This window comes from Erythrolamprus reginae, chromosome 5 (assembly GCF_031021105.1).
Source record: "Erythrolamprus reginae isolate rEryReg1 chromosome 5, rEryReg1.hap1, whole genome shotgun sequence".
NCBI classification, from domain to species: domain Eukaryota; kingdom Metazoa; phylum Chordata; class Lepidosauria; order Squamata; family Dipsadidae; genus Erythrolamprus; species Erythrolamprus reginae.
The window spans coordinates 4,862,654-5,006,832 of NC_091954.1; positions in this window are offsets into that span (position 1 = coordinate 4,862,654).

Here is a 144,179-nt window from a genome sequence, read left to right on the forward strand (position 1 = left end):
CTGGTCCTCAAGGATTTTTCAAAGATTATGCTTAGTGGTTCAGCTATGGCAGTGGAGAGCATTTTTAGGAAGTATGCTCATAGTCCATCAGGTCCAAATGATAGATAAGGTTTTAGGCACTGCATGGCTTTTTCAACGTTGTCTTCAATGAAGTCTATTTTTGTTAAATCATTGTGAGTACTGGTGGTACATCTAGGGCAGTGATGGCAAACCTATGGCAACCTTTTTTTAATATATAAAATATATATTCGTAAACTTCTTAAAACCCACCTCTGCCGTCAGGCATGGGGGAATTGAGACATATCCCCCAGGCCTATATAATTTATGTATGGTATGTTTGTGTGTATGTTTTTTTTGCTTTTTAATAAGGGTTTTTTAGTGATTTAAAATTATTAGATTTGTTATACATTGTTTTATGGTTATTGTAAGCCGCCCCGAGTATAATGATAATGATAATGATAATGATAATGATAATGATAATGATAATGATAATGATAATGATAATGATAATGATAATGATAATGATAATGATAATGATAATGATAATAGTTGTAGATTGTTTAGTCATACATCACGCACCTAGCACTGCGTGATGTATAATAATAATAATAATAATAATAATAATAATAATAATAATAATAGTTGTAGATTGTCTAGGCATAATATTTGAAGTCTGGAGGAGTAAGGTAGTTTGTTTCGAGAGGAGGAGAGTGAAGGACTTTTCTTGTGAAATATTTCTGGACTCTCTCAATTGTCCCAATGTCAGTTATGCAATGTGGGTTCCATACAGGTGAGCTGTATTCGAGTTTTGGCTTGACGAATGTTTTGTAGTTAGTAGTTCAGTGTTTCTGGAGAAGAAGCTACGTAAGATTTGCTTTTTTAGCAATGTTGTTACAGTGAGCTCTGGCACCTAGGTCATTGGATATGAGTACTCCAAGGTCTTTGACAGAGTGAAGGTCAGCTATGAGTTCATTACTTCCAAGTATGCATTTAGTATTCTGATTATTTTTATCAATGTGTAAAACAGAGCATTTGTTGGTCGATATTTGAAGTACAGTGTTCTCTCGATTTTCGCGGGGGATGCATTCTGAGACCGCCCGCGAAATTTGAATTTCCGTGAAGTAGAGATGCGGAAGTAAATACACTATTTTTAAATATGTACAGTATCACAAGCCTTCCCTTAACACTTTAAACCCCTAAATTGCAATTTCCCTTTCCCTTAGCAACCTTTTAGATTATTACTTTATTAAAGTTTATTTTAAAAAATATTTATTAAAGGTGGACGAAAGTTTGGTGATGATATATGACGTCATCGGGCCGGAAAAAACGTGGTATTGGGGGGGGGGCCCGCAAAGTATTTTTTTTTTTTAAAAAATACTTTATTAAATATGTACATTAAAAAAGAAAGAAAACGAAGAGAAAACAGAACAACAATACAACATTTGATATGTACATATAACATACAACAAAAAATAAAGCATCATGCTTTATACATGGATTATTTGATATCATAGCTTAGTTTTAACACCTGCTAAATGGCAGCATAATTGGTTTGCAGCTCATTCATTTATAATAATATTTTTCCTTTTAGTGGTTATTACACATACAGTAGTACCTCTAGATACGAGCTGCTCCACATGCGAGTATTCCAAGTTACGAGCCGAGACACGAGCAAAATTTCTGTTTGACACCCGAGCTCAAATTTGGGATACGAGCTGAGCTTCCACTAGGTGGCGCAAGAATTCCATGCTTCCAGTTATCTCAGTGCGAAAAACAAAGTCTAAAGGCATTCGTTCGAGATGCGAGTTGATCGACATACGAGCTCGGGTCTGGAACGAATTAGACTCGTATGTCGAGGTACCACTGTATATACATCTTGTTAATTTTCCTATTAATATGTCCATTTTTTTGGGTTTCATTTTCTCAATGGTATAATAGTGCCTTATATTAATAATATTTCCTCTTAATATCCATTTGATTTTTCTCTCTAAATTTAATATTTTAAATAATTTTATCGTTATTCCCCTTTTTCTTTTCTTTGATTTCGTTTTTCGCAATCCAGACCTACCACCTGCCCCAAGTTTTATGGAAATCCTCCATATCCTTGTCCTGTAATTAATATATTTGAAAAACCGTGGTATGGACTTTTTGCGAAGTTCGAAGCCGCAAAAATCGAGGGAACACTGTATTAATGTAGGGAAAAGCTGGAAAATTGAAGTTGACAAGGATGGATAACTTAACCAAAGAGTTCATGGCCAAGATGAGAATTTATCTGAAGATTTGCTCTTTGACGTTCATCCTCTCTCTTGTTGGTCAAAATTAAATAAAGCCCTTTTGGCTAACATGGCTGTCCATACTGATGGTATTTCCAATGTGGCGTTTGTGCTGATCAACCTCGGTTTAGCTTTGACCGCCTCGATTTAGCTTTTTGCAAAAATATGTGCTTCAATAAGCGTTACGGCCGTAGCAGAAATAAATGGACTGGAGGTGTCTAATTGAGGGAATTTATCCCATGGGTCAGTATTTCTACAGGCCAAGATGTAATCAGCTGCAGGGCAGAGCAAATCCATGACACAAGTTTCTTTAACACGCTACTGCAGCAAAGGAACATAACCTGCTAGGTCCCACTGGCCATTAAAAACTGTTCTTATTTCAGCTGGGTCATGTTAGGTCAATGTTGCCGCATACATTACGGATTTCAGCATTAAAGTAAGCATTTGCTTAATATCAGGACTGTTGTAGCCTTCAGGAAAGCAGAGTTTCGGGAAGAAAAACAGCACTGTTTGCAAGGGGAGAAAAATAAACCCGTGGTGGATGAAGGAGAGGAAAGGAGGAAAGAAACCCGCCATTTATTGTTGTGGTTAGCTCTGGCCCAGCTCCTGCCCCAAGGACTGTGGATGTGGGGGGGACATCCACATGCTGCAGGCCAGTTTTGCCCCCGGTGGAATCTGCTGATGAAGGCTCCTCTGACCAAGAAGACATGAGTGACAGGGAGGAGGAGAGTGGGGCAGACAGCTCAGAAGGAGATCAATTCTCTAGCTCCTCCTTGGATTCAGAACAAGAGTTAATGATACAGCCACGCATGAGGAGAGCGATGTATAGGCAGCAACGACTGAGAGATTATTATCCAAGAAAATGAGGCCACCTGTGGTTGGGTGGGGCTGTGGTTATTAGTGAGGCTGCTATAAAGAGCAGCCTGTGGGTTTGGCCATTGTGGAGGATTATCTGATCGTTGTGTTTCGTGAATGCTTTGCTGACTTTGACCTTGGTGTGCTGATTTTTCCCCACTTTGAAACTAAACCAGAGCAAAGTGTGTTTCACTTTGTGAAAGAAGAAGGACTGTGAATTACCTCACAGCTGCAAGCTAAGTATCACAGAACTGATAAGGGACTTGTACAAATAACCAGTTTGTTTGGAGACGAGTGCTCTTTGCTATACAAAAAGAGCGCTTAGTTTATTTGAATTTTCGGTATAAAGAACATTGTTTTGAATTTTCCAACGTGTGTGTGTCTGAAATTGTATCTGTGCATTTTTGGGAGGATTCTACCAGAGAGCTCGACAGAACATTTATAGTGCTGAAATTACTCTCACTCAGTCGAAGACCTTGGAATACTCATTTCCAATGACCTAGGTGCTAGAGCCCACTGTAACAGCATTGCCAAAAAGGCTTTAAGAATTGCAAACCTAATCTTACGTAGCTTCTTCTCTAGAAACACTGATTTATTAACCAGAGCATACAAAACATTGGTCAGACCTATTCTAGAATATAGTTCACCTGTGTGGAATCCACACTGCATATCAAATATTAATACAATCGAAGGAGTCCAGAAATACTTCACAAGAAGAGTCCTTCACTCTTCCTCACGTAACAAATTACCCTACTCCTCCAGACGTCAAATACTAAATCTAGAAAATTTACAACTACGTCGTCTCCGAACTGATTTAACTGTTGTTCATAAAATCATACATCATAATGTACTCCCTGTCAGTGACTACTTCACCTTTAACAACAACAACAACACAAGAGCACGTAATAGATACAAACTGAATGTAAATCGCTCCAAACTTGACTGCAGAAAATACGATTTCAGCAATAGAGTGGTCACCACCTGGAACTCATTACCTGACTCCGTTGTTGCTTCCCCCAACCCCAAAATCTTCAACCTTACATTATCTACAATTGACCTCTCCCCTTTTCTAAGAGGTCCGTAAGGGGCATGCCTAAACATAGAAACATACAAGACTGATGGCAGAAAAAGACCTCATGATCCATCTAGTCTGCCCTTATACTATTTCCTGTATTTTATCTTACAATGGATCTATGTTTATCCCAGGCATGTTTAAATTCAGTTACTGTGGATTTACCAACCACGTCTGCTGGAAGTTTGTTCCAAGGATCTACTACTCTTTCAGTAAAATAATATTTTCTCACGTTGCTTTTGATCTTTCCCCCAACTATCTTCAGATTGTGCCCCCTTGTTCTTGTGTTCACTTTCCTATTAAAAACACTTCCCTCCTGAACCTTATTTAACCCTTTAACATATTTAAATGTTTCGATCATGTCCCCCCTTTTCCTTCTGTCCTCCAGACTATACAGATTGAGTTCATGAAGTCTTTCCTGATACGTTTTATGCTTAAGACCTTCCACCATTCTTGTAGCCCGTCTTTGGATCCGTTCAATTTTGTCAATATCTTTTTGTAGGTGAGGTCTCCAGAACTGAACACAGTATTATTCCAAATGTGGTCTCACCAGTGCTGTATATAAGGGGATCACAATCTCCCTCTTCCTGCTTGTTATACCTCTAGCTATGCAGCCAAGCATCCTACTTGCTTTTCCTACCGCCCGACCACACTGCTCACCCATTTTGAGACTGTCAGAAATCACGACCCCTAAATCCATGTGCACTTATGTGCCTAATGTCCCTGTCCTACTGTCTTATTATCCTTTCTATTTCTACGTTCTACTTATTTTATGTTATGTTGTGTTAATATGTACTATAATACTATACTTGTTTGACAAATAAATAAATAAATAAAATAAATAACTTTGGGATAAGTAACGCTCCCAAAATGAATTGAACATGGAGAAAAAACTCTACCATTTTTTGCATCTTTTCCAGTTCCATTATATCAATTTTTTTTGCTTCAGGAGTCTAAACATTTTGGCTAGCTGACAAACTGTATCTTCCATTGCAAGATATACACAGGATTGGGAAATTTCTCAGGCAGATTAGATGGTTTTAAAAAAGGAAGGATATTTGCTGATCCTCCCATCTCTAATGGACGGGAAGAGTTTAAAAAGCCTCTAAAGTTGTTAATCTGATCCTACGCAGCTTCTGCTCAGGCAATCTCACTCACACTACTCACAAGAGCCTACAAAACTTTTGCCAGACCCATCCTAGAGTACTGCTCATCTGTCTGGAACCCATGCCACATCTCAGACATCAACACCCTTGAAAATGTCCAAAGATATTTCACCAGAAGAGCCCTTCACTCCTCCACTCGAAACAGAAGACCCTACGAAAATAGACTAACAATCCTGGGCCTAGAAAGCTTAGAACTACGGCGCCTAAAACACGATTTGAGTATTGCCCACAAGATCATATGCTGCAACGTTCTACCGGTCAATGACTACTTCAGCTTCAACCGCAACAACACAGGAGCACGCAACAGATTCAAACTTAATATTAACCGCTCTAAACTTGACTGTAAAAAATATGATTTCACCAATTGAGTTATTGAAGCGTCGAACTCATTGCTGGACTCAATAGTGTCAACCCCTAACCCCCAACACTTCTCCCTTAGACTCTCCACGATTGACCTCTCCAGGTTCCTAAGAGGCCAGTAAGGGGCGTACATAAGTGCACTGGTGTGCCTTTCGTCCCCTGTCCAATTGTCTTTCCTCTCTTTCACCTATCATATATATTCTCTTCCTTTCATATATCCTCTCCTCTAAGTACACCTTCACCCTCTTTTATATTATCACATGTCTATTTTCTTCCTATGTATTTATGTATTGGACAAATGAATAAATAAACAAAAAAATAAAAAAATAAATCAAACTGAAGAACTGAACTCAGGAGAATTTCAAACTGTAATAACTTCCAGCTAGGAACAATAATAATAATAACAACAGGCACAACCAGGATCAGCTGCAGCTTCTAATGTAACAAAATTAGCATCTTTAATAATAGTTTTCTACTTCTTCTTCATTAAAAAAAAAAGAACCTCTAAGTACTTTAAAAACAAGAAGTGTGTGCCCTTAATTTGCTGTTTCGATTAATTAAAAGTGACCCTGGTCAATTAAGGTTCACTTCTCCAATTAATCTTTAGTTGAAACTTTAGTTGATTAATCTTGTGAAACACGCTTTAGCATCCTAAAGTAAGTGTGTAGGAAAATCCAAAACTGCACAAACAGTAGCTGCTAGTTACAATTTGTAGAATTGCCTATTCTTGACATATAAATAGCTATGTGCCTGGAAATCTTTCCTTTTGTATGTGAGAATACTTTCCCGTGCTTACCGTTCTGATAAGCGTGGTAATTGTTCAGTAGTGTTGGGCGAACCGAACCCACACAATTCGGGTCCGTACCGAATTTTGTGGTGTTCAGCACACTGGACCCGAATTTCCTTCCTTCCTTCCTTTCTTCTTTCTTTACTTTCTTCCTTCCTTCCTTCCTTCTTTCCTTCCTTCTTTCCTTCTTTCGTTTCTTCCTTCCTTCCTTCTTCTTTCTTTCCTTCCTTCTTTCCTTCCTTCCTTCTTCTTTCCTTCCTTCCTTCCTTCTTTCTTTCTTTCCTTCCTTCCTTCCTTCCTTCTTTCCTTCTTTCCTTCTTTCCTTCTTTCCTTCTTTCCTTCTTTCCTTCTTTCCTTCTTTCCTTCTTTCCTTCTTTCCTTCTTTCCTTCTTTCCTTCTTTCCTTCCTTCCCTCCCTCCCTCCACCTTTATTTCCTTCCTTCCTTCCTCACTCCCTCCCTCCTCCCTCCCTCCCTCTTTATTTCCTTTCTTCCTCTTTCTCTCTCTTCCTCCCATCCACCCTCCTTCCCTGCCTTTATTTCCTCCCTCCCCCCTTCCTTTCAGAATCTACCGTTGTTGAAACCACATATTTAAAATTGGATCCTGAATGCTATGCCTCAACTTTCATCCCGGTCTTTCAACTTGCAGTGTTGATCCTGCCTTCTACAAATATGGTTTTTTTTCCCCAGCCTCCCTCCTACTAAAACACCGCAGACGGGTGCCATTCAAACATGTGTCTGAATTTCAGTTGTAGCTTAGATTATTAATAGGCACTTTAAAAGTTTAATTGAATCAGTAATGCTTCAGTACTATGAGAAAAACATTGCTTTATAGTGGAGACTTTCTTGTCTCTTTAAAAGAGGTTGGGGAGATCACGCCTGCAAAACGCATTTGAAATGTAAACTTGTGTGGGCTGGTTTTCATTACTTTGATCTTAAAGGCAGAGGACAGCACTGTTGATGTTAGGACCAGCCGGGACTTTGCTTGGAGATATATTCCCTTGGAGTGGGGGGGAAAAACCCCAAACTAAGTAGCAATGGTAGAAAACATCAGGGAATATGGGTTTCTTGAAGCTCTCTGAGCTTGGTTGTTTTATGGAATTCCCTTCTATCATATCTCAAGACCTAAAATGGTCACCTAACATCAAAAACACCATCAAAAAAGCACAACAAAAAATGTTCTTTCTGTGCCAGCTCAGGAAGCTCGAACTGCCCAAGGAGCTGCTGATACAGTTCTACAGAGGAATCACTGAGTCTGTCATCTGCACCTCTACAACTGTCTGGTTTGGTGCTGCAACCCAACAGGACCGACACAGACTTCAGAGGAGAATCAGAACTGCAGAAAAAGCAATGGCTGCCAACCTGCCTTCCATTGAGGACCTGTATACTGCACGAGTCAAAAAGAGGGCGGGGAAAATATTTACTGACCCCTCACATCCTGGACACAAATTGTTTCAACTCCTACCCTCAAAACGTCGCTACAGAGTACTGCACACCAAGACAACTAGACACAAGAACAGTTTTTTTCCGAACGCCATCACTCTACTAAACAAATAATTCCCTCAACACTGTCAGACTTTCTACTAAATCTGCACTTCTATTCTACTAGTTTTTCTCATCATTCCTTTCACCCATTTCCTCCCATGTTGACTGTATGACTGTAACTTGTTGCTTATATCCTAAGATTTTTATTAATATTGCTTCTTCATTGCTTATTTGACCCCTATGACAATCATTAAGTGTTGTACCACATGATTCTTGACAAATGTATATTTTATTTTATGTATGCTGAGAGCATATGCACCAAGACAAATTCCTTGTGTGTCCAATCACACTTGGCCAATAAAATTCTATTCTATTCTATTCCTTGCAGAAGAGATCGTGACAGCTGTCAGCCTGGATAGCTTCAAGGCAGGATTAGACAGATTCATGGAGGCCAAGTGTATCATAGGTGGTTATTGAAATGGATGTCCATGTGCCGCCTCTATGTTGGTAGGGTTCCCTTGAGTACCATTTGTTGGGGGTCAAGGGAAAGGGAGGGTCTTGCCTTCTCTTTCTGCTTAAGATCCCCAAGGACAATTGGTGGACCACTGTGTGACACAGAATGCTGGACTCGATGGGCTTTGGCCCGATTCAGCATGGCTCTTCTTATGTTCTTATGGAGTAGTAGGGGCATACCTTGGTACACCTGTTATGGCATGCACCACTGCATTTTGCGCCAGCTGAAGTATCCGAACGCGCTTCAAGGGTAGCTCTATGTAGAGCGCATTGCAATGGTCAAGATGAGAGATTATGAGGGTGTGAGTGAGTGTGCAGAGCACCTCCTGGTCAAGGTAGGGCTGCAACTGGTAGACAAGATGAACTTGTGCAAAAGCCTCCCTAGCCACAGCTGAGAGATGTTGTTGTTGTTGTTGTTGTTGTTGTTGTTATTATTATTATTATTATTATTATTATTATTATTATTATTATTTATTGGATTTGTATGCTGCCCCTCTCCGCGGACTCAGGGCGGCTAACAACAATGATAAAAAACAACATGTAACAATCCAATATAATAAAACAACTAAAAACCCTTATTATAAAAACCAAACATACACACAAACATACCACGCATAACTTGTAATGGCCTAGGGGAAGGAATATCCTAACTCCCCTATGCCTGGCGACAAAGGTGGGTCTTGAGTAATTTGCGAAAGACAAGGAGGATAGGGGCCTTTCTAATCTCTGGGGGGAGTTGATTCCAGAGGGCCGGGGCCGCCACAGAGAAGGCTCTTCCCCTGGGGCCCGCCAAACGACATTGGTCAATGGGACCCAGAGAAAGCCAACTCTGTGGGACCTTATTGGGCGCTGGGATTCGTGCGGTAGAAGGCGGTTCCGGAGGTATTCTGGCCCAATGCCATGTAGGTCTTTAAAGGTCATTACCAACACTTTGAATTGTGACCGGAAACCGATCGGCAGCCAGTGCAGGCCGCGGAGTGTTGCTCTAGCCTCAGCTGTGGATCTAGGAGGACACCCAAGTTGCAAGCCCCATCCAAGGGGGAAATTGCTTCTCCCCCCCCAGGACCAAAGATGGACAGATGGAATCGTCTTTAGGGGGAAGGACCCACAGCCACTCAGTCTTGTCAGGGTTGAGTTAGACAAATGACTTTAAACAAATAGTTCTCTCTTATTAAAAACTTCCAGTGTTGGAGCACTCACAACTTCGGGAGGCAAGTTGTTCCACTGGTTATTTTTTCTCACTATCAGGAAACTTCTCCTTAGTTCTTGGCTAGTTCTCTCCTTGATGAGTTTCCACCCATTGTTTTTGATCTTGCATTCTGACGCTTTGGAGAATAGCTTGACTCCCTCTTCTGTGTGGCAGCCCCTGAGATATTGGAACACTGTTATCATGTCACCTGTAGTCTTTCTTTTTATTAAACGAGACATACCCAATACCAGCAACCATTCTCTATATGTTATAGCCTCCAGTCCCCTAATCCAGGTGTAAGCAAAGTTGGCTCTTCTATGACTTGTGGACTTCAACTCCCAGAGTTCCTGAGCCAATCATGCCAGCTGAGGAATTCTGGGAGTTGAAGTCCACATGTCATAGAGGAGCCAACTTTGCCTACCCCTGTCCTAATCATCTTGGTTGCTCTAAAGTTGACTCTGAATTCTAATGAGAGGATTTGGGAAGTGGGAAATGGACAAGTCTTGTTCCTTTGTTCATTTTTAGCCACATAATTGAAGTTTTCTTTTAACTACCTTGTCCATCTTGCTCAACCAGGTACCTGCTAGCTATGATGGGATTATAATACCATATAATGCCCTAGTCAGACCACACCTGGAGTACTGTAATCAATTTTGGACCCCACACTACAAAAAAGACATTGATACTCTGGAAAAAGTACAGAAGAGAGCAACCAGAATGATAAAGGCACATGTGAGGAAAGGTTGAAGGAACTGGGCATGGATTGTTGCGATGGATTTTTTTAAATTAGGTACTCGGCAGGCAGGAATCAAAGTAAAACAAACTTTATTTAGTAAACAGAAAGAAAAATAGAGTGTGCCAGGAGCGGCACTTTATATCAAGCAGTAACATGGCTGAACACACAGAAGAATAGAGATTGGAATGCTTGCCTACGTAAGCAGGCGGATGTGACATGTAGGAAAGATATGAATTGTGGGAGTGATGTATGAGGGGGTGTGCTCAGAGGGGGAAACACACATTAACTCTTTAACTACTGAATGTCTCTGTTGGCTGGCAATTCTCAGCGTGACATGGATAGTCTAATGAAGATGAGCTCACAGCTCACTAGAGAAACATGTTTCAGCTGTGGCGAGGGGGGCGTTTGCCCAGGTTCGCCTGGTGCACCAATTGCAGCCCTACTTGGACTGGGAGTCACTGCTCACACTCACTCATGCCCTCATCACCTTGAGGCTCGACTACTGTAATGCTCTCTACATGGGGCTACCTTTGAAAAGTGTTCGGAAACTTCAGATAGTGCAGAATGAAGCTGCGAGAGCAATCATGGGCTTCCCTAGGTAATGCCCATGTTACACCAACACTCCGCAGTCTGCATTGGTTGCCGATCAGTTTCCGGTCACAATTCAAAGTGTTGGTTATGACCTATAAAGCCCTTCATGGCATCAGACCAGAATATCTCCGGGACCGCCTTCTGCCGCACGAATCCCAGCGACCAGTTAGGTCCCACAGAGTTGGCCTTCTCCAGGTCCTGTCAACAAAACAATGTTGTTTGGCGGGACCCAGGGGAAGAGCCTTCTTTGTGGCAGCCCTGACCCTCTGGAACCAGCTCCCCCCAGAGATCAGAATTGCCCCCACCCTCCTCGCCTTTCGTAAGCTCATTAAAACCCACCTCTGTCGTCAGGCATGGGGGAATTGAGATATTCCTTTCCCCCTAGGCCTATACAATTTATGCATGGCATGTTTATGTGTATGTTTGGTTTTTAATAATTTAAAATTATTTTAAATATTAAATATTAAATTATTTTAAATATTATTAAATGCTCTCAAATTTTCTGGGAAATTTTTCCAGGCTCGGGTTCTTAAGTAGAAAATGGTTCTTAAGAAGAGGCCAAAATACCTTGAACACCTGGTTCTTATCTGGAAAACTTCTTAACTGGAGGGTTTCTTAGGTAGAGGTACCACTGTAGTTGAATAATAATTTATATGGACGAAATTATAGCTCAAAACTTTCAGCTATGGGTGCTCTTGGTTTGCATAACTAGAGAACACATTCAATGCTTGTGTGGAGAATTGTGCCCCCGTTATCTCAGTATTTGGTTGTAAGGCTAACAAATCACCGTAAGTTGCAACAGCAAAACCCAAATTCCATTGTTGGAATAAATTATGCATGATGAACTAATGTGTGCAGAAGCACTTAGTTATTGCAAAATGTTGTTTTTCCTCACGGTTGCATCTATTCCTGGTTGAAGTTGAGAGTAGAAAGGGAGGCTGTTGACTAAGCCTTATAAATTGTCCTCAATCCTGAAGTTTTCAAGCCACGGCTTCTGTTTTTATTGCAAATAGCTTTGAATCTATTTGGTAACCGGGTTCAATTTTAATGAGAACTACTAAAAGACACGCACAGAACAGAAATGGGTTTTTAATTGCAGAAGTTAGTTCAAACCAAGGGTTGCTAGTTCTGGGCTGCAAAACTTTAGATTGTTTTATATTTGATATTTATATTTTTGATATCATCTGTTTGGAACCCAAACCACATTTCGGACATAAGGACTCTAGAAAATGTCCAGAGATACTTTACCAAACGAGCCCTCCATTCCTCCACTCGCAACCAAATACCCTACGAAACTAGACTTACAATCCTAGATTTAAAAAATCTTAGAACTACACGACTTAAGCATAGTCCACAAAATCATCTGCTACAACGTCCTTCCTGTCAACGACTACTTCAGCTTCAACCACCACAACAAACAAGCACACAATAGATAGAAACTTAAAGTAACCTGTTCCTACATTACTGTAGGCTGAGAAAAAAAATGTGGTGCATTACATTCTGGGCGACCCTCGTATATTAATGTTTACTACTAGTGATGGGCGAACCAAACCCACACAATTTGGGTCCGTACCGAATTTTGCGGTGTTCATTATGCCGAACACGAACCTGAAATTTTTTGAAACTTCGGGAAAAGTTCAGGGTCGCGTTCGGCGTTCGGAGCTTTGAGGTTTATGTTTATTTTTACGTGAAAGCACCGCCCTTTGCTTGCAGCGCCGCTGCGGCGTCCTTTTTTGTAAAAATAACAATGTTTATTTTTACGTGAAGACCTCCCTTTGAAGGAGCTGGGAATCCCTCCCACGAAGAGATTCCGGGGCGGAGCCTTGACGTCACCAGGAGGTTGCTAAGGACGCCAAGGTGATCACTCCCTGGATTCCATGGAATCCAGGAAGTAATCACCTTGGCGGCCTTAGCAACCTGCCGGTATACGTGATGTCAAAGCTCCGCCCCGGAATCTCTTGGTGGGGTTCCCCGTTCGGGTTCAGGTTCGGGTTCGGTTTGGGTTCGGCTGAATTTTGCGTAAAGTTCGTCCGAACTTGCCGAAACTGAACACCGTTGGGTTCGCCCATCACTATTTACTACATATCTGTTTGGTGCGTACCTACATTTTATATCTGATGTCAAAATAAATATGTTAAAAAAAAAGAAAAATAATTCCCATTTCTAAATTAAGCCAAGAATATCCCTGGGACCATCACATTTGTCAATCTGAATTAGATGAGATGAAAATCTCCCATGTTTAGAGAGACATATTTAACAGAGCTCTAAATAAACCCTCTTTAGAATTGGATTTCCATGACAAAACATATTACATGCCTGAGGTATAATCATATTAACTGTATTAATCAGTTAACCTGGTTTGAAATGGCTTTAAAGTTGCATTAAAATCAAATCAAATCACATTCAACTATGGTCCAACACTGTCTACTTCTTCATTTTGGCCCTGCTAGTTGCCTTCTATAAATGCTAGGATCCAGGATCACACCCATTTTGTGGGGAAACAGAGTGTTTAACTGGTAAAAAATAAAGTTATGGATTCCACCACTTTCCTGTTTACAACACTTTCAGTAGTTCCACCTCCAATTGGTTCCCACAAGGTTCAGTATGATAACAGGCTAGGCAAGTAGCTCAATTTTCTTTCATTGCTATAAAAGTTCAATTCTAGATAATGATTAAAATGATTAAATGATTAAAATGATTAAAGATGCAGGTGACCTTGAAAGCACAGAGAAATATCTTTTTTTTTTTTAAAAAAATGGTTTTTATTGAAATTTAGAAAGCCATACAGAAACATACAAAGAAAAAACAAAAACAAAAATAAAAATTTTAAAAATGCAAAACAAACACAAAAGAAAAGAAAACGTAACATATAAGCAGAAGCATTAAAAAAACAGTCAATGAAGTGGCTTGATGGTCATGTGACCAGGTGGGAGTGGCTTGACAATCATGTGATCAGGGGGATGGCTTAGAGGTCATGTGACTGGGTGGGAGTGGCTTACTGATCAAGATAAGTTTTCAGATAGGTGCTTGGACAATTTTTCCTTTGATTAAGTCACATTCTTTGAAGAGCCACAAAAAGGACAAATGATAGACCGCATCATTTGTCGAAGAGCACAGTAATATTTTAAGGATTTGTACTGAACCCACAAGGTTCGGTAGGATAACAGGCTAGGCAAGTAGCTCAATTTTCTTTCATTGCTATAAAAGTTCAATCCTAGATAATGATTAAAATGATTAAAGCATTTATGGGTAAAAACATACCGTTTACTTATTTCATATTTTAAAAGTAATTAAGGATCATGCCGAATTTTATGAGCTATCGAACAAAGTGTATATATGGATAAATAAGAAGAAAAACTAAAAGTAAAAAGAATAAGAGAATTGTATAAGTAGGGATATGATTTAAAAGTTATGTTAGAATTAGTTTACTTATAAAGACTTATTCTATAAGGTAAAACAAATTTCTTCTTTTCATTTAAAGTAATACGTTGATTTAAAGTATTTTTAATGTATTCTTTTTTCTGTATTGAAATTTTACTTCTAGAATAAGCGGGGAAAATACAACCCCATTTCTATGTTAAATGTATGTTTGTCGGTCTTGTCTATTTTATGAAAATTAATAAAATATATTGGGGGGAAAAAGGATCATGCTAAGGTACAAGCGAAGGAAGGACAATTAAAAAAACTATTAAGTATTCAATAAATAGTGCATAAACTTACTATCCCACCCCCACCGTGGGTACAGAAACAGTACAGAAACTGTACCCTACAAACATATGGAAAGTGGTTGTGTAACACACCCTTATGTTCTTATTTTTCATTTCTGGTAGTTTCGGAAAAAAAGAAAATATAAATATCTGTGCTTCTCTATCTAACAACTACATTTTCAATGTTTTCATTACATTTGTAATTGACAATTTACCATTTGTTTCACTATCTGTTTGTTTGTTTATATGATTTCTAGCGACTTGTAGAAGTTTTCCCATATGGCGAAAAAGTCTCTCTCTTGTTTATTTTGTAATTCATACGTAAGCCTGGTCATTTCGGCAGAGTTCATTACTTTGTTAATTATCTTGTTAGCTGATGGGAGATTTTTATCCTTCCAGGTTTGTGTGTCTTGTGCTATTGGGTATGCCCACCATAGGGAATCTAGGTTGGAGTTTGTTTATTATTTGTTTGTTTGTTTGTTTGTTTATTTATTTATTTATTTATTTATTTATTTATTTATTCCAATACATAATGAGGGTTTTAGTGGGTATACAGTATATCTGTATACACATAGTAAAATACATGATGAAGGTTATAGAGGAGATACTCATAGTAAAATATATCTAAGAAATAATAGAAAAGAAGGTATAGTAATAGAACATATCAATGAAAGAATAGAAGAAGAGATATAGGAATAGAAGAAAGGAATAGGAGATATAGGAGAGCAATAGGACAGGGGACGGAAGGCACTCTAGTGCACTTGTACTCACCCCTTACTGACCTCTTAGGAATCTGGATAGGTCAACCGTAGATAATGCAAAGGTAAAGTGTTGGGGGTTTGGGGATGACACTACGGAGTCTGGTAATGAGTTCCATGCTTCGACAACTCGGTAAGTCATATTTTTTACAGTCAACTTTGGAGCAGTTAATATTAAGTTTAAATCTGTTGTGTGCTCTTGTGTTGTTGTGGTTGAAGGTGAAGTAGTCGCCGACAGGCAGGACGTTACAGCATATGATCTTGTGGGCAATACTTAGATCTTGTTTAAGGCGTCTTAGTTCTAAACACTGTTTTCTCCTCTCTTGTTCCATCCAATCTTCTTTTATCAATTTTCTTTCCGGTTTGCACATCTTGGTCTCAATAAGAAGAATAAATAGATAGATAGATAGATAGATAGATAGATAGATAGATAGATAGATGGATGGATGGATGGATGGATGGATGGATGGATGGATGGATAGATAGATAGATAGATAGATAGATAGATAGATAGATAGATAGATAGATAGATAGATAGATACTCCTTCCAGTTGTTGTTCTTCTTTGGAAGTAGGAGAAGTTTAAGTGCTTAAACAACAAGTCTAGTTAATTTACGTAGATCGAAGTCTTGGTAGTAGCAAAAGTAGGAAGTTGCTGTTATTCCTACATATAGAGCATCAAAACTTTTCAGGGGTTTATTATCTCTATAAAGTATGCTTTTTTGTTCCTCTGAAAAATAAAAAAGGCTTGAATTTGTTTTGCAAACCAAGATGATAGCTGGGGGGCCTTTGTTATGTAAATTACATTCCGTGAAAATCATTAACATATCAATTAAAATGCAGGTGATTAGCCAATTTAAGAAACTCATGAATCTCCTCAGATGAATTATTTTCACACACTCACTCTCTCTCTCCCTGTGTGTATGTGTATGTGTGTTTGTGTGTGTTTATCAGGGGTGGGTTCTAATTTTCCTTGCTGCTGGTTTGCTTCCTCCCGTGCCGTATGGCCGAAAAAAAATTCTTTAAAAAATCCCCCCCTCAAAAAAACCTGGAAACTCAGGTTCTGCACATGCTCAGAAGGGGGGGAAAAACAGGAAAAAAATATTTTAAAGAAAAAAGATGACAGCGCCCACAAACAGCCACTGACCGATATCTTTGCAGTTTGCTACCAGTTCAGGTGAATTGGTCCAAACTGAAAAGAACTCACCTCTGATGTATATCCTTCCTTCCTTCTGTTGTGGTTAGATCTGGGCCAGCTCCTGCCCCAGGGAATGTGGAGGTGAATGTAGTTTAGTTTAGTTTAGTTTAATTGGATTTATATGCCGCCCCTCTCCAAAAACTCGGGGCGGCTAACAACAATCATAAACAATGTACAAAAAATCCAATACTAAAAGCAAATTTAAAACCCCTTAATATATAAAAACCAAACATACATACAAGCATACATACAAGAATGTAGGGGAAACATCCACATGCCGCAGGCCTGTTTTGCTCCCGATGGAATCTGCCGACAAAGCCTCCTCTGACCAAGGAAGCGTGAGTGACAGGGAAGAGGGGAGTTTGGCAGACAGCCCAGGAGGAGATCAATCATCTGTATCATCCCTGGATTCTGAACAAGAATTAATGACACATCCATGCATGCGTAGTGTGATGCATAGGAGACAACAACTGAAGGATTATTACAAGAAAAAATTAGGCCACCTGTGGTTGGGTGGGGCTGCTGTAATTAGTGCTACAGATAAAAGTGCAACCTGGTGTTTTAGTCTCATGGCAGTTTATCTGACTCATTGTTTCGTCAAGATTGTGGTTTTTGTGCTGTTCAAGATTGTGTGTGGACTCTCTGGACTTTAGAATTGGACTCAATTTCCCAGTTATTGGGTGAGCAATTGGATTGCATTTAACCTGTGCCTTGCGTGTACCAAAAAATCCCTTTGACATTTAAAAAGGGAGCTGTTTCTGTTTTTCTGTTTATAAAAACTTTTGGGTTTTCCTTTTATCGTGTGGTGTGTGTCTTCCTGGACTAATTAACCTGTAATTACAGGCGGTTGAAACACGCCAGCAGAACACCTTCCTTCCTTCCTTCCTTCCTTCCTTCCTTCCTTCCTTCCTTCCTTCCTTCCTTCCTTCTGGGAGGAGCTGATTCCATAGGGCTGGGCCCCCCATAGAGAAGGCTCTTCTCCTAGGCCCCACCAAGCAACATACTCTAGTTCAGTGTTTCCCAACCTTGGCAACTTAAAGATACTTGGACTTCAACTCCCAGAATTCCAGATATCTTCAAGTTGACAAGGTTGGGAGACACTGGTCTAGTTGACAGGACCTGGAGAAGGCCGACTCTGTGGGACCTGACCAGTCGCTGGGATTCATGCGGCAGGAGGCGGTCCTGTAAGTAATCTGCTCCAATGCCATGTAAAATGCTTGTAAGGTGTGCAATTTAGAATCCTATTCTAGGTTAAAATCCTTTTATCCTGGACGAAGCATTAAAATCTGAAGATCACTGCGCCACCATGAATGAAGATGTGGTTCAAGACATCTTGACCTCCCCCTTCCCTAAAAAGCCATCCACTTCTTCCCCTTCAAGGGCTCAAGAGAGCCGCTTCAGTAAAGCCCCAGTTCATGTCACCAAATCTCTGCTCTTCAGGTCCGCAACTAAATATTTTCCAAGACAGGACAGTTTTGCTCTTGTTATCTTAATCTTCCTTAATCAATTGGAGTGGAGAAGACACTCCACTCCTCCACTCGCAACAGAATACACAACCAGACTTACAATCCCAGGTTTAGAAAGCTTAGAACTATGTCGCCTTAAACACGACCTAAGCATAGCCCATAAAATCATCTGCTACAACGTCCTTCCTGTCAAAGACTACTTCAGCTTCAACCACAACAACACACGAGCGCACAACAGATAGAAACTCAAAGTAAACCACTCCAAACTCGACTGCAGGAAATACGACTTTAGTAACTGAGTAGTTGATGCATGGAACTCACTACCTGACTCTGTAGTATCATCACCTAATCCCCAAAACTTTTCCCTTAGACTCTCCACTGTTGACCTCTCCCGGTTCCTAAGAGGTCAGTAAGGGGTGTGCATAAGTGCACCAGGGTGGCTTCCGTCCCCTGTCCTAATATTTCACTTTTACTAGTATCATGTGTATTAAATGTTATATATTTTGTATACCACCAATACATACTTGACAAAACAAATACATAAATAAAATATAAATAAATAAAAGTCAAGGGGCAAGCCAGATTCACTCATCTTTGTGTACCACCAATTAGTAACTGACATTTTTATAAACAAATAAATAAACAAATAAATAAATAAACAAACAAACAAACAAACAAATAAATAAATAAGTAAGTAAATAAGAAAATAAGAAAATAAATAAAAAAGTAAGTAAGTAAATAAGTAAATAAGTAAATAAATAAGTAAATAAGTAAATAAATAAGTAAATAAGTAAATAAATAAATAAGTAAGTAAGTAAGTAAGTAAATAAATAAATAAACAAATAAGCAAATAAATAAGTAAGTAAGTAAGTAAATGAATAAACAAACAAACAAACAAAAAAATGAATGAATAAACAAACAAACAATCAATTGTGGTGGGATAAAATTCTTTCAGAATTTACACATCTCTGTCACTCAGGCCCTTTGTTCTTTTGCTGTATACATCAAATTCAATATCTAGCCATTTTTGCTGGGAGTGAAATAGCTGCTAATCCATCATGATCCATTATGATTTCTTTTGCCTCGTAGTTGATTACTCATAGCAGAAGGGCAGCTGCCAGAGGGCAAATAGTCTTTCCTAGATTTAAAAAGCATAGTGGACGTTGGAGAAGGCCATTTTTTTACCCGGTCTCCTTCATGCATTTGACTTCTGCCAACTCTTCTCACAAGGACTGCAGAAAAAAACAATTGCTGCCAACCTGCCTTCCACTGAGGATCTGTACACCGCATGAGTCAAAAAGAGGTCCGTGAAAATATTTACTGACCCCTCGCATCCATTGACATGAATTGTTTCAAGTCCTACCCTCAAAACAATGCTGTAGAGCACTGGACACCAAGATAACTATTGTGGTTGGCTCTGGCCCAGCTCCTGCCCCAGGGAATGGAGAGGTGGATGGAACATGTCGCAGGCCTGTGTTATTGCCGACAGAATCAGTTCGGAGTTTAGTTTCCTCGGACGAAGAAGAAGGTGGGAGTGACTCGGCAGAGGAGGGCTTGGCACACAGCCAAGGCAGTCAATCTTCCTTATCTTCTATAGCTTCAGATGATGACATTTTGGACCCACGCAAGCGCAGAATTATGCGTAGAAGAGACCAAGTAAGAACATATTACAGGAGATAAGAGTGACCACCTGTGTTTGGGTGGGGCTCCAGTAATTAGGGCTGCTGCTATAAATAGCAGCATGTGGGTTTGGCTGTTGTGGAAGAATATCTGATCGGAGTTCATTGTCTGGAGTTTGTTGCTTTTTCACGCCTTTGAAAACAAAGCAGAGCAACGTGTGTGTGTGTGTGTCTCCCTTCGTTGGAAGAAGAAGGGGTGTGAAGTTTCTTCACAGCTGCTAGCTAAGTACTTAATGACTGCTTAAGGTTAATTGTACAGACTACCCAGTTGTTTTGGGAAGAGTGCTCTTTGCAATACAAAAAGAGTGCTTAGTTTATTTTGAATTTTGGGATAAAGAACATTGTTTTGAATTTTCAAACATGTGTGTGTCTGAAGTTTGTACCCTTGAATTTTTGGGAGGCTCCTATCAGAGAGCCCGGCAGAACAATAACTAGACACAAGAGTAGTTTTTCCCCGAACGCCATCACTCTGCTAAACAAATAATTCCCTCAACACTGTCAAACTGTTCACTAAGGCTGCATTATTATTATTATTACTATTAGTCTTCTCATCGATCCTATCGCCCATCTCCTCCCACTTATGACTATATGACTGTAACTTGGTTGCTTGTACCATACGGTTTATATTAATATTGATTGTTTCCTAATTGCTTATTTGTGCCCAAATCAATAATTAAGTGTGGTACCTCATAATTGTTGACAAATGTATCTCATCCAAACCAAAGACCATGTGGGGTGCATAGCATTTATTTATTTATTCATTCATTCATTCATTCATTCATTCATTCATTCATTCATTCATTCATTCACCATTCTCAAAGACTCTTCTCATCCTACTTACAATCTCTTTGAACTGTTGCCTTCTGGCAGAAGATACAGAACAACTAGAACTCGGACCACATGTTTCCTGAATAGTTTTTATCCCAGAGCTATACTCGCACTTAACAACGAACTAAAGGGTTACCATCAGTGAACGGTTGGACAATATTATTTGGTTTGTCATGTAGATGGTTGAGTGGTTCAGGGTGGGGAATTTGTAGTGGGTGGGACATTTTATTCTATTTTTTATTCTATTTTTAAATTTACCATTCTGATTTTATATATGGTGGGACTGGTCTCTGGGTGTCACACGACTTTTGTTGCCAATGACAATTCGTTGTTTTGACAATGACAATAAATGTATTATTATTATTATTATTATTATTATTATTATTATTATTATTATTATTATTATTATTATGTCAGTACAACACAGCAAATGAGATCACTATGCTGGATTTCGTATTTCATCACCAGTCGGGCGCTTCCCAAGCACCTAGGACTGCGTGATGTAGCGGCAAATTATCTTTGCCGATCCCAGTAAAGCGGCCTTTTGCAATTGACAGATGGAGATTTTGTCAATTCCGATGGTTTTCAAATGTCCGCTGAGATCCTTTGGCACTGCGCCCAGCGTGCCAAGTACCACTGGGACCACTTTCGCTGGCTTATGCCAGAGTCGTTGCAGCTCGATTTTTAGATCTTCGTATTTCACTAATTTCTCTAGCTGCTTCTGCTCAATTCTGCTGTCTCCTGGGATTGCGATGTCGATGATCCATACTTTCTTTTTCTCCACGATCACAATGTCTGGTGTTTATTATTATTATTATTATTATTATTATTATTATTATTATTATTATTATTATTATTTGATTTTTATGCCGCCCTTCAGGGTGGCTTACAACATGTTAGCAATAGCACTTTTTAACCCACCAGCACATTGCCCCCACAATCCCTTAATGTCCTGTGACTAAGAATAAGTCTGTTTTGTGAGCATGTGAAAAATGTTAAAACAGTGACTTAGCAATGGGGAAAACCTACATTTATAGTTTGTTGACATGGCTGCTTTAGCTCAACTCAGCTCTGGACCTTCCCTCTAAAAATAGGACTTACCCCACAAAGCCCATTAAATTCTACCCCTCTGACTTCTTTTTTTATTATTATTATTTTAAAGGAGGCACCAACCAAACCCAACCTCCTTTATCCACTACACAATGGTGTTGCTCATTCGTGTATAGCCATCAATGCCCCAAAGGTTGTTTCCATGACAACCTCGGGGTCCTTAACGACCCTGATGGACCAATGGTTTTGTTTTTCTTTGAGCATGATGGAATAATAAGCCTCCTTCCTTTCTCCGTGGCTGGCAACCTCTTCCATTATGCACCCAAGATGTTCCTCATTATGTGACGGAGGATCAGTCCAAAGATTGAATAGCAGCCAGCTCTGAAAGACAAGGGCTGAGCCACGGACAAAGAAAGAAGAAAACAGCCAACATGTTCAGCATTTTGCCATGGAGGCTGACCTCATTAATTCCATCACGAGCTCTGTGACTTTAGAAACATAGAAACATAGAAGATTGACAGCAGAAAAAGACCTCATGGTCCACCTAGTCTGCCCTTATACTATTTTCTGTATTTTATCTTAGGATGGATATATGTTTATCCCAGGCATGTTTCAATTCAGTGACTGTGGATTCACCAAGCACGTCTGCTGGAAGTTTGTTCCATGCATCTACTACTCTTTCAGTAAAATAATATTTTCTCACATTGTTAGAAACATAGAAACATAGAAGACTGACGGCAGAAAAAGACCTCATGGTCCATCTAGTCTGCCCTTATACTATTTCCTGTATTTTATCTTAAGTTGGATCTATGTTTATCCCAGGCATGTTTAAATTCAGTTACTGTGGATTCACCAACCACGTCTGCTGGAAGTTTGTTCCAAGGATCTACTACTCTTTCAGTAAAATAATATTTTCTCACGTTGCTTTTGATCTTTCCCCCAACTAACCTTAGATTGTGCCCCCTTGTTCTTGGGTTCACTTTCCTATTAAAAGCACTTCCCTCCTGAACCTTATTTAACCCTTTAACATGTTTAAATGTTTTGATCATGTCCCCCCCTTTTCCTGCTGTCCTCCAGACTATACAGATTGAGTTCATTAAGTCTTTCTTGATAAGCCAGACCCATTCTTGAATACAGTTCATCTGTCTGGAACCCATACCACATCTCGGACATCAATACCCTTGAAAATGTCCAAAGATACTTCACCAGAAGAGCCCTTCACTCCTCCACTCGAAACAGAATACCCTACGAAAGCAGACTATCAATCCTGGGTCTAAGTATTGCCCACAAGATCATATGCTGCAACGTTCTACCTGTTCTACCTGTCAATGACTACTTCATCTTCAATCGCAACAACACAAGAGCACGCAAGAGATTCAAACTTAATATTAACCGCTCCAAACTTGACTGTAAAAAATATGACTTCAGCAACCGAGTTGTTGAAGCATGGAACTCATTACCGAGTCTTCGGAGAGGGGCGGCATACAAATCTAAATAATAAAAATAAATAAAATAATAAAATACCTGACTCAGTAGTGTCAACCCCAACATTTTGCCCTTAGATTGACCTCTCCAGGTTCCTTAGAGGTCAGTAAGGGGCGTGCATAAGTGCACCAGTGTGCCTTCCGTCCCCTTTCCAATTGTCTCTCCTTATCTCATTTATCTTTTCTTCCTTCCAAATATGTTCACCTATACTTTTATATCTTTTCTTCTATTCTTTTCTTTACTTATATTATTACATATCTATTCTCTTTAATCTGTATTATGTATTGAACTAACTAACTAACTAACTAAAAATAAATAAATAAACTAACCTCAGATTGTGCCCCCTTGTTCTTGTGTTCACTTTCCTATTAAAAGCACTTCCCTCCTGAACCTTATTTAACCCTTTAACATGTTTAAATGTTTTGATCATGTCCCCCCTTTTCCTTCTATCCTCCAGAGTCCGGACTATACAGATTGAGTTCATTAAGTCTTTCCTGATACGTTTTATGCTTAAGACCTTCCACCATTCTTGTAGCCCGTCTTTGGACCCGTTCAATATGACCCATCTCTTTTTGTAGGTGAGGTCTCCAGAACTGAACACAGTATTATTCCAAATGGGGTCTCACCAGCGCTCTATACAGCGGGATCACAATCTCCCTCTTCCTGCTTGTGATACCTCTAGCTATGCAGCCAAGCCTTCGACTTGCTTTCCCTACCGCCTGACTGCACTGCTCACCCATTTTGAGACTGTCAGAAATCACTACCCCTCAATCCTTCTCTTCTGAAGGTTTTGCTAACACAGAACTGCCAATACAATACTCACTTTAATTAAGCAATTGCCAGGGATAACACCACAACCGTAGCAATCTGTTCCCAAAACCAGTCCTTAAATCTCCGTTGAGCTATTTAGAAAGTGCGTCTTACATTTCCCTAACCAAAACCTTAAAAAAAAAAAATTATTAATGAGGTATAACTGGAACGTGGCTAAAGCAGCAGCTGTAATTTTAATGATGTGATGAATAAAAGCAATTAGCATACTTCAACCGCGTTCCCACATGCGTAATATTGAACTTGGGAAAGTTTGAAGAGATTTGGGAAAGAAGCTTGCAGGTTGGGTTAAATGCAGTGGAGGGCTGCAAAAAAATGTTACTACCACACTGTGGGCGTGGCTTATTTTGCGGGTGTGGCTTGCCAGCCATGAGACAGGGGGATGGCTTAAAGGTCATGTGACTGGCTTAAAGATGGCCAACTTCATGATGATAATAAGAATAATAATCATCATCATCATCATAGAATAGAATAGAATAGAATAGAGTAGAATTTTTATTGGCCAAGTGTGATTGGACACACAAGGAATTTGTCTTGGTGCAGATGCTCTCATCATACATAAAATAAAATATACATTTGTCAAGAATCATGTGGTACGACACTTAATGATTGTCATAGGGGTCAATAAGCAATGAAGAAGCAATATTAATAAAAATCTTAGGATATAAGCAACAAGTTACAGTCATACAGTCAACATGGGAGGAAATGGGTGATAGGAATGATGAGAAAAACTAGTAGAATAGAAGTGCAGATTTAGTAGAAAGTCTGACAGTGTTGAGGGAATTGTTTGTTTAGTAGAGTGATGGCGTTCGGGAAAAAACTGTTCTTGTGTTTAGTTGTCTTGGTGTGCAGTGCTCTGTAGCGACGTTTTGAGGGTTGGAGTTGAAACAATTTGTATCCAGGATGTGAGGGGTCAGTAAATATTTTCCCCGCCTTCTTTTTGACTCGTGCAGTCTACAGGTCCTCAATGGAAGGCAGGTTGGCAGCCATTGCTTTTTTGCAGTTCTGATTCTCCTCTGAAGTCTGTGTCGGTCCTGTTGGGTTGCAGCACCAAACCAGACAGTGATAGAGGTGCAGATCATCATCATCATGTATTAGATTTGTATGCCGCCCCTCTCTGAAGACTCGATGTCACTTGCGTCAAGGGTTTAGGTTAGGGTTAGGGCACACAGGCACACAAAAATATACATTATCTACTATATAAACTGTACGTGTATGTACACACACACACGTACGCACAGCTCTTCTAAAATTATTCAGCTGATAGCCCAGAGATACAAGTAGTAATTCAGATAACCAGATATATTAAGTGTATAAATATTATTTACTTTGGCAAATAGCTTAGTCAAAAACAATCCTAGTCATACACAATTACATCAGTCAATGGTCTCAATACATAGTCAATACTATAAGCTTTGCTTACAAAGAGCAATAGCACTTATATACTGCTTCACAGTGCTTTACAGCCCTCTCTAAGCGGTTTACAGAGTCAGCATATTGCCCCCATACATCTATAATTTGTTTATATATTGCCAAATCCAAGTAGGGTGTATATATAGTACTAACACCAGAAAAACCAGGAAGTCCAGTTGTCTCTTGAAAAAGCAGCTTTGGGACTTCCTTTGAAAAAAATCATCAAAAAATCATCCAAAATGCTTCTGCACCTCACTGATGGAATAATGATGGATGTACTGAAGAAGCTTTTTGGATGAGAGGCAAAATGTTTTCAAAGGGGGAAAAGATCCCAAGAAAGTCTAATTGGTTTTTGGAAAAAGCAATTTTGGGCCATTATCCATGATGGGTAACTTCATTTCTTTCTGTGGGACTCACATGAGTTAGTGAGTTAAGAAATTGATGCTTAATTGAATCAAATAATGCTCTCAAATATTTCTGGAATCCATGCACAAATGTACTTGTTCTGCTTCCTGCTGATGAAGCATCTTTATTTTTATTTATTTATTTATTCATTTGTCCAATACACAATACATATGGAAGAGAATAGACATGAAGTAATATATATAAAGATAATATGTAAAAATAGAGAAGATATATGAAAGGAAGAAAATATATATGATATATGAGAGAAAGGAAAGACAATTGGACAGGGGATGAAAGGCACACTAGTGCACTTATGCACGCCCCTTACTGACCTCTTAGGAACCTGGAGAGGTCAATCATGGAGAGTCTAAGGGAGAAATGTTGGGGGTTAGGGGTTGGCACTATTGAGTTCCACGCTTCGACAACTCTATTGTTAAAGTCATATTTTTTACAGTCAAGTTTGGAGCAGTTAATATTAAGTTTGAATCTGTTGCATGCTCTTGTGTTGTTGCGGTTGAAGCTGAAGAAGTCATTGACCAGTAGGACATTGCAGCATATGATCTTGTGGGCAATACTTAAATCGTGTTTTAGGCGCCGTAGTTCTAAGCTTTCTAGACCCAGGATTGTTAGTCTATTTTCGTAGGATGTTCTGTTTCGAGTGGAGGAGTGAAGGGCTCTTCTGGTGAAATATCTTTGGACATTTTCAAGGGTGTTGATGTCTGAGATGTGGTATGGGTTCCAGACAGATGAGCTGTATTCAAGGATGGGTCTGGCAAAAGTTTTGTAGGCTCTTGTGAGTAGTGTGAATGAGAAATGAAATATATTCAAAGAAAAACCAGAAATCTAATTGCTTCTGGAAGAAGTACAACAATGACGATGATGTCCATCCAGTTGTGTCCAATTCTTGGTGATTCTATGGGGCAAATGTCTCCAGTCTTCCGATCTTACACTGCTTCCTTGACTTGTTCTAAGCACTGGCTTGTGTCAGCTTTGATGGTGTCCAGCCATTGTGTTCTTTGGCAATCTGGGTTCCGTTTACTGCTAATTCTTCTAAACACCATTGCTTTCTCCATTGAATTCCCATGCACAATATGGCCAAAATCCATAAGGAATGAGGGGGTAACAACCAAAAAAAAAAAAAATCCACATGGCGCCACCTTCGCACAGCAAAACCCGGCTTCCATTTTGTATGTGATGCTCATGGAAGGCACACAAAAAAATAGAGGATTACATACAAATAGAATATAGAATAGAATAACAGAGTTGGAAGGGATTTGAGATGGATTGACCCAAAATTTAAAAGGCAGCAGAAAAGGTCAGAAGAAGTTAGTGGGAAGAAATTTTAGAGTGTAGTTTATTAATTAATTAATTACATCACATCCGGAATTGGACAGAAGCAGGAGCTGCTTACATCAATCTGACATCCAGCCAACATGGAGTTCTGGTATGTACAGTTGTCATCATGTGAGTTATTGCCTTTTTATTGCCTTTCTAGTCAGCAGAAACCGGCCTAAAAATTAAGGAATGCCTTCTAGCAGCCAGTGAAGCAATTAGAAAGATAAATGATCTAGTTTATCACAGGAAAAACCGAAAGCAATTCTGCTGCATCACAGAATTGTATTGTATTAGAATTATTTATTTATTTATTTATTTATTGGATTTGTATGCCGCCCCTCTCCAGAGACTCGGGGCGGCTAACAGCGACAATAAAACAGTGTACAATAGTAATTTGGTATTGATGATTAAAAATCAATTAATATAAAAACCAAACATACATACATACATACATACATACATACATACATACATACATACCATGCATAGAATTGTAAAGGCCTAGGGGGAAAGAGGATCTCAATTCCCCCATGCCTGGTGGCAGAGGTGGGTTTTAAGTTGTTTACGAAAGGCAAGGAGGGTGGGGGCAGTTCTAATCTCTGGGGGGAGTTGGTTCCAGAGGGCTGGGGCCGCCACAGAGAAGGCTCTTCCCCTGGGTCCTGCCAGGCGACATTGCTTAGTTGACGGGACCCGGAGAAGATCCACTCTGTGCGACCTAACCTAATTAAGTAGAAGAAATAAATAGAAGTATTATTGTTTGAATATTAAGCATCTGAAAAGCAATTTATTCAATTATCATCTGACTGGCCTGAACCAGAACAACCTACCAACCTTCCTGACTAAATCACAGCAGGCTGAAGGAAAGATGGCCGACAGCTGGCAATTTTTTTTAAAAAAAAAAGATTCCCTCATTTCTAGTGAGGCGAGTTCAACAGGAGAATGGCTGTTTTCCAGGCCACTGAAGACTCTATTATTGGATGGCTTTTCAATTATTTGAAATATTGGCCTCGGTAGGAAAGTGCTAAGAATATCCTTCCAAAAAGGATAGAAATCTATCAGCAGAGACATTTAAGGAGGTAATAAAAATCAGGATAGGCAGAGTGAAAGGCAGGCAGGGAAGGAAAGAAAGAGAAAGAAAGAGAGAGAGAGAGAGAGAGAAAGATAGACAGAAACAGACAGACAGAGAGATGTGTGTGTGTAACATACCGTATTTTTGCTGATATTGAAAAGGAAGGGCAACAAGTATACATCTATTTTGAACTCTTTTGCTCTATTCAACTATGCTTGTGTGTGTGTGTACATATATGTGTGTGTATATATACTGTATATATGTATGTGTATATATATATACAGTATATATATATATACGTATGTATGACAGTCTTGGTATATTCGGGTTTCTTCCCGTGTAGGATTCAGATGTTGGCATTGATAGTGCTTGATATATATCGCTTGTATTTATTAAATTTTTGATTGATAGACATAAGAGTTTCAATTTACCATATTTAAAGCTTATTATAAATTAATTGTTTAGTGGAAGACTTAAATCTTCTTCATGGAAAAAAAGTAAGACATCCCCTGAAAATACACACAGAGACAGACACACAAACAGAGAGAGACAGACAGACAGAAACAGAGACAGACAGACACATACAGAGAAAGAGAGAGAGAGAGAGAATGAATCTATAAGAAAGTGCATAAGGAGTTGTGCAGGCAAACTTATTCTTCCTAAAAAATAGCACAACATGGTATGACTGAGTTGTATGGTTTTAATAATGCTTTTTTAATGTGCTTTTTTAACAGATTGGATTTGTGATATTGTATTTTGTTGTGGGGGCGGCATACAAATCTAAATAATAATAATAATAATAATAATAATAATAATAATAATAATAATAATAATAATAATAATAATAATTTAAAATAAAAATAAGAATAAAAATAAGAATAAAAATAAGAATAAAAATAAGAATAATAATAAAAATAATAATAAAAATAATAAAAATAAATAAAATAAAAAAATAAAAAAATAAAATAAATAAAAATAAAAAAATAAAAATAAAAATTAATAAAAATAAGAATAAGAATAAGAATAAAAATAAGAATAATAATAAAAATAAAAATAAATAAAATAAATAAAATAAAAAAATAAAAAAATAAAAAAATAAAAAAAATAAAAAAAAATTAATAAAAATAAAAATTAATAAAAATAAGAATAAGAATAAGAATAAAAATAAGAATAATAATAAAAAAATAAAAAAATAAAAAAAATAAAAAATAAAAAAATAAAATAAAATAAAATAAAAAATAAATAAAAATAAAAATAAAAATAAAAATAAAAATAAAAATAAAAATAAAAATAAAAATAAAAATAAAAATAAAAATAAATAAAAATAAATAAAAATAATAAAAATAATAAAAATAAAAATAAAAAATAACAGAAGACACCTCATGGTGCCCTTTTTAGAAGACAGGTATATGGGATTGGGACTATGGGTTGACTCTTGCTGGAGTTTTGCCCAGCCCCAGATGGATCTTTTTAAAAAGAAAAGTGTGTGTGGGGGGGGGGAAGAGAAAAATGTAATCTCTTGATCTAAAAGATTTCCATCTGGTGATGTCAACCTTCAAAAGTGGGCTCCGTGCTTCGGGCGAGAAAGATGAAAGTGCTCCTACGAAAACAAACCATCTCAGCCACAGAATGGAAAACAGATGGATCGATACAGAGAGTCCCCCCGCCCCCATTCCAGCTCTGTTGGATGCCGTCGATTTTATAACAATAAACAGCAGGGGAATAAAACTGAAAGTGGAGGTCTCCTGCTCCTCTTCACCCCACCTCACTCTAAGCGTTCTTGGCTGCGTGATGGGTCAATCAGAGATGGGAGGAAAACTTGATTTTGCTGCCCCCTCCCCTGCCCTTCTCTTGGGATCTCTGTGCAAGAAGGCTGGTTGAGAGTTTGGAAGTCAAAAAGAGAGAAGGAGGGAGGAAGGGAAGAAGGAGCAGGCGAGGTCGACGGGATTGCACATTGGAAACTTTCCTGCTCAATCAAATTGGGCATTTGGTCAGGGGAAGCCAGTGCAGGACACTAAATGCTATGGCAGCACATTTTAAAATGGAAGGGAAGGGAAGGGAATTGAACAGAAGAGCAGAACAGAACCGAATAGAATGAAATTTGAGATAATTGGAACGGAACAGAAGAGAACAGAATTTGAAATAATTAGAATAGAATAGAATAGAATGGAATGGAATTTGAAATAATTGGAATGGAATGGAATGGAATAGAATGGATAGGAATGGAATGGAATGGAATGGAATTTGAAATAATTAGAATAGAATAGAATAGAATGGAATTTGAAATAATTAGAATAGAATAGAATAGAATAGAATGGAATGGAATGGAATAGAATGGAATGGAATGGAATAGAATGGATAGGAATGGAATTTGAAATAATTAGAATAGAATGGAATGGAATGGAATGGAATTTAAAATACTGTAATTGGAATAGAATAGAATGGAATGGATAGGAATGGAATGGAATTTGAAATAATTGGAATGGAATGGAATGGAATAGAATGGAATGGAATGGAATGGAATGGAATGGAATTTGAAATAATTAGAATAGAATGGAATGGAATGGAATTTGAAATAATTAGAATGGAATGGAATGGAATAGAATGGAATGGAATGGAATAGAATGGATAGGAATGGAATTTGAAATAATTAGAATAGAATGGAATGGAATGGAATGGAATTTAAAATACTGTAATTGGAATAGAATAGAATGGAATGGATAGGAATGGAATGGAATTTGAAATAATTGGAATGGAATGGAATGGAATAGAATGGATAGGAATGGAATGGAATGGAATGGAATTTGAAATAATTAGAATAGAATGGAATGGAATGGAATTTGAAATAATTAGAATAGAATGGAATGGAATGGAATTTGAAATAATTGGAATGGAATGGAATGGAATAGAATGGATAGGAATGGAATGGAATGGAATGGAATTTGAAATAATTAGAATAGAATGGAATGGAATGGAATTTGAAATAATTAGAATGGAATGGAATGGAATAGAATGGAATGGAATGGATAGGAATGGAATGGAATTTGAAATAATTAGAATAGAATGGAATGGAATGGAATTTGAAATAATTAGAATAGAATGGAATGGAATGGAATTTGAAATAATTAGAATGGAATGGAATGGAATAGAATGGATAGGAATGGAATGGAATGGAATGGAATTTGAAATAATTAGAATAGAATGGAATGGAATGGAATTTGAAATAATTAGAATGGAATGGAATGGAATAGAATAGAATGGAATGGATAGGAATGGAATGGAATTTGAAATAATTAGAATAGAATGGAATGGAATGGAATTTGAAATAATTAGAATAGAATGGAATGGAATGGAATTTGAAATAATTGGAATGGAATGGAATGGAATAGAATGGATAGGAATGGAATGGAATGGAATGGAATTTGAAATAATTAGAATAGAATGGAATGGAATGGAATTTGAAATAATTAGAATGGAATGGAATGGAATAGAATGGAATGGAATGGAATAGAATGGATAGGAATGGAATTTGAAATAATTAGAATAGAATGGAATGGAATGGAATGGAATTTAAAATACTGTAATTGGAATAGAATAGAATGGAATGGATAGGAATGGAATGGAATTTGAAATAATTGGAATGGAATGGAATGGAATAGAATGGATAGGAATGGAATGGAATGGAATGGAATTTGAAATAATTAGAATAGAATGGAATGGAATGGAATTTGAAATAATTAGAATGGAATGGAATGGAATAGAATGGAATGGAATGGAATAGAATGGATAGGAATGGAATTTGAAATAATTAGAATAGAATGGAATGGAATGGAATGGAATTTAAAATACTGTAATTGGAATAGAATAGAATGGAATGGATAGGAATGGAATGGAATTTGAAATAATTGGAATGGAATGGAATGGAATAGAATGGATAGGAATGGAATGGAATGGAATGGAATTTGAAATAATTAGAATAGAATGGATAGGAATGGAATTTGAAATAATTAGAATAGAATGGAATGGAATGGAATTTGAAATAATTAGAATAGAATGGAATGGAATGGAATTTGAAATAATTGGAATGGAATGGAATGGAATAGAATGGATAGGAATGGAATGGAATGGAATGGAATTTGAAATAATTAGAATAGAATGGAATGGAATGGAATTTGAAATAATTAGAATAGAATGGAATGGAATGGAATGGAATTTAAAATACTGTAATTGGAATAGAATAGAATGGAATGGATAGGAATGGAATGGAATTTGAAATAATTGGAATGGAATGGAATGGAATAGAATGGATAGGAATGGAATGGAATGGAATGGAATTTGAAATAATTAGAATGGAATGGAATGGAATGGAATGGAATTTAAAATACTGTAATTGGAATAGAATAGAATGGAATGGATAGGAATGGAATGGAATTTGAAATAATTGGAATGGAATGGAATGGAATAGAATGGATAGGAATGGAATGGAATGGAATGGAATTTGAAATAATTAGAATAGAATGGAATGGAATGAAATGGAATTTAAAATACTGTAATTGGAATAGAATAGAATGGAATGGATAGGAATGGAATGGAATTTGAAATAATTGGAATGGAATGGAACAGAATGGAACAGAAAGGAGGGCAAAATGGAATGGAAGGCAGGAGCTGAGTGGAATGGAACGGAACGGAACGGAACAAAACCTACCCGATCATGTGACCATCGAGCCACACCCACAAAATAAGCCACACCCACAGTGCTAATGCTTTTTATTTTTACATGAAAGGACCTCCCTTTGCTTGCGGTGCTGCTGCAGTGTCCTCTTTCATAAAAATAAAAATAAATAAATATTAAAAATCTGTAAAAATTAAAAAACGATGGGATTCCAGGGGCGGAGCTTTGACGTCATGTATACTGGCAGATTGCTAAGCATGCCAAGGTGATCACTTCCAGAATTCCATCCTCCCACCATTATTCTAGTGTCATCTATAATTCTATCCATTATTAAAGTGCCGCCCCCGGAATCCAGGAAGTGATCACCTTGTTATGCTTAGCAACCTACCGGTATACGTGACGTCAACGCTCCACCCCCGGAATCCCTTCGTGGGATTCCCCAGCTCCTTTTGTGCCTCCCCCCCAGCCTCCCAACCGGCTGACAGCTCCCCGGTGTTCGCCTTCTTCCACCGCCACCGCCACCGGCGCCTGGCTCCTCCTCCTCTTCTCAGCACATGACAGCCAGACGGTGGCTTTCGCAGTGTTTGGCACAAACGCCGAACCGGAGCATGATTTTTTTTAAAAATTCGGATTCGGGTTTGCATGCTGAACACAGCAAAATTCGGTACAGACCCGAATTGTGCGGATTCGGTTCGCCCAACACTACTGATTATATATTTACTTTATATTATTATTATTATTATTATTATTATTATTATTATTATTATTATTTATTGGATTTGTATGCCGCCCCTCTCTTTATTATACATAAAGAGAACTTATTGAATTCTTTATTGGCCAAGTGTGACTGGACATACAAGAAATTTGTATTTGGTGCATACGCTCTCAGTGTACATAAAAGAAAAGATACATTTGTCAAAAATAGAAATCTATTCTATTCTAATCTAATCTATTCTATTCTCCTCTGTGCCTTGCATTTTGGGCTACATTCTGTGTATAAGACGCACCCAAATTTCCACACTCTTTTCGGGGTGGGGGAAGTGAATCTTATATTCCCAAAAAATACGGTATCTGCAGGAAATGATTTTCTGGGCTTCCTTTCCAACTAAGAGACTTCGCAGAGGCTCTGTTCTCAACTGTTGAATTGTCTCTCCCTAGGGAACTTCACTGTCTTTTGACCGTGGAAGGTAGAAAGAATTGTCAGGGAGGATTTGATAGGAAGCAAATCCCACTGTGAATGTAGACCAGCTCAAAAAGAGTTAGGGTCTAATTCAAATGACAGCTGGGCATTATTGGAAAAAGCAGCAGGCTTTCCAACGTCCACTCTACCATGAAAGTATCTCGCCTTTTCTAGCCAGGTATTTCAATCCCACAACTCCATTCTTCGCCAGCCCATCTGATTTTCCTTCTCGCTGGGTGAAGCTGGATTCCCATCTTTTATTTATTTATCTATTATTTATTGATTGGATTTATATGCTGTTGTGGTTAGCTCTGGCCCAGCTCCTGCCCCAAGGACTGTGGATGTGGGGTAGGCATCCACACGCCGCAGGCCTGTTTTGCTTCCAGTGGAATCTGCTGATGAAGGCTCCTCTGACCAAGAAGACATGAGTGACAGGGAGGAGGAGAGTGGGGCAGACAGCTCAGAAGGAGATCAATTATCTAGCTCCTCCTTGGATTCAGAACAAGAGCTAATGATACAGCCACGCATGAGGAGAGCGATGCATAGGCAGCAACAACTGAGAGATTATTATCAAAGAAAATGAGGCCACCTGTGGTTGGGTGGGGCTGTGGTAATTAGTGAGGCTGCTATAAAGAGCAGCCTGTGGGTTTGGCCATTGTGGAGGATTATCTGATCGTTGTGTTTCGTGCCTGCCTTGCTGACTTCGACCTTGGTGTGTTGCTTTTTCCCCACTTTGAAACTAAAGCAGAGCAAAGTGTGTTTCACTTTGTGAAAGAAGAAGGACTGTGAATTGCCTCACAGCTGCAAGCTACGTATCACAGAACTGATAAGGGACTTGTACCAATTACCAGTTTGTTTGGAGACGAGTGCTCTTGGCTATACCAAAAGAGGGCTTAGTTTAAGTGAGTTTTCATTATAAAGAACATTGTTTTGAATTTTCAAACGTGTGTATGTCTGAAATTTGTACCTGTGAATTTTCGGGAGGATTCTACCAGAGAGCTGCCCCCTCTTCAAGGACTTTTGCTGTTCAATCAGTCCAAATAATTCCAAACCATACTTCTGATGATGGGTTACATCATTTAACAGAATAAAAGAGTAGGGAGGGACTTTGGAGGTCTTCTAGTCCAACCCCCTGCTCAAACAGAAATTGTATACAGTGATACCTCGTCAAACAAACTTTTCGGGTTTAAGATTTTTTTGCCCCTTCTTCCAAACTATTTTCACCTTACAAACCCAAGCCGCTGCCACTGGGATGCCCCACCTCCATACTTCTGTTGCCAGCGAAGCGCCCTTTTTTGAACTGCTAGGATTCCCCTGAGGCTTCCCTCCATGGGAAACCCCACCTCTGGACTTCCGTGTTTTTGCAATGCTGCAGGGGAATCCCAGCAGCGCAAAAACAGGCACTTTGCTGGCAATGGAAGTCCGGAGGTGGGGTTTCCCAGCGAGGGGAGCCTCAGCGAAATCACAGCATCACAAAAACACGGAAGTCCGGAGGTGGGGTTTCGAAGACTTCCATGTTTTTGCGATGCTGCAATTTCGCTGAGGCTCCCCTCACTGGAAACCTCACCTCCGGACTTCTGTTGCAAGAGAAGCACCCATTTTTGTGCTGCTGGGATTCCCCTGCTGGGACTCCCCTGCAGCATCACAAAAACACGGAAGTCCAGAGGTGGGGTTTCCCATGGAGGGAGCCTCGGGGGAATCCCAGCAGCAGAAAAACGGGTGCTTCGGCTGACAAAAGGGGTGAGTTTTGGGCTTGCACGCATTAATTTATTTTATTACTTATTTATTTATTTATTACTTAGATTTGTATGCCGCCCCCTCTCCGAAGACTCAGGGCGGCTTTTCCATTGATTCCTATGGGAAACATTGTTTCCTCTTACAAACTTTTCACCTTACAAACGTCATCCCGGAACCAAGTAAGTTTGTAAGACGAGGTATCACTGTACCTGGTTGTCTAATCTCTTCTTAAAATCTCTTCCAGTGTTGGAGCACTCACAACTTCTGGAGGCAAGTAGTTCTACTGATTAATTGTTCTAACTCTCAGGAAATTTCTTCTTAGTTCTGCTGTAGGTTGCTTCTGCCCTTGACTAATTTCCATTCATTGCTTCTTATTTATTTATTTATTTATTTATTTGATTTTTTTTAAATTTGATTTTTTTTTTATGCCGCCCTTCTCCTTAGACTCAGGACGGATTACAACATGTTAGCAATAGCCCTTTTTAACAGAGCCAGCCTATTGTCCCCACAATCCGGATCCTCATTTTACCCACCTTGGAAGGATGGAAGGCTGAGTCAACCTTGAGCAGGTGATGAGATTTGAACCGCTGACCTGCAGATCTAGCAGTCAGCTTTAGTGGCCTGCAGTACTGCACTATACCTGATGCAACACCTTGACTCACTTCTTGTCTAACCTTCAAGTACTTTGGAAAATAGGTTGACTCCCTCTTCTTTGTGGCAGCCCCTGAGATATAGGAAAAATGCTATCATCTCACCCCTAGTCCTTCTTTTCATTAAACTAGACTCTACTAATTTGAATCAGTTTTATTTATTTATTTATTTATTTATTTATTTATTTATTTATTTATTTATTTATTAGATTTGTATGCCGCCCCTCACCGTAGACTCGGGGCGGCTCACAATACAATAAAACAATTTATAACAAATCTAATAATTTAAAAAATGTTTTAAAAACCCCATTATTAAGCAGACAAACATACAAGCATACCATACATAAATTGAATAGGCCCGGGGGAGATATCTCAATTCCCCCATGCCTGGTGACAAAGGTGGGTTTTGAGGAGTTTACGAAAGGCAAGGAGGGTGGGGGCAGTTCTAATCTCCGGGGGGAGCTGGTTCCAGAGGGTCGGGGCCGCCACAGAAAAGGTTCTTCCCCTGGGACCCGCCAGACGACATTGTTTAGTCGATGGGACCTGGAGAAGGCCAACTCGGTCGCTGGGATTTGTGCAGCAGAAGGCGGTCCCAGAGATATTCTGGTCTGGTGTCATGAAGGGCTTTATAGGTCATAACCAATATTTTGAATTGTGACCGGAAATTGATCGGCAACCAATGCAGACTGCAGAGTGTTGGTGTAACATGGGCATACTTGGGGAAGCCCATGATTGCTCTCGCAGCTGCATTCTGCATGATCTGAAGTTTCCAAACACTTTTCAAAGGTAGCCCCATGTAGAGAGCATTACAGTAGTCGAACCTCAAGGTGATGAGGGCATGAGTGACTGTGAGCAGTGACTCCCGGTCCAGATAGGGCCGCAACTGGTGCACCAGGCGAACCTGGGCAAACGCCCCCCTTGCCACAGCTGAAAGATGTTTCTCTAATGTGAGCTGTGGATCGAGGAGGATGCCCAAGTTGCGAACCCTCTCCGAGGGGGTCAATAATCCCCCCCAGGGTTATGGACGGAAAGATGGAATTGTCCTTGGGAGGTAGAACCCACAGCCCCTCCGTCTTATCCGGGTTGAGTTTGAGTCTGTTGACAGTCTGTTTATCAGAGTACCACTGCGCCACGGCAGCTCAAAATACTCAGAGATAGCCCGATTAACAGAGACACCCTTGATCTCTTAGTCAGGCATCTTGACGAGTGTCATTCTGCAGTGGCTGAAAAGTTGCAACGTTCGCCGATGCTGCGCTCCATATTAAGGAGTGACAGCAGGCAATGCTCAGTAGGAGGCGAGAGGAGGCCGAGGGAATCCATCAATTGCATGCCATAATTTATCACGTAAAGAAACCACTAAGGCCTACCACCTGCTGACATCATCACTGAAGCAGAGTGAAGATTTGTCAATAACGGCAAAGCGATGATTGTTTGGGGAAGTTCCTCGCAAATTTTAGACTGGCAGGACGCAGTTTGCCACCCAGCTGTGTGCGATGGCAATTCGAGTCAAGGCTCTTCCCCTGGGTCCCACCAAACGACATTGTTTAGTCGACGGGACCCGGAGAAGGCCAACTCTGTGGGACCTAATTGGTAGCTGGGATTCGTGCGGCAGAAGGCGGTCCCGGAGATATTCTGGTCCGATGCCATGAAGGGCTTTATAGGTCATAACCAACACTTTGAATTGTGACCGGAAACTGATCGGCAACCAATGCAGACTGCGGAGTGTTGGTGTAACATGGGCATATTTGGAAAAGCCCATGATTGCTCTCGCAGCTGCATTCTGCACGATATGGTCCACTATAAATGGTTTACAGAGTCAGTATAATTGCCCTCAACTATCTGGCTTCTCATTTTATTAACCTTGGAAGGATGGAATCCTGAGTCAATAGAAATAGCACTTAGACTTACATACCGCTTTGCAGCCCGCCCTAAGCAGCTTACAGAGTCAACCTATTGCCCCCAAACAGTCGGAGGTTCCTAGTCTCCAGCGCAGAGAAACATGGAAACATAGAAGATTGACCGCAGAAAAAGACCTCGTCATGGTCCATCTAGTCTGCCCTTATACTATTTCCTGTATTTTATCTTAGGATGGATCTAGGTTTATCCCTGGCATGTTTAAATTTCAGTGACTGTGGATGTACCAACCACGTCTGCTGGAAGTTTGTTCCAAGCATCTACTACTCTTTCAGTCAAATAATATTTTCTCACGTTGCTTCTGATCTTTCCCCCAACTAACCTCAGATTGTGTCCCCTTGTTCTTGTGTTCACTTTCCTATTAAAAACACTTCCCTCCTGGACCTTATTTAACCCTGTATTTAAATGTTTTGATTGTGTCCCCCCTTTCGCTTCTATCCTCCAGACTCTGCAGATGGAGTTCATGAAGTCTTTCCTGATACGTTTTATGCTTAAGACCTTCCACCATTTTTGTCGCCCATCTTTGGACCCGTTCAATTTTATCCATGTCTTTTTGTAGGTGAGGTCTCCAGGACTGAGCACAGTATTGTTCCAAATGGGGTCTCACCAGCGCTCTAAACAGCGGGATCACAATCTCCCTCTTCCTGCTTGCAATACCTCTAGCTATGCAGCCAAGCATTCTACTCGCTTATATAACACCCATAGTACTTTATAACACTCTCTAAATGCTTTACAGAGTCAGCATATTACCCCCAATAATCCACATTTTACCTTCGAATACTCATATCACATGACCTACGTGCCAAAGCCCACTGCAACAACATCGCCAAAAAGGCTTCAAGAGTTGTTAACCTAATCCTACATAGCTTCTGCTCCGGTAATCTCACACTACTAATCAGAGCATACAAAACTTTCACCAAACCAATCCTTGAATACAGCTCATCTATCTGGAATCCACACCACATTTTGGACATACTGTAGAAAATGTCCAGAGATACTTTACTACAAGAACCTTCCACTCCTTCACACACAACAGTATATACCCTACGCAACTAGACTTACAATCCTAGGTTTAGAAAGCTTAGAACTACATTGCCTTAAACATGACCTAAGCATAGCCCATAAAATCATCTGCTACAATGTCCTTCCTGTCAACAACTACTTCAGCTTCAACCACTAAAATACATGAGCACACAACAGATACAAACTTAAAGTAAACCGCTCTAAACCCGACTGCAGGAGATGCAACTTTAGTAACCAAGTAGTTGATGCATGGAACTCCCTACCAGGCTCTGTAGTATCATCACCTAGCCTCCAAAACTTTATCCTTAGACTCTCCACCGTTGACCTCTCCCGATTCCTAAGAGGTCAGTAAGGGCCAAGCACAAGTGCACCAGAGTGCCTTCCGTCCCCTGTCCTAATGTTTCTCTCCCACTAGTATCATGTATGTAAATATTGTTATATCATGAGAAAATATTATTTGATGGCAAGAGTAGTAGATGCTTGGGACAAACTTCCAGCAGACGTAGTTGGTAAATCCACAGCAACTGAGTTTAAACATGCCTGGGATAAACAAAGATCCACCCTAAGATAAAATGCAGGAAATAGTATAAGGGCAGACTAGATGGACCAGGAGGTCTTTTTCTGCCGTCAGACTTCTATGTTTCTATCTTTGTCTATCACAAATACGTACTTGACAAAAGAGACAAATAAAATAAAATAAATAAAAATACGCAGAAGCATTCCAGGTGGTTGGGCAGAGCCTCCTGACACTGGTGCTACCAGTTCTAAGAACCTGTCCCACCACTGGTATAAAGTCTCCTATTTGAGCAGGGGGTTGGACTAAATGATCACCAAGGTCCCTTCCAACTCTGTTATTGTTAACAGACATGGGTTGTCAGAATTGGGAAGGTGAATCTGATTCAGAAGTGGGGTAATTAAATCACAACCCAGAGTAGGAGAACTGGCAAGGGATGCCTTTGTGATGCCAGCCTGGGGTAATTTCTGGCACTCGTGCGGAACTCGATGGTAACTTGAGTGACAAACGTATTTAAGCATCTCTCGGCAAAGTGAAATGAAAACAGCAGATTTTGTGTAAGGGAAAATAAAGAAGATGGGGGTAAATATTTTAAAGCAGCAATTATGGGATCATTATGTTTGAAATTAACAAATGCAAATTAAATGCCAAAAAAACATAAATTGAACACCCTTGTAAATATCTAAGTATGGGTTCCCGCTCTCTTTTCAGAAGTTTTAGTTGGAATGTTGTGCTATTTCTTTCTTCCTTCTCTTTGTCTCTCTTTCTCCCTTTCCTTCCATTCTTCCTTCCTTCCTTCCTCCCTCCATTCCCTTCCCTCCCTCCCCTCTTCCCTTCCCTTCCCTTCCCTTCCCTTTCTTCCTTCCTTCCTTCCTCCCCCCTTTCCTTCCCTTCCCACACTCATATATATATATATACACACACACATATGTAACATATTTTTGCTGATAATGAAAAGGAAGAGAGACTACTATAGATCTATTTTGAGCTTATTTGCTCTCATCAGGCAGCCATACCCTTACTGGGATGTGAACCAGGGCCTCTGACTTGTAAGGGAGTGGCCTTAGCCTCTAGACTACAGGCTCAGCTCCTATATCAGCTTCTACCAGGGAAGGATTATATGTGATTTTTAATCTAGTCATACTGGTATATGGGAGGAGCATACAGCTTCCTTTTTGCCTCTTGGCCCCACCTGAATGGAATTTCCTTTTGCCTCTCAAACCTGTAGTCTAGACACAGAGGATCAGGTTCAAATCCCAGTAAAAGTATGGCTACCTGATGAGGGCAAATGAGCCCAAAATAGATCTATAGTAGTCTCCCTTCCTTTTCATTATCAGCAAAAATAGGTTACTCTTATAGATTATAGTTGTCGGTTATAAAAAAGTTTATCTGCCTTGGAATATGGCCCCTAGTGGGGCCAAGGGGCAAAAAGGAAGCTGTGGTGCTCCTTCCATATACTAGTGTGACTTGACAAAAAAAATCACACATAACCTTTCCCTGGTACAAGCTGATACAGGAGGTGAGCCTGTAACCTAGAGGCTAAGGTCACTGCCTTACAAGGCAGAGCCTCAGGTTCAAATCCCAGTAAGGGTGGGGCTACCTGATAAGGGCAAATAGGCCCAAAATAGATCTATAGCACTGTTCTGTTGGGCTCTCTGGTAGACTCCTCTCAAAAGTTCACAGGTACAAATTTCAGACACACACACGTTTGAAAATTCAAAACAATGTTCTTTATAATGAAAATTCACTTAAACCAAGCCCTCTTTTGTTATAGCCAAGAGCCCTGGTCTCCAAACAAACTGGTAATTTGTACAAGTCCCTTATCAGTTCTGTGATACTTATCTTGCAGCTGTGAGGCAATTCACAGTCCTTCTTCTTTCACAAAGTGAAACACACTTTGCTCTGGTTTAGTTTCAAAGCGGGGGAAAATCAGCACACAAAAGGTCAAAGTCAGTAAAGCAGTCACGAAACACAACGATCAGATAATCCTCCACAATGACCAAACCCACAGGCTGCTCTTTATAGCAGCCTCACTAATGACCACAGCCCCACCCAACCACAGGTGGCCTCATTTTCTCTGTTAATAATCTCTCAGTTCTTGTTGCCTATGCATCGCTCTCCGCATGCGTGGCTGTATCATTAACTCTTGTTCCGAATCCAAGGAGGAGCTAGATAATTGATCTCCTTCTGAGCTGTCTTCCCCACTCTCCTCCTCCCTGTCACTCATGTCTTCTTGGTCAGAGGAGCCTTCATCAGCAGATTCCACCGGGGGCAAAACAGGCCTGCAGAATGTGGATGTCTCCCCCACATCCACAGTCCTTGGGGCAGGAGCAGGGCCAGAGCTAACCACAACATAGCAGTCTCCCTTCCTTTTCACTATCAGCAAAAATATGTCACACTTCACACAAACAAACACACACCCTATAGGACTAGTGGGGCAGGGTAGGAGACCCCTGAAATTTCTGGTGTGTATTATTGTGAGCTATGAAGCCAAAACCAATAATTTAGTCACACTGAACTCAGCAATATGTCATTGTGATGAGGTTTTGTAGCTTAGCTGCTTGGGTACTTCTGTCAAGAGGGTAGTTAGGTTTGTTCAAGATTAAATCATACAACTGTTGTGTTTGTAGGAGGTTTGGTATTCATCTCAGACAGCTTTTTTTAAAGAAGAAAGAATGAAAGAAGATTCAATGCTCTTTTTTTAGGGGTGGAAGTGTGCAGATTGCTCTTCTACTCAAGAAGCGCTTAAATATTTTGGCATGTTTATTTTTCCCAGAACAATGAAGACAGCACTTGCCTATGAAAGAAATCCATTGACGGGGAGCTATCAGATAATACAGGGCTATCATTTCTGCCAGTTTCTCATTATTAGAGAAGTAAGAAAGGAAAATGGAATTTGGCAAAGGAAGAATGACTGCAACACACCCTGGGCATAAATCGTTGCAATTCCTTCCCTTGGTATATGCCACTATAGGGCACATAGAGGGAGCGGAACTTTGGTGAGTGGTGGTTAAAGTCTAATATTGCAAGCTAACTCTGCCCACAGCCTGGAGTTTGATCCTAAACAATTTATTTATTATTATTATTTATTATTATTATTAATTAAATTTGTATGCCACCCCTCTCCGCAGACTCGGGGCAGCTCACAGCAGCAATAGAAAACAATATAGAATAGAATAGAATAGAATTTTATTGGCCAAGTGTGATTGGACACACAAGGAATTTGTCTTGGTGCACATGCTCTCAGCATACATAAAATAAAATATACATTTGTCAAGAATCATGTGGTACAACACTTAATGATTGCCATAGAGGTCAAATAAGCAATGAAGAAGCAATGTATTAATAAAAAAACTTAGGATATAAGCAACAAGTTACAGTCATACAGTCAACATGGGAGGAAATGGGTGATAGGAATGATGAGAAAAACTAGTAGCATAGAAGTGCAGATTTAGTAGAAAGTCTGACAGTGTTGAGGGAATTATTTGTTTAGTAGAGTGATGGCGTTCGGGAAAAAAACCCTGTATACAATACAAATCTAATATTACAAAGTTAAAAACCCATAATTTAAAAAACATGCACACAACATACCATACATAAACTACATAGGCCTGGGGAAGATGTCTCAGTTCCTCCATGCCTGATGGCAGAGGTTGGGTTTTAAGAAGTTTACGAAAGGCAAGGAGGGTGGGGGGCATACCTAATCTCCAGGGGGGAAGCTGGTTCCAGAGGGTTGGGGGCCGCCACAGAGAAGGCTCTTCCCCTAGGTCCCGCCAGACGACATTGTTTAGTTGACGGGGACCCGGAGAAGGCTGACTCTGTACATATAGGTAGTGTTGGGGCGAACCGAACCCGCACTATTCGGGTCCATACCAAATTTTGTGGTGTTCAGCATGCCGGACCCGAACCCGAATTTTTTTAAAAAAATTGTGCTCTGGTTCGGCGTTCGTGCCGAACACTGCGAAAGTCACCGCCCGCCTGTCATCTGCTGAGAAGAGGAGGAGGAGCCGGGCGCCGGTGGCGGCGGAGGAAGGCGAACACCCAGGGAGCTGTCGGCCGGTTCGGGGAGGATGGGAGGGAGGCACAAGAGGAGCTGGGGAACCCCTCCCACGAAGAGATTCTGGGGGCGAGCTTTGACATCACGTTATACCGGCAGGTTGCTAAGGACGCCAAGGTGATCACTTCCTGGATTCCATGGAAAAGTTTTGGGTAAAGTTTTGAGGGTTAGATGATGATACTACAGAGTCTGGTAGTGAGTTCCATGCATCAACTACTGAAAGTTGTATTTCCTGCAGTCGAGTTTGGAGCAGTTTACTTTACGTTTGTATCTGTTTTGTGCTTCTGTGTTGTTGTGGCTGTTGAAGCTGAAGTAGTCATTGACAGGAAGGATGTTGTAGTAGATGATTTTATGGGCTATGCTTAGGTCATGTTTAAGGCAATGTAGTTCTAAGCTTTCTAAACCTAGGATTGTAAGTCTAGTTGGCGTAGGGCAGTGTTTTTCAACCAGTGTGCCGTGGCACACTAGTGTGCCGCGAGACATGGTCAGGTGTGCCGTGAAGCTCAGAGAGAGAAAGAAAACAAGAGAAAGAAAGAGAAAGAAAGAGAAAGAAAGAGCAAGAGAGAGAGAAAGAAAACAAGAGAGAAAGCAAGCAAGAGAGAGAGAGAGAAAGAAAGCAAGAGAGAAAGAGAACAAGAGAGAAAGAAAGCAAGAGAGAGCAAGAGAGAGAAAGCAAGAAAGCAAAAGAGAGAGAGAGAGAGAGAGACATAGAGGGAAGTAGGGAGGGAGAGAGAAAGCAAAAAAAGAGGAAAGAAGGAAGAGAGAAAGAAAGAGGGATGGAGAGAGAGAAAAAAAGAGGGAGAGAAAGAGGGAGAGAGAAATAGAGCAAAAGGGAGGAAGAGAATTTTTTTTGTCCAAACTTTTTTTAGCGCCCCCCCCCCCTCAATGTGCCCCATGGTTTTGTAAATGTAAAAAATGTGCCGCGGCTCAAAAAAGGTTGAAAATCACTGGCGTAGGGTATATACTGTTGCGTGTGAAGGAGTGGAGGGTTCTTCTAGTAAAGTATCTCTGGACATTTTCTACAGAATGTCCCAAAAGGTGATGTGGATTCCAGATAGATGAGCTGTATTCAAGGATTGGTCTGGTGAAAGTTTTGTATGCTCTGATTAGTAGTGTGAGATTACCGGATCAATTTATTTACAACCTACCATTTGATCGCTACCTATGAGAATTGGGAGATGTGACATCCATTTCACTTCCATTCAGAAAACTCACTGGATTATCTGTCCTTTCATATTTCTGCAACAAGGACCAATTTAGTCATATATGTGAGGAATTGGCAAGCGTGAGGTCCATCAAAGCAAAATAGATTGAGAATCTTCACGTTGGCAAAGAGTCTAACACAGATAATTGACTCTGAGTTGATTTACTTGATGTTCAACTTTGTAGCTCATTATCAGTCCTTGGTGAAATATTTTTTTTATATCTGCTTTGGCCTCAACAGCAATGATTTAGCTTGATTAGGAAAATATAGTCGTAATTTTCAGCTCCTTGACAACTCAATCTAAATTAATACTCATTGAATAAAGTGATAGCATCAGCCTTGTCACCGAAGGAGGATAAATGGAATCCTCCAAAGCCTTGTATTGAAATAGATATGAAGAGGAAGAAAGCTGCTTAGACAAAAGCTATTATAAGGCAATCCCTTCTCTCTTTATTAAGTCAGGGCATCCAGAGGTGCTTACCATGTACACAAAAAGATCTTTGTGGAATGGGATGGGATGGGATGGTTTAGGATGGGATAGGAAGGGAAGGGAAGAGAAGCCATATGATAGGTGACTTTAATTACACATTACTTTGCAGATGTACTTATTGAAATGGCTAACCAGTAAATAGTCAACGAAGCAGTGAATGTGATGTTCCGGTGCCTGGAGGCTGTTGGGGTCTGGATGGGTGTCAACAGACTCAAACTCAACCCTGATAAGACGGAGTGGCTGTGGGTTTTGCCTCCCAAGGACAATTCCATCTGTTTGTCTATTACCCTGGCGGGGAGTTATTGACCCTCTCAGAGAGGGTCCGCAACTTGGGCGTCCTCCTCGATCCACAACTCACATTAGAGAAACATCTTTCAGCTGTGGCGAGGGGGGTGCTTGCCCAGGTTCGCTTGGTGCACCAGCTGCGGCCCTATTTGGACTGTGAGTCACTGCTCACAGTCACTCATGCCCTCATCACCTCGAGGTTCGACTACTGTAATGCTCTCTACATGGGGCTACCTTTGAAGAGTGTTCGGAAACTTCAGATTGTGCAGAATGCAGCTGCGAGAACAATCATGGGCTTCCCCAAATATGCCCATGTTACACCAACACTCCGCAGTCTGCATTGGTTGCCGATCAGTTTCCGGTCACAATTCAAAGTGTTGGTTATGACCTATAAAGCCCTTCATGGCATCGGACCAGAATATCTCCGGGACCGCCTTCTGCTGCACGAATCCCAGCTACCAATTAGGTCCCACAGAGTTGGCCTTCTCTGGGTCCCGTCGACTAAACAATGTCGTCTGGCGGGACCCAGGGGAAGAGCCTTCTCTGTCATGGCCCCGACCCTCTGGAACCAGCTCCCCCCAGAGATCAGAATTGCCCCCACCCTCCTCGCTTTTCGTAAGCTCCTTAAAACCCACCTCTGTCGTCAGGCATGGGGGAACTGAGATATTCCTTTCCCCCAGGCCTATACAATTTATGCATGGTATGTTTATGTGTATGCTTGATTTTAATAAGGGGTTTTCAGTTATTTTAAATATTAGATTTGTCATACGCTGTTTTATTATTGTTGTTAGCCACCCCGAGTCTACGGAGAGGGGCGGCATACAAATCTAATAAATAAATAAACAAATAATAAATAAATAAACCTCCTACCGTGTCATCTTGTCTCTCTCTAAAGGATTCCCCCCCCCCAAAAAAAATCTGGCAATAACCATAGTTACTGCAGTCTTCTGAGAAGTCTTGAACTTTGAGAGCTGGTGGAGACTATTGTATTTCAAAGCCACATCCTGTTCTGCCACATAATTCTACAAGCATCTGATATTTCCTGAACTGAAGATTGGCATTGAGGCTAATGTCCTGCCACAGTCTGGTCCTCTCTGAGCTACTAGGAGACACAAAACCAAACCAATCAAATAAATGCCCACATAGAGACATATTGAAGTAGAATTAAAAAAAAGAGAGATGATCTCAATCTGCATAGTGTAGAGCAGTGTTTCCCAACCTTGGCAACTTGAAGATACCTGGACTTCAACCATGAGGTCTTTTTCTGCCGTCAGTCTTCTATGTTTCTATGTTTCTATATATATATATATTTCATTTACAGTCATCAGTTCTTGTGATTAATGCTGCTTGGAACCTGCTTGTTTTCCTAAGCAGCAAAGACAGTTTTTGTCGCTCTCCCAATTCAAGGCCCAAGGCCCCTGAGAGATCCATTAGATTAATAAGAGAGTGGGGCGCAGAACAACAGCTGTTCCTTTTATTGTCCCAACATGTTTTAAGAAAAGTCTCCTCCTCCAGGGAAATTGTGAGTTTCCAAAACTTCCTACAGAGCCACCGCAAACAACCTCAGTCTTAATTCACCCAAGGAAGAAGTAGAAAAACATAGGTAAATGAGATGCAAAGGGGTTTGCAGGGACGGTATTGCCCTTTAAAGCCCTTGGAATTGCATTGTTGTGAATAATTCAGCGTGGTCGGCTACTGCATAAATCAACATGGTGCAGAAATTCATTGTGGTTCCGCACTATTATCCAAATGGATCCACTCGGCAGTTCCAGAACCTGTACACAGGTGAAATGCATTTAGGTAGCCAAAGCTGCACTTTTCAGAAAAACTTTAATGTACAGTGGTACCTCTGTACTTATGAACTTAATTCATTCCGTGGCCAGGTTCTTAAGTAGAAAAGTTTGTGAGAAGAAGCAATTTTTCCCATAGGAATCAATGTAAAAGCAAATAATGTGTGTGATTGGGGAAACCACAGGGAGGGTGGAGGCCCTGTTTCCTTCAAGGAGATTCCTAGAGAGGCCCCATGGAGGCTTCTCCCTGCCTTTTCCGGCCCTGTTTCCTCCCAGGAGATTCCTAGAGAGGCCCCATGGAGGCTTCTCCCTGCCTTTTCTGGGCCTGTTTCCTCCCAGGAGATTCTTAGATGATCCACTGGAACTTGTGCCGGAACTACCATTTACCAGTGGCAAAGAACTGGTGGGATCATAAGCCCGAAAAAGTGGTCGAAAATGACCAAGCAAAACTACTGTGGGACTTCCGACTTCAGACTGACCGAATTCTGAAGCATAACACACCAGACATTGTGATCGTGGAGAAAAAGAAAGTATGGATCATCGACATCGCAATCCCAGGGGACAGCAGAATTGAGGAGAAGCAGCTAGAGAAATTAGTGAAATACGAAGATCTAAAAATCGAGCTGCAACGACTCTGGCATAAGCCAGTGAAAGTGGTCCCAGTGGTACTTGGCACGCTGGGCGCAGGGCCAAAGGATCTCAGCGGACATTTGAAAACCATTGGAATTGACAAAATCTCCATCTATCAATTGCAAAAGGCCGCTTTACTGGGATCGGCAAACATAATTCGCCGCTACATCACACAGTCCTAGGTGCTTGGGAAGCGCCCGACTGGTGATGAAATACGAAATCCAGCATAGTGATCTCGTTTGCTGTGTTGTATTATAATAATAATAATAATAATAATAATAATAATAATAATAATAATAATAATAATAATAATAATTAAAAAAATATATAATAATAATAATAATAATAATAATAATAATAATAATAATTTATTAAATGTGTATGCCGCCCCTCTCCGAAGACTCAGGGTGGCTCACAACAAGCCAGTGTCCCTTTCAAAAAGTATCTCTTGAGATAAAAACATGTGTTTTATTTTTAACCCATCTTCATTGTGGTGTTCTCCAGCTTGGTAGCTATGCTATTAATTCCCAGCCAATTCATTATCGTCAGTGTTATTAACGGGAATTGCAAATGCCTTTCTAATGATCAGCCACTTTAAATAAAAGGTGTCACCGTGTTCTGTTGTGGTATGGTAATGATATAAATTTAATCCCGAATAAATAAAAAATAAACCCCGAAACTAAATTCAAATGAGATTTAAAAATGACTAGCAAGGACATTTAAAATTAATCCTTTTACTGTTAACAAAAGCCCTCTGGATCTTCCTCAAGGGCATCTTTAAAGTGCAATTAATAAAATAAGTAATTATGTTTTTAATCTATGTTTAATTAATTTTTTTTTGCTATTTCATTTTTTTTCCTTTCTTTTCTTCGGGTTTTATAACCCAGCGTAAAAGAATATTGCTTTAGGCAATATTAAGAGACTTGAAGGTTTTAGGCTACTAGGTTTTTCCTCTTTAAGCAAATAAGAAAATTTAATTATTTTTAAACTTTAAGGAGGAGAGAAGGGCCTTCTGTCTACCTCACTCACAATAGGCCTATCTATGATTTAGAAATAAATCTCTTTTATTTAACCATGTATACAATTTGTTCCATATATCATAAAATTATGATTCTTCTTGATTGTTTAACCACCTTGTCATCATGTCCATCTCGGCACATTCCACAATTTTTCTTATTACCTCATCTTCACCTTTCCAATTTTGTGCGAACACAATTCTAGCTGCTGTCAGATTGTGAATAATTAAGAAAAAAAAATCCTTTTTATATATTTGATTTGTTATACCTAATAAAAAGAATTCAGGTGTTTTCTTTATGTCCTGTAATGTAATTTCCTTTATCCACTTTTCTATTGTATTCCAATATGACCAATATGACCTTTATACATAGTTAAATAAAAGGGGAAAAATAAGATTTAAATGATTTGGAATTATATTGAATTATATTATATTGGTGCTGCAACCCAACAGGACCGACACAGACTTCAGAGGATAATCAGAATTGCAGAAAAAACAATTGCTGCCAATCTGCCTTCCATTGAGGACCTGTATACTGCACGAGTCAAAAAGAGGGCAGGTAAAATATTTACTGACCCCTCACATCCTGGACACAAATTGTTTCAACTCCTACCCTCAAAACGTCACTACATAGCACTGCACACCAAGACAACTAGACACAAGAACAGTTTTTTCCCGAACGCCATTACTCTACTAAACAAATAATTCCCTCAACACTGTCAGACTTTCTACTAAATCTGCACTTCTATTCTACAAGTTTTTCTCATCATTCCTATCACCCATTTCCTCCCATGTTGACTGTATGACTGTAACTTGTTGCGTATATCCTAAGATTTTTATTAATATTGCTTCTTCATTGCTTATTTGACCCCTATGACAATCATTAAGTGTTGTACCACATGATTCTTGACAAATGTATATTTTATTTTATGTACGTTGAGAGCATCTGCACCAAGACAAATTCCTTGTGTGTCCAATCACACTTGGCCAATAAAATTCTATTCTATTCTATTCTATTCTATTAGAATTAGCTATATCTTATCATTTTTATAGGTGTAAAGTATATAACAACAAAAATTCTTCTTTTCATTCTATATCAATTTTAAATGTTATCAGTGAATTTTCTTTTTTCTGTATTAGATAGACTTCAAAAATTAGTGGGGTAATGGCAACCCCAAATATATGTTAAGTGTAAGTATGTCATGTTTGTCTTTTTATGAAAAATTTAATAAAGTTTAATTATTAAAATATAAATCTCTACAATTTGAGAAATCCCTAATTGTGGCTTGAAAATAATTCTGGGAAAAGGAATAACAGAAAATATAAGCAAGGAGGAAGACCACCATTGGAAAAGAATATCATTTTTAATGGGAAAAGCTTATATTTTAAATTCTTTGCATGTTATAGCCCTGTGATGGTGAACCTATGGCACGTGTGCTACAAGTGGCATGCAGAGACCTCTCCATGGACATGTTAGCCGTTGGCCAGCTCAACTCTGCCGCACGGGCTTCCTGCTGGCCAGCAGATTTTCAGCCTGTTTCTGGACTTTCAGGTGACATGTTTTTTTGCTCTCCCCAAATTCTGGAGGCTTTCATCGAGCCTCTGAGAGGGCAAAAATGGCCTCCCCCCAGGGTCCAGTCCAGAGGCCTTTTGGATGCCAGAAATGGGCCTGTTTCTGCACTTCCAAAGGACCATTATTTGCCGTTCCCATTCTCTGGAGGTTTTCCTTGAGCCTCCGGGAGGGTGAAAATGGCCTCCCCTGGGTTCCAGAGGCCCTCTGGAGGCCAGAAATGGACCAATTTCTGAACTTATGGAACTTCCAGCCTGTTTTTTGCGTCCCCATTCTCTGAAGCCTCCGGGAGGGTGAAAATGGACTCCCTTGGGTTCCAGAGGCCCTCTGGAGGCCAGAAATGGACCCTGTTCTGCACCCTGGAACTTCCAGAAGGCCCATTTTCCCTGGTGCACCAGTTGCGGCCCTATTTGGACAGAGAGTCACTGCTCACAGTCACTCATGCCCTCATCATCTCGAGGTTCGATTACTGCAATGCTCTCTACATGAGGCTACCTTTGAAAAGTGTTCAGAAACTTCAGATCGTGCAGAATGCGGCCACGAGAGCCATCGTGGGGCTTCCAAGATTCACCCACGTTTCTGCAACACTCCGCAGCCTGCACTGGCTGCCAATCGGTTTCCGGTCACAATTCAAAGTGTTGGTAATGACCTTTAAAGCCCTACATGGCATTGGGCCAGAATACATCCGGAACCGCCTTCTACCGCATGAATCCCAGCAGTCGATAAGGTCCCACAGAGTGGGCCTTCTCCGGGTCCCGTCGACCAAACAATGCCCTGGCCCTCGGGAACCAACTCCCTCCAGAGATTAGAACGGCCCCCACCCTCCTTGTCTTTTGCAAATTACTTAAGACCCACCTTTGTCACCAGTCATGGGGGAGTTAAATTATCCTTTCCCCCTAGGCTACTACAAGTTATGCATAGTATGTTTGTGTATATGTTTGGGTTTTTATAATAAGGGTTTTTTAGTTGTTTTTATTAATTGGATTGTTCATGTTGTTTTACCACTGTTGTTAGCCGCCCCAAGTCTGCGGAGAGGGGCAGCATACAAATCCAATTAATAATAATAATAATAATAATAATAATAATAATAATAATAATAATAATAATTTTATGCCCTCCCCATTCTCCTGAGGCTTTCCTCGAGCCTCCAGGAGGGTTGAAACAGCCTCCCCTAGGCTCCAGAGGCTGTCCAGAAGCCAGAAACTACTCCAATGTCCTTTTCAACTCTGTTCATCTGTTGTGAAATATCACATTAGCAACATTAAAAAAAATCTGGCAATCTTAGTGGTGTCCACAGAATTCTGGTTTGAGAACAGAATTTGGATGTATAAATGAAACAGGGAGTGAAGCTCACTTCGGTTTCAGGGACAATACAGTAGTACCTCTAGATACGAGTTTAATTCGTTCCAGAACAGAGCTCGTATGTCGGTCAACTCGTATCTGGAACAAATGGCTTTAGACTTTGTTTTTCCCCGCGGAGATAAACAGAAGCAAGGATTCTTGCGCCACCTAGTGGAAGCTTGGCTCGTATCCCAAATTTGAGCTCGGGTCTGGAACAGAAATTTCCCTCCCGTCGTGGCTCGCAACTTGGAATACTCTCATGTAGAGCAGCTCGTATCTAGAGGTACTAGTGTACTACTTTCAAAGAGACTGAAAGTAGGGCATTGGTTCAATTCAGAAACAAAGCTCTTCAATGCAATGCAAACCCAGCATCATGCCCATAATTCCCAGGGATGAACAATTTCTTATTAATCACTAGGCTAAAAACCCCTCCAAACGCTGACTTGAAATATACATGCATATTGGGGAGACCCAATACTTTCAGAGGTTGCAATTCATTTTGTTGGAATGTATTTTTATGCAACAAACCTCAGTAGTATTCAGCCCATAGATGGCAGTGCTTACAAGTTTTAATCTGCAGTATATACTCTATGTTCTTTTGTTCTAAGTAAAGTTTCCTATTTTCTGTTAGAGTTAAGCAGTTAAGCAGTAAAGCGCATGGTGACTGTACTCTTAGCTTGATCTGGGGTGCGATGTATAAACGGATTTTCTAACATATAGAATTCCATCAATCCTTCTCAACATGGGCCTAGAAAGCCTAGAACTAAGACGCCTTAAATAAGATCTAAGTATTGCCCACAAGATCATATGCTGCAACGTCCTGCCTGTCGGCGACTACTTCAGCTTCAACCACAACAACACAAGAGCACACAACAGATTTAAACTTAATATTAACTGCTCCAAACTTGACTGTAAAAAATATGACTTCAGTAACTGAGTTGTCGAAGCATGGAACTCATTACCGGACTCCGTAGTGTCATCCCCAAACCCCAACACTTTACCCTTAGATTATCCACGGTTGACCTCTCCAGATTCCTAAGAGGTCAGTAAGGGGTGAGTACAAGTGCACTAGAGTGCCTTCCGTCCCCTGTCCTATTCCTCTCCTATATCTCCTATACCTTTCTTCCATTCCTATATCTCTTCTTCTATTCTTTCATTGATATGTTCTATTACTATATCTTCTTTTCTATTCTTTCATAGATATATTTTACTATGAGTATCTCCTCTATAACCTTCATCGTGTATTTTACTGTGTGTGTGTGTGTGTGTGTGTGTGTGTGTATATATATATATATATATATATATATATATATATATATATATATGTTTTTTGTTGTTGTTGTTGTTGTTTTTTATGTCGGATCACCCTGGTATATTGAAGGAACGTCACAGCTCCTTTTTGCCTCTAGGCCCAACCCAGGACCATTTCAAGGCAGTTAATTTATTCATAGCCGACAACTATATTCTGTATGTATTAAATGTTTTTAGCTGAAATTTTAAAATTAAGGGAGACTAGGATGGCACCATTTCGGCCTTGTTCTGGCCTCATCAGCTAGCCACACCCTTCCTTACTGGGATTCGATCTGGTAGCCTCTGCCTTGTAAGGCAGAGAGTTTGCAGTTGAGCCACCAGACCTTGATCCCTCCAGCTCTGTACCAGGGAGGGGCTATATGTTGTGTTTTTTTTTTATGTCGGATACTTAGGATCAGGTTAACAACTCTAGAAGCTTTTTTGGCAATGTTGTTGCAGTCAAAGAAAACAAGTGGTCGATTTTCCCCAAGAGCTGATGATGTTCAATAGGAGGGGAAATGATGCTTGGAAAACCCACCAATTGCTTTCCTTAACTTATGGCGATTTAATTCTCTAAAGAGACAACTAGTAGATTAAAGCTCAGCCAATCAAGGCAGCCAATTTTATGGTGGCAGATGTTTTCTCGGCAAGGACTGATGGATTGCACTTTAATGTAGCCACCAAGTGACAACCCATACAGAGGTCGTGACTTGTGTAGATTTCTTGAAGACAAAATCTCTAGATTAGGGTTAATTATCCGGACAGCTTCTAAAAGTCTGCCAAGAAATAGAGAGCAACTCATTGCTGGCATCTCATAGCCATTTTGGGTTTCTGCAGCTGAGAATCCATAGTAGTAGTAGTAGTAGTAGTAGTAGTAGTAGTAGTAGAAGAAGAAGAAGAAGAAGAAGAAGAATTGGAGGAGGAGGAGGAGAATTAAGAAGAAGAAGAAGAAGAAGAAGAAGAAAAAGAAGAATTGGAGGAGGAGGAAGAAGAAGAAGAAGAAGGAGAAGAGGAAGAAGGAGAAGGAGAATTGGAGGAGGAGGAGGAGGAAGAGGAAGAGGAAGAGGAAGAAGAAGAAGAATTAGAGGAGGAGGAGGAGAAGGAAGAAGAAGAAGAAGAAGAAGAAGAAGAAGAAGAGGAAGAGGAAGAAGGAGAAGAAGAATTGGAGGAGGAGGAGGAGGAGGAGGAGAAGGAAGAAGAAGAAGGAGGAGGAGGAGGAGGAGGAGGAGGAGGAGGAGGAGGAGGAGGAGGAGGAGGAGGAACAATAACAACAAGAACAGAGTTGTCAGGGACCTTGGAGATCTTCGCCAACCCCCTGCTTATGCAAGAAACCCTACACTACTTGAGACAAATGGTTATCCAACATCTGCTTAAAAACTTCCAGTGTTGGGGCATTCACAACTTCTGGAGGCAAGCTGTTCTGCAGATTAACTGTTCTGGCTGTCAGGAAATTCAGAATAGTCAAAGATCCCAAACTGGTTGGCCCAGATAATTGGTCCTATTGATGTTACTCAATCTCTTTGAGCAACTTTCTTTCATTGCCAGTATTGGGTCAGGAAGTATGGTACCAAAAAATGAAGGGAAGGTAGCTCTCCATATAATGTATAAATTGGGGGAAAGAGAAATGTTTTTTCATGGAGACTGACGTCATTCATTTACATAGAGAATATCTCATCATTTGAATTGAATAGTTTTGTATGAATTACAGATGGTGCTGGTCCTGGAGAACCAATTCTAGACAAAAGAAAGAGAGAGAGAGATAGAGAGGGAGGAAGGAAGGAAGGAAGGGGAGAAAGAAAGAGGAAAGGGGAAGGACGGGAGAGAGGGAGGGAAAAGGAAGGAAGGGAGGGAGAGAGGGAAAAGGAAGGAAGGAAGGAAGGAAAAAGGGAGGGAAGGAAGGAAGGAAAGAAGGATGGAAGGAAGGGAGGGAAGGAAGGAAGGATGGAAGGAGGGAGGGAAGGAAGGAAGGAGGGAAGGAAGGAAGGAAGGAAGGAAGGAAGGAAGGAAAAAGGTATTACCAAAACTGTATGCACTAATACAGTTAGTTGTCCAAGCATATATTAATTCTATATAGATTGTGCAAATCATGAGACTGTTATTGCTTTTATGCTAGCTAGTCCAAATATTTACAATGGTATCCAATGAGTCTGACTTAAATATTACCCATAATTCTGTACAGAATACAGAATAAAATGGATAGCATAGCATCCCATTATAGTCCAATGAAAATAATTTATCCTTCAGATCTCTCTGCATTTTGGCTCTTCCAAGGCCAAAATATATTAAGCAGTTTTTTTAAAATATATATATATATATACTGTATAAACAAAAAGAACCATTAAAAAAACAGTAGCAGAGGAAATTAAAAGCATCACACGTTTTATTTTGGCCCCCATTGTCATTCAAAAGTCCTTCTAGAGCCACCTGACACTTTGATCTCCCGTTTCCCCTTCCCAACCACATATAAACCACATTCCCCCGAATTAAAAACATATTCCTTTTCCAATTCTAGCTACCCAAGTGGAAAATTCATTTGGATCTGTCTTGCCTGTTGGCTCGGTCCTCTGCTCAAGATGATTCCTTTATTTTTCATGGTGATCTGACCAAATTAGTCAATGTAATAAGCTTCTTTCTTTCTTTCTTTCTTTCTTTCTTTCTTTCTTTCTTTCTTTCTTTCTTTCTTTCTTTCACTAAAGAAACTTGTTCATGTTGTGGTGAGCTCTGGCCCAGCTCCTGCCCCAAGGAATGTGGAGGTGGATGTGGGGGAAATATCCACATGCCACAGGCCTGTTTTGCTGCCAACAGAGTCGGCCAGTGATATTATCATCTGAAGAAGGAAGTGTCTGTGAGATGGAAGAGGGGGGGGGGGGCTGGAAGACAGCCCAGGAAGAAGCCAGTCCTCATTATCTTCGATAGATTCTGATGAGGAAACAATGATAGACCCATGCATGTGTAGAGCTATGCATAGGAGAGAACAGCTTCAAAAGTGTTACAGGCGAACCTTTTTTCCCTCCGGTGCCAAAAGAGTGTGTGCATGCGCTATTGCCCACACCCATAATTCAATGTCTGGGGAGGGCAAAAACAGCTTCCCCCCCCCCCAGGAAACCCTCTAGAGGCCAGAAATGGCCTGTTTCCCAACTTCTGGTTGGCCCAGTAGGCTCGTGTTTCGCCCTCCCCAATCTCCAAAGGCTTCCCTGGAGCTGGGGAGGGTGAAAACAGCCTCCCTCATCCCCCTGGAGGCTCTCTGAAAACTAAAAACGCCCTCCCAGAGCCTCTGTGCAAGCCAAAAATCAGTACAACAGCACACACATGCATGTTTGTTTGTTTGTTTGTTTGTCTGTCTGTCTGTCTGTCTGTCTGTCTGTCTGTCTGTCTGTCTATCTATCTATCTATCTATCTATCTATCTATCTATCTATCTATCTATCTATCTATCTGATTAGTATGCCGCCCCTCTCCGAAGACTCGGGGCGGCTAACAACAATAAAAAAGACAATGTAAACAAATCTAATATTAAAAATAATCTTAAAAAACCCCAATTTAAAAAACCAATCATACATACAAACATACCATGTATAAATTCTATAAGCCTAGGGGGGAAGGGAAAATTTCAATTCCCCCATGCCTGACGACAGAGGTGGGTTTTAAGGAGCTTACGAAAGGCAAGGAGGGTGGGGGCAACTCTGATATCTGGGTGGAGTTGGTTCCAGAGAGTTGGGGCCGCCACAGAGAAGGCTCTTCCCCTGGGTCCCGCCAGACGACATTGTTTAGTCGACGGGAGCCGGAGAAGGCCAACTCTGTGGGACCTAATCAGTCGCTGGGATTTGTGCGGTAACGGCTTGCGTGCTAGCAGATATGGCTCCACGTACCACCTGTGGCACCTGTACCATAGGTTCGTCATCCCTGTACTACACTTTAAGATCTTCATTGGAACCCTGGAGGTGTTTATCTCAAGCATGAAGCTGCTGGCCACTTGTGACCATGTAGCACCAATCATTTAAATCCTGGATGATTCCTGAGAGAGAATGAAAGGTGGAACTTGGCTTCTAATGGGTCCCTGGTGGGGCATTATTTTTAGTTGTTGTTTGGATTTGCTTGAGCTTCCAAGGGCTGCCTGGCAAAACCAAATCCCAAGGCAGAAATCCGAAAGATAAGTGAGTGCCATTGAGCGGTGGATTCTGATTGTGCCTCTTGGGAAAGGGCTGGTTCAGCTCCCTCATATTTCCAACTGTAGACAATACTCTCGCTATCAAGAGAGAAGAGAAATGGGAAACACAGGTGTTGATTGAGACTTCTATATACCTGTGTGTCCAGAGGGGAAGAGAATTAACAATCAGCATCAAACCAACCCAGAGAAGGTAGATCCTACTTCCAATTGCATTGGTACCTCTACTTAAGAACGCCTCTACTTAAGAACTTTTCTAGATAATGTTCTGCCGGGCTCTCTGGTAGGAGCCTCCCGAAAATTCAAGGGTACAAATTTCAGACACACACATGTTTGAAAATTCAAAACAATGTCCTTTATCACAAAATTCAAAAGAAACGAAGCACTCTTTTTGTATTGCAAAGAGCACTCGTCCCAAAACAACCTGGTAGTGTGTACAAGTCCCTTAATCAGTCCTTAAGTCTTGTGGTTAGCTCTGGCCCTGCTCCTGCCCCAAGGACTGTGGATGTGGGGGAGACATCCACATGCTGCAGGCCTCTTTTGCCCCCGGTGGAATCTGATGATGAAGGTTCCTCTGACCAAGAAGACATGAGTGACAGGGAGGAGGAGAGTGGGGCAGACAGCTCAGAAGGAGATCAATTATCTAGCTCCTCCTTGAATTCAGAACAAGAGTTAATGATACAGCCACGCATGCAGAGAGCGATGCATAGGCATTAAGTACTTAGCTGCAAGCTAAGTACTTAATGTTCTGTCGGGCTCTCCGGTAGACTACTCCCAAAAATTCACAGGTACAAATTTCAGACACACACACGTTTGAAAATTCAAAACAAAGTTCTTTATAATGAAAATTCACATAAACCAACCCCTCTTTTGGTATAGCAAAGAGCACTCGTCTCCAAACAAACTGGTAATTTGTACAAGTCCCTTATCAGTTCTGTGATACTTAGCTTGCAGCTGTGAGGCAATTCACAGTCCTTCTTCTTTCACAAAGTGAAACACACTTTGCCCTGGTTTAGTTTCAAAGCAGGGAAAAATCAGCACATAAAAGGTCAAAGTCAGTAAAGCAGTCACGAAACACAACGATAAGATAATCCTCCACAATAGCCAAACCCACAGGCTGCAATCTATTGCAGCCTCACTAATGACCACAGCCCCACCCAACCACAGGTGGCCTCATTTTCTTTGATAATAATCTCTCAGTTGTTGCTGCCTATGCATCGCTCTCCGCATGCGTGGCTGTATCATTAACTCTTGTTCTGAATCCAAGGAGGAGCTAGATAATTGATCTCCTTCTGAGCTGTCTGCCCCACTCTCCTCCTCCCTGTCACTCATGACTTCTTGGTCAGAGGAGCCTTCATCAGCAGATTCCACCGGGGGCAAAACAGGCCTGCAGCATGTGGATGTCTCCCCCACATCCACAGTCCTTGGGGCAGGAGCTGGGCCAGAGCTAACCACAACATACATAAAACGAAACAGCCCAGGGGAATCAATTTCCCCATGCCTGATGACAAAGGTGGGTTTTAAGGAGTTTGCGAAAGGCAAGGAGGGTGGGGGCAATCCTAATCTCTGGGGAGGGAGTTGATTCCAGAAGGTCGGGGCCGCCACAGAGAAGGCTCTTCCCCTGGGTCCCGCCAGACGACACCTTCTTCAGGAGTCATTTCTACTACCTAACTTTTTAGCATCACCCAACTATCGCTATGTCAAAATAACAGCAGTGAAGACCGACGGTTTGTTATTTCGCTGATGGATGAATCACGCTGTGAAGAAGTGATCGTACATCACTAGTGAGGAAATGTCTTTAGTAACTCTGGATAAATTCTAGCCGAAAACAGAAAGAGCCTAAAAGGATTGTAATAGCAATAGTAACAGCAGTAGTAGCTTTCGTTGGTAAATGAATTATTCTCATCCTTGCTAGAGGCAAAGGTACAATTGGCGGCACATGGCTCTCCGCTTTTCCGTTCTTCGCCGTACAATATGAACAGGAAGAAGGAACGTTGCCATGGCAACGATGAGAGGTTACCAACCCACTGGGCACAACGTGTAGGCCCTCCGTGATTTAACTCATTTGCTGAACTATCCCATGACAACAGATTAATAGAAATCAGAGTTTGGAATAAGTGGGGTTATAGTCTTTCTAATAAATGTTTGTTTATGTTGTTTGTTTATGTTTATTTAGATTTGTATGCCGCCCCTCTCCGCAGACTCGGGGCGGCTCACAACAAAGTGAAAAAACAGTTTACAACAAATCTAAATTTCTACTAAAAACATTTTAAAAAACCCATTTTCTAAATACACATACATACACACATACCATTCATAAATTGTATATGCCCGGGGGAGATGTCTCAGTTCCCCCGTGCCTGACGACACAGGTGGGTCTTAAGGAGCTTACGAAAGGTAAGGAGAGTAGGGGCAGTTCTAATCTCCGGGGGGAGTTGGTTCCAGAGGGCCGGGGCCGCCACAGAGAAGGCTCTTCCCCTGGGGCCCGCCAACCGACATTGTTTAATTGATGGGACCCGGAGAAGGCCCACTCTGTGGGACCTAATCGGTCGCTGGGATTCGTGCGGCAGGAGGCGGTCTCGGAGATATTCTGGTCCAGTGCCATGAAGGGCTTTAAAGGTCATAACCAACACTTTGAATTGGTCCCAATAGATTAAAAAAAAAGAAATCTCCTCCTCTTAGATCCAAATTAATTCTGATCTAATTATCCCTAGACTATCAGTAGACTGCAATCGATATATGGTCAATAATCAATACATTGCATTGTATAAATTTCATCTTTAAAAGTGTGTCAAACAAACTTTTCCATATCTTCTAAATCAGTGTTTCCCAACCTTGGCAACTTGAAGATATCTGGACTTCAACTCCCAGAATCGCTGGCTGGGGGATTCTGGGAGTTGAAGTCCAGATATCTTCAAGTTGTCAAGGTTGGGAAACACTGTTCTAAATTTTAAAAAATTGTCTTTTTAAATCAGTAACTTTTATATTTTAATACCATGTTTTAAATCTCTTCATTCTATTTCGAAATGCTTTACCTCAAATAACGATTCATTAATTATCCAGCAAAATTCATTGCATTTCTAATTCCATTTTATTCCATGTTAATTATATCTGATAAGACACCTACTAATTGTACCCTACATTCCTTAATATTATTTTCTTGTATTCTTATATTCTCACCCTAAAAAAAACAAAACTCAACCCAACTCTATATTCCTTATTTAAATGTTTCCACATTTCCCTAATTCCATGTTTCAAATATTGCAATACTATTTCAAAATTTATTCTTTAAGATTAAATTTATCAAAACAGTTCTTTAAAAATCTCTTAGTTACACATCATTTTTATTCAAATAAGTTAATTCCCCTTTTTTTCGACTCCTACAAAACCCCAAATGGGTTATAATCTTTCTGGGAGAGTCTTCTCTCTAATTTGATGTGGTTCTTTTGCTTGTTACGTCGTTTGGTCCCTTAATATCTTTTTGTGTCTTTCCCATTTCCTTCTAGAAACAAGGGTTAAATAAGGCTCAGGAGGGAAGTGTTTTTAATAGGAAAGTAATCACAAGAACAAGGAGCACAATCTGAGGTTATATGGGGGGGAGATCAGAAGCAACGTGAGAAAATATTATTTGACCTGAAAGAGTAGTAGATGCTTGGAACAAACTTCCAGCAGACGTAATTGGCAAATCCACAGTCGCTGAATTGAAACATGCCTGGGATAAACATATATCCATCCTAAGAAAAAATACAGGAAATAGTATAAGGCCAGACTAGATGGACCAGGAGGTCTTTTCCTGCCGTCAATCTTTTATGTTTGTTTACATTGTCACGCTGTTTTATTATTGTTGTGAACTGCCCCGAGTCTTCAGAGAGGGGCGGCATACAAATCTAATAAATAATAATAATAATAATAATAATAATAATAATAATAATTATTATTATTATTATTATTATTATTATTATTATTATAGTAGAAGGTATTAGTGTATTTGACTGAGCCCATGCCATAAGTTCACCATCCCTGCCCTATTCCATTTCAGAAAAATGGTTCTCCAATCTTTTTTTAAAAATTCCCTGTTTAGTCCATCCTTCTGGGATTTTCTGATGGTCTCTTATCCAAGTACCAATTAGATCTGAGGTTGCTTAGCTTTTGAGTCAACCAAGACATGTTAGGTCCTAGAAACATAGAAACATAGAAGACTGACGGCAGAAAAAGACCTCATGGTCCATCTAGTCTGCCTTTATACTATTTCCTGTATTTTATCTTACAATGGATATATGTTTATCCCAGGCATGTTTAAATTCAGTTACTGTGGATTTACCAACCACGTCTGCTGGAAGTTTGTTCCAAGGATCTACTACTCTTTCAGTGAAATAATATTTTCTCACGTTGCTTTTGATCTTTCCCCCAACTAACTTCAGATTGTGTCCCCTTGTTCTTGTGTTCACTTTCCTATTAAAAACACTTCCCTCCTGGACCTTATTTAACCCTTTGACATATTTAAATGTTTTGATCATGTCCCCCCTTTTCCTTCTGTCCTCCAGACTATACAGATTGAGTTCATGAAGTCTTTCCTGATACGTCCTGTCAGTTAAAGACCAATCACTGTATCCCATAAAACGGAACAAGGGATTCTGTGATCAGTTTCTCGCACTGGGGCTTTTTAATGCTTCGTTGTATCTCAGCAAGCTTTTGTATGTAATGTAAGCAGACAAATCCTGAAAGAGGGAACCTAATATTCTTCTTATCTGCGTGCATTGTCCCCAGATAATGGTGACTAGAGAAAGTAACGTGGAGAGATGTTTAGATACCGTGTCTTCCTTAGAAACAACAGGAGCTTCTTCTGCCAGCCTCTTTCTATTCTCACCACCAGTGATCGCTTGCTGCCTTGGGAATATTTATTTCTCGGTGGGTGGAATTATTGTTTGACTTGGCAGCCCCACAGCAGCTTCACGGGGTTGATAATGAAGGCCCAGAGGGTTGTTACTATTTTGGTCCTTGGTTATGTCATGCAAATGGCCTCAGATGTCAGGAGCAGGTGCCTCTGCCACTGGTATAGATGTAATAAAATGAAAGAAGCAAGTCATTGTGGGAGATTTTTCCCTTCAGGAAGGGAGGGAGAGAAAGGAAGGGATGAAGGAGGGAGGGAGGAAAGGAGGGAGAGAGGGAAGGAGGGAGGGAGGGAAGGAAGGGGAGGAATGAAAAGAGATAGAGGGAAAAGGAGGAAGGGAGAGGGAGGGAGAGAGGGAGGGAGAGAGGGAGGGAAGGAAGGGGAGAGAGGGAGGGAGGGAAGAAGAGGAAGGGAGGGAGAGGGAGGGAGAGATGGAGGGAAGGAAAGGGAGGGAGAGACGGAGGGAGGGAGGGAGGGAAGGAGGGAGGGAGGGGAGGGACGAAGAGAGAGGGAGGGAAGAGGAGGAAGGGAGAGGGAGGGAAGGGGAAAGAGGGAGAGATGGAGGGAAAGAGAGGGAGGGAGAGACGGAGGGAGGGAGAGAGGGAGGGAGAGAGGGAGGGAGGGAGGGAAGGGGAGGGATGAAGAGAGATGGAGGGAAGAGGAGGAAGGGAGAGGGAGGGAAGGGGAGAGAGGGAGGGAGGGAGAGGGAGAGAGGGAGGGAGGGAGAGGGAGAGATGGAGGGAGGGAGGGAAGAGGAAGAAGGGAGGGAGAGGGAGGGAGGGAGGGAGAGGGAGGGAGAGAGGGAGGGAGGGGAGGAAGGGAGAGAGAGGGAGGGAGAGACGGAGGGAGAGAGGGAGGGAAGGGGAGAGAGGGAGGGAGGGAAGAGGAGGAAGGGAGGGAGAGGGAGGGAGAAAGTAAGGGGAAGGATAGGGGATGTAAAGGGGAGGGGAGAAAATAAGGTGGAGGCGTGGAAGCATGGGAGAGGGAGGAGGGGTGGAGAGGGAGGGAGAAGAGGCAGAAAGGGAGAGGAGAAATTAAGGGGAAGGGGAGGAGAGGGGGGAGGAGGAGGAGGAGGCAAAAGGGGCAGGAGAAGGATGGTTTCAAAAACTAGATTTGTTATTACGTACTGTACTGTTTTTTATTATTGTTGTGAGCCGCCCCGAGTTTGCGGAGAGGGGCGGCATATAAATCCAATAAACCTAAACCTAAACCTAGAAGTCCTGAGGAAGCAGACCAAATCCACTAACATCATCATGACATGACAAAGCCTGAACTGGCTCGGACGTATGACATACTTAAGAAGAAAAAGAAATGGCAGTTGATCTACGACACATTGTAGTTTGAGTTGTCGTTCATCAAGTTGCACAAAATATAGGCACTGCACTGGCACAGAAAATGTCAAAACGCGTCCAATCTGTCCAGGTTAAAGAATTGGCTCTTGAGCAACTCTAATCCAATCGTAATATAGAACTGGACATGGGTGATTAAGGTTTCCTCTGACAGAGTTTGTAGCTGGGGTTGGTTTCGTCTTTTATTCAGGATGTGACTTCAGGAACATGGGGTAGCTGAAGACCTACCCTCCTTATTTGATCCTTGACTGCCACATGGAAAAAATAATAATTCCAGCATTTTATGTAGAGCTACTACATATCCTAATTATTGTTTTAAAAGGGTATGTTTGCTAAATGCTGTTGTGGTTAGCTCTGGCCCAGCTCCTGCCCCAAGGACTGTGGATGTGGGGGAGACATCCACATGCTGCAGGCCTGTTTTGCCCCCGGTGGAATCTGCTGATGAAGGCTCCTCTGACCAAGAAGACATGAGTGACAGGGAGGAGGAGAGTGGGGCAGACAGCTCAGAAGGAGATCAATTATCTAGCTCCTCCTTGGATTCAGAACAAGAGTTAATGATACAGCCACGCATGTGGAGAGCGATGCATAGGCAACAACAACGGAGAGATTATTATCAAAGAAAATGAGGCCACCTGTGGTTGGGTGGGGCTGTGGTCATTAGTGAGGCTGCTATAAATAGCAGCCTGTGGGTTTGGCCATTGTGGAGGATTATCTGATCGTTGTGTTTCGTGACTGCTTTACTGACTTTGACTTTTTGTGTGCTGATTTTCCCCCACTTTGAAACTAAACCAGAGCAAAGTGTGTTTCACTTTGTGAAAGAAGAAGGACTGTGAATTGCCTCACAGCTGCAAGCTAAGTATCACAGAACTGATAAGGGACTTGTACAAGTTACCAGTTTGTTTGGAGACGAGTGCTCTTTGCTATACCAAAAGAGGGGTTGGTTTATGTGAATTTTCATTATAAAGAACATTGTTTTGAATTTTCAAACGTGTGTGTGTGTCTGAAATTTGTTCCTGTGAATTTTTGGGAGGAGTTTACCAGAGAGCCCGACAGAACAAATGCTATCCTATCATGTAACATCTGCACCTTGGAACTTTGTCTCGAGTGCCTTTCTGAGAAGACTGAATCACATGGATATTTCTTCCAACAATTGGAATATTACTACTCTTTCTTTTGTATTGTCTTGCAAAACTGACTCCCAAAGTAAACATTTGGGGAAACCAAAAAGAGATTTGAAACTCATCTAGAAATGGTTTCAGTCGGGAAAATATTTAAAACTCTGAGCAAACAATAAAGACCAGCTAGTCCTCCAAATTGTTCTCAAATGCATTTGGTCTTTCTCCCTCTTTTCTGCTACCCCTCCTGTGTGGGTTTTTTTTTTTTTTAAAAAAAGCTAAATAAAAGGAACAGATGTTAACATGTTTCTGCCAAAATTTCCGCAAGCCCCCATAGACAGTCAGAGCAACTGAGCTGAGCTGTCGCCATGGCAGAATTTAATTCCAAAACTAATAAACAAACACCAGGAAAACAATTAGGCAATGAAGTGCACTGGATAGATGCTGTGAAAACTGGCAGAGGGGTTGTGGGAGAAAAGCCACAACTTTTAGGATCTTGTGTAATCGGGTGCCGATAGGAATGGCCTCTGCTTTGAGCCATGTCCTTCTAAGAATATCAGAAGAAAAGGAGTCATATTTATTCAGTGAAGGGCTGCAAAAAATTTGACTATCATACTGTGGGTGTGGCTTACTTTGTGGGTGTGGCTTGCCGGCCATGTGACCAGGTGGGAGTGGCTTGATGATCGTGTGACCAGGGTGGCTTAAAGGTCATGTGACTGGCTTAAAGGTGGCCAACTTGACGTCACTCACGTCAAGGGTTAGAGTTAGGGTGCCTGGCCCCTCCTCGCCTCAAAGAGATATAGTTTCCCTCTCTATTTACTATTACTTAACATCAAAAATATACTATTTAATTCTATGTATATACTGTATGCCATATGTGTACATACATATTACACACAGACACACAAAAATATACATTATCCAAAGACCGGCTACAAGAATGGTGGAAGGTCTTAAGCATAAAACGTATCAGGGAAGACTTAATGAACTCAATCTGTAGAGTCTGGAGGACAGAAGGAAAAGGGGGGACATGATCGAAACATTTAAATATGTTAAAGGGTTAAATAAGGTTCAGGAGGGAAGTGTTTTTAATAGGAAAGTGTACACAAGAACAAGGGGACACAATCTGAAGTTAGTTGGGGGAAAGATCAAAAGCAACGTGAGAAAATATTATTTCACTGAAAGAGTAGTAGATCCTTGGAACAAACCTCCAACAGACATGGTTGGTAAATCCACAGTAACTGAATTTAAACATGCCTGGGATAAACATAGATCCATTGTAAGATAAAATACAGGAAATAGTATAAGGGCAGACTAGATGGACCATGAGGTCTTTTTCTGCCGTCAGTCTTCTATGTTTCTATGTTTCTATATAAACTGTACGTGTATGTACACACTCACACACACAACTCTTCTAAAATTATACACATTCCATCTCATTTACTGCAATAGGAAAAACATACCCAGAAGGGAGGGAAAAAATTCATAGCCCATGTTGTGGTGGGCTCGCAGCCAGGCTCTCTGGCCATGGACTTTGAGCATGATGAGCTGGGGCTCTCTGGGCATGGCTGGCCTGTGTGGCTACCGGAGGAGACAGAGAGCGAGCCAGAGGAAGAGGGAGATTCTGGGGGTGAGTAGCCTACAGAGGCTATAGATTCCCCAAACTGGGGATTTGCAGCCCCCAACTGGGAATTTGCAGCCTTCAACTGGGGATTTGCCAGGGTCTGAAGACAAGGAAATAAGGGACCCGATCCCGAATGCCCTGGTCAGAAGAATGAGGGACAGACAGGAGCAATTGAGGAAGATCAGGAAAAAGCAGTAAGCACAGCTGGGCATAGTCAGCACTCCCCTAGAGTATTTATGGGGAGGGGTTTTGAGAGTGCTCTTTGCAAGCAGTCAATGTTTGAGACTTTGGAGAAAAAACAGCCCGTGAAGAGTATTCTGTCTGACAAACCTGGATTAATTATTGGTCAGTTATAGGGTTTCAATTCTTGTGAGCGACTGTCGGCTGAGAAGCAAGAGTGTGGGAATCGTTCTCTTATCAATTTGGCCTCACATCCGGATTTTAGCAAAAGCTGAGACTTTGTTTAATGCAGCGTTTGTGAAGTGACAGACATCTCATAAAGATAACTTTGTTTTGTGTAAAAAAAAACACTGTGTGCATTTGAGTTTACATTTTTGGGGCTAATTATTGGCTGGCTGCTGTGCAGGACAGAACAACCCATAACAGATTTAAACTTAATATTAACCGCTCCAAACTTGACTGTAAAAAATATGACTTCAGTAACCGAGTTGTCGAAGCGTGGAACTCATTACCTGACTCCATAGTGTCAACCCCTAACCCCCAACATTTTTCCCTTAGATTATCTATGGTTGACCTATCCAGATTCCTAAGAGGTCAGTAAGGGGCGAGTACAAGTGCACTAGAGTGCCTTCCGTCCCCTGTCCTATTGCTCTCCTATATCTCCTACACCTTTCCTCTATTCCTATATCTCTTCTTTTATTCTTTCATTGATATTTTTTATTCCTATATCTTCTCTTCTATTCTTTCTTAGATATATTTTACTATGAGTATCTCCTCTATAACCTTCATCATGTATTTTACTATGTGTGTATAGATATATACCCACTAAAACCCTCATTGTGTATTGGACAAAATAAATAAATAAATAAAATAAAATAATAAAATAAATAATTCTGCTACAGAGGTGCAGAAGATCACAATTTCTTTCAGACAGCTACCTTTGGCTTAAGTGTCTCCATCCTTTCATACTTCATGAGCAATGAGTTGATGAAATTATGCAAATTGCTTTCAAAGCTTATTTGTGTGCGATTACTCCAGCTTCATAATAGATATTAGAATAAGTGTAGCCTCATATCCAAGCCTGATGGCCTATTCCCAGGTGTTGTGGTTAGCTCTGGCCCTGCTCCTGCCCCAAGGACTATGGATGTGGGGGAGACATCCACATGCTGCAGGCCTGTTTTGCCCCCGGTGGAATCTGTGGTTGAAGGCTCCTCTGACCAAGAAGACAGGAGTGACAGGGAGAAGGAGAGTGTGGCAGACAGCTCAGAAGGAGATCAATTATCTAGCTCCTCCTTGGATTCGGAACAAGAGTTAATGATGCAGCCACGCATGCGGAGAGCGATGCATAGGCAACAACAACGGAGAGATTATTATCAAAGAAAATGAGGCCATCTGTGGTTGGGTGGGGCTGTGGTAATTAGTGAGGCTGCTATAAATAGCAGCCTGTGGGTTTGGCCACTGTGGAGGATTATCTGATCGTTGTGTTTCGTGACTGCTTTACTGACTTTGACTTTTTGTGTGCTGATTTTTCCCCGCTTTGAAACTAAACCAGAACAAAGTGTGTTTCACTTTGTGAAAAAAGAAGGACTGTGAATTGCCTCACAGCTGCAAGCTAAGTATCACAGAACTGATAAGGGACTTGTACAAATTACCAGTTTGTTTGGAGACCAGTGCTCTTGGCTATACCAAAAGAGGGCTTGGTTTAAGTGAATTTTCATTATAAAGAACATTGTTTTGAATTTTCAAACGTGGGTGTGTCTGAAATTTGTATCTGTGAATTTTTGGGAGGATTCTACCAGAGAGCCTGACAGAACACTTCATAAGCAATGAGTTTATCCAATTATGCAAATTGCTTTCAAAGCTTATTTGTGTGCGATTACTCCAGCTTCATAATAGATATTAGACTAAGTGTAGCCTCATATCCAAGCCTGATGGCCTATTCCCAGGTAGCATTTTATCATTATTTTGGAAGGGCTGTTAGCATTTATAAGAGGGAAAATCATGCCACAAAGTGATATTAAGTAATATCGATTATTCAGTGTTCCCACTGAAGTCAGTGGCCGCTTGAAAAGTCTAATGGAAATTTTGCTTGCGATCTTCTCTTAAAATTTCAGAAGCGGAAATATAATGCGCTAAATGATGTACGATGACTGGACGTGGAGCAACGTCGCCATCCAAGAATTTTCCGTCAAGCTTCTCTAATTTTGTGTGACAGAGATGAATGTTGCTTTTGTTCAGCTCTTCCATCCTGAAAGCATCTTGTCTCCATAGGTGTGAGCATGGTGGCCTGTGTCAAAACCATCTACCGTCGCTTCCTGGGTGACTTCTAGCTACTGTTCCATCTTATCCTGGTGCAAAAATTTAAACAGGAAGTTGGGTTAATGTCAGTGAAGGGCTGCAAAAATTTTTATTACCACACTGTTGGCCTGGCTTATTTGGTGGGTGTGGCTTGCCGGCCATGTGAAAAAACGGGAGTGGCTTAATGATCATGTGACCGGGGGTGGCTTAAAGGTCATGTGACTGGCTTAAAGGTGGTCAATTGACGTAACTCACGTACAGGGTTTGGGTTAGGGTTAGGGTGCTTGGCCTCTCTTCTCTTCAAATATATGCAATTTCTCTCTCTATTTACTATTACTGAACATTCAAAATATACTATTTAATTCTATGTATTTATACCATATGTGTACGTACATATTACACACAGGCATAGAAAAAGATACATTACCTAATATATAAAGTGTATGTACCTGCACAGCTCTTCTAAAATTATACACATTGCTATATATAAAAACCGCAGCAAGAATTATATACGCCCAACATTGGAAGCAGGAGACCCTCCCGACTATGTTTAATTTGATATGAGGTTGTAGAGATGACTAAGCTTGCTCAAGAACTACAGGATAAAGATAACAAGAAATTCCACAATACTTGGGACTGGTGGTATGTCTGGATAACCAAAAAAAGTATACAAGTATTTAAAACTTTGATTGTGAATACACACTCAAATGAAAACGGAGAAAAATGGAGATAAAAAACAAACTCTTGTCCAATGTAAATATAGTTACTTTAATGAACCACAGAATAAATATAGTTGAAACGAAAAGAAATATAGAGAAATAGACATTGATAATTTAAGGAGACTAATATGCCACTAGTAAATAGGAATTGCAATGGTTGCAAATGAATAAGCTGCAAATAAAAATATCCTGCTATATAGCAGGTATCCATTCTAAGTTCTGATACCAAAGCTACTTAATGTATAAAGCATAATGCTTTGTTTTGTCTTGTTTGTACGTATGTATGCTTTCTTTTTATGTTGTCTTGTTTTTATCAATGTAAATAATCAATAAAGATTTTTTTAAAAAAATTATACACATTCAACCTCATGAAAAACATATCCAGTGAAATAAAAGAAAATAAATTCAAAATTTTTCTACCGCTTCTGTGTACCTGAAAGTACCTGTAGGAACCATAGTTCCCTCTAAGCTGAGCAGTGAGCAATCGCTCACTTAAAAATCATCATCAACTCAGAGTTTTCCAAACCTGCCCAGAAGCCGAGAGGGAAAGAGTGAGAGGGAAGGAGAGAGAGAGGAAGAGAGGAAGAGAGAGAAACAGATAGAAAAAAGAGAGGAAGGAAAAGAGAAAGAAAAAGAATGGGAGTAAGGAAGAGAGAAAGAAAATCAAAATCTAGTTTGAAACTAGCTCAACTATTTAAGTGGCATTTTGATATTGATAGAGTTGCCCTATTATGAGCTCACTGTTATAGACACACAGTACAGTATTTTATTTTGAAATTCTCTGAGGCAAAACAGGGTGGGTTTTTTATTTACTTGTTTGTTTGTTTGTTTGTTTGTTTGTTTATTTATTTATTATTTCTGTGCCGCCCAGACACTATACTTTTCCGCCCACCCCCCAAAAAAATTAGAGGGAACACTGGTAGGAACCCATCACTGGTTAATTTTCTTGTGGAAAGAAAAGAACATTTTAGGCTTGCTTTTATAACAGTATAAACACAGGTCAGGTTTCTGCGTTGCACTTAGAAGTCCATTTTCTAATATCCATCACTATGAGCTCTACTTTAGGTGATTATTTCTACATGGGGCTACCTTTAAAGAATGTTAGGAGATTTCAGTTAGTCCGAAATGCAGCCGTGTGAGCTGTCATGGGCTTACTTAGATATACCCATGTATCTCCATCACTCCGTGAGCTACACTGGCTTCCAATTGGTCTCCGGATTCAATTTAAAGTTTTGGTTATTACCTATAAAGCCCTACATGGCTTAGGACCAGATTACTTACGGGACCATCCAGGAGAAAGGAACAGGGAGAGTAATAATGTTAAAAACTATGTAGTAGACTCCAAGCCATATATATTTTATGACATATTCCTCCCAACACTGTTGATCAGCTGTTTCACTCTCCCATGAACGGGATCTGCACCAGCGATGTGCATTGTTTCCCTGAGGACTAGAACTGACATTTCAGTGGCGTGGCAAGCAATGCAGAGAGCTAGGAAGAAGGTAATATCAAACCTGATGAAATATAAGATTCAGGGCTACCATTATGAACAACGATTAAAAAAACAACTAAATACAAGGAAAAGGGAAAGCATGGAACCATTCAACTGGACACGGACTTCTCTGCACCCGGAGGCTCTGTGGAAAAGATTGTGTTAACGTTTGCTTTGAAGTATTTGTAAAGTAAGGTATAGTTATCTAGAGTTTGGGCTGTTGTTGTTGGTAAATAACTCTGGACTGTGGTCTTGAACATTGGGAGGAGAAGGAGGGGGAGGAAGAAGAAGATGAAGAAGAAGAAGAAGAAGAAGAAGAAGAAGAAGAAGAAGAAGAGGAGGAGGAGGAGGAAGTGGAAGAAGAAGAAGGAGGAGGAGGAGAAAGAAGAAGAAGAAGAAAAAGAAGAAGTAGAAGAAGAAGAAGAAATGGAAGAGGAAGAAGAAGTAGAAGAAGAAGAAGAAGAAGAAGAAGTAGTAGAAGAAGAAGAAGTGGAAGAAGAAGAAGAAGAAGAAGAAGAAGAAGAAGAAGAAGAAGAAGTAGTAGTAGTAGAAGAAGAAGAAGTGGAAGAAGAAGAAGAAGAAGAAGAAGAAGAAGAAGAAGAAGAAGAAGAAGAAGAAGTGGAAGAAGAAGTGGAAGAAGAAGAAGAAGAAGAAGAGGTAGAAGAAGAAGAAGAAGAAGAAGAAGAAGAAGTAGTAGTAGAAGAAGAAGAAGAAGAAGTGGAAGAAGAAGAAGAAGAAGAAGAAGAAGAAGAAGAAGAAGAAGTGGAAGAAGAAGTGGAAGAAGAAGTGGAAGAAGAAGAAGAAGAAGAAGAAGAAGAAGAGGTAGAAGAAGAAGAAGGAAGAAGAAGAAGAAGAAGAAGAAGAAGAAGAAGAAGAAGAAGAAGAAGAAGAAGAAGAGTCTTCGGAGACGGGCGGCATACAAATCTAATAAATAAGAAGAAGAGGAGGAGGAGGAAGAAAAGAAGAAGAAGAAGAGGAGGAGGAGGAGGAGGAGGAAGAGGAGGAAGAAAAGAAGAAGAAGAAGAAGAGGAGGAGAAGAAGGAGGAAGAAGAAAAAAGAAGAAGAGGAGGAGGAGGAGGAAGAACAAGAACAACAGGAAGAACAGGAAGAAGAAGAGGAAGAAGAAGAGAATTTCCTGTCTTTTATCTTAGTATGGATCTATGTTTATCCCAGGCATGTTTAATTCAGTGACTGTGGATTCACCAGCCACATCTGCTGGAAGTTTGATCCAAGCATCTACTACTATTTCAGTCAAATAATATTTTCTCACGTTGCTTCTGACCTTCCCCCCAAATAACCTCAGATTGTGCCCCCTTGTTCTTGTGTTCACTTTCCAATTAAAAACACTTCCCTCCTGATCCTTATTTAACCTTTTAACATATTTAAATGTAGGGAAGTGTTGGACAAAGGGAATTAAACAAATATATATCTCCATCGTTATCGCTATCGCTATTGCTATCTCTCTATCTCTTTCTCTATATCTATCTCTATCGCTATCTCTATCTCTATCGCTATCTCTACCTCTACTGTTTGTTTGTTTAGCTACTTAGCTATTATTATAAATACTAATTTATCTCTTTCTTATCTGTCTGTCTATCATTTCCTATCTACCTGTCTCTCTACTATATAAAATCCAAAACAATTCTCTTGCTATGATATAAAACTTCAGCCACAGGAAAATAAATTACTTTGCCCTTTTAAAAAACAACAACAACTCCCCACTACACAGATCAGCTAGATTGACAATGAGAGGCTCGTGCCTAAATGTCAATTATTAGATATTGCCCAAGATATGAATAGCTCTTTCACACTTTGATATCTCGTTAATTTGATAGAGCAGTGATATTTAATTGATAAATAAAATTCCCCTCTCTAGCTTGAGTTAACACTAGAAAGTGCATTGATTTGAATATGTAATGTGCAGCTAATTAGACAAAGAGCTAGATGCACCTTTTAAGATAATTAGACTTCAATGGGTGCTTTATTTGCAGGCTAAGGTACTTAACATGCAACAAAGGGTTTATTAAATATAAATGGTCCACTTGGTTGAAGTCCTCACAGTCACAGAGGCACTTAGCATGGTGTCTATGCAGAAAACCTAAGAAGAAATTCACATTTTCTTAAGCCTTTAAAATGTTAAAAACAAAGTAGTTTCTAATAAGAGATCCATTAATGTCATAACAAGCATGGCTTACCCTCATTTTTATCCCGTGAAAAACTTTTTACTACCACACTGTAGGCGTGACTTATTTTGTTGGTGTGGCTTGCCAGCCATGTGACCAGGTGGGAGTGGCTTGATGATCATGTGACCTAGGGCTTAGGGATCATAGGACTGGCTTAAAGGTGGCCAACTTGACGTCATTCACGTCAAGAGTTAGGGTTACGGTGCTTGGCCTCTCCTCGCCTCAAAGAGAGACAATTTCTCTATCTACTATTACTGAACACCCATAATATACTCTTTAATTCTATGTATATATGCCTGTGTAATATGTATGTAATATGTATGGAATCCAGGAAGTGATCACCTTGGCATCCTTAGCAACCTGCCACTGACGTCAAAGCTCCAAATGCCGAACACGACCCCGAACTTTGCCCGAAGTTTCAAAAAATTTCGGGTTCATGTTCAGCATACTGAACACCCCAAAATTCGGTATGAACCCAAATTGTGTGAGTTCGGTTCGGCCATCACTACTCAGGAGAAATTTCCTGACAGTCAGAACGGTTGATCAGTGGAACAGCTTGACTCCAGAAGTTGTGAATTCTCCAACACTGGAGGTTTTTAAGCAGATGTTGGATAACCATCTGTCTGAAGTAGTGTGGGGTTTCCTGCCTAAGCAGGGGGTTGGACTAGAAGACCTCCAAGGTCCCTTCCAACTCTGTTGTTGTTGTTGTTGTTGTTGTTGTTGTTGTTGTTGTTGTTCTTCTTCTTCTTCTTCTTCTTCTTCTTCTTCTTCTTCTTCTCCTTCTCCTTCTCCTCCTCCTCCCCCTCTTCCTTCTTCTTGTTCTTGTTCTTCTTGTTCTTCTTGTTCTTCTTGTTCTTCTTGTTCTTCTGGTTCTTCTGGTTCTTCTGGTTCTTCTGGTTCTTCTGGTTCTTCTGGTTCTTCTGGTTCTTCTGGTTCTTCTGGTTCTTGTTCTTCTGGTTCTTCTTGTTCTGGTTCTTGTTCTTCTTGTTCTTCTTGTTCTTCTTGTTCTTCTTGTTCTTCTTGTTCTTCTTGTTCTTCTTGTTCTTCTTGTTCTTCTTGTTCTTCTTGTTCTTCTTGTTCTTCTTGTTCTTCTTGTTCTTCTTGTTCTTCTTGTTCTTCTTGTTCTTCTTGTTCTTCTTGTTCTTCTTGTTCTTCTTGTTCTGGTTCTTCTTGTTCTGGTTCTTCTTGTTCTGGTTCTTCTTGTTCTGGTTATTATTATTATTATTATTATTATTATTATTATTATTATTATTATCCCAGTCCAATGGTTGTCCAATTTCTTCTTAAAAACCTCCAGTGATGTAGCACCCTCAACATCTGGAGGCAAGTCATTCCACTGGTTAATTGTTTTCACCGTCAGGAATTTTCTCTTTAGTTCTAAGGTTGCTTCTTTCCTTAATTAGTTTCCATTTTTTCCTTCTTCTCCTACCTTCTGATGATTTGGAGGGGTGGGGAGACTGACCTCTTCTTCTTTGGGGTAGCCCTTTAGATATTGGCATACTGCTAGATAATAACTCTTATTTGCTGTTCCTTGGGGACTCATAAAATAGGAATCATCATTCCAACACTGCAAGTTTTATTCCACCTCTGTGAGAGAAGCTGATAACCTTTCAATTTCCTGTAGGCTTCCCCCTGCCATCTAACACTTTCCCAAAGTTTCCCCAACATTATTTTCACCTCCTCCAGCCAGAACCAAGGGAGTTTTCAATCCAGATGATGGCGGAAGAGGCCTCCCCCATATTCATGTGAGTGATAATTTATTAAAGCTTGTTTGGGATTTTCACCAAACTTTGGCAGGTGAGAATCCCTTCCCAACTTACTGTTTATGTGTTTGTCTTGGGAGACTGGAGAGGGAAAGAATTGGTCAGGCTCGTGATATAAACAGGACCATTAATATATATATATTAACTGTATATAGATGTATATTTATTTGCAAAATCATATGGGAGAAAAGATAGTTGTGCATTTTCCCTATAAAAGATTAGATTAGATTTATTGGATTTATATGCCGCCCCTCTCCGCAGACTCGGGGCGGCTCACAACAATGGTGAAGAACAGTACATAGTAACAAATCTAATATTTAAAAATCTAAATTACAGTTTTAGATTAAAAAGTCCAAAAAAGAAACCCCAATATAATTAATAATAATAATAATTTATTAGATTTGTATGCCGCCCCTCTCCGAAGACTCGGGGTGGCTCACAACAATTATAAATACAATATTATAGTGGTACTAATCTAATATTAAAAGAAATAACTAAAACCCTATCATATTAAAACCAAACAACACATACATACCAAACATAAATTATAAGGAGTGTGGAGGAAAGATGTCTCAAATCCCCCATGCCTGGCGGTATAGGTGGGTCTTGAGTAGTTTACCAATGACAAGGAGGGTGGGAGCAGTTCTAATCTCCGGGGGGGAGTTGATTCTAGAGGGCTGGGGCTGCCACAGAGAAGGCTCTTCCCCTGGGGCCCACCAGACGACATTGTTTAGTCGACGGGACCTGGAGAAGGCCAATTCTGTGGGACCTTATCGGTCACTGGGATTTGTGCGGTAGCAGGCGGTTCCGGAAGTACTCTGGTCCAATGCCATGTATATAACAAACAACACACAAACAACACACAACATATACAAAAACTACATGGGCAAGGGGGAGATGTTTCATAAATTGTATAGGCCTGGGGGGAATGAATATCTCAATTCCCCCATGCCTGATGGCAGAGGTGGGTTTTAAGGAGCTTACGAAAGGCAAGGAGGGTGGGGGCAATCCTAACCTCCGGGGGGAGCTGATTCCAGAGGGTCGGAGCCACCACAGAGAAGGCTCTTCCCCTGGGTCCCGCCAGACGACATTGTTTCGTCGACGGGACCCGTAGAAGGCCCCCTCTGTGGGACCTAACCGGTCGCTGGGATTCGTGCAGCAGAAGGCGGTCCTGGAGATATCCTGCTCATGCACAAATCTATTTCTGCTACTGGTGTGGCGTTCCCCCCACCATTCCGGGAATGGGCCCATCCCTGGGTTGGGGAGTAGAAGTGGAAGATGACGACAGCGACTGTGGAGTCTAGTGGTGGGATGTTCCTGGTTTCACCTAATTCTATGAACTAGTCAGCAGTAATGGTGGGAAGTTTTCCCCACCTGCCTGGGAAACTCCGCCCACCTTCCCAGGATGCATTTGCGCATGGGCAGAAGTGGTGCCCATGCGCATGCGAACCGGTAGCAACAGATTTCAGAACCCACTACTGATGGACTCATTGGTGCTCTCTGCATTTGATAGTTTTCTTACAGACGTTTCATTACCATAGTGGATAACATCATCAGTGGGGTTGGCTCTTATTTTTATAAGCAATGAGTATGAGTCATTTTAATGTGGCTGGTTTCCAGATTATTTTGCTAATAAAGTGGAGAGCTCCCATTAGGAAGAACCATCTGGATCAGAACACCAGAATGTTTACCATATTTGTCGGAGTATAAGACGCACATTTTCCTTCCCAAAAGAGGCTGATAATTTGGTTTATTTATTTTATTATTTATTTATTAATCAGATTTGTATGCTGCCCCTCTCCGCAGACTCGGGGCGGCTCACAGCAATAACAATACAATGTAAACAAATCTAATATTTAAGTTAATTTAAAACCTCAATTTAGAAACCACTTATACATACAAGCATACCATGCATAAATTCTATAAGCCTAAGGGGAGGGAAAGTCTCAGTTCCCCCATGTCTGACAACAGAGGTGGGTTTTAAGGAGCTTACGAAAGGCAAGGAGGGTGGGGGCAACTCTGATATCTGGGGGGAGTTGGTTCCAAAGGGCCGGGGCTGCCACAGAGAAGTATAGTTGCATCTTATACTCTGAAGGTAGCTTTTTTTCCAGTCCTAACTAGCTGCTAACGGTCTTCCCACCGCTTACCTTGCAGGCTCTTTCATCATTTCTCTCTGCAAAGAATGTTTTCCAAGCCCTAAATCTTTGCAGGTTTTTTATCATTTCTTTATCTTGCTCTGAGTAAGTTTCTTTTGAGCCCTAACCAGGTGCTAACAGTTTTCCCAGCTCTTACCTGCTTGCAAGCTCTTTCATTGTTACTCTCTGTGAGGAATGCTTTCCAAGCCCTGAGCAGAGACAGGTTACAAGCGGTGTGCCACAAGGGTCTGTTCTGGGTCCTATTCTTTTTAATATGTTTGTGAGTGACATAGGGGAAGGTTTGGTAGGGAAGGTTTGCCTATTTGCCGATGACTCTAAAGTGTGCAATAGGGTTGATATTCCTGGAGGGGTCTGTAATATGGTCAATGATTTAGCTTTACCAGATAAATGGTCAAAGCAATGGAAACTGCAGTTTAATGTTTCCAAATGTAAAATAATGCACTTGGGGAAAAGGAATCCTCAATCTGAGTATTGCATTGGCAGTTCTGTGTTGGCAAAAACTTCGGAAGAGAAGGATTTAGGGGTAGTGATTTCTGACAGTCTCAAAATGGGTGAGCAGTGTGGTCGGACGGTAGGAAAAGCAAGTAGGATGCTTGGCTGCATAGCTAGAGGTATAACAAGCAGGAAGAGGGAGATTGTGATCCCGCTATATAGAGCACTGGTGAGACCACATTTGGAATACTGTGTTCAGTTCTGGAGACCTCACCTACAAAAAGATATTGACAAAATTGAACGGATCCAAAGACGGGCTACAAGAATGGTGGAAGGTCTTAAGCATAAAACGTATCAGGAAAGACTCAATGAACTCAATCTGTATAGTCTGGAGGACAGAAGGAAAAGGGGGGACATGATCGAAACATTTAAATATGTGAAAGGGTTAAATAAGGTTCAGGAGGGAAGTGTTTTTAATAGTAAAGTGAACACAAGAACAAGGGGGCACAATCTGAAGTTAGTTGGGGGAAAGATCAAAAGCAATATGAGAAAATATTATTTTACTGAAAGAGTGGTAGATCCTTGGAACAAACTTCCAGCAGACGTGGTTGGTAAATCCACAGTAACTGAATTTAAACATGCCTGGGGTAAACATATATCCATTGTAAGATAAAATACAGGAAATAGTATAAGGGCAGACTAGATGGACCATGAGGTCTTTTTCTGCCGTCAGTCTTCCATGTTTCTAAGTCTTTGCAGGTTTTTTCCATTGCTCTACTTGCTCCGAATGTTTCTTTCCAGGTGCTAATGATGTTCCCAGCTCTTGCTGGCTTGCAAGCTCTTTCATTGTTACTCTCTCCAAATAAAGTTTTTTTAAAGCCCTAACCAAGGGATCAAATAATGTGCTGAAGCTGACCAGACTAAGGACGCTAGCCAGATGAATACCTGAGAAGCAAATTCTTTTCCCTATTTTCCTCCCCAAAAACTGTGCGACTTATACTCCGAAAAATATGGTAATTATCTCCAAGGTGATATAGCGCTCACTTGAAAAGGTTCATCAATAGTTCCCCCAAAAGAGATTATTTGAGAACAGAAGCCCTGATAGTTGAAGCTGTAGAAGGGAAAACTTATAATTAAATGGAAGAGATGACGACATGAAAATTTTACTTCTTATATTTTATATGCTGAAAACAGCTGAGCCTATGCATTACACATTATATAGTATAAAGCAGTAATCTTTCTAATAGGCGGGTGTTGAGTTTGATTACAAATTTAGCATGGGTTAGAATAAATGGACTAGGCAAAAGCTAAAAGCAAGGCGAGATACTTAGAATATATCAGATTTAATCAGCCAAATGTATCCCTCCAGGCTACTTTGGCCTGACCTAAGCTTTCCAGAGGGAAGCGGGAGTTCAACGTAGTATTTCTGCAATGCAATTTTGGATGCCACGAAGCCACATTAGGAAAGAAGCATGGAAGCTATTTCTCATTGGTGAGATTTGCGTGGCTGGGGAAGTTAACACCTTACAAGCTGACTAGAAACATAGAAACATAGAAGATTGACGGCAGAAAAAGACCTCATGGTCCATCTAGTCCGCCCTTATACTGTTTCCTGTATTTTATCTTAGGATGGATATATGTTTATCCCAGGCATGTTTAAACTCAGTTGCTGTGGATTTATCAACCACGTCTGCTGGAAGTTTGTTCCAAGCATCTACTACTCTTTCCGTCAAAAAATATTTTCTCACGATATAACAATATTTACATACATGATACTAGTGAGAGAGAAACATTAGGACAGGTGATGGAAGGCACTCTGGTGCACTTATGCTCGGCCCTTATTTATTTATTTATTCATTCATCCATCCATCCATCCATCCATCCATCCATCCATCCATCTATTTATTTATTTATTTATTTATTTATTTATTTATTTATTTATTTATTTATTTATTTATTAGATTTGTATGCAGCCCCTCTCCGTAGAACTCGGGGCGGCTAACAACAATAATAAAACAACATAAAACAAATCTAATATTTAAAATAATTAAAAGACCCTTATTTAAAAAACCAAACATACACACAAATATACCATGCATAAATTGTATAGGCCTGGGGGGAAGGAATATCTCAATTCCCCCATGCCTGACGACAGAGGTGGGTTTTAAGGAGCTTACGAAAGGCAAGGAGGATGGGGGCAATTCTGATCTCTGGGGGGAGCTGGTTCCAGAGGGTCAGGGCCGCCACAGAGAAGGCTCTACCCCTGGGTCCCGCCAAACGACATTGTTTAGTCGACGGGACCTGGAGAAGGCCAACTCTGTGGGACCTAACTGGTCGCTGGGATTTGTGTGGCAGAAGGCGGTCCCGTAGATATGCTGGTCCGATGCCATGAAGGGCTTTATAGGTCATAACCAACACTTTGAATTGTGACCGGAAACTGATCGGCAACCAATGCAGACTGCGGAGTGTTGGTGTGACATGGGCATATTTGGGGAAGCCCATGATTGCTCTCGCAGCTGCATTCTGCACAATCTGAAGTTTCCGAACGCTTTTCAAAGGTAGCCCCATATTATCTTAGGATGGATATATGTTTATCCCAGGCATGTTTACATTCAGTGACTGTGGATTTACCAACCACGTCTGCTGGAAGATTGTTCCAAGCATCTACTACTCTTTAAATCAAATATTATTTTCTCATGTTGCTTCTGATCTTTCCCCCAACTACTTTGAATGTCATTGCCAGACGTGCAAAGGCTTCTAGCTTCATACCAGCTGAATAATCTCCAAGAAGATGGGTCAAATTGAGGTGTAACTAAGAGAGTTGGGATGCTGGGACACTGTATTTTTTGAAGTATAAGCAGTGATGGGCTGCCAAAATTATTACTGCCACACTGTGAGCGTGGCTTATTTTGTGGGTGTGGCTCGAGGGTCACGTGACTATATAGGAGTGGTTTGCCAGCTATGTGGCCAAGTGGGAGTGGCTTGGCAATCATGTGATTGGGGGTGGCTTGAAGGTCATGTGACTGGGTGGGAGTGGCTTACCGACTAAGATAAGTTTTCAAATAGGTGCTTGGCCTCTTTTTCAGTCACATTATTTGAATAGCCACAAAAAAGGACAAACGGTAGACAGCATCATTTGCTGAGGAGCACAATAACATTTTAAGGTTTTGTATTGAACCCACAAGGTTCAGTATGATAACCGATTAAGCAAGTAGTTCAATTTTCTTTCATTGCTATCAAAGTTCAGTTCTAGATAATGATTATCAGAACTAGCAGAAATAATAGCGGAAGCACTTGCAGTGATCTTTGAAAATTCATAACAGGAGAAGTCCCTGTAGAATGGAGAAAGGCAAATGTTGATTCTGTTATTGAGTAAACGTACATACAAGCCAAGAAGATCTGGTGAAATGATCTGTACTCTGATATCTGATTCTGCCTGGATACATATAGGCGGAGTAACGCAGAAGGACTAGATAAGATATCAGAATATATTGTGGCAATTAATGAACCAGATAAATGATGAAGACTCCTTTGTAGAAAATAATAGTTTTACTCTTCAGTGAAAAATATCTTCAGTCTTCTATATACAGGCTTACTCACAAGTAAATATTCAACGAATCCAGGTTTACTCACGAGTAGCTATTCAACGAATCCAGGTTTACTCACAAGTAGATATTCAACGAATCCAGGTTACAAGTAGATACAGAACCAGTCCAGGTTTCTAATAGATGCAAAAGCAAACCAGGTTTCTAGTAGATATGAAACCAGTCCAGATTTCTAGTAGATACTAAGCCAATCCAGGTTTCTTCGTATCACTATCTCAGTTCTACTCAATATCTAACTCATGCTCAAAATGCTCCAGCCAGCCAACTAACAACCACTATCAACAGCAAACAGAAAGAAGTGGAGGGAAAGAGGGAGGGAGGGAAGGGAGAGGGGAAGGAAGGAAGGAAGGAAGGAAGGAAAAAAGAAAGGAAGGAAGGAAGGAAAGAGGGAGGGAGGGAAGGGAGAGGGGAAGGAAGGAAGGAAGGAAAAAAGAAAGGAAGGAAGGAAAGAGGGAGGGGAGGGAAGGAAGGAAGGAAAAAAGGAAGGAAGGAAGGAAGGAAAGAAAGAAAGAGGGAGGGAGGGAAGGAAAGCAAGCAAGCAAGCAAGCAAGCAAGCAAGCAAGCAAGCAAGCAAGCAAGCAAGCAAGCAAGCAAGCAAGCAGTGGGGGGAAGCAACCCGATCATATTTTCAAAGTCGCTTCAGATCCAGGACATTAATCTGAACAAGGGAAGACTTGATATTTGCATTAAAGCCAGAGACATTTCATAGTCAGCTCTTTCTCCTGATAAGGATATGCACAGCTCTGTGACAGCAGAGAACTGATAAAGCAAAAAGAAAGAAGGGGAAAATAAGTCATTATTTCAACACAACTAGAGGGTAACATTTTTTAAAAAAGCAATAATTCCCTTTAGCCGAAAATGCAATGGTCTTTACTTCATACCAAGCTGGGGAAGGGGGGGAGGAGATGTTGCTTCAATTTTTCTGCCGCCAATTTGTTTTGGATTCGCAATTGGGTTTATTAATGCAAACACACTGTTCATGCAGCCATGCATGCAGCTATCGGGTATAAATAATTTATCTGCTAGCCGACTTGGCCGGTGATGCTTAGATAATTGAAAGCCAATCCCACTCCGTTTATTGCGGAAGCTTTATGGCGAGAGAACAGCTTTGCCTCCTGAAACAAGGACTTGCAAGCTATTTTTCCTGGGGTGGGTAGGGAATTCCAGAAAGAAAAAGACACCTTCTCCAAAAAGTACAGTGGTACCTCTACTTAAGAACTTAATTCATTCCGTGATCAGGTTCTTAAATAGAAACGTACTTAAATAGAAGTAATTTTTCCCATTGGAATCAATGTAAGATCAAATAATAGAAACATAGAAACATAGAAGACTGATGGCAGAAAAAGACCTCATGGTCCATCTAGTCTGCCCTTATACTATTTCCTGTATTTTATCTTGCAATGGATATATGTTTATCCCAGGCATGTTTAACCCTGCTGTTCTGTTCGAAAAAACTTCCTAATGTTATGTTCGGGTCACATACGACCCGGACCAAAAACTCTTCATTTGAAGTGCTTATGTTTGGTCAATTTGAAAACTTTTTTCACTTGGAAAGTAGTCTGAACATTTCTGCACACAATGATATGAAAATTGAAATGAAAAAAGTAAATCTTATTGGTTTATTTTGCGGCTATATTGCATGCCCCCCCGTTTTTGTGAATTTTTTCAATTTATGGATAGTTTTGCTTGCAAAATCCATTCTATTTTATTAAAGTTGGTGTGGGATTGGTAGCTTGAACATTTCTGAACATAATGATATGAAAATTGAACTGGAAAAATTGATGCATATTGGTTTATTTTGTTGATGAAATGCATGCCCCTCCGTTTTTTTGAAATAGTCTTCACTTTATGGATAGTTTTGCTAGCAAAATCCATTCTATTTTACTAAAGTTGGTGTGGGATTGGTAGCTTGAACATTTCTGAACATAATGATATGAAAATTGAACTGGAAAAATTGAAAAAATTGAACTGGAAAAATTGACAAAAATTCACAAAAACGGGGGGGGGCATGCATTATATCCACGAAATAAACCAATAAGATTTACTTTTTTCATTTCAATTTTCATATCATTGTGTGCAGAAATGTTCAAACCTGTTTCCAGGTGAAAAAAGCTTTCAAAAAGACCAAATATAAGTACCTAAAATGATCAATTTGCAGTCCGGGTCAAATAGACCCGGGAACATAACATTAGGGAGGTTTTTTTTTCAGCAAGAAAGAAACCCCCCACCCCCCAAAAAAAATTCTCATAGAGAGAACCCCTGAAATGATGAAAACTCATGGAATTTCAAGTTTCAGATATGCAGGGAAAATGTTTTACAGGGACTCAAACTTGGTTTCGGGTCACATACGACCCGAACAGAACAGCAGGGTTAAATTCAGTTCCTGTGGATTTACCAACCACGTCTGCTGGAAGTTTGTTCCAAGGATCTACTACTCTTTCAGTCAAATAATATTTTCTCACGTTGCTTTTGATCTTTCCCCCAACTAACCTCAGATTGTGTCCCCTTGTTCTTGTGTCCACTTTTCTATTAAAAATACTTCCCTCCTGAACCTTATTTAATCCTTTAACATATTTAAATGTTTCGATCATGTCCCCCCTTTTCCTTCTGTCTTCCAGACTATACAGATTGAGTTCATGAAGTCTTTCCTGATACGTTTTATGCTGAAGACCTTCCACCATTCTTGTAGCCCGTCTTTGGACCCGTTCAATTTTGTCAATCTCTTTTTGTAGGTGAGGTCTCCAGAACTGAACACAGTACTCCAAATGGGGTCTCACCAGCGCTCTATATAAGGGGATCACAATCTCCCTCTTCCTGTTTAATGCGTGCAAACCCATTAGGAAAGAAATAAAAGCTCGGAATTTTGGGAGGAGGAGGAGGAAGAAGAAGAAGAGGAGGACAGTCGCTGTCGAAGGAAGAAGGTGAGGTGAGGGGAATTTAAATAATCCAAAACTTTAAGGTTTTTTTTAAAAAAAGAGGGACTCTGAGGCGGCGAGGAGGAGCACGTGCCTCCCATACACCCGGTGCAAGGCTGCCTCCCATACACTGTGCCAGAGAGAGAAACCTAGGCGGGCGAGAGAGGGGAACCTCCCGCTCCTTTGACCGAAAAGTGGCTGCTGCTGCTGCTACCTGCTTCCTCTTCCTTCCCATGCTGAAGGGTTCCCCTCTCGTCTCGCTCGCTCACTTTGTAGCCGGCGCCTTTCCTTCACTGTGGTGACTCCTTGGTTTGGCTGATGCCAGTTGATCTGGCTGGGACGAAGTGCCCCCTTTTGCCTTTCTGTGCCCAGATGCTTCGGGTGGCAACCTCGCGCCGGGTGGATGGGAGGCAGCGCAAGGGAGTCACCACATCAAAGTGGTTTATTCCCTCTCCAAGCGCCCGGAGAAAGGAAAACGCTCCATTCGCTCAGGGCTGCCAAAGCCTCCTTAAGTGCCCCCGAAAGGCTTCTCTGGCAGCCCAGAAAAGCCCAAGATGGCCAGGATTAAAGGGGGAATGGCATGAAATTGTCTGGACCTTCATGCCGCTCTCAAATTTTTTGGGAAATTTTTCCAGGCTTGGGTTCTTAAGTAAAAAATGGTTGTGTTTATACAAATTACCATCCTATAATTGTTTGACACATATATATTAGGCGTGATATCCTGTGATATCCTAATCAACAACCATTAACTAATCAGCATACTTCAGCTACATCAACGACCCCAGGTGTTACCCCAGTGACTCACCAGGAAGTTTCTACACAGCAGGCAATTGCTGAGCCATCAAACCACACCCAGCCACCAGTATTTATAGAAGGAAGGCAGCTCAGGTCTCGCAGTGTTCGCCTTAGAGCAAGGACAGAAACACCAGCCTGAAGATGATGAGTGGGACCTCGTCGAAACGTCGCCAGAAATGTCCAAATCCTACACGGGAAGAAACCCAAATATACCAAGACCGTCATACCTGTACCCGTGAAAATCTACGAAAACATATGTGTGTGTGTGTGTGTGTGTGTGTGTGTGTGTGTGTGTCAAATGTTTTTTTAGCATTATATATATAATTAATTCCTTCTGGGTTTTTATTTATTTATTTATGTTGTCCAATACACAATGAGGGTTTTAGTGGGTATATATATATATATATATACATAATAAAATACACGATGAAGGTTATAGATGAGATACTCATAGTAAAATATATCTATGAAAGAATAGAAAAGAAGATATAGTAATAGAACATATCAATGAAAGAATAGAAGAAGAGATATAGGAATAGAAGAAAGGTATAGGAGATATAGGAGAGCAATAGGACAGGGGACGGAAGGCACTCTAGTGCACTTGTACTCGCCCCTTACTGACCTCTTAGGAATCTGGATAGGTCAACCGTGGATAATCTAAGGGTAAAGTGTTGGGGGTTTGGGGATGACACTACGGAGTCCGGTAATGAGTTCCACGCTTCGACAACTCGGTTACTGAAGTCATATTTTTTACAGTCAAGTTTGGAGCGGTTAATATTAAGTTTAAATCTGTTGTGTGCTCTTGTGTTGTTGTGGTTGAAGCTGAAGTAGTCACCGACAGGCAGGACGTTGCAGCATATGATCTTGTGGGCAATACTTAGATCTTGTTTAAGGCGTCTTAGTTCTAAGCTTTCTAGGCCCAGGATTGAAAATCTAGTCTCGTAGAGGGATTTCTGTTTCGTGGAGGAGTGAAGGGCTCTTCTGGTGAAATATCTTTGGACATTTTCAAGGGTGTTGATGTCTGAGATGTGATATGGGTTCCAAACAGATGAGCTGTATTCGAGGATGGGTCTGGCAAAAGTTTTGTAAGCTCTGGTAAGCAGTGTGAGATTGCCAGAGCAGAAGCTACGTAGGATTGCTGGTTCATATTCCCCCAAAAGCTTTCTTTATTTCAATTATTAGATTAATTTTAAGTATCATATTTTCTCTTTTTAAGGTAAGATGTTCTGGACTCAGGGGGGAATGAAAACAAGTTCTCCAGATGTTTCACAGTTCAGTTTCTTGTCCTCAACAGCACTGAGTTCAATCAAGGGGAGGGGGGAAGCTATTAGAGCAGAATTACACTTCTTTTACAGATTCCCCCCTCCCAACATAGATAAAGAGGTCCCGACAAAAGAGAGAGAAAATGATGAAATCAAGGAATTCAACGCTGTAGCCCAGGAGACTCTCTTTACTCAACCGGGACATATTTCTGACCTTGAGGCATGAATTTAGGGACTCCACTTATCAAAGCCACGGCCAAATTGGATCTCGGCTTCCAATAATGAATTTTGCCAGCTCGCCCAGTTGTAATTCATATGTCACAGCTCGGCCAGCTACCTTCCTTTCCAAAGCTACCTAATCGGTTTTTGGAATCTCTCTCCACCTTCGGGGGGCTAAGAACAGAAGAGAAAGGAGGGAGGGGATGAAAAAAGATGCCATTTGCAGGAATTTCAAGTTCTGCATACCATGTGATCGCAACATGCTGTCCAGGTTTATAAAACGAGGGTCATTGAAAGTAAAGTCTTTCCCGTTTGCAAATTTCGCCAGACCAATCCTTGAATACAGCTCATCTGTCTGCAACCCACACCGAATTTCAGACATAAACACTCTAGAAAATGTCCAGAGATACTTTACTAGAAGAGCCCTCCACTCCTCCACTACCGACTTACAATCTTTACTTTATTTATTTATTTTGTCCAATACATAATACACATTGAAGAGAAAGATATGTAATAATATAAGTAAAGAAAAGAATAGAAGAAAAGATATAAAAGTATAGGTGAACATATTTGAAAGGAAGAAAAGTTTCAAGTTTCCAGTTTTATTGGATTTAATAGCCGCCCCTCTCCGATAACTAGGGGCGGCTAACAGCAATCATAAACAGTATACAATAATACAGTGATCCCTCGATTTTCGCGGCTTCAAACTTCGCGAAACGCTATACCACGGTTTTTCAAAAAATATTAATTAAAAAATACTCCACGGTTTTTTTGCTATAGCACGGTTTTTCTCACCCGATGATGTCATACGTCATCACCAAGAGTCACTTCTCTGTCTCTTTCTCTTTCTTTCCTGTCATTCTCTGCTTCAATCATTTTCTCATTTCTCTTTTTTTCTCCCCTTTTTTCTATCATTTCTCTCTCTCTTCCTTCCACTCTTCTCTCTCTCTCTTTCTTCCTCTCTCTCACTCTCTTCCTTCCTTTCTCATCTTTCTTTCTCTCTCTCTTTCTCTATCTTGCTTCTTCCTCTCTCACACTCTCTTCCTCCCTCTCTCATCTCTTTCTTTCTTTCTTTCCTTCTCTCTCTTTCTCTATCTCTCCCCCTCTTGCTCTCGAGCGGCGAGCGAGCGAGCGAGCGGGCGGCGAACGGCGGGCGGGCGAACGGCGGGCGGGTGCCTACGGGGAACGGTGGCCGCCAGCGCTGCTGCAGGAGGACCCGTGTCCGAAGAAAGCCGGTGAGAGGGGTGGATCGGGCAGGCGGGCGGTAGCGGCGAGGGCGCCAGAGGTGCTGGGGGGGCGGGGGCAGCCGACATTCAGCCAAAAATTGTGTTTTTACTTCCGCGCCGCTATATCGCGGAAAATCGATTATCGCGGGAGGTCTTGGAACGTAACCCCCGCGATAATCGAGGGATCACTGTAATCCAATACTAAAAGCAAATTAAAAATATACAAAACCAAACATACATACAAACATACCATGCATACAATTGTAACGGCCTAGGGGGAGAAGAAATCTTAATTCCCCCATGCCTGGCGGCAGAGGTGGGTTTTAAGTAGCTTACGAAAGGCAAGGAGGGTGGGGGCAATTCTTTTTTTTTTTTAAGTTTTATTAAACATTTACATTAAAATTACACAACAAAAGACAATATAGTGACGATATGTACACATAAAACAAATATGAAAAAAAAGGAAGAAAAAAGAGAAGTTTAGTTTAGTTTAGTTTAGTTTTATTGGATTTATATGCCGCCCCTCTCCGAAAACTCAGGGCGGCTAACAACAATCATGAACAATATACAATAAAATCCAATACTAAAAGCAAATTAAAACCCCTTAATATATAAAAACCAAACATACATACAAACATACCATGTATACAGTTGTAACGGCCTGGGGGGGAAAAAGTCTTAATTCCCCCATGCCTGGTGGCAGAGGTGGGTTTTAAGTAGCTTACAAAAGGCAAGGAGGGTGGGGGCAATTCTAATCTCTGGGGGGGAGTTGGTTCCAGAGGGCCGGGGCCGCCACAGAGAAGGCTCTTCTCCTGGGTCCCGCCAAGCGGCATTGTTTAGTTGACAGGACCCGGAGAAGACCCACTTTGTGGGACCTAACTGACCGCTGGGATTCGTGCGGCAAAAGGCGGTCCCTGAGGTAATCTGGTCCGGTGCCATGAAGAGCTTTATAGGTCATAACCAACACTTTGAATTGTGACCGGAAACTGATCGGCAACCAATGCAGACTGCAGAGTGTTGGTGTGACATGAAAAGATAAATGAGATAAGGAGAGACAATTGGACAGGGGACGGAAGGCACACTGGTGCACTTATGTATGCCCCTTACTGACGTCTAAGGAACCTGGAGAGGTCAATCGTGGACAGTCTAAGGAAAAAATGTTGGGGGTTAGGGGTTGACACCACTGAGTCGGGTAATGAGTTCCACGCTTCGACAACTCAGTTGCTGAAGTCATATTTTTTACAGTCAAGTTTGGAGCAGTTAATATTAAGTTTGAATCTGTTGCGTGCTCTTGTGTTGTTGCGGTTGAAGCTGAAGTAGTCATTGACAGGTAGAACGTTGCAGCATATGATCTTGTGTGCAATACATAGATCGTGTTTTAGACGATGTAGTTCTAAGCTTTCTAGACCTAGGATTGATAGTCTGCTTTCGTAGGGTATTCTGTTTCGAGTGGAGGAGTGAAGGGCTCTTCTGGTGAAATATCTTTAGACATTTTCAAGGGTGTTGATGTCCGAGATGTGGTATGGGTTCCAGACATCTTAGGTTTAGAAAGCTTAAAACTACGTCGCCTTAAACACGACCTAAGCATAGCCCACAAAATCATCTGCTACAATGTCCTTCCTGTCAACGACTATTTCAGCTTCAACCACAACAACACATGAGCACACAACAGATTCAAACTTAATGTAAACTGCTCCAAACTCGACTGCAGGAAATGCGACTTTAGTAACCAAGTAGTTGATGCTTGGAACTCACTACCAGAATCTGTAGTATTATCTCCTAACCCCCAAAACTTTACCCTTAGACTCTCCACTGTTGACCTGTCCCGATTCCTAAGAGATCAGTAAGGGCGTGTAAATCAACTTCACCATGTTGTGATCGTCTGCTGTTCTTTGCTGTTGATGGTGATGGTCATTAGTTAGCTGGCTGGTGCAATTTGAGTGTGAGTTAAATATTGAGTAGAGTAGTGATAGTGATACGAAGAAACCTGGATTGGTTTAGTATCTACTAGAAGCCTGGATTGGTTTATCGTATCTACTTGTAACCTGGATTGGTTTAGTATCTACTTGTAAATAAGCTGAATATAGCTAAAGTAAAGTTCCTCTATATAGAAGACTGAAGCAGAAGTTGTTTTGCACTGAAGAGTAAACTACTGTATTGTTTTCTACAAACGTGTCTTCATCATTTATCTGGTTCCTTAATTACCACATTATATTTTGGTATCTTATCTAATCCTCCTACACAGCTCTGTATATATATATCTGGACATTACCATTTCTTGAAAGCAGCTTTGTAATACAGTGATACCTCGTCTTACAAACCCCTCGTCATACAAACTTTTCGAGATACAAACCAGGGGTTTAAGATTTTTTTGCCTCTTCTTACAAACTATTTTCACCTTACAAACCCACCACCGCCGCTGGGATGCCCTGCCTCCGGACTTCCGTTGTCAGCAAAGCGCCCGTTTTTGCACTGCTAGGATTCCCCTGAGGCTCCCCTCCATGGGAAACCCCACCTCCGGACTTCCGCGTTTTTGCGATGCTGTAGGGGAATCCCAGCAGCACAAAAATGGGCACTTCACTGGCAACAGAAATCTGGAGGTGGGGTTTCCCAGCCAGGGGAGGCTCAGTGAAATCGCAGCATCGCAAAAACACAGAGGTCTGGAGGTGAGGTTTTGAGGACTTCGGTGTTTTTGCGATGCTGCGATTTCACTGATGCTCCCTTCGCTGGGAAACCCCACCTCCAGATTTCCGTTGCCAGGGAAGTGCCCATTTTTGTGCTGCTAGGATTCCCCTGCAGCATTGCAAAAACACAGAAATCCGGAGGTGGGGTTTCCCATGGAGGGGAGTCTCAGGGGAATCCCAGCAGTGCAAAAATGGGCGCTTCGGCAGGCAAAAAGGGTGAATTTTGGGCTTGCACGCATTAATCGCTTTTCCATTGATTCCTATGGGAAACATTGTTTCATCTTACAAACGTTTCACCTTAAGAACCTCGTCCCGGAACCAATTAAGTTTGTAAGACAAGGTATCACTGTATTTGGTATCCTACCAACTGCAGATTGGAGTGAAGGACACCCAAGCTCCTCTTCAATGAGTCAATCTCCCATTGAGTAACAAGATATTCTTTTAACTTCCTTACCTGGTACTCCCTAGCTGCAACCTGTTTGGTTGGTTGCCTCTATCATCGGTCACCATCATCCTGCATGGGTGTCAACAAACTCAAACTCAACCCAGACAAGATGGAGTGCCTGTGTGTCTTGCCTCCCAAGGACAATTCTATCTGTCCATCCATTACCCTGGGGGGGGGGGGAGAAATGTTGACCCCCTCAGAGAGGGTTCGCAACTTGGGCGTCCTCCTTGATCCACAGCTGACATTGGAACATCGTCTTTCGGCTGTGGCGAGGGGGGTGTTTGCCCAGGTTCGCCTGGTGCACCAGTTGCGGCCCTATTTGGACAGGGAGTCATTGCTCACAGTCACTCATGCCCTCATCACCTCGACGTTCGATTACTGCAACGCTCTCTACATGGGGCTACCTCTGAAAAGCGTTCGGAAACTTCAGATCGTGCAGAATGCAGCTGCGAGAGCGGTCATGGGCTTACCTAGGTATGCCCATGTTTCACCATCACTCCGCAGTCTGCATTGGCTGCCGATCAGTTTCTGGTCACAATTCAAAGTGTTGGACATGACCTTTAAAGCCCTACATGACATGGGACCAGATTACCTCCGGAACTGCCTGCTACCGCACGAATCCCAGCGACCGATAAGGTCCCACAGAGTTGGCCTTCTCCGGTCCCGTTGACTAAACAATGTCATTTGGCGGGCCCCAGGGGAAGAGCCTTCTCTGTGGCGGCCCCGGCCCTCTGGAACCAACTCCCCCCGGAGATTAGAACTGCCCCCACCCTCCCTGTCTTTCGTAAACTACTCAAGACTCATTTATACCACCAGGCATGGGGGAGTTGAGATATTCCTTCCCCCTAGGCCATTACAAGTTATGCATGGTATGTTTGTGTGTATGTTTGGTTTTTATAAATAAGGGTTTTTAGTTTTTTTTTATTGGATTGTCACATGTTGTTTTTATCATTGTTGTTAGCTGCCCCTAGTCTACGGAGAGGGGCGGCATACAAATCCAATAAATTATTATTATTATTATTATTATTATTATTATTATTATTATTATTAATTGGATTTGTATGCCGCCCCTCTCCGCAGACTCAGGGCGGCTAACAACAATGATAAAAAACAGCATGTAACAATCCAATTAATAAAACAACTAAAAATCCTTATAATAAAACTAAACATACACACAAACATACCATGCATAACTTGTAATGGCCTAGGGGGAAAGAATATCTTAGTTCCCCCATGCTTGGCGACAAAGGTGGGTCTTGAGTAATTTGCGAAAGACAAGGAGGGTGGGGGCTGTTCTAATCTCTGGGGGGAGTTGATTTCAGAGGGCCGGGGCCGCCACCGAGAAGGCTCTTCCCCTATTTATCTATTTTATCTCATTTTGGACAGCCTGCGCTACAGCTCTAAGAAATACCATCCTTTCAAAGTAACCTATTGGCGCTTCATCCAAACCACACTGAAAGCTCCATGCAGGGATTTCATTTCCACCGTTTCGTGTCAGGCCATTATCTGCTGGAGCTAAATCAATACAACAGGTAAAACAAATTGCCGCTGCCTCCATTCTAATCCAATACTGCGGCAGAATTAATATCCTTCTCTCAGCCCACCAGAGAGTCGCCGCTATTAAAACCTAAATTAAGGGGTGTTCTGTTTTACATGATGCACTGCAGAGCCTGCCAGGGGAAATGGAATCAGTTGGTTTTCAAACCAGCCCTCTGCCTCTGTCAGAGTCACATTTAGAAGTTTACTGGTCAGAAAAGATACCAGGAATTGGAGACTTTGAAGAACAAAGACAATGCAGTACGAATTCTTCCGAAGAAGTTTTACTCTCCTTTGTATCAAAACTACACTGCTCCAAAAAAAATAATAACTGGAACACTCCAAGAACACATCCTAGATCTGAATGAATGAAATATTCTCATTGAATACTTTGTTCTGTACGAGGTTCTGGAGACATCACCTATAAAAAGATATTGACAAAATTGAACGGGTCCAAAGACGGGCTACAAGAATGGTGGAAGGTCTTAAGCATAAAACTTAATCAGGAAAGTCTTAATGAACTCAATCTGTATAGTCTGGAGGATAGAAGGGAAAGGGGGGACATGATCGAAACATTTAAATATGTTAAAGGGTTAAATAAGGTCCAGGAGGGAAGTGTTTTTAATAGGAAAGTGAACACAAGAACAAGGGGACACAATCTGAAGTTAGTTGGGGGAAAGATCAAAAGCAACATGAGAAAATATTATTTCACTGAAAGAGTAATAGATCCTTGGAACAAACTTCCAGCAGACTTGGTTGGTAAATCCACAGTAACTGAATTTAAACATGCCTGGGATAAACATGTATCCATTGTAAGATAAAATACAGGAAACCGTATAAGGGCAGACTAGATGGACCATGAGGTCTTTTTCTGCCGTCACTCTTCTATGTTTCTATGTTTCTAAGTTGGATGTGCTGACAACATGTGAAATTGATTGTCAATCACTGTTCCTTCCTAAGTGGACAGTTTGATTTCACAGAAGTTGGATTTACTTGGAGTTATATTGTGTTGTTTAAGCATTCCCTTTATTATTATTATTTTTGAGCAGTATGTATTCTCTGTTTTCTGTGTACAGAATACCATACTATCTCACTATACAACAGCACCACTAACTACCGACTACTAATCACAAACCACTATAAACGATGATGGGTTCCTATGGAAACGCAGAACCGGTAGAAAATTTTGGTCAGGTTTGCAGAACTGGTAGAAAAATTATTTTTTCTCCTTCTGGGCTCTGGGTATGTTTTTCCTATCACAGTAAATGAAGTTGAATGTGTATAATTTTAGAAGAGCTCTCTCTCTCTCTCCCCATACATATACAGTTTATATAGTAGATATAAATATAGTAAATATAGTATATTTTTGTGTGCTTGAGTGTAATATGTATCTACACATATGGCATCTATACATATAATTAAACAGTATAGTTTGGATGTTCAGTAATAGTAAATAGAGAAGGAAATTGTATCTCTATGAGGCGAGGGGAGGCCGGGCACCCTAACTCTAACCCTTGACGTGAGTGACATCAAGTTGGCCACCTTTAAGCCAGTCACATGATTTTTAAGCCCCCCCCCCCGGTCACATGATTGTTAGTACAAGGTACATGGCTGTTAGGGATTGCCATTGTAAACTGCATATTGTAAACTGTACCAAACTTGTACTCAAAGAGTTAACTTGTACTTGAAGAGTTAATATTCAAGGCTATTTCGCCACTTCCTCATTGAAGCTATAAAAGCTTATTATTTTGCTTGGTCATTTCCTTTCCTTTACTTTCGCCTGAGAGATGGGGGAGTCGTGTTTAAGCTCTGTGCTTGTATAAGCTTTGTGCTTTTATCTATATTGTATTTTAGCTTCGTGCTTGTTATCTATATTGTGTTTTGCTTTGTGCTAATCTTGTAATTGCTCAGTGCATATTATTCTGTATTTGCTTCGTGCTTATTCTGGATTGTTTATATTTTCTTTATATGTAAATAATACTTATTTAACTAAGTCTGGGTCTTGGCTTTATCACACACCCACACTCGGTTAAAATTCTCTGCTCGGTGTTGTCGAAGGTTTCATAGCTTAGCTAACCGAGACAAGCCAACAATGATCATCAAGCCACTGCCACCTGGTCACATGGCCGACAAGCCGCACCCACAAAATAAGCCACACCCACAATGTGGTAGTAAAATGTTTTGCAACCCTTCACGGGATAAAAGTTATGGTAAGCCATGTTTGTTATGACATTAATGGATCAGACGTCACGTTGACCAGGTTTTTATCTTTCCCCACCTCCAGGGAAGCCTTTTAGAGCCTGAGGAGGGTGAAACACGAGCCTACTGGGCCCAGGAGAAGTTGGGAAACAGGCCGTTTTCAGCCTCCGGGGGGCCTTTGGGAGGCGGGGGAGCTGTTTTTGCCCTCCCCAGGCATTGAATTATGGGTGTGGGCATTTGTGCATTTGCAATAGCATGTGCCCATGCACTTTCGGCACCAGAGGAACAAAAGGTTCGCCATCACTGATATAGAGCCTCTTGCTTGAGCAGGGTTTTGGACTAGAAGACCTCCCAAGTTCCCCTCCAAGTCTGTATTTCAAGGTCTTTTCCAATTCTGCATTTTCCGCAAAGTTTGTTTTCAAAGAGGACCATATTCACCATTCACTCCTCCACTCGAAACAGAATGCCCTACGAAAGCAGACTATCAATCCTGGGTCTAGAAAGCTTAGAACTACGTCGCCTAAAACATGATCTACGTATTGTCCACAAGATCATATGCTGCAACGTTCTACCTGTCAATGACTACTTCAGTTTCAACCGCAACAACACAAGAGCACGCAACAGATTCAAACTTAATATTAACCGCTCCAAACTTGACTGTAAAAAATATGACTTCAGCAACCGAGTTGTCGAAGCGTGGAACTCATTACCGGACTCAGTAGTGTCAACCCCTAACCCCAAACATTTCTCCCTTAGACTATCCACGATTGACCTCTCCAGGTTCCTAAGAGGTCAGTAAGGGGCGTACATAAGTGCACCAGTGTGCCTTCCGTCCCCTGTCCAATTGTCTCTCCTTTATCTCCTTTATCTTTTCTTCCTTTCAAATATGTTCACCTATACTTTTATATCTTTTCTTCTATTCTTTCCTTTACTTATATTATTACATATCTTTCTCTTCAATGTGTATTATGTATTGGACTAACTAACTAACTAAATAACTAAATAACTAAATAACTAAATAACTAACTAACTAACTAACTAAATAACTAAATAACTAAATAACTAAATAACTAAATAACTAAATAACTAAATAACTAAATAACTAAATAACTAAATAAATAAGTAAATACATTCATACATACATTAATAAAAAACTAAATAACTAAAAAACTAAAAAACTAAAAAACTAAATAACTAAAAAACTAAATAACTAAAAAACTAAATAACTAAATAACTAAATAACTAAATAAATAACTAAATAAATAAATAAACAAACAAACAAACAAACAAATAAATATGTAGCAGAATTGTCCACAGTTGGTCCAGGTTTCAAGAACCGGGTCAAGGTTGTCATCCCATCCAAGGGTTTAAGATTCAAAAGTAGAATTATTCGCATGGATCACACATGAGCCAGATATTGTTTCCAGGAAAGAGAACAGAGGAAAAGTGAGTATATTTTTTTTAATAGGCTGCAGCCAGCTGTCACTAATCAGAATGTTTACTCTGTTGCTTGGCAAGTAACCAAATTGATTTCCTCTGTTCCGCTCCACTTCCTACTCATCTGGAAGGGGGCTGCGGTGCCTTATGTCATCCTTACCTGGCAGTTCAAGATGCTCCCATTTCAAGTGAAAAGAAGCCATTGAGGAGTTCCTGCCCTAAAACTAGGACTTGCAATCCTAGGCTTAGAAAGCTTAGAACTACGTCGCCTTAAACACGACCTAAGCATAGCCCGTAAAATCATCTGCTACAACATACTTCCTGTCAATGACTACTTCAGCTTCAACCACAACAACACACGAGCACACAAACAGATGCAAACTTAAAATAAACCACTCTAAACTCAACTGCAGGAAATACGACTTTAGTAACTGAGTAGTTGATGATGATGATGACGATGATGATGATGATAATTATTATTATTATCCACTTCCTCCTTCTCTTCTTCTTCTCCTCTTCTCCTCCTCCTCCTCCACTTCCTCCTCCTCTTCCTCCTCCTCCTCCTCTTCTTCCTCCTCTTCTTCTTCTTCCTCCTTCTCCTCCTCTTCCTCCTTCTCCTCCTCCTTCTTCTCCTCCTCCTTCTCTTCTTCTTCCTCCTTCTCCTCTTCCTCCTCCTCCTTCTCCTCCTCCTCCTCCTTCTCTTCTTCTTCTTCCTCCTTCTCCCTCCTCCTCTTCTTCCTCTTCTTCCTCCTCCTCCTCCTCCTCTTCTTCTTCCTCCTTCTCCTCCTCTTCCTCCTCCTTCTTCTCCTCCTCCTCTTCCTCCTCCTCCTCTTCCTCCTCCTCCTCCTTCTCTTCTTCTTCTTAATCCTTCTCCTCCTCTTCCTCGTCCTTCCTTCTCCTCCTCCTCCTCCTCCTCCTCCTCTTCCTCCTCCTCCTCCTCCTCCTCCTCTTCTTCTTCCTCCTTCTCCTCCTCTTCCTCCTCCTTCTTCTCCTCCTCCTCTTCCTCCTCCTCCTCCTCTTCTTCCTCCTCTTCTTCTTCTTCCTCCTTCTCCTCCTCTTCCTCCTTCTCCTCCTCCTTCTTCTCCTCCTCCTTCTCTTCTTCTTCCTCCTTCTCCTCTTCCTCCTCCTCCTTCTCCTCCTCCTCCTCCTTCTCTTCTTCTTCTTCCTCCTTCTCCTCCTCCTCTTCTTCCTCTTCTTCCTCCTCCTCCTCCTCCTCTTCTTCTTCCTCCTTCTCCTCCTCTTCCTCCTCCTTCTTCTCCTCCTCCTCTTCCTCCTCCTCCTCTTCCTCCTCCTCCTCCTTCTCTTCTTCTTCTTAATCCTTCTCCTCCTCTTCCTCGTCCTTCTTCTCCTCCTCCTCCTCCTCCTCCTCTTCCTCCTCCTCCTCCTCCTCCTCCTCCTCTTCTTCTTCCTCCTCCTCCTCCACGTTGCCAAACTGAAATTTAATATCCACAGTCTGCAATTCCATTCTGAGCAGAACCTGAGCCTGTAGGAAGCGAAAAGGAACCTTGAACTCCATGGTTTCTTGCATGGAGTTGGCAGGTGGGGCAAAGGTGGCCGAAATTGGGTGGGTTCTAATCGGAGGAAGTCAGGATAGGAAGTATGGATCCTAAGCAATAACTACAGGAAAAGCTGAAACAATGCCAGTAAAAGAAGTAGTGAAAACTAGAAGCTGGAAAAGAGCCAAGGAAAGAAGGTGGAGGAGAAAAAAAACAACAACCCCAGACAGAATGGCAGACAACATATCCTGGTATAGGAAATGAGTCTCAGCAGGGATCGGAAGCATTTAAATCAGTCTCTCGTTTTCCTCCTCTTTCTTTATTTCCTTTTAAACGATGTGCTCAGTTCCTTCCAGCCTCCTTCCCCCATCTGCGCACATAATTGAGTTGCATTTTTATCCCCTTAATTCACAAGGGTGCAACCAAACTTCATTTTACGCCGACGAAGATGGTCCGTGGGAATTTCTTTCCCGATTCTCTGTCCAGAGATAGAGGATGTTTTGAAGACAGCAACGTCCACGTTTTGGACAGAGAGGACCAGTGATGGGCTGCTGCCCCCGTGGTTTGGGGGGGGGGACCAGTGGAGGTAGTAAGTTTATGCACTATTTATTGAATGCTTAATAGTTATTTTTATTGTCCTTCCTTCTCTAGTACCTTAATATAATCCTTAATTACTTTTAAAATAGGAAATAATGAAATAGTATGTTTTTTACCCATAAACACTTTGATCATATTATTATTATTATTATTATTATTATTATTATTATCATCATCATCATCATGATTATTGTTGTTTGTTGTTGTTATTGTTATTATTGTTATTATTGTTATTTATTGGATTTGTATGCCACCCCTTCTCTGTAGACTCGGGGCGGCATACTAATTTTAATCATTATCTAGAACTGAGCATTGATAGCAATGAAAGAAAATTGAGCTACTTGCCTAATCTGTTCTCATACTTAACCTTGTGGATTCAGTACAAAACCTTAAAATGTTCCTGTGCTCCTCAACAAATAATGCTGTCTGTCATTTGTCCTTTTTGTGGCTCCTCAAATAATGTGACTTAATCCACTGAAAAATAACCCAAGCAGCTATTTGAAAACTTATGTTGTTAGGGATATCTTTTTCCTTCCATTTTTGCGCAAATACAAGGAGGGAGGACGTAGTAAGGAAAATTATAGAGTGTGTCGAGATGTACATGATGATGAGGCAGTTAAATAATCAAGAAGAATCAGACTTTTATAAAATTTGGGAAGGATTTATATACGGTTGAAGAAAAAGAATACTAAATGAATTGGAAATATATGTATACAGTAGTCCCTCACCTATCGCTGGTGTTACGTTCCAGACCTGGCCGCGATAGGTGAAGATCCGCGATGGAGAATTTATCGACTGATAGTACTTATTTAAGTATTTATATTGTAATTGTTTGGTAAGTGTTCATTGTTTTAAGTGTTTTATAAACCCTTCCCACACAGTATTTATTTAAGATACAGTATTTAAATACAGTATTTACAATTTTAGATAATTTTTTTTTTTAAAAACCTGCCGATCGAGTTCGGCGGGCTGTTTAAATCTGCCGATCGACTTCCTCAGAAACCCGCGATGAAGTGAAGCCGCAGTAGGTGAAGCGCGGTATAGCGAGGGACTACTGTACATAAATTTACTTCTTAGTTGCAGCTCGATTTTTAGATCTTCGTATTTCACTAATTTCTCTAGCTGCTTCTCCTCAATTCTGCTGTCTCCTGGGATTGCGATGTCGATGATCCATACTTCTTTTTCTCCACAATCAGGACATCTGGTTTGTTATGCTTCAGAATTCGGTCAGTCTGAAGTCGGAAGTCCCACAGTAGTTTTGCTTGCTCATTTTCGACCACTTTTTTCGGGCTTATGATCCCACCAGTTCTTTGCCACTGGTAAATGGTAGTTCCGGCACAAGTTCCAGTGGATCATCTGTGCCACGGCATCATGTCTATGCTTGTAGTCAGTCTGTGCGATCTTTTTGCAACAGCTGAATATGTGATCGATTGTTTCATCTGTTTCTTTACAGAGTCTGCACTTTGGATCGTCTGTTGATTTCTGAATTCTGGCTTTGACAGCATTTGTTCTAATGGCCTGTTCTTGTGCCGCCAGTATCAGTCCTTCTGTCTCCTTTTTGAGTGTTCCACTTGTAAGCCATGACCAGGTCTTTTCTTTATCCACTTTGCCTTCAATCTTCTCCATGGCCATGCAATGCTTTGTTCCGCCAACTGTCCATACGACATTGAGTTACATTTTTTCTGTACTGGTCCTTAGTTTGCTTCACCTTGAGAAGCTTCCTATTGTTGACCTCCATCAACGCTGACTCTTTGCTCCCCTTCACATAGTCAGCTAATGCATGCTTCTCTTCTTCTACTGTCTGCTTCACTTGCAAAAGTCCTCTGCCGCCTATTTTCCTTGGTAAATACAGCCTGTCAACGTCACTGCGGGGGTGTAGTGCGTGATGGATCGTCATTAATTTTCTGGTTTTCCTGTCCAAGTTGTCCAGCTCTGCTTGAGTCCAGTTCACTATGCCAGCTGTGTATCTAATGACAGGTATGGCCCATGTATTTATAGCCTTGATAGTGTTGCCACCATTCAGTTTGCTCTTCAAAAATTTTCTGGTCCTCTGGATGTACTCTTTGCTGATCACAGTTTTCACATGGCCATGCTTGATATTATCCAGTTGCAAGATGCCGAAGTACCTGTAGGCTTCTGGCTGGTGGCACTTGATGGTTTGACCATTTGGCATTTCAATGCCCTCACTTTCAGTGATTTTCCCCTTTTTCAGTGCCACTGTGGCACATTTATCCAGGCCAAACTCCATGCTGATGTCATTATTATTATTATTATTATTATTATTATTATTATTATTATTATTATTATTACATAGACCTAATAGCCGCCCCAAGTCTACAGAGAGGGGTGGCATACAAATTTAATTAATAAATAAATAAATAACCCTTTCTGATAGATCCTGCTGCCTTCCAGGTCCTGAGAGGCAGCAGGATCTATCAATGAACGAGTTGGAAGGCGCAGGAGAGCGAAATCTCACGTTGGAAATAGCTTCCTTCCCATCCCTTTATTGCTCTCGCATTATTATCCACGCAGCAGTACCTCTTTTAATCAATTTAACATAATATGACCTATGAGTTAATCTCCCCTAATAAGAAGGCCACCTTCACTCCATTAAGGAAGAGATATATCATCCACTTTCCATCTTCTAGATGAAGAAGGCAATTATGAACGGAGCCTGGGAAGCTAAACGAAAGAGAAAAGATGAGAGTGGAAGAAGATGTTCCAAAGAAAGGAGAAGGGGGGAAAGGGGTCTGAAAAAGCAAAGTCTTAGGATATGCAGAGCAGTGATTGGCTTCTATGGGTTTGGTCGTTTATGCAGAACTGGTAGAAAAAGTTTGAATTTTTTTCTTTCTTTTTTTTTTGACAAATGTATCTTTTTCTTTTCTGTACATTGAGAGCATATGCACCAAAGTCAAATTCCTTGTGTGTCCAATCACACTTGGCCAATAAAGAATTCTATTCTATTCTATTCATCTACAGTGATACCTTGTCTTACAAACTTAATTGGTTCCAGGATGAGGTTCTTAAGGGGAAAAGTTTGTAAGACGAAACAATGTTTCCCATAGGAATCAATGGAAAAGCGATTAATGCGTGCAAGCCCAAAATTCACCCCTTTTGCGGGCCGAAGCGCCCGTTTTTGTGCTGCTGGGATTCCCCTGAGGCTCCCCTCCATGAGAAACCCCACCTCCGGACTTCTGTGTTTTTGGGTTGCTGCAGAGGAATCCCAGCAGCGCAAAAACGGGCACTTTGCTGGCAACGGAAGTCCGGAAGTGGGGTTTCCCAGCGAGGAGAGCCTCAGTGAAATTGCAGCATCGCAAAAACACAGAGGTCCGGAGGTGGGGTTTCAAGGACTTTGGTGTGTTTGCGATGCTGCGATTTCAGTGATGCTCCCTTTGCTGGGAAATACCACCTCCGGACTTCCGTTGCCAGCGAAGTGCCCATTTTTGCGATGCTTGGATTCCCCTGCTGGGATTCCCCTGCAGCATCACAAAAACACAGAAGTCCGGAGGTGGGGTTTCCCATGGAGGGGAGCCTTAGGGGAATCCCAGCAGTGAAAAAACGGGCGCTTGCACGCATTAATTTCTTTTCCATTGATTCCTATGGGAAACATTGTTTCGTCATACAAACTTTTTACGTTAAGAACCTCATCCCAGAACCAATTAAGTTTGTAAGACAAGGTATCACTGTATCTATTTAGCTAGCTAGCTAACTAGCTATCTGCCTATCTACCTGTCTCTATCTACCTATCTAGCTATCTAGTTTTCATCTATCTACCATATCTATCTTTCCTGTTTAAAATTCCACTCAGTTATAATCGAATTCTGAAACCATCGCCCAGAACTGAAATGAATCAGGAAGAAGGAAGGGGGAATAGCTTTCCCACCACCATAATTAGTTCTCCTATGCCCTTAGCAGTCTCCAAATTTTGCATTCCAATTTCACACTCCTCATCACCAGCACTCCTTGGAAATGATATCAGGCGCATTCAAAAACAATCTCATGGGAAATTCTTGATCCAGTTCATTTAAACAAACATCTGTTCATTGAAATAATATTTTGCTTGCAAAATATCCGTGCTGCAGCAATCATTGGGGCATTTCCAGACTCCCAATTTGATCTATAATTCTGATCTATGGTGGATCCAATGTACTACTTTCCCTAGATCAGTGGTTCTCAACCTAGGGGTCGGCAAACAAACCATATTTACAGCCGCACGAAGCTTACAACTTCAGCCTGATGATGGTGAATGTGATTTCCCCGAAATGTCGCATAGACATTCAAAATATTACACGGGGCAAAACCCGAACTCAGAACAATCTACATATATATCAAATCCCAGTAAGGGTGTGGCTAGCTGATGAGGCCAGAACAAGGCCGAAATGGTGCCATTCTAGTCTCCCTTAATTTTAAAATTTCAGCAAAAAACATGTGATACATATATACATATTTACAAATATGTACATATACATATTTACATATATACAAATATACATATTTGCCGAGAGGCAAATAAGGAGCTGTGATGTTCCTTCAATACACCAGGGTGATTCGACACAAAAATATGTAACCCTTCCCTGGTGCAGAGCTGAAGGGATTGGATACTGTAGCCTAGAGGATAATTCTCTGCCTTACAAGGCAAAGGTTGCAGGTTCAAGTCCCAGTGGGTATGGCTAGCTGATGAGGCCAAAATAAGGCCGAAATAGATCTATCCTAGTCTCCCTTAATTTTCAAATTCAGCAAAAAAAACATGTGACATATATATATATATATATATATATATATATATATATATATATATATGTCATATGTTTTCGTAGATTTTCACGGGTACAGGTATGACGGTCTTGGTATATTCGGGTTTCTTCCCGTGTAGGATTTGGAAATTTCTGGCGACGTTTTGATGAGGTCCCACTCGTCATCTTCAGGCTGGTGTTTCTGTCCCTAGAACAAGGACAGAAACACCAGCCTGAAAAAACATTCTTATCCAGGAGGTGGCCCATGACTCTCATTAGTGTCGAAAGCTCAACAGTATAAAATGATCACAGCAAACCTCATGAAATATTAGCAAGTTTAAGGGCCCCAAAATTTTCAAGGACCATTTATTCCACGGTTTGTGAAAATAACATTGTGTGAAGCTGCTGAATGCCGGAATTGCACCATGCTTTTATCTTCTAACCGTGGTCCAAGATCCATCTGCCTTTAACCTTCTACCAGTGGATGAGCATCTTTCTTTTTGATTTCCTTAGATTCCTGTGCCTCTTTTCAAAACCAGTAACAATTTCTTCCTAGGCTTCCTCCCCCCAGTCCATTATATTGAACCATCTGTGAATAACAACTACAGGATGACCTACTTCTGCTGCGTTGCCGTTGTGCTAATTACCTACAAAAATATGGATGGGCTGCCTGCTGTTGCAATTGTTATCAGACCCCAGAAGGTAATTCTCAGTAGGGAAAGAGGGAAGGTTTGCAAGATATTAAACAGCCCGTTGCTTCAAAATATCTCCAAGTCCTTCACACTTCTGCCAAATCAAGAGGATGGAACTTCTTTTAGGGAACTTAAAATCCATTACAGGAAACTTTTAGTTTCTTTTAGGGAACTTAAAATCCATTACAGGAGGTCCATGACGTAGAACTACAATTAAGCTCAATATCACAGTGGTACCTCTACCTACAAATGCTTCTATTTATGAACTTTTCTAGATAAGAACTATGTTCAAGATTTTTTTGCCTTTTCTCAAGAACTATTTTCCACTTACAAACCCCGAGCCTCTGAAAATGTAACCGGAAAAGGCAGGGAGAAGCCTCTGTGGGGCCTCTCTAGGAATCTCCTGGGAGGAAATAGGGCTGGAAAAGGTGGGGAGAAGCCTCTGTGGGGCCTCTCTAGGAATCTCCTGGGAGGAAACAGGGATGGAAAAGGCAGGGAGAAGCCTCCGTGGGGTCTCTCTAGGAATCTCCTGGGAGGAAACAGGGACAGAAAAGGTGGGGAGAAGCCTCCGTGGGGTCTCTCTAGGAATCTCCTGGGAGGAAACAGGGATGGAAAAGGTGGGGAGAAGCCTCCGTGGGGTCTCTCTAGGAATCTCCTGGAAGGAAACAGGGCCTCCACTCTCCCTGTGGTTTCCCCAATCACACGCATTGTTTCCTTTTACATTGATTCCATATCTATCTATCTATCTATCTATCTATCTATCTATCTATCTATCTATCTATCTATCTAGCTAGCTAGCTAGCTAGCTATCTATCTATCTAGCTAGCTAGCTAGCTAGCTAGCTATCTATCTAGCTAGATAGCTAGATAGCTAGATAGCTAGATAGCTAGATAGCTAGATAGCTAGATAGCTAGATAGCTATCTACCAGTGGTCCATGGACCACCAATTGGTGACCTGTGCTTTAAAGGAAAAGAAGTTTAGTCAAGCATGTAACAGCCCTACAGTTTTGCAGATTAAATCTGAGGAATTGCCTATCCTTATTTTGCCTTCAAACAGTCTTTACTGTAGGTAACTTCTCCCTGATTGGGGAATCATGAATTTGGCGTCTGTCATTCAAGGTTTGAGTAACTGAACATTTACTTTTGATAATCCTTTAGTGCTGCCAAGAAATGAAAGGTGACAGCCAGTGATGGATGAGTGTTTAGCGCTTGATTGTATTACAACTGAGCATCTCAGTGACCAGAGGGTGCTATTATTGTGGAGAAGATGACAAATAGGGATCTGAATGAATGATATTGGAACTACAGAGTTGGAAGGGACCTTGAGGTCTTCTAGTCCAACCCCCTTCTCAGGCAGGAAACCCTATATATTCCAGAATAAAGGCTCTCCAGTCTCTTCTTAAAAGTCTCCCATGTTGTTGTTGTTATTATTATTATTATTATTATTATTATTATTATTTATTAGATTTGTATGCCGCTCCTCTTTGGCGACTCGGAGTGTTGGAGTATTGACAACTTCCAGAGGCAAGTTGTTCCACTGAATAATTATTCTCTTGTTGTGTGGCAATGAGAATACAGTGGCACCTCTACTTACGAACTTAGTTCCTTCCGTGACCAGGTTCTTAAACAGAAAAGTTTGTAAGAAGAAGCAATTTTTTCCATAGGAATCAATGTAAAAGCAGATAATGTGTGCGATTGGGGAAACTACAGGGAGGGTGGAGGCCCTGTTTCCTCCCAGGAGATTCCTAGAGAGGCCCCATGGAGGTTTCTCCCCACCTGTTCTGACCCTGTTTCCTCCCAGGAGATTCCTAAAGAGGCCTCACAGAGGCTTCTCCCTACCTTTTCTGGCCCTGTTTCCTCCCAGTAGATTCCTAGAAAGGCCCCATGGAGGCTTCTCCCCACACCTTCTAGCTCTGTTTCCTCCCAGGAGATTCCTAGAGAGGCCCCATGGAGGCTTCTCCCTGCCTTTTCTGGCCCTGTTTCCTTCCAGGAGATTTCTAGAGAGGCCCCAAGGAGGGTTCTCCCTGCCTTTTCCGGTTACAGTTTCAGAGGCTCGGGTTTGTAAGTGGAAAATGGTTCTTGAGAAGAGGCAAAAAAAATCTTGAACACCCGGTTCTTATCTAGAAAAGTTCATAAGTAGAGGTGTTCTTGGGTAGAGGCGCCACTGCATTGCTCATTACGTTGGAAGTCAAAACAAAAATGCTACATTCAGATATTGCGCTGACTGTGGAGTTGAAGAGGAAGCTTTGGACAAGTCAATGCCTTTAATCCTATCTTGTGGCAGTTCCAGGGATTAAAAAAACACTGGACAAGAGTCTTTACAAGATAAGACGCATGCAGTGATGATCAATGAAGTCTTAATTTCTGGTAGGAAACAACAACCAGCTGTATCCATGGCAACTACTCCCTACGTGTATCAAGTTAATAGACTTCCAATATAACTATTGGAAAATCTTTGGTGCTGTTACATATCTCCAGTCCTGATCTTACAGAAGAACAGACTTTTTTTTTTAATCCGTAGCAGAGCAAACAAAAATATTTCCCAGTTTAACTGTCCTATTCGTCTACTTCAAAGAAAGTCCATTTTCAGCAGTTCTCCCAGTAGCAGCTGCCACAGCCAGGACTACTCACATTAAGGTAATAAATACTGTGCTGAATCAAGAAGCAGGGTGTTTTGCATATCATTAGCAACAGCTTTGGCGACAGCGACTGTGATTCCTGGAATCTAATTTGTATGATTTCCCCTTATACAGACCCATACAAGTCACAGCCAACTCACCCTGGCCAACTCACTGAGGTCAACTCACCAGGGCCAACTCACCAGGACAAATTCATCGGCCAACTCACCACAGTCAACCCACCTTGGCCAACTCACCGGGGCCAATTCAGGGAAGACAAGACAGGACAGGACAAGAGAGGAGAGGAGAGGAGAGGAGAAGAGGAGAGAAGAGAAGAGAAGAGAGGACAGGACACATGAAAAGACAGGACAAGATGAGATAAGACAAGATAGGACAGGACAAGACAAGACAAGATGAGACAAGACAGGACAGGAAAAGAGAGGAGAGGAGATGAGAGGAGAAGAGAAGAGGAGAGAAGAGAAGAGAGGACAGGACACATGAAAAGACAGGACAAGATGAGATAAGACAAGATAGGACAGGACAAGACAAGACAAGATGAGACAAGACAGGACAGGACAAGAGAAGACAGGACAGGACACATGAAAAGACAGGACAGGACAGGATGAGATAAGACAAGACAGGACAGGACAAGACAAGAGAAGACAGGACAGGACAAGGCAAGACAGGACAGGCTACACGAAAAGACAGGACAGGACAAGATGAGATAAGACAAGACAGGACAGGACAGGACACACGAAAAGACAGGACAGGACAAGAAGAGATAAAACAAGACAAGAGCAGAGCAGAGCAGACCAGAAGAAAATGTAGAAAATAAAAGAAGAAAATGTAGAACAGAATAGAATGGAATAGAACAGATTGTAGTACAGAACAGAACAGAACACTTTATTTCAAAGTGTTGTTAGACACACAACAATATTATCTCCAGTGCACAAACTCTCAATGTACTGTACGTGCAAAGCAACACAGTAATAATTATCATATCTCAAAATAATGATAATCATAATAGCGATGCCGATAGAGAAGGTAGTAGAACAGATAAGAAGGATCAAAAGGAATCCAGCCATACTACATGGTTGACTACAGTGTAAATACACGGTAAGCTGAGGGCATCTACAGATCCAGGAACTGACTTTTTAAAAACATTATTTAAATATTTTTTTTAAAAAAATAAATAAACTAAGCTGCGCTTCAGTGGCTTAGACATTGATATTTGAACATAGATCTTCTTAATGTTTATATTTTATTGGGTTCCACCAATCTAGCTTAAACGTTAATATATATCGCCAGTCCATGTAAGATATGCCATAGCGGAATGAATAAATAAATTAAATAAACCTTAGGCATAAGAGAAGGACTATGGGAATGCAGCAGTCGCAGCCTTAAAGTCCCTCTTTTCACTGTTTTCATCAGATATAAAATAGGAATTGTTAGATATTTGCCTGGGTGACCTACCCAGACAGGGTAAAAGTCAAAAGTTCAGATTTGTTTATTGCATGTTGATTGGTTGCCTTCTTTTGGCACTTAAAATGTGTCTTTGTAAAACTGCCTGTTGCTGGGCTAGATTGTATAAATAGGAGAACTGTCATTGTATAGAGCTCTCAATACTCCATTGCTTCTTGACTGAATTGACTTCCTTGTCCTGTTAGCGAAATAAACCTTGCTTGATTCAACCTTGCTTTGAGAGTTATTACATTGGCGACGAGGAGACCGACCCTCCGTGTGCTATCATGGCTACTCCTCGGTAGTCCAGCCACCTGAATTCTTCGACCCAGAAAGAATGACCTGGACAGCCTACATGGCGAAGTTTGAAATATTTTTGGAAGCGGCCGGCATGAAAGACGCTGACAGCAGCCACAAGCGTGCCCTTTTCCTCAATTACTGTGGCACACAGATTTTTGAGCTGGCAGAAACCCTCACTGACCCTGAACTGGCGAACTCAGTTTCCTGGGACGCTCTCTCGTCCAAGCTAGCCGATCACTTCAAGCCTACGAAGCCAGCTAGAGTTTTTTGCCATAAATTCTCCCGGATGTCACAAGCAGAGGGGGGAACGATCAATCAGTTCGCGACTCATCTCTTTCACAAACACATTTTCTCTCTCTCTCTCTCTAAATACTACTTTAAATGGCAAAGGTTAAGAACGGGCGAGAAAGAACACAATGTCTTCCTTTCCCATTCACTTCAAGCAGAGGGCCAGCTCAGGAAATCCTCAGAAATACAGCAATGCGTTTTAAAAAAAATCTATAACCAGCAATTTTAAAAAACCCACTAAATAGAAGAATTGTCTCTGATTGTATAAAATTTGCCAGGAAGACCCCAAGAAATGCTATTACGGTTTTTGCAAACGTTTGCTGACTGCACCTCCACGCAAAAGCTTATATTTTCATCCCCAATTATTATTTCAGCATTCTGAAGATGAAAAGGCAAAAGAGCAGGAGGAAAATATTATGGATTTGCAATCGCCTTGATTTTTATTTTATGTTTTTTTACAGTTCAACGCAAGATTCCTGTCCTTGCACAGGACTAGAAGCAACGGATGGAAGCTTTTCAAAGCAACCTAGAACTAAGGAGATTTTTTCCCTGACAATTCATTTTTTAATTTTATTTATTTATTCATTTGTCCAATACACAAATACATAGGAAGAAAATAGACATGCGGTAATATATATAAGGGTAAAAGTGAACTTAGAGGAGAGGATATATGAAAGAAAGAAACTATATATGATAAGTGAGAGAAAGGAGAGACAATTGGACAGGGGACAAAAGGCACACCAGTGCACTTATGTACGCCCATTACTGGCCTCTTAGGAACCTGGAGAGGTCAGTCGTGGAGAGTCTAAGGGAGAAGTGTTGGGGGTTAGGGGTTGACACAATTGAGTCGGGCAATGAGTTCCACGCTTCGATAACTCGATTGTTGAAATCATATTTTTTACAGTCAAGTTTGGAGCGGTTCGTATTAAGTTTGAATCTGTTGCGTGCTCTTGTGTTGTTGCGGTTGAAGCTGAAGTAGTCATTGATCGGTAGGACGTTGCAGCATATGATCTTGTGGGCAATACTCAAATCGTGTTTTAGGTGCCGTAGTTCTAGGCTTTCTAGGCCCAGGATTGTTCGTCTATTTTCGTAGGATATTCTGTTTCGAGTGGAGGAGTGAAGGGCTCTTCTGGTGAAATATCTTTGGACATTTTCAAGGGTGTTGATGTCTGAGATGTGGTATGGGTTCCAGACAGATGAGCAGTAGTCTAGGATGGGTCTGGCAAAAGTTTTGTAGGCTCTTGTGAGTAATGTGAGATTGCCTGAGCAGAAGCTGCGTAGGATCAGGTTAACAATTAAACAATTCGAACAATTAATCAGTAGAACAACTTGTTTCCAGAAGTTGTGAATGCTCCAACACTGGAAGAGATTTTAAGAAGAGATTGGATAACCGTTTGTCTGAAGTGGTATAGGATTTCCTTCCTAATCAGGCCGGAAAGCTACAGGCCTAACTAGGCCAAAGGCTAGTAAGTAAAAGGGCCTTAAGCCTAAAGCATAGCCCAATGGGGCTGTAAAGGGAAGGCCCGAAGAGTCGATGGGTAGAAAATGGCCTAAAGGCTGCAAACTACAAGGCCTCGCCATGTGGCTCCAATTCTTCCGCGAACACCAATGGGTGTACACAGCTCGGCTGCCGGGGTGAAAAGGAGGGCCAGAAGCCAGCACAGCCCTTTTTATAGGCCAGGCCAGGTCCGCCCCCAGCAGTGTCATCAGCCGCCACCATTGCCAGCATGGGCCGAGATCTCGTGAAATCTCATGAGATCTTGGTCCCCAAAATGGCGGCTACACCGGGAGCCACGTTCCCCCCCAGTCCCGGCACAAATCGCATTATCGATGTTCAGTAATGAGCAGACAAAATTTTTACTGCCATACTGTGGGTGTGGCTTATTTTGTGGGTGTGGCTTAATGGTCCTGTGACTGGGTAGGAGGGCTTGCCAGCCATATGACCAGGTGGGAGTGGCTTGAACGATCATTATCGTTCAAGTGACCTGTTAAGTCCTTGACGTACAACCTTACCAGTGTCGCTCGCTGGGGTGACAATTTGCTTCGCGTTTCCCCGCGCTCTCCTTCCTGGGTCGCCCCCCCACCTCGGGCTGGGTAGTTAGGTCAATGGGTACAGCCAGAAGCATAAATGCTGCCAGCACCACTTCCACCCATGCCTTCTGCTTGCAGCTCAGGTGGGAGGTGGCCGCGTGAGGCTGGAGGGGAGCCGGGCAGGAGAGAGGGAAGCTCGTCCGAGGCCAGGAAGGAAGGAAGAGGAAAAAAGCGTGGAGCACAGATGCTGCAGCAGCAGCAGGGAGAAAAAGGAGAGCTGAGCCGAGACCAGTAATCCAGGAAGTGACAGCCGCCAATCAGTTGGAGCGGCGCACGCGTTCCACCCCGTCCTGCCTGCTGCCCTCCCCTGTCAACGTTCCATTCAATTTATTATTTATTAATTGGACTTTTATGCTGCCCCTCTCCAAGGACTCGGGGCGGCTGAGAACCTACAAAAGGACAATGTATAACATCCTAATCCAATTAATTAAATATAAAATCTAAAAACCCAAAGAACCATTAAAAAAACAGTCATTCCCATTCGATCCACTTTCTCTCCACACATTCATCGGCCAGGGGCCAAGAGTCCAATGGTCCAAAACCTGGCGGCATAAATGAATCTTAAGACTCTTGCAGGAGGCTAGGAAGGTGGGAGCACTATGAATCTCCAGGGGGAGTTAATTCCAGAGGGCCGGGCCCCCCACAGAGAAGGCTCTTCCCCTAGGCCCCACCAAGCGACATTGTCACGTTGACAATGTCTTGGGAGAGGAAGGGGGGAAATCTCACCATTCGGGTGCCTGTTAGGAGGAATTTTCCCTGGCCCTATTTCTGTTGCCTACAAAATGTACTTTATTTTTTTTTTTCTTTTAAGGGGCAGAGAAGCCAAAGTCTGATTTTGTCGTTTTTTCATTTTTCTCCGCTTCCATTTCTTACAAAAGACTTCGGAGAAAGCAGAAGAGCGAATTAGTTCCGCATGTGGGCCGAAGAACAGACACATCTCAAGCGGTACGTAAGCTCTTTAGAGTGCCAGAAAACCAGAAATCTTAGAACAAGACCCTCTCTGTTTATTTATCGCTTTTCCCTCAGGCAACATATGGATCTGGTGTGGCCTCCCCTTCGTTCTCTCCTCTTTCTCCTCCTCCAGCAGCGAATCTTGCTTATCCAATTTCACCGGTCATCTGCCAACAGCAACGACCAGCAGAGAAAGCTTACTGAAATGTCCTAGGATGAAAATATCTCATTCGAGGATGAAAATATCTCTGAAAATTCTCGTTTTAATTGCCTTCATGTTCTGTCGGGCTCTCTGGTAGAATCCTCCCAAAAATTCACAGGTACAAATTTCAGACACACACACATTTGAAAATTCAAAACAATGTTCTTTATAATGAAAATTCACTTAAACCAAGCCCTCTTTTGGTATAGCCAAGAGCCCTCGTCTCCAAACAAACTGGTAATTTGTACAAGTCCCTTATCAGTTCTGTGATACTTAGATTGCAGCTGTGAGGCAATTCACAGTCCTTTTTCTTTCACAAAGTGAAACACCCTTTGCTCTGGTTTAGTTTCCAAGCGGGGAAAAATCAGCACACAAAAGGTCAAAGTCAGTAAAGCAGTCACGAAACACAACGATCAGATAATCCTCCACAATGGCCAAATCCACAGGCTGCTATTTATAGCAGCCTCACTAATGACCACAGCCCCACTCAACCACAGGTGGCCTCATTTTCTTTGATAATAATCTCTCAGTTGTTGCTGCCTATGCATCGCTCTCCGCATGCGTGGCTGTATCATTAACTCTTGTTCTGAATCCAAGGAGGAGCTAGATAATTGATCTCCTTCTGAGCTGTCTGCCCCACTCTCCTCCTCCCTGTCACTCATGTCTTCTTGGTCAGAGGAGCCTTCATCAGCAGATTCCACCAGGGGCAAAACAGGTCTCGCCCACATCCACAGTCCTTGGGGCAGGAGCAGGGCCAGAGCTAACCACAACACTTAAAAAGGAAAATGAGTTAATGGACAGGTTGCTGGGTGTGGGGGAGGTATCCATTACTTTAAATACTTTAAAATACAACTTGCCTCTAGAAGTTGTGAGTGCTCCAACAGCGGAGGTTTTAAAAAAAGAGACTGGACAGAAAGATGCTACAATGTCCTGCCTACCAAAGACTACTTCAGTTTCAACCACAACAACACAGGAGCACACAACAGATTCAAGCTTAATATTAACCGCTCCAAACTTGACTGTAAAAAATATGATTTTCGTCATCGGGTTGTCGAAGCGTGGAACTCATTACCGGACTCTGTAGGTGTCATCCCCTAACCCGCAACATTTTACCCTTAGACTATCCATGGTTGACCTCTCCAGATTCCTAAGAGGTCAGTAAGGGGCGTACCTAAGCGTACTAGAGTGCCTTCTGTCCTCTGTCCTATAGTCTCTCCTATATCTCGTATTCTTCTCTACTATATCCTCTATAACCTTCATTGTGTATTATTGTGTATAGGACAAAATAAATAAATAAAATAAATAAATAGATGGTCTGAAATGGTATAGGGCCATAATCAGAACTGCAGAAAAAACAATGGCTGCCAACCTGCCTCCCATTGAGGACCTGTATACTGCATGAGTCAAAAAGAGGGCGGTGAAAATATTTACTGACCCCTCGCATCCTGGACACAAACTGTTTCAACTCCTACCCTCAAAATGTTGCTACAGAGCACTGCACACCAAGACAACTAAACAGGTTTTTTTCCCAAATGCCATCACTCTACTAAATAAATAATTCCCTCAACACTGTCAAACTTTTTACTAAGTCTGCACTTCTATTTCTACTAGTTTTTTTTCTCATCATTCCTATCACCCATTTCCTCCCACTCAGGACTATATGACTGTAACTTTTTGCTTATATCCTAAGATTTTTATTAATATTAATTGTTTCTTCATTGTACCACATGTTTCTTGACAAATCTATATTTTCTTTTAAGTACACTGAGAGCATATGCACCAAAGACAAATTCCTTGTGTGTCCAATCACAAAAAGAGGGCGGGGAAAATATTTACTGACCCCTCGCATTCTGGACATAAGCTGTCCCCTCAAAACGTCACTATAGAGCACTGCACACCAAGACAACTAGACACAAGAATAGTTTTTTTCACGAACGCCATCACTCCACTAAACAAATAATTCCCTCAACACTGTCAAACTATTTACTAAGTCTGCACTACTATTACTACTAGTTTTTTCTCATCATTCCTATCACCCATCTCCTTCCACGTATGACTGTATGACTGTAATTTGTTGCTTATATCCTAAGATTTTTATCAATATTGATTGTTTCCCCATTGCTTTTTAACCCCTGTGACAATCATTAAGTGTTGTCCCTCATGATTCTTGACAAATGTATATTTACTTTTATGTTCACTGAGAGCATTTGCACCAAAGGCAAATTCCTTGTGTGTCCAATCACATTTGGCCAATGAAGAATTCTATTCTATTCTCATTATATCTGAATTGGCTTCACTGACCACAGAAACTTTCCCTGTCTTTTGCTGATGGGAAATGTGGTTTGGCAATATTATAATAATAATAATAATAATAATAATAATAATAATAATAATAATAATAATAATAATAGTAATAGTAATAGTAATAGTAATAGTAATAGTAATAGTAATAGTAATAATAACTATTATTATTATTATTATTATTATTATTATTATTATTATTATTATGTCAATACAACACAGCAAACGAGATCACTATGCTGGATTTTGTATTTCATCACCAGTCGGGCGCTTCCCAAGCACCTAGGACTGCATGATGTAGTGGCGAATTATTATTATTATTATTATTATTATTATTATTATTATTATTTCAGTACAACACAGCAAACGAGATCACTATGCTGGATTTTGTATTTCATCACCAGTCGGGCGCTTCCCAAGCACCTAGGACTGCATGATGTAGCAGCGAATTATTATTATTATTATTATTATTATTATTATTATTATTATTATCATCATTATTATTATTATTATTATTATTATTATTATGTCAATACAACACAACAAACGAGATCACTATGCTGGATTTTGTATTTCATCACCAGTCGGGCGCTTCCCAAGCACCTAGGACTGCATGATGTAGCGGCGAATTATTATTATTATTATTATTATTATTATTATTATTATTATGTCAATACAACACAACAAACGAGATCACTATGCTGGATTTTGTATTTCATCACCAGTCGGGCGCTTCCCAAGCACCTAGGACTGCATGATGTAGTGGCGAATTATTATTATTATTATTATTATTATTATCATCATCATAATTATTATTGTTACCATGTATTGTTTTTATCACTGTTATGAGCCGCCCCGAGTCTATGGAGAGGGGCGGCATACAAACCTAAATAATAATAATAATAATAATAATAATAATAATAATAATAATAATAATAATAATAATATTTATTATTATTATACTTGTATGCCACCCTTCTCTGAAGACGTGGAACATCAGGACTAGGTCCAATTTTCCCAGCCCCGAGGTTTCCCTAGAAGAATTTATCGATGAACTGCTGACCGGAAGCATATGGTCAAACAGATTCTTGCAAATAGCTCGGCATTGATTTTCTGTACATCCCAATAGCGGGAATTCTATATAATTTATCCAGATGATTGCCCATGTGAGCAAACCTTCCCCCACTTTTTCCCCCATCATTTTTCATGGATTTTAATGGTTTTTAACAGTTGGATAATTATGCTTTTATTTGAGAGAGAAAGGCTTTAGTACCGTTAAATTCTCTAGGAGTCTTCCCTTAAGACCTTGCAATGGTAATCAATATCGCATCTACTGTAAGCAGTATGAGAGTAAGCAGATGTTTGATTCAGGTGCCTATCTTCCACGGCAGCTCCAAGGGTGGGCTCCTGGGGATCCACAGGGGTTCAGGAGAACCTCTAGCTAAGATTCTCTGCAGTTTGGAGAACCCCCAAATCCTACTCCCAGCTAGCCCCATCCCATCCACCACTTGTCCTGTCTCGCACAGTATTCTGTCGGCTCTCTGGTAGACTCCTCCCAAAAATTCACAGGTACAAATTTCAGACACACACACGTTTGAAGATTCAAAACAATGTTTTTTATAATGAAAAATCACTTAAACCAAGCCCTCTTTTGGTATAGCCAAGAGCACTCGTCTCCAAACAAACTGGTAATTTGTACAAGTCCCTTATCAGTTCTGTGATACTTAGCTTGCAGCTGTGAGGCAATTCACACTCCTTTTTCTTTCACAAAGTGAAACACACTTTGCTCTGGTTTAGTTTCAAAGCGGGGAAAAATCAGCACACAAAAGGTCAAAGTCAGTAAAGCAGTCACGAAACACAACGATCAGATAATCCTCCACAATGGCCAAACCCACAGGCTGCTATTTATAGCAGCCTCACTAATGACCACAGCCCCACCCAACCACAGGTGGCCTCATTTTCTTTGATAATAATCTCTCAGTTGTTGCTGCCTATGCATCGCTCTCCTCATGCGTGGCTGTATCATTAACTCTTGTTCTGAATCCAAGGAGGAGCTAGATAATTGATCTCCTTCTGAGCTGTCTGCCACACTCTCCTCCTCCCTGTCACTCATGTCTTCTTGGTCAGAGGAGCCTTCATCAGCAGATTCCACCGGTGGGCAAAACAGGCCTGCAGCATGTGGATGTCTCCCCCACATCCACAGTCCTTGGGGCAGGAGCTGGGCCAGAGCTAACCACAACACACGGGAGCCAGTAATTCGCCCCAAAATTAAAACTCAAAGGTTTTGAAATGAACAAGGGTCTACATGGTGGAACACATTCAATTTGAAATTATGCAAATTGAAATGAATATGATCTATGAAAATAAAGTGGAAAAACTGATGGGAAAATGGCACAGGTCAGTGGTGGGCTCCTACAGGAATGGTCAAGTACACAGTACCAGTAGCAAAATTTTGGGGTTTTTTTCTTTTTTTCCCTTCTGGGCTCTGGGTATGTTTTTCCTATCGCAGTAAATGAGGTTGAATGTGTATAATTTTAGAAGAGCTGTGCGTGCGTGTGTACATACACATACAGTTTATAGAGTAGATAATGTCTATTTTTGTGTGCCTGTGTGTAATATGTATGTACACATATGGCATATACACATAGGATTAAATAGTATAGTTTGGATGTTCCGTGATAGTAAATAGATAGGGAAATTGTATCTCATTGAGGCGAGGAGAGGCCAGGCACCCTAACCCAAACCCTTGACGTGAGTGATTATTGTTGTTGTTGTTGTTGTTATTATTTATTATTATTTATTATTATTTATTATTATTTATTATTATTTATTATTATTTATTATTATTTATTATTATTATTATTATTATTTATTATTATTATTATTTATTAGATTTGTATGCCGCCCCTCTCTGTAGACTCAAGTTGATAACCTTTAAGCCAGTCACATGACCTTTAAGCCACCCCCGGTCATATGATTGGCAAGCCACTCCCACTTGGTCACATGGCCAGCAAGCCACACCCACCAAATAAGCCACGCCTACGGTATGGTAGTAACAATTTTTACAGCCCTTCACTGTCCATCATGTAAGGCTTTTAAGGTCATTTGAGAACAGGTTCAGAGCTCCTGGGGATCCCAGCCAGACTGGGGATCAAGTCTCCAAGATAGGAGGTAACGCTTCAGAGGTTACGGGTTGAAACTTGACTCTGCTTGGTGCCTCAAATTGGAGTCCAGTCTAATGAACGTTGAGTAAAACCTTTCGTTCTGGATCAATGGCTTTCTTTTATCCATTCCTACTACTCCATTCCATTCCTACTACTGTACTATTATCCATTAATACTGCGGGTAGACAATTTACAACTACATTTCCTCTGAAGTGATTTAACTGTTGTTCATAAGATCATACACCATAACGTCTTTGCTGTTAGTGACTACTTCACCTTCAACAACAACAACACAAGAGCACGCAATAGATACAAACTGAATGTAAATCGCTCCAAACTTGACTGCAGAAAATATGACTTCAGCAACAGAGTGATCAATGCCTGGAACTGACTACCTGGCTCTGTTGTTTCTTCCCCTAACCCCAAAATATTCAACCTTAGACTACCTACTGTTGACCTCTCCCCTTTTCTAAGAAGTCTGTAGGGGGGTGCATAAGTGCACTATTGTGCCTACCATCCCTGTCTTTCTGTGCTATTATCCTTTTTATCACTTCTTTATACTTTGTTATGTTAATACAAACTATAATTCTATACTTGTTTGACAAACATAATAAATAAAAAAATAAATTCCTCCCTCCAAAATATAAAAAAATTAAAATCTCAAAAGAAAGATTATTATTATTTATTACATTTGTATTATTATTTATTACATTTGTATGCCGCCCCTCTCCGGAGACTCGGAGCAGCTCACAACAAAAAAAGCACAGTACAAATCCAACAGTTAAAAAAGCAATTTACAACCCTTAATATAAAAACAATCATACATCCCAGACCAAAACCATACAGGAAACGGGAACGGCCCGGGGGAATCAATTTCCCCATGCCTGATGGCAGAGGTGGGTTTTCAGGAGTTTGCGAAAGGCGAGGAGGGTGGGGGCGGTCCTAATCGACAGGGGGAGTTGATTCCAGAGGGTCAGGGCCGCCACAGAGAAGGCTCTCCCCCTGGGTCCCACCAGACGACATTGTTTCGTCGACGGGACCCGGAGAAGGCCCACTCTGTGTGGGACCTAACCAGTCGCTGGGATTCGTGCGGCAGAAGGTGGTCCTGGAGATATTCTGGTCCAATGCTTAGCCTGTACTGTATTTATTATTCCTGATGCAAAGAACTATCTGTCCCCTAAAGATAACAGAACGCTCAGTTATTAACCCCCCCCATATTGAACACATTCTGCAATGCTTCCCTGGCCTCTTCGTTTATTTGCTTTCCAATTTTGACTTCTGCAAATATTTAATCTGCGCAAAACTCCAGCAGGACTTGTATATGTTTCTGGGATGCCCACCCAAAGCTGCTCTCTTCAAGCATATTTTGGCAGTTGTAAGGTCGTGTTTATTTTAAAGCGAGCAGAATTTCTCCAGAAATTGTACTCATTTTACTCAGAGGTGTTTCTCCTATTCCCCCTTAACGTGTGCAGAACCTGGTCTCGGGTACCCGATTCTTAGAAAAAAAAACATGAAATCCATTAGCACATGAATATAAAACACATTTTTCCCTCTGACTCTATTCTTTCTGCTTTATGTCTTTATTAGCGATTTGTAGCTTGGCTGAAGATTGTGTTACCTGCCCCCTGATTTTTGCTGCTGCTTCTGAAACAACAACCCAGTTCATTAAACACACACACACTCACACCGGCAGGAGGGGCGGGCGGATATCCAGATGTTGAAATATGAAACGGGTAGAAATTGAGAAATAGGGCACAGTGAAACTCTTTTTCAGATGAGCTTTGCTTATTTTTTATTCCTTACATTGGCTGCTAAATGTCGGATAAAGTACAAGTTGTTTTGTTTTTGAGGGAGAGAGGTTTTCCATGTCTTAATCCTGCAAGAATATTTATTTGTTTGTTTTATTGTTTTGTCAAGTAGGTATTGGTGGTATACAAAGATATAACAATGTTTATATACGTGATACTAGTAAAAGAGAAACATTAGGACAGGGGAGGGAAGGCACGCTGGTGGACTTATGCACGCCCCTTACTGACCTCCTAGGAATCGGGAGAGGTCAACAGTGGATAGTCTTAGGGTTAGGTGAGGATACTACAGATACTACTATCTGTTGCCCCACTCCAATTGGACATTATCAGCTCCTCCCAGAGATTCGTACTGCCCCCCCCCCCTCGCCTTTTGCAAGAATCTTTTAAAAAAATAGTTTATTGAGTATAAATAGTTAAAAAGGGGGAGGGGGAGGAAGATGGGAGGAAGGGAAAAAAGGGGAAGGATATACATCCCCCCTCATTTAAAAACAAAACCCCAAAAAGATGCTAGTGTCCATGGACCAACACCAACTGAACCTGCTCTGTGACGCTACTAGTGGTTTGCTCTTGGTTCTATAGAACTCTACAGTTACTCTACAGTTACAATGAGAAAAATTCCTTGTGTGTCCAATCACGTTGTCATTAAAGAATATTCGATTCTGTTCCATTCTATTCCATTCCGTTCCATTCCATTCTAGTCTAGTCTAGTCTACTTTCTGCTCTCTTTTATTATATTTGTTGTGGTTGGCTCTGGCCCAGCTCCTGCCCCAAGGAATGTGGAGGTGGAGGTGGGGGAAACATCCACATGCCACAGGCCTGTTTTACTCCCGATAGAATCTCCCGACGAAGGCTCCTCTGACGAAGGAAGCGTGGGTAGCAGGGAAGGGGGGAGTTTGGCAGACAGCCCAGGAGGATATCAATCATCCTTATCATCCCTGGATTCTGAACAAGAACTTATGACGGACCCACACATGCGTAGAGTGATGCATAGGGGAGAACAAATGAAGGATTATTACAGGAGATAAGTGAGGCCACCTGTAGTTGGGTGGGGCTGCTGTAATTAGTGCTACAGATAAAAAGAGCAGCGTGCTGGTTTAGCCTCGTGGAAGTTTATCTGATTCATAGTTTCGTCAACATCATGGTTTGCTGTTTCCCTGTTCAAGACTGTGTGTGGACTCTCTGGACTTTGGAATTGGACTCAATTTCCCAGTTACTGGGTGAGAAATTGGATTGTATTTAACCTGTGCCTTGTGTGTACCAGAAAATCCCTTTGACATTTAAAAAGGGAGGTTTTTTTCTACTTTTCTGTTGATAAAGACTTTTGGTTTTCCTTCTATCGTGTAGTGTGTGTCTTTTTGGACTAATTACCCTGTAAATACGGGCGGTTGGGACACGCCGGCAGAACAATATTCTACTGTACTGAACTGATATATATGTAGCTTTATTCTTTAAGAATAGTGGGTTAAACATCCATCGGAATATTTATATTTAACAACCAAATAAGCCGACAAAAAAACCCAAAACCCAATCAGTTTTAACTTGTATTAGTTCAACTTAACGGATTTACAAATAAGCCCTGTCAGAAGAGCTTTCAATCAGAGGTTAGTATTGATTCGGGTCCTTGGGAAATGTACAGGGCTGTGACAGCTTAAAATGTTTCATGCCAAGCAAACCATTTGCACAGCACTGAAAAAAAGTAGGACGTTAAAATATGACACAATTCGTTGCACAAACAGCAAATATAACGAAAGAGTCACCAGGGTCATGATTTCTTTTTCTAAGTCTCTGTTGATAATGAAATATCCAAGTCTTTTGTCATGTAGCTGAATGCAGCTGCGAGAGCAATCATGGGCTTCCCCAGGTATGCCGATGTTACACCAACACTCCGCAATCTGCATTGGTTGCCGATCAATTTCCGGTCACAATTCAAAGTGTTGGTTATGACCTTTAAAGACCTTCATGGCATCGGACCAGAATATCTCCAAGACCGCCTTCTGCCGCACGAATCCCAGCGACCGATTAGGTCCCACAGAGTGGGCCTTCTCCGGGTCCCGTCAACTAAACAATGTCGGTTGGCGGGCCCCAGGGGAAGAGCCTTCTCTGTGGCAGCCCCGACTCTCTGGAACCAGCTCCCCCCAGAGATTAGAACTGTCCCTACCCTCCTTGCCTTTCATAAACTCCTTAAAACCCACCTTTGTCGTCAGGCATGGGGGAACTGAGATATCTCCCCTGGGCCTATTCAATTCAATTTATGTATGGTATGCTTGTATGTATGTCTGCTTAATAATGGGGTTTTTAATATTTTAGATTGTAAATTATTAGATTTGTCATGAACTGTTTTATTGTGTTTTGAGCCGCCCAGAGTCCACGGAAAGGGGCGGCATACAAATCTAATTAATAATAATAATAATAATAATAATAATAATAATAATAATAATAATAATGTATTTTGAAGGCATCATGACAGGGATAGTGTCTCAAACACTCCTGATTTTGTGTGTACATTAGAGCAGTGTTTCCCAACCTTGGCAACTTGAAGAGATCTGGACTTCAACTCCCAGAATTCCTGGCTGGGGAATTCTGGGAGTTGAAGTCCAGATCTCTTCAAGTTGCCAAGGTTGGGAAACACTGCATTAGAGGTTCTATACAGCAAGTTCTTATCAGTTCTAGGGAACTGGTAGAGGAAATTTTGAGTAGTTCAGGGGGTGAGTAAGGGGCGTGCATAAGTGCACCAGCGTGCCTTCAGTCCCCTGTCCTAATGTTTCTCTCTTACTAGTATCATGTATATAAATATTATTATTTATTTATTTATTTTTATTTATTCATTTGTCCAATGCACAAATACATAGGAAGAAAAATAGACATGTAGTAATATATATAAGGGTAAAAGTGAACTTAGAGGAGAGGATATATGAAAGAAAGAGAATATATATGATAAGTGAGAGAAAGGAGAGACAATTGGACAGGGGACAGGAGGCACACCAGTGCACTTATGTATGCCCCTTACTGGCCTCTTAGGAACCTGGAGAGGTCAATCGTGGAGAGTCTAAGGGAGAAGTGTTGGGGGTTAGGGGTTGACACAATTGAGTCCGGTAATGAGTTCCACGCTTCGATAACTCGATTATTGAAATCATATTTTTTTACAGTCAAGCTTGGAGCGGTTCGTATTAAGTTTGAATCTGTTGCATTCTCTTGTGTTGTTGCGGTTGAAGCTGAAGTAGTCATTGACCGGTAGGACATTGCAGCATATGATCTTGTGGGCAATACTCAAATCGTGTTTTAGGCGCCATAGTTCTAGGCTTTCTAGGCCCAGGATTGTTAGTCTATTTTCGTAGGATATTCTGTTTCGAGTGGAGGAGTGAAGGGCTCTTTTGGTGAAACATCTTTGGACATCTTTGTATACCACCAATACGTACTTGACAAAACAAACAAATAAAATAAAAATAAATAAGTGTCAAGGGGAAAGTCAGGTTCACTTAACCACAATGTTCCTAAGTTAAGAACTGCAGCAATTCACTTAAGGAATGTGGGGCAAAACTCACTTGACAAATAAGAACCTAACAACCTAAGAAGAGCCCTTCTGAATCAGGCCAAAGCCCATCGAGTCCAGCATTCTGTGTCACACAGTGGCCCACCAATTGTCCATGGGGATCTTGACCAGAAAGAGAAGGCAAGACCCTCCCTTTCCTTTGACCCTCAACAAATGGTACTCAAGGGAACCCTGCCTGCCTCAACCAACATAGAGGCGGCACATGGACATCCGTTTCAATAACCACCTATACACTTGGCATCCATGAATCCTTCCGTGAAGCTATCAAGGCTGACAGATGTCACGACCTCTTCTGGAAGTGAATTCCATAAACCAAGGACCCTCTGGGTGAAGAAATATTTCCCTTGATTTGTCCTCGCTTTCTTACCTATGAGCTTTAGGGAGGGCCCCCTCGTCCTAGTATTGTGTGATAGAGAAAATAATTTTTCTCTATCCCCCTTTTCTATCCCATGCACGATTTTATACACTTCGATCAAGTCACTCCTTCAACGCCGTCTTTCAAGGCTGAAGAGACCAAGGCGTTGCAACCTGGTTTCATAAAGGAGGGGCTCCATTTCCTTGATCATTGTTGTTGCCCTTTCTTGCACCTTTTCCAGTTCCATTATATCCTTCTTGAGGTGCGATGACCAGAACTGTACACAGTTATGTCTCACTTAGTAACAAAAATGAGCAACATGAGAAAATATTATTTTACTGAAAGAGTAGTAGATCCTTGGAACAAACTTCCAGCAGACGTGGTAGATAAATCCACAGTAACTGAATTTAAACATGCCTGGGATAAACATATATCCATCCTAAGATAAAATACAGAAAATAGTATAAGGGCAGACTAGATGGACCATGAGGTCTTTTTCTGCCGTCAGACTTCTATGTTTCTATAAAATGTGGAGCTCTATTATGGCCATAAGTCAAGAGCTACCTATAATAACAGTAACAAAGACTCGATAGATGGATAAAAATTACCAAATTCAGTCTAAACATATGACTGACTATGTGATGAAACCTAACAATGCATAAATGCTAGATTAATGTACTGTAATGAATAAACTGCATAAAACGTAACTTAAAATCTATTAAAGAGCTTCAAGCTTTATATTGCAGAAAGATATCAAAGACAATATTTTCTTTAATAAAGTGTTACGACTCGGTTCTTTGTTCAGAAATGGATGGTCTCCTATCATCTCCATTAATATTTGCTTAGGCTTTTCAGAGTGCACTAAAACACATAATCGCATTTCCTTAATAGTTTGTAAAGCATTTCTATCTTGCTTTGTCAAATATATTATTTAATCTTCCATAGCAGCCTTGGCACATTTCTGGGAGTGATTCCTAGCAGCAGAACTGCTGACTGTAACGCAATATCTTAATGCGGTGCTGTTCATATTATCTTTATTTTTTTCAGAAACTTTAACTCAAGGTTCCTTTTTTCAGCAGAAATCTCTACAAAGGCTAATTCCCAGGCAACTCAGCGACGAGGAGGTCAACAAAACCCAGTGGCCACTGCAACCATATCCTGGAGCAATATCTAAAAAATTCAAGAATCAGACAAAATGAAGCTTGAGATTCATACAAGGGTGAGTCAAAATGTAATGCCATTTCATTTATTTCAGGTGAAGTTTTTGACTAAAAATACAGTGGTACCTCTACTTACGAACTTAATTCATTACGTGACCAGGTTCTTAGGTAGAAAAATTTGTAAGAAAAAGCAATTTTTCCCATAGGAATCAATGTAAAAGCAAATAATGTGTGCGATTGGGGAAACCACAGGGAGGCTGGAGGCCCTGATTCCTCCCAGGAGATTCCTAGAGAGGCCCCAATGAGGCTTTTCCCTGCCTTTTCCAGCCCCATTTTCTCCCTGGAGATTCCTAGAGAGGCCCCATGGAGGCTTCTTCCCCTCTTTTCTGGTTCTGTTTCCTCCTAGGAGGCTCCACAGAGGCTTCTCCTAGAGAGGCCGCACAGAGGCTTCTCCCTGCCATTTCCAGCCCTGTTTCCTCCCAGGAGATTCCTAGAGAGGCCCCAAGGAGGCTTTTTCCTGCCTTTTCCAGCCGTATTTTCTCCCTGGAGATTCCTAGAGAGGCCCCATGGAGGCTTCTTCCCCTCTTTTCCGGCCCTGTTTCCTCCTAGGAGGCTCCACAGAGGCTTCTCCTAGAGAGGCCGCACAGAGGCTTCTCCCTGCCATTTCCAGCCCTGTTTCCTCCCAGGAGATTCTTAGAGAGACCCCACAGAGGCTGCTTCCCCAACTCTGTGGGACCTAATCGGCCGCTGGGATTCGTTCAGCCCAAACACACAGCCTGAACCTTACTCTAAGACTCAGTTAAGTCAAACCTTTCTTGTTGTTGTGCTGCACAGAGAAAGAAACATTGGATGCCTAAATTTCATATTTCAAGTCACACAAAGGCCGAGGAGCTGGAAACCAGAGAAAGGACTGCTTAACGGGCAGGAAGCCAAGGAAGACCTTAAAGATTCACAAACAATGGCCAAAGTAAAGGGGAGACTGAAAATAATTACTCAGACCTGGAATCGGGCCAAGATGATTTTCGCCCCTCAAGGAATCAAGAGGGGGAAAAAAACCCTGGCAAGGTTACAGAATTGAAGACTGTAAAATAAAAGCGAAATAGAGAAGGGAACACGAAACGGGGAAGACACCAGGTCTTCCGCTAAATAAGGAGACATTTCGAAGAGAACAAAGAACAAGGGGGCAGTGAACGAACCCAGTTCACAGCCCTCGGAAAGACGAGGAGAATAATTTATCCAAGAGAGGGGAAGGGAGGTTGTAACTCAAAGAAGCTGAAGCCAAGAATTCAAGTGTAAAGTTCAAAGCAAGTACATTTGGTCGAAGGCAGTTCAAATGTAATATATTTCATCGGGTGAAAAGAAGGATTTATTTTTTAAAAAACAAAACAAAACCTAAGCCAAAGGTTGGCAGAAAATGCCATGTGGCAAGGGGAAAGATATTTTGGCCAGGCTAAGTGAGGCAGGAAATAAAGTCAAGCCGGATAATGGAGAACAAAAAGAAAACAGAGAAGGTGAAAAAATATGGGAAGGAGGGATAACTGGTTCTTTCATTGATTCCAGCAATAAACACTGTTCTGTCGGGCTCTCTGGTAGAATCCTCCCAAAAATTCACAGGTACAAATTTCAGACACACACACGTTCGAAAATTCAAAACAATGTTCTTTATAATGAAAATTCCCTTAACCTAAGCCCTCTTTTGGTATAGCCAAGAGCACTCGTCTCCAAACAAACTGGTAATTAGTACAAGTCCCTTATCAGTTCTGTGATACTTAGCTTGCAGCTGTGAGGCAATTCACAGTCCTTCTTCTTTCACAAAGTGAAATACACTTTGCTCTGGTTTAGTTTCAAAGCGGGGGGAAATCAGCACACAAAAGGTCAAAGTCAGTAAAGCAGTCACGAAACACAACGATCAGATAATCCTCCACAATGGCCAAACCCACAGGCTGCTCTTTATAGCAGCATCACTAATGACCACAGCCCCACCCAACCACAAGTGGCCTCATTTTCTTGGATAATAATCTCTCAGTTGTTGCTGCCTATGCATCGCTCTCCGCATGTGTGGCTGTATCATTAACTCTTGTTCTGAATCCAAGGAGGAGCTAGATAATTGATCTCCTTCTGAGCTGTCTGCCCCACTCTCCTCCTCCCTGTCACTCATGTCTTCTTGGTCAGAGGAGCCTTCGTCAGCAGATTCCACCGGGGGCAAAACAGGCCTGAAGCATGTGGATGTCTCCCCCACATCCACAGTCCTTGGGGCAGGAACTGGGCCAGAGCTAACCACAACAGCGCCCGAACTGGTAGCATTTTACCTTTGCTTGCCCCAAAGAAATATCTCAGTGCTTAGCTCAAAAAACCCTTGGAATCCAGTAAATAAGGAAACAAAGATCCACCCTGCAATTAATTTCAGCTTTTCCTGCAAAGCCTGTAAGGAATTCTAATCAATAGGGAAGGTTTTCAGCTCACTCAAAGTAAGGCACATTTTGTACAAAGCTGAACGTGTCATGCAGAATTCTCTTAATTATTGTTTTTTTGGGGGAAAGCTTACATAAAATCACCCCGTAATGTGATGAGTTTCTTTTTCCCTTCCCTCCTTCCCTCCGCTTCTAACATCTTGGTCTTGTTTGATATGCTTGCCATTTCTTTGCTGACAGGAAGGTCGATTAAATCACATTTATATTGTAAACGTATGCATTGCTTTTTACCCTAGGCGGCGGATGAAGAGATACATGCCCCCCTGGGAAGAACGAAGCCAATCCACTTTCATATTGGAGACTTCTGTCAGTTGGAAGGAATGAACGGTTGCCGGGGAGAGTTGGGAATTGCTTGAGAATGCAAAATGTTATCTTAGAATCCTTTGCTTCTTTCCTCGAAGGGAGAGCCAACCTCACACCAAGAAGGAATTTCCTGACAAGGAGGACAATTAATCAGTGGAAGGGCTTGTCAGGATTAGTACTGTCTAGAGGTAATGTTTCATTTGCACGAGGAAGGCTGTAATTGCTGTAGAAGGAAAGGAATGTTGAATCACGATGATGAAGCTACAACCTGATTGGCTTAGAAATGTATAAACAGTAATGCACCTTTGCATAGGGGTGGTCGTTGTGCTTCGTTGTAGTTGGTAGGTGATTGGTTAGTTGTGGTTAGTGGTTCATGTGGTAGTAAGAGTGGTGTTATATAGAGTGAGACAGTATTGTGTTCTGTACATAGAAAATAGATCATATATATTTTTGATACAAAGAATAAAACTTCTTCAAAAGAATTCCTGCTGCATTGTCTTCATTCTTCAAAGACTTGGTAGGGAGGGTTTGCCTATTTGCCAATTGGTAGGGAAGGTTTGCCTGGTAGGGAAGGTTTGACTATTTGACGACGACTCTAAAGTGTGCAATAGCGTTGATATTCCTGGAGGTGTCTGTAATATAGCAAATGATTTAGCTTTACTAGATAAGTGGTCAAAGCAATGGAAACTGCAGTTTAATGTTTCCAAATGTAAAATAATGCACTTGGGCAAAAAGGAATCATCAATCTGAGTATTGCATTGGCAGTTCTGTGTTAGCAAAAACTTCAGAAGAGAAGGATTTAGGGGTAGTGATTTCTGACAGTCTCAAAAGGGGTGAACAGTGCAGTCAGGCGGTAGGGAAAGCAAATAGACTGCTTGGCTGCATAGCTAGAGGTATCATAAGCAGGAAGAGGGAGACTGTGATCCCACTGTATAGAGCGCTGGTGAAACCCCATTTGGAATACTGTGTTCAGTTTTGGAGACCTCACCTACAAAAAGATATTGATAAAATTGAACGGGTTCAAAAATGGTGGAAGGTCTACAAAAATGGTGGAAGGTCTTAAGCATAAAACGTATCAGGAAAGACTTAATGAACTCAACCTGTATAGTCTGGAGGACAGAAGGAAAAGGGGGGACATGATCAAAACATTTAAATATGCGAAAGGGTTAAATAAGGTCTAGGAGAGAAGTGTTTTTAATAGGAAAGTGAACACAAGAACAAGGGGGCACAATCTGAGGTTAGTTGGGGGAAAGATTAGAAGTAACATGAGAAAATATTATTTTACTGAAAGAGACCAACTCTGTGGGACCTCACTGGTCACTGGACTTTGTGTGGCAGAAGGTGGTCTCGGAGGTAGTCTGGTCCTATGCCATGTAGGGCTTTATAGGTCATAACCAACACTTTGAATTGTGTCTGGAAACCAATCGGTAGCCAATGCAGTCTGCGGAGTGATGGTGGACATGCCTTGGAAGGCTAAAAACCCAATATAATAAAATCAATCAGCCAATTCAATCACAGTCCTACATCACAAATGTATAACTATTCGTATCTTGATATCTGTTCTGCCGGCCTCCCGAAAATTCACGGATACAAATTTCAGACACACACACATTTGAAAGTTCAAAACAATGTCCTTTCTCACAAAATTCAAAACAAACAAAGCACTTTTTTGTATTGCAAAGAGCACTCTTCCCGAAAACAACTTTGTCGGCTGTACAAGTCCCTTAATCAATCCTTGAGTACTTAGCTAGTAGCTGTGAAGAAACGTCACAGCCCTCCTTCTTCCCACGAAGTGAAACACACACACACTTTACTCTGCTTTGGTGTCAAAGGCGTAAAAAATCCACAAACAAAGTTCAGAAACAGCGAGGCACAATCCTGAAGAACTGTGATCAGATAATCTTCCACAATGGCCAAACTAGCACGCTGCTATTTATAGCAGCAGCTCTAATTACTGGAGCCCCACCCAAACACAGGTGGCCTCTCTTATCTCCTGTAATATGTCCTCAATTGGTCTCTTCGATGCATAAGTCTGCGTCTGCGTGGGTCTAACACTTCGTCATCTGAATCAACCGAAGATAATGGAGATTGACTTCCTGGGCTGTGTGCCAAGCCCCCCTCTTCCAAGTCACCACCACCTTCTTCTTCGTCCGAGGAAACTGCACTACCTGACTGTGCCGGCAACAAAACAGGCCTAGGACATGTTGATGTTTCCCCTGCTTACACCTCCACATTCCCTGGGGCAGGAGCTGGGCCAGAGCCAACCACAACAATATGATTCATGGTATATGAATGTATGTATGTATGTATGTATGTATGTATGTATGTATGTATGTATCTATCTATCTATCTATCTATCTATCTATCTATCTATCTATCTATCTATCTATCTATCTATCTATCTGTTGTGGTTCCGTCTGAGGCCCCTCAGGGAACGGCTGATCTTCTGTCGGTTTCCAGCTCAGAGGGAGAGGCTGAGGAACAGGAGGTGCAGGCAGACGAGGAGGAGGAATCCCAGGCTGAAGAAGAGGGAGGACAGCCAGAGTTCCACCAGGGGGAGCTCTCCCCAGCAAGCAGCCTGGATTCCTTAGAGGAAAATGCACAAGCCATAATTGATCTGCGACAGAGAAGAGCTACTCAGAGAAGGAATCAATTGGCTAAGTACTTTCAGCATTAAAGAGGCAACAGCTGGGTTTGGGTGTGGTGCTCTTTGGAAAGGCTAAAAGGCAGACCCACCCTTCCTGGCTTGTGGAGTTTTATCTTTGAGAGTCTTGGGACCTGGCTGTGAACTTTGGCGTCTTGGAATCCTGGTTTGTGCCTTTGACTATTGAAACCTTGGGGGGGGGGGGGGTGCCAGCAAGAATCTTGCTGTATTGTCTGGACATCAGGACTCTGCTGTAACGTATTATAGCCTGTCTGTTGGGAAGAACAGGTTTTCCTCTGTGTTTATTTTTTCCAGCTATAAAATACTTTTGGCTTTTACCAGAGTGTCTGGCTGTTTGTTCCAGTTGGTGTTGAGGTCTGGGGGAACCCAGACAGAACACTATCTATCTATCTATCTATCTATCTATCTATCTATCTATCTATCTATCTATCTATCTATCTATCTATTTATTGGATTTGTATGCCGCCCCTCTCCGCAAACTCAGGGTGCCTAACAACAATGATTAAAACAGCATGTAGAAATCCAATTAATAAAACAACTAAAAACCCTTATAATAAAACCAAACATACACACAAACATACCATGCATAACTTGTAATGGCCTAGAGGGAAGGAATATTTTAACTCCCCCATGCCTGGCGGCATAAATGAGTCTTGAGTAGTTTACGAAAGACAGGGGGGCAGTTCTAATTTCTGGGGGGAGTTGGTTCCAGAGGGCCGGGGCCGCCACAGAGAAGGCTCTTCCCCTGGGGCCCGCCAAACGACATTGTTTAGTCGACCGGACCCAGAGAAGGCCAACTCTGTGGGACCTTATTGGTCGCTGGGATTCGTGCAGTAGCAGGCGGTTCCGGAGGTAATCTGGTCCCATGCCATGTAGGGCTTTAAAGGTCATGACCAACACTTTGAATTGTGACCGGAAACTGATCGGCAGCCAATGCAGGCCATGGAGTGTTGCAGAAACGTGGGCGAATCTTGGAAGCCCCACGATGGCTCTCACAGCTGCGTTCTGCACGATCTGAAGTTTCCAAACACTTTTCAAAGGTCGCCCCATGTAGAGAGCGTTGAAGTAATTGAACCTCGAGGTGATGAGGGCATATGTGGTATATATGGAGACTGTGGGGGGGGAAAATAAAAATACTTTTATTTAAGAAAAGAAGGATGGAAGGCTGAGTCAACTTTCAGCCGGTCAGAGATCAAACTGCTGGCAGTGGGTAGTCAGCAGAATTAGCCTGTAGTACCGCATTCTAACCACTGCACCACTAAGGCTTAAGAAGATCACCCGGTGTGTAGCAACAAACACAAAGTGTTAAAAGAAAAATTGTGGAAAAGGCAAAGCCATTGCCAAAGGCAGTGGGGAGAAATGAGCTACAATACTATTAACCTAAAAGACTAATTAGGAAACATTCCATTTCATACATTATGCATGGGTTCCACTTTGTGCTCTCCACTCGCCCCCCCCCCTTCATGTTTCCCCCCTAACAGGGCTAATAAAGGAACATTATAAAAACCAAAAAAAGAGAGAAATACTCACTATAATGCAGTAATATCACAGGACCTATCCAGTTCAAACCAGTACAAATTCCCTGGAATTAACCTTTGGAACTTGTTGATTGGTTGATTGGTTGATTGGTTGATTGGTCGATTGGTCGATTGTCGATTGGTCGATTGGTCGATTGGTCGATTGGTCGATTGGTCGATTGGTCGATTGGTCGATTGGTCGATTGGTCGATTGGTCGGTTGGTCGGTTGGTCGGTTGGTCGGTTGGTCGGTTGGTCGGTTGGTCGGTTGATCGGTTGATCGGTTGATCGGTTGGTTGGTTGGTTGGTTGGTTGGTTGGTTGGTTGGTTGGTTGGTTGGTTGATTGGTTGATTGGTTGATTGGTTGATTGGTTTAGTTATTTAGTTATTTAGTTATTTAGTTATTTAGTTATTTAGTTATTTAGTTATTTAGTTATTTAGTTATTTAGTTATTTAGTTATTTAGTTATTTAGTTATTTAGTTATTTAGTTATTTAGTTATTTAGTTATTTAGTTATTTAGTTATTTAGTTATTTAGTTATTTAGTTATTTAGTTATTTAGTTATTTAGTCATTTAGTCATTTACTCATTTACTCATTTACTCATTTAGTTATTTACTCATTTAGTTATTTACTCATTTAGTTATTTACTCATTTAGTTATTTAGTTATTGCACTTGTATGCCGCCCCTCTCCGGAGACTTGGGGCGGCTAACAGCAATAATAAAACATCATATAATAATAATCCAATACTAAAAACAGTTAAAAACCCATTATTTATAGAAACCAAACATACATGCAGACATACCATGCATAAAATTGTAAAGGCCTAGGGGGAAAGGGTATCTGAATTCCCCCATGCCTGGCGGCAGAGGTGGATTTTAAGCAGCTTACAAAAGGCAAGGTGGGTGGGGGCAATTCTAATCTCTGGGGGGAGGTGGTTCCAGAGGGCCGGGGCTGCCACAGAGAAGGCTCTTCCCCTGGGGCCCGACATTGTTTAGTTGATGGGACCCGGAGAAGGCCAACTCTGTGGGACCTAACTGGTCGCTGCGATTCGTGCGGTAGAAGGCGGTCCCTGAGATAATCTGGTCCGGTGCCATGAAGGGCTTTATAGGTCATAACCAACACTTTGAATTGTGACCGGAAACTGATCGGTAACCAATGCAGACTGCGGAGTGTTGGTGTAACATGGGCATATTTGGGAAAGCCCATGATTGCTCTCGCAGCTGCATTCTGCACGACCTGAAGTTTCCGAACACTTTTCAAAGGTAGCCCCATGTAGAGAGCATTACAGTAGTCGAGCCTCGAGGTGATGAGGGCATGAGTGACTGTGAGCAGTGACTCCCGGTCCAAATAGGGTCGCAACTGGTGCACCACGCGAACCTAGGCGCATGCCCCCCTTGCCACAGCTGAAAGATGTTTCTCTAATGTGAGCTGTGGATCGAGGAGGACGCCCAAGTTGCGAACCCTCTCTGAGGGGGGTCAATGATCCTCCCCCCCAGGGTAATGGACAGACAGATGGAATTGTCCTTGGGCGGCAAGACCCACAGCCACTCCGTCTTGTCTGGGTTGAGTTTTCCCTCTGTGCTGTGCCATCTCCTCTTCTCCTTTCAATCTATGGCTCTGAAATCGATCCCTCTGTGATTGTCGCTTTCCCTTCTCTACAACTTTGAGCTCAAAGAACTCTCCTTATCTAAAAAGTGCACACACTTTTTCTTGCTCCACCTTGTTGTGGTTAGCTCTGGCCCAGCTCCTGCCCCAAGGACTGTGGATGTGGGGGAGACATCCACATGTTGCAGGCCTGTTTGCCCCTGGTGGAATCTGCTGAGGAAGGCTCCTCTGACCAAGAAGACATGAGCGACAGGGAGGAGGAGAGTGGAGACCAATTCTCTAGCTCCTCCTTGGATTTGGAACAAGAGTTAATGATACAGCCACGCATGAGGAGAGTGATGCATAGGCAGCAAAAACTGAGAGATTATCAAAGAAAATGAGGCCACCTGTGGTTGGGTGGGGCTGTGGTCATTCGTGAGGCTGCTATAAATAGCAGCCTGTGGGTTTGGCCATTGTGGAGGGTTATCTGATCGTTGTGTTTCGTGCTTGCCTTGCTGACTTCGACCTTTTGTGTGCTGATTTTCCCCCACTTTGAAACTAAACCAGAGCAAAGTGTATTTCACTTTGTGAAAGAAGAAGGACTGTGAATTGCCTCACAGCTGCAAGCTAAGTATCACAGAACTGATAAGGGACTTGTACAAATTACCAGTTTGTTTGGAGACCAATGCTCTTGGCTATACCAAAAGAGGGCTTGGTTTAAGTGAATTTTCATTATAAAGAACATTGTTTTGAATTTTCGAACGTGTGTGTGTCTGAAATTTGTACCTGTGAATTTTTGGGAGGATTCTACCAGAGAGCCCAACAGAACACACCTTAGAATCCCTCTCTTAATCTTTCACCATCCCCTCCGAAGGTGTCTATGGGACATCTGGTTCTGAGATTCTGAGCCCAGGAGCTAATTTGTCTCTTGACCTCCAGCTCCAGCTCTCTTAGCAGGAGGGGCGGCTCACAACAAAACAGTGATACGATGCATTACAAATCCTATAGTAAAACATTTAAACCAATTTAAAAACATTAATAACATAGTAAAATCCCTAACTACGCAATCATACACATTCAACCCAGTCCATCATACAATAAGGTCGAAAACATAACGAAGGGGGAAGTGGTAATTATCCCCACGCCTGGCAACAAAGGTGAGTCTTCAGCATTTTACAGAAGGTGAGTGTTGTGGTTCCGTCTGAGGCCCCTCAGGGAACGGCTGATCTTCTGTCGGTTTCCAGCTCAGAGGGAGAGGATGAGGAACAGGAGGTGCAGGCAGACGAGGAGGAGGAATCCCAGGCTGAAGAAGAGGGAGGACAGCCAGAGTCCCCCCAGATGGAGCTCTCCCCAGCAAGCAGCCTGGATTCCTTAGAGGAAAATGCACAAGCCATAATTGATCTGCGACAGACAAGAGCTACACAGCGAAGGGACCAATTGGCTAGGTACTTTCAGCATTAAAGAGGCAACAGCTGGGTTTGGGTGTGGTGCTCTTTGGAAAGGCTAAAAGGCAGACCCACCCTTCCTGGCTTGTGGAGTTTTATCTTTGAGAGTCTTGGGACCTGGCTGTGAACTTTGGCGTCTTGGAATCCTGGTTTGTGCCTTTGACTACTGAAACCTTGGGGTGGGTGTGCCAGCAAGAAACTTGCTGTATTGTCTGGACATCAGGACTCTGCTGTAAAGTATTATAGCCTGTCTGTTGGGAAGAACAGGTTTTCCTCTGTGTTTATTTTTTCCAGCTATAAAGTACTTTTGCTTTTACCAGAGTGTCTGGCTGTTTTTTCCAGTTGGTGTTGAGGTCTGGGGGAACCCAGAAGGGAGTTGATTCCAGAGGGCCAGGGCCACCACAGAGAAGGCTCTTCCCCTGGGCCCCGCCAGCCGACATTGTTTAGTCGACGGGACCCGGAGAAGGCCACCTCTGTGGGACCTAATCCACCGCTGGGATTCGTGTTCAAAGGAGGTACGATGTAAACAATTTATTTCAGCAAAGACTTGCGGAAATCCTACTATCCCTTAAGTCCTCCCTCCTGTAGTCTCTTTGCTTTCCGAAGCATAAAGTAGGGGATCTTACGTTAAAGAAACAAGATGTGAAGGGAGGTTCAAGCTTTTCAGCACTTCTATGAACAGACTTCTTTTCCTTGTCAGTTTCTCAGTATGTGCGACCGGAATACCTTTCGCGAGTAAATGCCTTCCAGTTCCAGAGATAAATTTTCAGGCAACTCCTACGTGGAAAGAAACATCTGACTCACAGTGGGTGGCTGAAAGAACACCTGAAGACCAAAAATATCTGCTCATCAGTCTTGTCATGTCTGGAAGTGATGATAGCCGCCGTGTCTTGAAAGAAAAGTAGTTTTCGGTATATTTTATAACAAGAAATTCATAACACTCGGCTCAGTTCAAACCAGGGAGATATGAAATTCTCTACAAATGTCAAAATGGAATCAAATCAGCAGCCTTTCCTTGTACATCCTCTTTTGTAGCAAGTTTTGTTGGGTTTGCGGGTCATAATTTTCTTCATTGTGATTCTTCTTTTTTTTAAAAAAATAATTTTTATTGAACAGTTTTATAAACATATACAGTAGTACCTCTACTTACGAACTTAATTCGTTCCATGACCAGGTTCTTAAGTAGAAAAGTTTGTAAGAAGAAGCAATTTCTCCCATGGGAATCAATGTAAAAGCAAATAATGTGTGCGATTGGGGAAACCACAGGGAGGGTGGAGGCCCTGTTTCCTCCCAGGAGATTCCTAGAGAGGCCCCACAGAGGCTTCCCCCTGCCTTTTCGGGGCCTGTTTCCTCCCAGGAGATTCCAAGAGAGGCCCCACGGAGGCTTCTCCCTGCCTTTTCCAGTCCTGTTTCCTCCGAGGAGATTCCTAGAGAGGCCCCATGGAGGCTTCTCCCCGCCTTTTCTGGCCCTGTTTCCTCCCAGGAGATTGCTAGAGAGGCCCCACGGAGGCTTCTTTCCACCTTTTCTGGCCCTGTTTCCTCCCAGGAGATTCCTAGAGAGGCCCCACGGAGGCTTCTCCCTGCCTTTTCCAGTCCTGTTTCCTCCCAGGAGATTCCTAGAGAGGCCCCATGGAGGCTTCTCCCCGCCTTTTCTGGCCCTGTTTCCTCCCAGGAGATTGCCAGAGAGGCCCCACGGAGGCTTCTTTCCACCTTTTCTGGGCCTGTTTCCTCCCAGGAGATTCCTAGAGAAGCCCCACAGAGGCTTCTCCCCGCCTTTTCTGGGCCTGTTTCCTCCCAAGAGATTCCTAGAGAGGCCCCACAGAGGCTTCCCCCTACCTTTTCCGGTTCCGGTTTAGGAGGGTCAGGTTTGTAAGTGGAAAGTGGTTCTTGGGAAGAGGCAAAAAATCTTGAACACCCGGTTCTTATCTTGAAAAGTTCATAAGTAGAGGCGTTTGTAGGTAGAGGTACCACTGTATGTACAAAATGTCAGTGCTCCAAATAGCATCTGAGAAATAAATCAGATTCCAGTCCAATTCTCTCATCCAAGGTTTGCTTTTTATTAATCAAGGTCTCCCTCTTTAAATAGAGGGTAACTTTATTGAAAGTTTTGATTTAACTTTATTCTATAAAGGGAGGACTTTTTTTTGTCGTTGTTTTTCACATGGCCTGTACTTTTCTAGCCATAAGGAGTGTTAGAATGCCTAGGTAATAAACCTTCAACAAACCAAACTTTAAGTAGTGTTAATGTAACAATGTGGGTTAATCGGTCAATGGATCAGACTTAGTACAAAATAGAACAATATTATTACATACAAATAGGCAAATAAGCAATAGTAGTTGCACAGCCCAAATGTCATACACATATAATCCTAACAATGGTTTATAAACCAGGTTAACGCACACAGCAAAATATACACACAGCAAATGCAAATATCTCTAATATAAACTCCCCCCAAGAAGAACATTGTTGGCTCCCTGTTACGGTCAACCAGCAAAAGACTCTTAAAGGTGCAGTCTTTAATTTACATTGTTAGCTTTTGTATTGCAACACCCAACATAGTTACATACAGTCAGTGAAGGGCTACCAACATTTTCACTACCGCACTGTGGGCGTGGCTTATGCATTTTCTTTCAACATCTTTCAGTGCAAATTGGGTGCTCTGGGGTGGAGCTCCATTTTTGCTACCCCACTGCTTTTCCCCCCGGTCTGGGCAGCAGCCCACCCCTGAATACAGTTGTTGTGGTTGGCTCTGGCCCAGCTCCTGCCCCAAGGAATGTGGAGGTGGATGTGAGGCCTGTTTTGCTCCCGATAGAATCTCCCGACGAAGGCTCCTCTGACGAAGGAAGCGTGAGTAGCAGGGAAGATGGGAGTTTGGCAGACAGCCCAGGAGGAAATCAATCATCCTTATCATCCCTGGATTCTGAACAAGAACTTATGACGGACCCACGCATGTGTAGAGTGATGCATAGGAGAGAACAACTGAAGGATTATTACAGGAGATAAGTGAGGCCACTTGTGGTTGGGTGGGGCGGCTCTAATTAGTGCTACAGATAAAAAGAGCAGCGTGCTGGTTTAGCCTCGTGGAAGTTTATCTGATTCATAGTTTCGTCAAGATCGTGGTTTTGCTGTTTCCCTGTTCAAGACTGTGTATGGATTCTCTGGACTTTGGAATTGGACTCAGTTTCCCAGTTATTGGGTGAGAAATTGGATTGCATTTAACCTGTGCCTTGTGTGTATCAGAAAATCCCTATTTTCTGCTTTTCTGTTGATAAAGACTTTTGTTTTCCTTCTATCGTGTGGTGTGTGTCTTTTTGGACTAATTAGCCTGTACTTACGGGTGGTTGGGACACGCCGGCAGAACAACAGTATACTAACAAGGAGACTGTTGGGCATCCTGAAATCTTTCCTTTTTTGAACTCTGATTAAACCAAGGTTCCGTTCTAGGAAAAGTAGAGGTGAGAACGCAGGGATAAAGATGGGAGGAGCCGAATGGTCTTAAAAAAATCAAAGGCAGGGTTTTCTCCGCTTGGCACACAGGTTGCTTTTATTGCAGAATCAGCAGGGCTCCCCCCGCCCCCCAGATGATGTTCTGTTGACCCCCGAGGCTCTCCGCTAGCGCAGTTCCCGTGGGCTGCTTTGGAAATAGGAGCGGGCTGCCTCCTCCGTGCTTTCGGTTGGGCTGTTGGGAGCCTGACAACAGCCAAGCAACCATTGTGTGAAAAAACCTCCCAACTAAGACTGCGTTCTGGTTTCTTTGTGCCTGCCCTCTCTCGCTGCATTCATTGATTGCCTTCCCCTCCTTTAAGAAAAAAACCCCACACAGAAATACAAGAGGAGATTATCTATCTTTTCCTTCTGCCTATGTGCTATTGAGCATAATAGACTGTGCTGTGGGGATTTAGCTTCATAATGCAATCTCTTATTTATGGAAGCGGATTCCCAAGGCTTGGTCTCTCTCTCTCTCTCTCTCTCTCTCTCTCTCTCTCTCCCTCCCTCCCTCCCTCTCTCTCTCTCTCTCTCAAGCACACACACACACAAACACCAGCTTAGCTACGAATGAGAAACCAAGAGGAACAGAGGCAGGTAGAACAGGAAGGCTATTGTGGGGCTCCCAAGATTTGCCCACATTTCAACATCACTCCGTGAGCTGCATTGGTTGCCAATTGGTTTCAGGTCACAATTAAAAGTGATGATGATGATGATGATGATGATGGTGGTGGTGGTGATGGTGATGGTGATGGTGATTATTATTATTATTATTATTATTATTATTATTATTATTATTATCATCATCATCATCATTATTATTATCAATACAACACAGCAAACGAGATCACTATGCTGGGTTTCATATTTCATCACCAGTCAGGCGCTTCCCAAGCACCTAGGACTGCGTGATGTAGCGGCGAATTATGTGTGCCGATCCCAGTAAAGCGGCCTTTTGCAATTGACAGATGGAGATTTTGTCAATTCCTATGGTTTTCAAGTGTCCACTGAGATCCTTTGGCCCTGCGCCCAGCGTGCCAAGTACCACTGGGACCACTTTCACTGGCTTATGCCAGAGTCGTTGCAGCTCGATTTTCAGATCTTCGTATTTCACTAATTTCTCTAGCTGCTTCTCCTCAATTCTGCTGTCTCCTGGGATTGCGATGGCGATGATCCATACTTTCTTTTTCTCCACGATCACAATGTCTGGTGTGTTATGCTTCAGAATTCGGTCAGTCTGGAGTCGGAAGTCCCACAGTAGTTTTGCTTGCTCATTTTCGACCACTTTTTCGGGCTTATGATCCCACCAGTTCTTTGCCACTGGTAGATGGTAGTTCCGGCACAGGTTCCAGTGGATCATCTGTGCCACAGCATCATGTCTATGCTTGTAGTCAGTCTGTGCGATCTTTTTGCAGCAGCTGAGTATGTGGTCGATTGTTTCGTCTGTTTCTTTGGATCATCTGTTGATTTTTCAATTCTGGCTTTGACAGCATTCATTCTAATGGCCTGTTCTACGTACCTTCTGCTCCGGTAATCTCGCACTACTAACCAGAGCATACAAAACTTTTGCCAGACCAATCCTTGAATACAGCTCATCTGCCTGGAACCCACATTGCATTTAGGACATAAAACATTTGAGAAAATGTCCAGAGATACTTTACTAGAAGAGCCCTCCACTTCTCCACTCACAACAGAATACCCTGCACAACTAGACTTACACTCCTAGGTTTAGAAAGCTTAGAATTATGTCTCCTTAAAGATAACCTAAACATAGCCCATAAAATCATCTGCTACAAGGTCCTTCCTGTCAACAACTACTGCAGCTTCAACCACAACAACACACAACCTCACAACAGACACAAACTTATAAACCGCTCTAAACTCAACTACAAGAAATACGACTTTAGTAACCGAGTAGTTGATGCATGGAACTCACTACCAGCCTCTGTAGTATCATCACCTAACCCCCAAAACTTTACCCTTAGGCTATCCATTGTTGACCTCTCCCGATTCCTAAGAGGTCAGTAAGGGGCGTGCATAAGTGCACCAGCGTGCCTTCCGTCCCCTGTCCTAATGTTTCTCTCTTACTAGTATCATGTATATAAACATTGTTATATCTTATCACCAATACATATTTGACAAAACAAATGAATAATATTATTCATTCATTCATTCATTCATTCATTTATTTATTTATTTATTTATTGTATTTGTATGCCGCCCCTCTCGGTAGACTTGGGGCGGCTAACAACAGTAATAAAAAATAAATAAAATAAAATAAATAAATGAAAGATGAACTGTTTGAACTCCTCCCCTTGGAATGCTGCTATAGGGCAATGGAAGCCAAAACAAGCAGGCACAGAGACAATTTTTTCCCATGCCATCACTCTGCTGAACACCTAATTGCAACTGTTTCTTCATTGTTTCTTCATTGCTTATCTGTCCCCTATGACAATCATTAAATGTTGTACCACATAATTCTTGACAAATGTCTCTTTTTCTTTTATGTACGCTGAGAGCATCTGCACCAAGACAAATTCCTTGTGTGTCCAATCACACTTGGCCAATAAAGAATTCTGTTCTATTCTATTCTATTCTATTCTGTATTGTCTTATGTCTAAGTGTAGAGCCAAGGTGGCACACTCGTTAGAGTGCAGCAGTGCAGACTTCAACTGACTTCTAGCTGCAGTTCAGCAGTTCGAATTTCACCGGCTCAAGGTGGACTCAGCCTTCCATCCTTCCAAGGTGGGTAAAATGAGGACCCAGATTGTTGGGGGCAATAGGATGGCTCTGTAAACTGATTAGAGAAGGTTGTAAAAGCACCGTGAAACAGTATAGTGCTACTGCTATATTTATCCATGTAGTATCACTGTATTACTTTTATCCTTCTCGTCTGTTTCACTACCTCCCCTTATTGGTGTCAATATGATGATTATTATTACTTTGATATTATGTTTTGCAAGGACGATTCCTGCCGCACGAATCCCAGCGACCGGTTAGGTCCCACAGAGTTGGCCTTCTCCGGATCCCGTCGACTAAACAATGTCATTTGGCGGGACCCAGAAAAAGAGCCTTCTCTGTGGCGGCCCCGACCCTCTGGAACCAGCTCCCCACAGATATCAGAGTTGCCCCCACCCTCCTTGCCTTTCGCAAGTTCCTTAAAACTCATCTCTGTCGTCAGGCATGGGGGAATTGAAATTTTTCCCTTCCCCCAAGGCTTATAGAATTTATACATGGTATGCTTGTTTGTATGATTGGTTTCTTAAATTGGGGTTTTTTAGATTATTTTTAATATTAGATTTGTTTACATTGTCTTCTTTATTGTTGTTAGCCGCCCCAAGTCTTCGGAGAGGGGTGGCATACAAATCTAATAAATAAATAAATGAATGAATGAATGAATGAATGAATGAATGAATGAATGAATAAATAAATAAATAAATAAATAAATATTTTATTTTTGTTTATTTTATTTGTCAAACAAGTATAGTATTATAGTACTTATTAACATAACATAAGTAGAACGTAGTAATAGAAAGGATAATAAGACAGTAGGACAGGGACATTAGGCACAAAAGTGCACTTATGCACGCCCCTTACAGACCTCTTAGAAATGGGGAGAGGTCAATTGTAGATCATGTAAGGTTGAAGATTTTGGTGTTGGGGGAAGCAACAACCGAGTCAGGTAATGAGTTCCAGGAGGTGACCACTCTATTGCTGAAATTGTATTTTCTGCAATCAAGTTTGGAGTGATTTACATTCAGTTTGTATCTATTATGTGCTCTTGTGTTGTTGTTGTTAAAGGTGAAGTAGTCACTGACAGGGAGTACATTATGATGTATGATTTTTATGAATAACAGTTAAATCAGTTCGGAGACGACGTAGTTGTAAATTTTCTAGATTTAGTATTTGAAGTCTGGAGGAGTAGGGCAATTTGTTACGTGAGGAGGAGTGAAGGACTCTTCTTGGGAAGTATTTCTGGACTCCTTTGATTGTATTAATATCTGATATGCAGTGTGGATTCCACACAGGGGAACTATATTCTAGAATAGGTCTGACGAATGTTTTGTATGCTCTGGTTAATAAATCAGTGTTTCTAGAGAAGAAGCTACGTAAGATTAGGTTTGCAATTCTTAAAGCCTTTTTGGCAATGCTGTTACAGTGGGCTCTAGCACCTAGGTCATTGGAAATGAGTATTCCAAGGTCTTTGACTGAGTGAAGGTCCACTGTTAGTTCAGTTTTACCAAGTATGTATTTAGTATTCGGATTCTTTTTACCAATGTGTAGGACGGAGCATTTGTTGGTAGAGATTTGAAGATGCCAGTTGGTAGACCATTCAGCTACATGGTCAAGGTCCTTCTGAAGGGTAGAAGTATGGTCAGTAGTATTGAATAGTTTAACGTCATCTGAGTTAACATACACTGAGAACTTCCTTTTGTCCAATAAAGAATTCTATTGTGTTCTAAGGTCTAGAATCACCCAAATCTACTTCTTCTTCACCTCCTCAAGGCCCAGGTTCGCCTGGTGCACCAGTTGCGACCCTATTTGGACAGGGAGTCATTGCTCACAGTCGCTCATGCCCTTATCACCTCGAGGTTCGATTACTGCAACGCTCTCTACATGGGGCCACCTTTGAAAAGTGTTCGGAAACTTCACATCGTGCAGAATGCGGCCGCAAGAGCTATCGTGGGGCTTCCTAGATTCGCCCACGTTTCTACAAAACTCCGTGGCCTGCACTGGCTGCCGATCGGTTTCCGGTCACAATTCAAAGTGTTGGTAATGACCTTTAAAGCCCTTCATGGCATTGGACCAGAATACCTCCGGAACCGCCTTCTACCGCACGAATGCCAGCGGCCGATAAGGTCCCACAGAGTTGGCCTTCTGCGGGTCCCGTCGACCAAACAATGTCATTTGGTGGGCCCCAGGGGAAGAGCCTTCTCTGTGGCGGCACCGGCCCTCTGGAATCAACTCCCCCGGGAGATTAGAACGGCCCCCACCCTCCTTGTCTTTCGCAAGTTACTCAATATCGCCAAGCATGGGGGAATTAAGACATCTCCCCCAGGCTTTCTTATATTTTATGTTTGGCATGTATGTGTTGTATGGTTTTTAAATTGTTGGGGTTTTTGAATGTCATTTTATTATTAGATTTGTTCCATTGTTGTACTGTTTTTATTGTTGTTGTGAGCCGCCCCGAGTCTTCGGAGAGGGGCGGCATACAAATCTAATAAATTGAATTGAATTGAATTCTCGTTCCCATGAGATATAAGGTTTTTGCTGTTGCTTACGGTTTCAGGTCCTGAAGCAGGGGACTGTTGTTTAAAAAAATCTATCAACAGCGGTGTCAATACACTTGTCTTGTGCTTGGATTAAATTTGATACCTAGTAAACTGTAGCTAGAATCATCTAAACATTGCAGCTACAAATATAACCCCTAATTAAAATTCCAGCAGTAACTTCTTCTGCACAACCAATTTATCATCATTATGATATTATTTACTTCTGTCTATCCCCTTCCTGCTCCCAATGGAGTATGCATAAGTATTCAAATAAATCTAAACATTTCAGTAAACAAGATAATCTCACTTGTAGCAACAACTCAGTGCAGACAGATCTGAGTAACTCATTTAGTGTTCTGTCAGGCTCTCTGGTAGAATCCTCCCAAAAATTCACAGGTACAAATTTCAGACACACACACGTTTGAAAATTCAAAACAATGTTCTTTATAATGAAAAGTCACTTAAAACTAAGCCCTCTTTTGGTATAGCAAAGAGCACTGGTCTCCAAACAAACTGGTAATTTGTACAAGTCCCTTATCAGTTCTGTGATACTTAGCTTGCAGCTGTGAGGCAATTCACAGTCCTTCTTTCACAAAGTGAAACACACTTTGCTCTGGTTTAGTTTCAAAGCGGGGAAAACTCAGCACACAAAAGGTCAAAGTCAGTAAAGCAGTCATGAAACACAATGATCAGATAATCCTCCACAATGGCCAAACCCACAGGTTGCAATTTATAGCAGCCTCACTAATTACCACAGCCCCACCCAACCACAGGAAGCCTCATTTTCTTTGATAATAATCTCTCAGTTGTTGTTGCCTATGCATCGCTCTCCGCATGCGTGGCTGTATCATTAACTCTTGTTCTGAATCCAAGGAGGAGCTAGATAATTGATCTCCTTCTGAGCTGTCTGCCCCTCTCTCCTCCTCCCTGTCACTCATGTCTTCTTGGTCAGAGGAGCCTTCATCATCAGATTCCACCGGGGACAAAACAGGCCTGCAGCATGTGGATGTCTCCCCCACATCCACAGTCCTTGGGGCAGGAGCAGGGCCAGAGCTAACCACAACATTTAGAAACTACTACGTTTTCTCCGGTTCTTTCTTCCTTTCTGCTACCACATCTAAACTGCTTTCTGCATCTTTTCATAAGCCATTTTCCTGGATAGAAGGAAGTGAACATCCAATCATCTTATCTGCTGTCTTCTCCACTCATAATAACGACAGAGTTGGAAGGGACCTTGGAGGTCTTCTAGTCCAACCCCCTACTTAGGCAGGAAACCCTACACTACTTCCGACAGATAGTTATCCAACATCTTCTTAAAAACTTCCAGTGTTGGAGCATTCACAACTTCTGGAGGCAAGCTGTTCCACTGA